Source organism: Melanotaenia boesemani, chromosome 2 (genome assembly GCF_017639745.1).
Source record: "Melanotaenia boesemani isolate fMelBoe1 chromosome 2, fMelBoe1.pri, whole genome shotgun sequence".
In the NCBI taxonomy this organism is placed as follows: domain Eukaryota; kingdom Metazoa; phylum Chordata; class Actinopteri; order Atheriniformes; family Melanotaeniidae; genus Melanotaenia; species Melanotaenia boesemani.
Window position 1 is genome coordinate 23,226,186 of NC_055683.1, and position 128,479 is coordinate 23,354,664.

At 38.9% G+C, this 128,479-nt stretch overlaps 10 protein-coding genes across 15 annotated transcripts; 3 read left to right on the top strand and 7 right to left on the bottom strand.

The window, feature by feature from the left end:
- Nucleotides 1-3,553: 3,553 nt before the first annotated feature.
- Nucleotides 3,554-6,301, top strand: zgc:161969 (uncharacterized protein LOC569044 homolog). Of its 2 annotated transcripts, none has more exons than XM_041973948.1 (2): nucleotides 3,554-3,889; nucleotides 4,189-6,296. In XM_041973948.1, exons 1-2 carry the CDS (start codon nucleotides 3,698-3,700, stop codon nucleotides 5,899-5,901), a joined length of 1,905 nt encoding a protein of 634 aa, XP_041829882.1. In that variant the 5' UTR covers nucleotides 3,554-3,697; the 3' UTR covers nucleotides 5,902-6,296. The 2 variants fall into 2 exon arrangements, with proteins under 2 accessions (XP_041829882.1, XP_041829892.1); XM_041973958.1 differs by lacking the exon at nucleotides 3,554-3,889 and adding an exon at nucleotides 3,907-4,071 and having other exon boundaries at nucleotides 4,189-6,301.
- Nucleotides 6,302-7,696: 1,395 nt separating this feature from the next.
- On the bottom strand, nucleotides 7,697-12,294 carry aimp2 (aminoacyl tRNA synthetase complex interacting multifunctional protein 2). 2 transcript variants are annotated; one of them, XM_041973716.1, is made up of 4 exons: nucleotides 11,754-12,294; nucleotides 10,250-10,462; nucleotides 9,725-9,959; nucleotides 7,697-8,540 (listed from the first exon to the last, which is right to left on the bottom strand). In XM_041973716.1, the coding sequence occupies exons 1-4, from the start codon at nucleotides 11,766-11,768 to the stop codon at nucleotides 8,152-8,154; spliced, it is 852 nt and encodes a 283-aa protein (XP_041829650.1). In that variant the 5' UTR covers nucleotides 11,769-12,294; the 3' UTR covers nucleotides 7,697-8,151. The 2 variants fall into 2 exon arrangements, with proteins under 2 accessions (XP_041829650.1, XP_041829641.1); XM_041973707.1 differs by having other exon boundaries at nucleotides 11,640-12,291.
- An 8,945-nt stretch (nucleotides 12,295-21,239) lies between these two features.
- On the bottom strand, nucleotides 21,240-23,925 carry pvalb8 (parvalbumin 8). The gene is made up of 5 exons (XM_041970127.1): nucleotides 23,669-23,925; nucleotides 23,183-23,250; nucleotides 22,283-22,415; nucleotides 21,818-21,927; nucleotides 21,240-21,541 (listed from the first exon to the last, which is right to left on the bottom strand). The coding sequence occupies exons 2-5, from the start codon at nucleotides 23,241-23,243 to the stop codon at nucleotides 21,516-21,518; spliced, it is 330 nt and encodes a 109-aa protein (XP_041826061.1). The 5' UTR covers nucleotides 23,244-23,250; nucleotides 23,669-23,925; the 3' UTR covers nucleotides 21,240-21,515.
- A 3,280-nt stretch (nucleotides 23,926-27,205) lies between these two features.
- On the bottom strand, nucleotides 27,206-29,100 carry LOC121646342 (parvalbumin beta-like). The gene is made up of 5 exons (XM_041995267.1): nucleotides 29,036-29,100; nucleotides 28,298-28,364; nucleotides 28,000-28,132; nucleotides 27,576-27,685; nucleotides 27,206-27,479 (listed from the first exon to the last, which is right to left on the bottom strand). Exons 2-5 carry the CDS (start codon nucleotides 28,356-28,358, stop codon nucleotides 27,454-27,456), a joined length of 330 nt encoding a protein of 109 aa, XP_041851201.1. The 5' UTR covers nucleotides 28,359-28,364; nucleotides 29,036-29,100; the 3' UTR covers nucleotides 27,206-27,453.
- Nucleotides 29,101-30,896: 1,796 nt separating this feature from the next.
- On the bottom strand, nucleotides 30,897-32,925 carry LOC121633818 (parvalbumin beta-2-like). The gene is made up of 5 exons (XM_041976088.1): nucleotides 32,898-32,925; nucleotides 32,138-32,206; nucleotides 31,724-31,856; nucleotides 31,357-31,466; nucleotides 30,897-31,151 (listed from the first exon to the last, which is right to left on the bottom strand). Exons 2-5 carry the CDS (start codon nucleotides 32,196-32,198, stop codon nucleotides 31,126-31,128), a joined length of 330 nt encoding a protein of 109 aa, XP_041832022.1. The 5' UTR covers nucleotides 32,199-32,206; nucleotides 32,898-32,925; the 3' UTR covers nucleotides 30,897-31,125.
- Nucleotides 32,926-35,645: 2,720 nt separating this feature from the next.
- Nucleotides 35,646-38,332, bottom strand: LOC121633825 (parvalbumin beta-like). The gene is made up of 5 exons (XM_041976099.1): nucleotides 38,165-38,332; nucleotides 37,691-37,767; nucleotides 36,721-36,853; nucleotides 36,085-36,194; nucleotides 35,646-35,826 (listed from the first exon to the last, which is right to left on the bottom strand). Exons 2-5 carry the CDS (start codon nucleotides 37,749-37,751, stop codon nucleotides 35,804-35,806), a joined length of 327 nt encoding a protein of 108 aa, XP_041832033.1. The 5' UTR covers nucleotides 37,752-37,767; nucleotides 38,165-38,332; the 3' UTR covers nucleotides 35,646-35,803.
- Nucleotides 38,333-40,856: 2,524 nt separating this feature from the next.
- Nucleotides 40,857-66,503, top strand: lmtk2 (lemur tyrosine kinase 2). Its single transcript, XM_042011566.1, has 14 exons — nucleotides 40,857-41,371; nucleotides 50,427-50,560; nucleotides 50,747-50,900; nucleotides 50,997-51,073; nucleotides 51,858-51,976; nucleotides 52,274-52,361; nucleotides 55,690-55,820; nucleotides 58,700-58,784; nucleotides 59,838-59,959; nucleotides 60,447-60,596; nucleotides 60,733-63,736; nucleotides 63,827-63,959; nucleotides 64,045-64,275; nucleotides 64,415-66,503. The coding sequence occupies exons 1-14, from the start codon at nucleotides 41,269-41,271 to the stop codon at nucleotides 64,441-64,443; spliced, it is 4,560 nt and encodes a 1,519-aa protein (XP_041867500.1). The 5' UTR covers nucleotides 40,857-41,268; the 3' UTR covers nucleotides 64,444-66,503.
- Nucleotides 66,504-67,204: 701 nt separating this feature from the next.
- Nucleotides 67,205-81,688, bottom strand: tecpr1b (tectonin beta-propeller repeat containing 1b). 2 transcript variants are annotated; one of them, XM_041972683.1, is made up of 26 exons: nucleotides 81,489-81,688; nucleotides 81,196-81,295; nucleotides 77,893-78,076; nucleotides 77,627-77,809; nucleotides 77,419-77,541; nucleotides 77,158-77,280; nucleotides 76,588-76,762; nucleotides 76,163-76,263; nucleotides 75,980-76,081; nucleotides 74,962-75,089; nucleotides 74,243-74,856; nucleotides 73,264-73,379; nucleotides 72,936-73,091; nucleotides 72,651-72,800; nucleotides 72,330-72,487; nucleotides 71,360-71,487; nucleotides 70,976-71,069; nucleotides 70,758-70,854; nucleotides 70,596-70,675; nucleotides 70,457-70,513; nucleotides 70,209-70,383; nucleotides 69,918-70,053; nucleotides 69,651-69,743; nucleotides 69,447-69,553; nucleotides 68,655-68,774; nucleotides 67,205-68,331 (listed from the first exon to the last, which is right to left on the bottom strand). In XM_041972683.1, exons 3-26 carry the CDS (start codon nucleotides 77,944-77,946, stop codon nucleotides 68,191-68,193), a joined length of 3,411 nt encoding a protein of 1,136 aa, XP_041828617.1. In that variant the 5' UTR covers nucleotides 77,947-78,076; nucleotides 81,196-81,295; nucleotides 81,489-81,688; the 3' UTR covers nucleotides 67,205-68,190. The 2 variants fall into 2 exon arrangements, with proteins under 2 accessions (XP_041828617.1, XP_041828608.1); XM_041972674.1 differs by having other exon boundaries at nucleotides 77,893-78,125.
- Nucleotides 81,689-84,292: 2,604 nt separating this feature from the next.
- On the top strand, nucleotides 84,293-89,095 carry bri3 (brain protein I3). The gene is made up of 3 exons (XM_042004551.1): nucleotides 84,293-84,876; nucleotides 85,893-86,001; nucleotides 87,872-89,095. The coding sequence occupies exons 1-3, from the start codon at nucleotides 84,732-84,734 to the stop codon at nucleotides 88,002-88,004; spliced, it is 387 nt and encodes a 128-aa protein (XP_041860485.1). The 5' UTR covers nucleotides 84,293-84,731; the 3' UTR covers nucleotides 88,005-89,095.
- A 110-nt stretch (nucleotides 89,096-89,205) lies between these two features.
- On the bottom strand, nucleotides 89,206-120,716 carry baiap2l1b (BAR/IMD domain containing adaptor protein 2 like 1b). Of its 3 annotated transcripts, none has more exons than XM_042004533.1 (14): nucleotides 120,281-120,715; nucleotides 118,044-118,119; nucleotides 117,782-117,868; nucleotides 110,313-110,374; nucleotides 108,797-108,868; nucleotides 107,941-108,075; nucleotides 103,358-103,510; nucleotides 102,903-103,058; nucleotides 102,567-102,678; nucleotides 100,747-100,963; nucleotides 96,465-96,527; nucleotides 95,368-95,575; nucleotides 90,149-90,195; nucleotides 89,206-90,068 (listed from the first exon to the last, which is right to left on the bottom strand). In XM_042004533.1, the coding sequence occupies exons 1-14, from the start codon at nucleotides 120,329-120,331 to the stop codon at nucleotides 89,996-89,998; spliced, it is 1,512 nt and encodes a 503-aa protein (XP_041860467.1). In that variant the 5' UTR covers nucleotides 120,332-120,715; the 3' UTR covers nucleotides 89,206-89,995. The 3 variants fall into 3 exon arrangements, with proteins under 3 accessions (XP_041860467.1, XP_041860458.1, XP_041860475.1); XM_042004524.1 differs by having other exon boundaries at nucleotides 102,567-102,681; XM_042004541.1 differs by lacking the exon at nucleotides 117,782-117,868 and having other exon boundaries at nucleotides 102,567-102,681; nucleotides 120,281-120,716.
- Nucleotides 120,717-128,479: the final 7,763 nt, after the last annotated feature.

Genomic DNA, 128,479 nt, shown 5'->3' on the forward strand with positions numbered 1-128,479 from the left:
GCATGACAGCTGTGTCAAAACATTTCAAACCTTCTCACTACTTGATCTATTTGCTTTTTTTGTCAAAGCACTTTTATCTATTCCACCACAGGCTGCGTCGCTGTTAACAGCTATTACCAATGAAAGCTATGTCTACGGTACTTAAGTGAGACCCCACCCTCATCAATTCTGGCCAACGGAGGAGATTGAATAAATGACTAAAAACTGCGAGCAGCGTTAGAATTCCCAGTTAGAACTGTTCCGCGTTTGTAGAGAAAATATTAAATATCTAAACAAAACAAAGCCCGTTTAATCTAAAACATTTCGACACTTGCAGCTGAATTATAAATATATGTATATTACCAAACCCAGAGTCACAGCTGTGAGTGCGGGGTATAGTGCTTGGACTCTATGATCTTTCTTTGTGTTGCACAGCTGTCATAGCTAATAACCCACAGGGCAGCTCATTTACAATGCACAGGAGGCTGGGCAAGCGTGTCACTGTACAACCAAACACACCGGAAATCAGGTTTACCAGGTTCATGCTGACAATAAAAAAAAGCTATAGACCTAAGCATCTTCATCTCTGAGACGTTGACTTTGGTGATCCAGGTGACATCCAGGTTAACGTGTCAAAACGCCACTCCACAAGGACACCAGTCATGCTTCTCAAAGACAGATAGAAAAGTTTCATAGCAGAACAACATATTGCTTGAACCCTGTTCAGATTATCCTCATTCCAGGCTTATCTTTCATATGAAGTAAAATTTATAACTGAATCAATAGCAGCAAGTTACACAGTCCCTGATGAAGTGAAGTAATGCCAGATCATGGTTCATTTCTCACTGGTATCAATCACCATGGTAATTTACGCTGAACGGCTAACCTGCTCCAGAGCAGGTTATGTTCTGGATAAGAAATCAAAGCGTATAAAAGCACCATGTCCTGACCAATAAGTTATCTTAGAAAATGGCATGAACATTCAACATCCTACCCACGTTGTGCGCGGATCGTGAGACGAGGTCTTATGAGAGGACTTTTTAGGGATAAATGCATCCTTTTGATAAAGGAATAAAGACTTGTCATTGACCGCTTAGAAGTGTGTTTTGTACTTGACTTGTTCCCAAGTCCGTTTAGCTCAACGAGGGTCGCATCTGAAATAATGAGATTAATAACGATGGTCGCAAATAGCATAACTGCAGAACCATGAATTTATGGAACCCACAATGATTCGTGTCATCAAGGTGATTAATAAATATTCCAACAAAAAACAGGGGTGCTGAGCCTCAAAAGAACTCAATAGAAAACATAAAGGAAAGGAAGGGCACTGAGGGAGCTCTGCCCGAAACGTCTGGGTCGTAAAAAAGTGAAATTGAGTGATCAGAGTTCCGTCCAGGTGTCATGCCGAGAACAGCACGTCTGCAGAGATTTGCATGCCCATCGCGTGCACCCGCACAACTAAGCAAGCGAAATCTACTCGTGTCGTTGTGATAATTTCTGAGACATTTCACGTTTAGAATCGATGTAGCTTTTATTGTTGTTGTTTTTTGTTACAATAAAATATTTAAGAGCTGTACTTTAGTTATATTTAGAGATACCCAGCTCATTTAAGAAGTGTAACTTTTTTCTGTCCAGTTTTTTGGCAGCGTTTCAGTCACATATGTAAAATTAGATTAGATTGGTAGCAAATCCTTCCACTCAAATTATGCAGATTATTATTATTATTATTATTATTATTATTATTATTATTATTATTATTATTATTATTATTATAACATGTTTTGGTTGGTCAAATATAACAACAAGGGAAAACAATAAAAGTGGAAGTGCTGGTTATAAGTTTTATAGGGTTTATATGGCTCCCCATGTTTAATGACTAGTATTTCAGTTAATCAATCAGATTTTTTATACAAATCTAGTCAATCAAAGTTCTGGAGAGAGAGAAAACAAGAATAAAAACATACCACACTTATAAACTATGAATTTCACAAGTTTCTCAAGTGACACCATCATGATCAGCAAAGGATGATCTGAAAAAATAGGTTTTTAGTCTTCCTTAAACAGGGACAGGGGTAACATATGTAAGTTCCATGTAGAGAAATCACACCAATGAGTCAAAATAGACTAGTTATAATGGAGGAAACACCATTTCAACCCCATCAGTTTGTATTTAAGCTCCAGAAGGGGGATGCATAACGTGGCAAAGCAGATTTAAAGCTTGCAGAGAATTGCATCCCCTGATTTATTATGCTAGTATGTAAGTTACATGTAAAGAATTCACACTGATCACTCCAAACACACTTAATATGATGTGGGAAACAGAGTTTTATCCAAACATGTTCAGCACAAGGAGGTGAATGCATTATTTGGCAGAGTAGTGAAAGATTTTGCCATGTTTTTTAACTGGTCACGGGCTAATTTTATAGAAATGACTGAAATGCTGCCAAAAACCCTGTGGACAGGAAAAGTTGCACTTCTTAAATGAGCTAAAGAAGCAAATAAAGAATGTTTTACTCAGTGGGGTATCTCTAAATATTACTAAAGTACAGCTCTCAAATAATTTATTGTCATAGAGAAACAACAATAAAAGTTACATTGATTCTAGATGTGAAATGTCTCAAAAATTATCACACGAGTAGTTTTCGCTTGCTTAGTTGTGCACGTTCACACGATGGGCATGCAAATCTCGGCAGATATGCTGAACTCGGCATTACACCTGACAGTGCTCTGATAACTCAAAAGTGAGTTAAAGATCGCAAAATCAAATATTTTTCTCCTTCAAGCAGTGAAATCTTTGGGTGGGACAAATGCACCTGTCTCCATGCTAATTAATTTAACATGTCCATTGTTTTAATTATTTTCAATCTTTTCTAGGGGTGCCACAGTTTTTGTCCAACCTGTTTCATTATTTATTTATTTATTTTAAGTTCTTTTCAACAATAATCCAAAAACAATGTTATATTTTCATTGGTAAATTTTCAGTCATTTTTTTTTACTACTTTTTGTCAGTTTCAAATTATTTCAGTGACGTTTGAAGGTTTTATTTTACAATAATATAACAATTTTGTCCATGTCTGTATATAAACTTTAATAGAAAACATTATTATATTATATTATATTATATTATATTATATTATATTATATTATATTATATTATATTATAATATATTATATTATAGTTTGTGTTAATAATTTTTTGATACAATTATTTATTCCTGCAATTACTGTTTTCCTTAAAAACTTTTAATTCCTACAGATGACTTCTCTCTCTCTCTCTGCCTCACTCCTTTTCTCTCTGTGTACTGTGATATTGTGATATTTTCACTAACTGATGGTGGCGCCAACTCGCTGCAACACTGGAGAAATGGGGATTTCTCGCAAAAACCAAAGGGTTGCCGTGGGTAAAATTCACAAGACACGGTCTGTGACGCAGCTCATAGGGCACTCACTTGTGTTCCACGCTTGCGCACTGCTTTACTCTGCCTGCAAGCCGACACTTGCGCAACTACTTCTGCGCATGTAAGGAAGTTAAACGGTGATGTCAGCGGCTTTACCTTCTCCATTTCCTGGGCAACATCTAAACAAAGGCCTGCCCCCTTTTTTTCACGAGGATTTCTCTACCGCCATCGTTACTTTAGTGTAATTACGATTACTAAATCGGATTACGATACTTCTGTTATATTTCAACACGTCAGTAGTTGAAAAGATAACGTCCGAAATGGATGAGGTTCATCACGAAGCCAGTGGCGAGACCAAATCGGCCATTAATACTTGGCGTTATCGCCACCATTTCACGTACAAGGCAGATCAAGGGAAAAATATCATCGTCCAATGTAATCTGTGTTTGCCGAGGGTTAATCTGCTGTCCACGTCGAAAACATCCACATCAAACCTGAAGAAGCATTTAGACGTAAGTCAAAGAAAGTAACATTTCAGTCTCCATTTAGTGCGTGTTAATGTTTAAAGGAGTAAATGAATGAATAGCTACCCTCGTGATTAACAACGTTACATTGTAGCTGCATGCTACAGTCATGGCTGCAGGCTCTTATTCAACTTGGCAGGGGGGAGGGCAGTTCCTTAGTCAGCGTGATGGTTTGTATGAGTTTTTTGCTTCTCAGCAAAAGTTTGTGAACTAGTACAAAGTTAGAACAATGAAACAGCTCACTCCCTCTGAAAGCAGCATGCGATCTCCGTTACTTTGTCTTTCAGAGAACACACTTGGGCTGTGAAGCCAGGCCTGATGCAAAGAGAGGGAGAAAGAAAGAAGAGTTCAATGGAGAAGAAAGTAGACACTTCCAGCTCAAAAAGCTTAAAGCAGAGATCATGTCCAAATGCCTGACCCAGTCAAAGATTGATGAGCTCATCTTCAGCTTCATTGTGGAGGATTGTCAGTCGTTTTATCTACTGGAGCAGCCTGGTTTCAAGAAGCTGATTGCAGGGTTGACTGAAGGGTTAAAGGCTATGGACAGGGTGACCCTGTTTACCAAAGTGGACCAGGGTTTCTCCAGGATGCGGGAAGAGCTGATGGCTAAACTCAGTAATGTCCAGTATGTGTGCACCACGGCAGACATCTGGACAGCCAACAGCAGAAGCTTCTTTGGGATGACATGTCACTGGATCGATGCAGAGTCTTTGGAGAGGAAGTCTGCTGCTCTGGGGTTTCCACGGCTGCAGGGTCAGATCACATATGATACCATCGCTGGGCGGATACATGAGATCCATGTGGCGTACAATATTGAAAGTAAAGTCCAAACCACATGCACTGACAATGGCAGCCCCTTTATCAGCGTGTTCAGAGAGTTTGCAGTGGACAACCAGGAGAGTGACGACGACATTGGGTTCTACGACAATGTGAGCGGTGTTCTTGAGGTTGAGCAAGAGCAGGACATGCTCCTGTTTCTCCCCTCTGTACAGCGCTGTGCGTCACACATCCTGGATCAGATTGTCACTGAAGACTTTTGGCAGGCCATGTCACAGGGGCCCATGTGCCAGCTACATTACAGTTCAATGGCCAAGGTGTTTTCCATTTGGAGCAAATGCCATCATCTCCAGGTCGGAATGGACGCTGCAGAGGAGATAGGAAAGATGCCGCTTGTCGTCCCCTCCGTTATACGTTGGAATGTTGAGTACTGTGCTGTGCAGAAGATCGTGTCTCTCAGTGAGCGTGAGCTGACAGAGCTCTGCGCCCGCCTGGAGGTGGGGCACCTGCAGCCAGAGGAGATGGCCTTCCTAAAAGAATATGTGACTGTGTTCCACCCTCTAGCGTTTGCACTCGAACTTTTCCAAGCAGAGCAGAAATGCTACCTGGGTTTGGTCATCCCCACTGTTCTAAGTTTGAAGAACAAGTTAAAAGAGCAGAAAGACACAGCCAGTTTCTTCAATGACGTCATCAACAGCATTGTAATAGCTATTGATGTGCGGTTCCAGGAACTGTTCGCCAGCACAGAAGCAAAGATTGCAACAGCAACGACTCCTCAGTTTCGCCTGTGGTGGATGGCGGCATCTGAGAGAGAGGAGATGTGCTCCCTGCTGGCCACCGAGGCATCCCAGATGGATCCCTGTAACGTAACAGAGGCCAACACCAGTCGCAATCTGTCCACCATTAAATCAGAGGATGACTTTTTCAGCTATGGATCTGCAAAGACCTCCACTCAGATCCAGCAATGGGGAGTGATGGAGGAAATCCGCAAGTATGTGGAAGGAACAGGGAAGAGCCTCGAGTGCCTGCAGGACTTCCCCAGAGTGAAGCAGCTTTTTTTAAAGTACAACACCACCCTGCCATCCACGGCCCCCGTCCAGCGTCTCTTCAGCCAGAAAGGAAACCTGGTCACGTCACAGAGAAACTTTCTGACTGACGATTACTTTGAACGCATTCAGCTTTTGAGATACAACAGTAACGTGTGTTCTTTGACAACAGAGTGATTACATCACTAGGGACTTTTTCTCTCTCAGCCTTTAAACAGATGCAGAATGAAACCATAATGTGCTAAAATCATCAGAGGAAAACCCTGAGTATTCTCTCATTTCAGGCACTTTAGCCAAGATGTTTTTCTATTATCCCCCATTCATTTTTTGATTGGCATAACATGCGTCTGTCACTCCAGAATAGCCTAATGAAAATATCTGATTGACAATCACAATGAAAGAAGTGACAAAAGCATCTTTTTTATCTCTATTACCGTGATGTGAAATAGCCAAAAGGTTTAAATGAAGTGACTTTTATCTCAGTTATGCTAATTTGTTCAGTGAGAATGCACCTCTTGTCTGTATGTTTTTTTTTATCATTTATATATATATATAGATATATATATATATAAAAAAAAAAGGAACTCAAATCGTTGTTTGTTTCAGCTTTTTGTTCCCATGAAAACCAATTGCAGGACACAAGTTATTTGATTAGGGATGGGACAGGATCTGCTGCCTGATTTGCATGCAGCATCAGCTGCATCAGCATACTGATTGCACTTTCAAAGGCGCCCGTGTTTGTGTGAGAAAGATACAGAGCGTTGCAAACAGCAAAATTCCAGTGCTGCAGAATCTCTAGTGTATTCCTTGCCATGTGCCCAGATGTCAGCTAGGAGCTTTCGTCTCATCAGACAGCTGCCTGGAGACCAACAGGAGGCTGTCGGAGAATTCAAACACACTTGTACGCAGGCTCCGTCTGAACCAAAGCTGTCAAATACATGACACTTGGGGAAATGCAAAATGAACCCAGAGAGCATGAGAACCCCTGGGATTAGCTTTTTCTTCTCTCCAACATTATTACATGTATGAATATTAAGGTATGCAAAGTATAGTTCGGATTTTCTGCATGTTTGCCTTTAGCAGTCATGAAGGATTTTACAGACGTAGTGGATTACGACAGGGAGCTGGGATTGTATACCACACATGAGCCAATAGGGAAAGAGGGGGCTCAAACGACTAGTCACAGAGGAAAACAAATTTTCTAAGGATGTAAATGAACATCTAGCAGATAATATAACTGTCATGTCATAATAAAATGGTTTAGAGTGGGGAGAAAAAAGGATTATGAAGTCGGAAGCTGCTGTTTGGCTCATTTAATATTTAGAAAACTCAAATAGAGAAAAAAATGCCATGTTTTCTGCTGCCCTGTTTTATTATGAAGTTATACATTAAGCATCACCTATATCACTTCCCATAGAAGTATTAATTTTCTCAAAATCCATTCATATTTCTTTAGATTATTCAGCTATTGTGGTTTAAAGACAGTGTACAAGTGTGGAGCTAAAAAACCTGACTTGGACAAATTTAGTTTGGTGGCATGCCAACTTCTAACTACAGTGGACATACGGTACACACCAACACTGCTGCTGTATCAGTTCAACTTACATGCTTGGCCAATTTATCAGTCCATTTCATGATTAATAGCTAAAAATTTAAATAACTTCAGTAAACAAGGATCTATTCCCAAAACTTTTTTTTAAATCCTTGGTATATAATGAAGTCCAGTGAAGCAGAGACTGCCCAGTGTTTTCATACCTTTAGTTTTAGTGGAAAGATGTGCAGTTCTGGGCAGAATAAGCAGCTGGATCAAGTTAATGAATGATAAAATGCTTGTAAATATTGACTCAATGACTCAGTTCTGCCCTCTGCTGGACACAGATGTGCAGTTCAGTGAATTGCAGCTGTTTTTCTAGATATTTTTTATTTTTTTGTAAATGATCAAACTATCCAAAAAAGAAAACTCAGTTCAACATCAGTTCCAAGTGTAAAGTTTTAATCTTTTAAGAAAACAAATTTTACAAAGTACTACTTGTGAAAGCACATAGTAATACCCGTCACCACACATTAACACACACATTTAGAAGAGGATCTGTTTAGGCACAAAGTGGGTTGAGGGTGTTTAGTGTGTTTGTCAGAACAGTTAATTTAACTCGTCACCAAGCCCTCGTCTACACTGTCCTCTCTTGCTTCCTCCTTTAAAAAGATATCTTCAGAATCTGTGTTTTCTATATGAGCAGCATGTCAAACTTAAATACTTTTAAGTTAGTGATCATCAGCCACTCTGCTTCTGCTTAGTCTGTCAGTGCAGTGATGTACTACAGCAAAGGGGAAGTATCAGAAGGAGCTCCAGACATGGCTGAGATATTTTATTATTCTAATGCCCTTCTTTCACCTTGCCTCTGGTTTCTGCTTCCACGACAGCTCTGGTCACTGCAAACGTAGCTTGGCAGGGCTGAAGTGGCCCAGGTTCTCACAAGACTTAATCCAGCGTTGCACATTAGCAGGAGCAGCGGAGGCTGAGCCGCTCTGCAGCACGCAGCAGTAGCAGGCGATGTCGGCCAGGGAGAATTCTGGCCCGGACAGCCAGTGGCTGCGGCCCAGAGCAGAGTTGAGGGCCCGCAGGACAGCCGCTCGCTCCTTGGAACTCCCTTCTGCTAGCTGGAAGAAAGCTATGTCTACCCAACTGTCCACCAGGGTGGCGAGAGCAGGGTCGTTGGGGTACGGAGCCAGCAGCTTGAAGAGGAAGCGCGCCACATTAGCCTCACCTTCGATGGGACACATGTTGCGGACACTGAACTTCATCTGCAATTTGGGAACTGCAGAAAGGCCAGAGAAGCGTGAGTCATGGTTAACAAGACTTTGTCATGTCACTGTTATCACAAAATGTGAATTAAAATCTGCATTGCAGACAAGTTACATTTTAGTATACCGCTTGTAAATATATGCAGCTTATGTTACTTAGTCTTAAATAGCTTACTGTCAAACAAAACCATCATTATCTCACAGTCAAGTGTCTGAACACCTACATACAGGCTTATTGAAATTGTTTTTGAAGTTTGTAATTACCTTAATATAGTAAACAATGTGGTAATGAAGTTTTACAATATTATATAAGAATGAAGAAATCCACGCACACACTCACAAGAAATTACATCCATACTAAACAACAGGCCTGTAGTGTTCCAGGACTGTGTGATATTTCTGCTTGGAGTCACCAGCAGCTTAAAAGGCAACTTTTATTTCATTTTAATATCTTACTGTTTTAGTAATTGGCTGTATTTTTTTACACTTACTCACATTTTGGTGAACTGGTACAATTAAAAGTAAAGCAGTTTAGAAACTTCCTCAGGAAGTGGAAATCGTACCGAAACTGCAAACATTTCAGCCACACAACATTATGACCACCTGCCAAGCAGGCTCTCCCCCAACTATCAGAAGATGCTTTTACCATTTGCAGTACAAACAAAAGTACATGTGAGGGGGATCTTGGGGTGTCTGGTTCAGGGAGATTATCATTCATTTTTCTGATCCCTATAGATTGTGATCTTTGTGGACTGGGCTTGTTTCCACACACATGTCACCAGGTCATATCAGACTGATATATGAGGGGTTCAGAGGCTGAACAACTTGGACTCTTTTACTGGATAAAAACCTCTGCATCCAGATTTGTAATATCTGCCTTTGCTGTCAGAGATGAGCCAGGTTTTGTAAGAAAATCAGAGCGTGTCATGCTTTATCAGAGAGTAAAATAAATCCGATTGTCACTCTGCTGTCAGAAGCAAAACATTACTGTAATCAGACCTGTCCGTCTCATCAGATTAAAAAACAGGCCTTTTTTTTCTTTTCAGAGAACGGCTCTTTTCCATTAGTGAACAGAAATTTCACGTCTGGAAACATAAGTTTTCATTGTGTTAATCATGATCTTTGAACATCCTATGAGATTTGTATCAGATCCTTTAAGACCAATGAGCTCTCAAAGCCACTGTAGTCCTCTACTCACCATCTTTCCATATCAGGGTGAAGCCCAGCTGGAACATGTGGCGGGCGTAGCTGTCCGCATGTCTTGGACCAAGGCAGGACAGGAGCTGTGGTGGCACACCGGCAACTGAGGAGTGGACGTGGACAGTGGAGAGGACTCTGTATCGCTCACACAGGAGACTATGGAGAACCAGCAGGGTCAGGGGCGGCTGTGCTGGGTTGGCATTTATGACGATGTCACGTAGAGCACCAACATCCTTTAGACAGAAAGAGTAAATAAAGTATGCTTAATATAACTAGGCCACTTCCGTCACAACGAACAGGAAGGAATCAGTCTACGTCCTCATTTATACTTTTAGATTCATTTTAAGATTGGCAAGTTTTCAAAGCTTCTTTAGTGGTTTTTCTTTTGTTTTTTGTTTTTTTGCTAAAACAAAACATTAATTGTACAGTGTCAGCTGTAATTTTCATAAGTGCTGATAAATGTCACATTCAATTATTAAATTCCTGAAAACATAGGACAATTATATAAATATTAGGTCATCACCTTGCCCAGTAATGTATCCAAATCTGTGGTGCCTTTAAAGGTTGTGGAGCTTTGGAAAGAGAGGCTGCTGCTGACTGTGGCATCCAGGTCGGCATCTGGAGTCATCACAGTCTTAGCAAGGCCCTCCACAGCTGCTTTCAGTTCGTACAATTTTCTCATGATCTCATCCTGCCGGGCCTCCAGAGCCTTGACTGCTGGCTCCACCTCGCCATTCTGGAGAGACAAGGGGAGAGTGCTGAGTCTTGCTGAAACTACAAACGGAAATTACATTTTTTTTTTTTTTTTTACTTTGCCATACAAACGTGAAAACAATGAACTCCTTAATTAGAAAAGTGCTTGTGCCCTACTTATTCTATACTCCATAATCTAAATAGACAGAAACATGTAAAAAAAAATTAAATACTGCCATAATATTGACCGCTGATGATGATGATGATGATGATTCCAGGACATTACACAATAATCAGGAAGTTGCTGAGGAAAATAACATGAAAAAATAAAATGACAACATTTAGATACGCACACCACCTAAACACAAAGGTAAAGCAAAATTCCCAATTGACTGCAAATTGCATCCAAATTTAAATATAATGACAGCTATATTAACTATATATATATATATATATATATATATATATTAAAAACTACCTGGAAACCTTTTCCAGATTTTAAACTGTGTCACAAGCTAGCAAACATAAAAGTGAAAGTAACAACATTGCACTATTTAAAAAAAAAACTTCAGAAGAAAAAGTTAGTTTCAGTTAATATATTGGCTCATAGAAAAATGTTCTTTTACCATCAGAAGAAAATGTACACAAGGTTTACAGATTTGCAGCCAACACCTGAATACCTGATATTGCTGAAGCATTGAGGTGCAATTTGTAATATGTTAGTGTAAAGTTACAGCAAATTTTAAATTATTCAGTGGTGTTCAACACCGCGGCAATAAACGAATCAGATTACACTAAAATTCAGTATTTCCACCGTCTCGTGCGGTGTATCAGAGGCATGAAGTGCCACACAGAAGCAGGTTAACCATGTGAGCCACTGAACATCCACAGCTGGAGCACAGCCTGATCATCGGGACTGACTATCATTAATATCAAAGTCAGCAAAGGCAATAAAAGCTTAATAACGCTATATAAAATGGTATTATAACATTACAAGATAACTAAAATTTTAAATCTGGGCGAAACAGTGGAGCTGTTGCATCAGCCAGAGCTGGGATTACTCTTTTTTCCAAGAAGCTAAGTTAGTTAGCTTGGCCTTATGACAACGCGATGCGCGAAATACACTCAATTTAATGCGTGACAAAGAAATAGAATTGCGGGTAACAACAAGGGAATTCCTAAATTTGAAAATCTTATCGAAATTAAATTAGCTGAGTTACCTGAAGCGCGTGTTCTGAGGCGCAGCGTTTCCCTTGCTGCGCGTGGACATTTGGTAACTTGTACATGCAGGTTGGCAAATCAATCTTTATGTCACCCCCACAGACAGGCTTTACCTGGTACATGGCCATGGCGGCGGACACTTAATTCACTGTCACAAACAAACAGTTAAAAATAAAAATCCAGCAGTCCGCTCAGAATAACTGATGTTGACAGGTAGCAGCAGAGGCTAGCAACTCTGCTCAAGGCCACACCGGAAAGAGGCTACGATTCTTCTTCTTCTTCATTGGGTTAGGCAGACTAGACGCATCTATGGCGTATTGCTGCCATCCACTGGTCAGAGGTGTCACATCAATAACAGGAAAAGAAAAAAAAAAAAATGCCCAGCTAGACCTAGATCCTAGATCTGCTTATATATATTTATCCGATACAAAAATTCCACCACTTTTTTTCAGTTTATCCCAACTATCTAACTGTAGCAACGTCTGTACACTAAAAACTGTCATGCCAAGCGCTCCCAGCTCTCTAAACATTCTCCACCTTTGCCAGGTGTAATTCTTGCAGTCCATAAGAACGTGTTTAACTGTTTCTGCACAGCCACAGTCACATTTACCATCTGGATCCTTTCCTATCAAGACCAGGCCACTTCTAAGTCCACAGTGACCAAGCCTCAACCTAGTCAGGACTAGAGTCTCTCTAGAGACACTCTAGTCGGGACTACAGAATCGCTTCGTTTTTCAAGAGGCTACAATTACGTCACATCCGGATGAAAAGAGGGGAAAAAACAGAAACATTAAAGCTGTATTTCTTTTTCCTTTATCTAGAACAGAGAACCCAAAATACTATTTGTCTCTTTTTTGAGAAATAACGGATATTTATTTATTTACTATTTACTTACTTGCTTGCTTGTTGTCCTTTTTTTTAAGTATAAATCACCAAAACCGCAAAAAGTTTTAAGATAAACAGTTATAATGATGCAAGGAGGCAAATAATGAAAACATACAAAAACAAAATAAAATATTTAACTACTGAATAATAAACAAGAGGCTTATAGATTTCCGTTTCTTTATAGCCCAGTAGCATGAGATAATGGGGCAACCTCTTAAAGATTTAGCTTTGTGAATAAAGAAGTTGGCAAAGATGAGCAAAACAATGGCCGTTAGTTAACAAAATAATACTAATATAAATTTAAATGAGAGAATAGATTTTTTGTTTGTTTTTTAACATATTTAGAACCATTTTTTAAATTCATGAATTGTATTTTATAGAATTTAATATAAAGAATTTGGACTGGACTGTATGTTGTTTGATCAAATAAACTCTTGATGTAATTTTTGTAAGACTTAGCAAGGCATTAAGCGTATTTTAATACAGATTTTATCATTTCTTTTGAACACTTCTTATTGAGAAAATTAATTCCATTTATAAGTAAAGTGGAGAGATTTTTAAGGAGACATTTGATAAACAAATGTTTGTAAGGGAAATTAATGTGTCCATTAGTGTTCTGACAAGTACTTGGAACTGTTTTATGTTTCAAACAAAAACTCATTTGCATCCCCACTCAATGCTCAATTACTCTCCATATGCCACCACTTTTCTCCCAACAAGTCTATTTCAAATACACTAGAGGGCGCCATAGTATAATATCCTGTCAGCATGATCTACATCCACAACCCTAACCCCCTAACCCTAACCCAAAAGGAGACAAACTTTTACTAGGCCTATTAATTTTTAGCATCAAACAATAAAACCAAATTCTGAACGATGAAGAAGGGTGGGATAGAAAGAAGTGTAATAGGTGTCACATACCTCCTACCATTAGCTGACACGCAAACACACTGACACATTCTCACCCATGGTACACTGATACATTCACATGGCATGAAAGTGTTGCATATCAGCCAGAGACACACTAGTCATTTATTTATTTATTTATTTGGGGAGTTGGCAAGATGATTTTAACCCTATCTAACAGTAATATCTGTATGCTCTCTCATGACCAAACAGCTAAATAAAGCAGGGACACATTTTATTTGCACATCCTATAAAAATATTTCAAATCAGTTTAATCAAATGAGTCTGTGTTATTCAATCACAAGTGATCTTTTGACCCAGTAAAACCTGGAAATACCGCCCATCACCGAGAAGCAACTGAAGAAGCACTGACTATGAATGATATCATCCTTTCCGAGGATGGCATCAGTCCGGTCACCTTCTGCTCTGTCAGCTCTGCCAGACGAATCAGCTTAGTGCTGCTTAACACTTCAGCCATATCCTTTCCCCCTTAGCTACCACACCCACAGAGGGTTCATAAAAATATACACAAATATAAAAAAAAGGAACAAAAATTTAGAAATGAAGATAAATGGACATTTTATAAACTATAAGCATGAGGTGGCAGATGCTTTCAATAATTTATTCATTGATTCTGTTTTTGATATTGCCAAGTGTTTTTCATTCAATACTATAAATGTTTCTCTTTTAAATACTACAGACAGACACATTTTCAAATCTCTTAAACCATCTAGAACAAAGAATTTTTGGGGTATAGACACTTTAATGCTGAAAGAGTTTAGTCACACATAAATAACCCAAGTAGCTAAATTTCTCAATCATTCAGTCTCCAGGCAAATTTTCCTAATGTTTAGAAATCAGCAGCTGTCATTGGTAATTACAGACCAATCAGTATCCTTCCTGCAGTGTCTAAAGTTGCGGAAAAACTAATTGCTTAACAATAATCACACATTTGAACACCACTTCACTTACTCTTCACTTAATGCAGTTTGGCCTCAGAGCTAAATACTATACTCTACAGAGACTATCAACGGCTTCTTTAGAGAAAAAGTAAAATATTTACTGAAAAAAGATGGTGTGTTTGCTGATTTGTTTCTCGAGCTTAAAAAGGCCTTTTGAACAAATTAAGTGGGTTCAACTTTTCATCAGACACCATAAAATTAACCAAATCATATCTATCAACTTGATTACAGCCAGTATGAATCAATAATTATCACTTATATCCCCTTCATCTATCCACAGGCATCCCACAAGGTTCCTTTTTAAACTTTTTTTTTCCAATTATACAGATTACCTTCCATCAGCATGTCCTAAGAACTACATTCAAATGTATGCAGATGATACAGTGATATACATACAGGGTAAAAATATCACACAAGTTGCAGAAAAACCAACTCAGTCCATGGCCAATGTCCCAACTTTGTAAAATCAATGCTGCTTCAAACTCAACAAAAAATAAAAAACAGTGGTTATGTTATTCTCCAGGTCAAACAGTCCCAGTGTAGAACCTAACGTTCATGTGTTAGGAGAAAGAATACAAGTTGTACAAGAATAAAACTAACTTGGGGTATTCATAGACTCTGAAGTCAGTTTTAAATAACAGGTAAAAAGGGTTTGCAATTGAGTCAAATTTAATATCTTAAATTTATTTATTAAGGTCACGCTTGTCAATGCTAAAGTATTTACAGCTAAAGTGTACATGCATGCTACATAAACTGTTGTTTAACAACTTGGTCACAGGCAAACATGACCACACTTAAATCATTAGACATTATGTATAAGCAAACAACCAGAATATTGAATAGGAAACCATAATAATACAAATACCGCAGAATTTTACATAGCAGACTCTCCTTAATTGGGAGAACATCATAAAATATGCACATTTGTGTCTAATGTTCAGAATTATTAGTCATCTCTAAACTTAAGAAATAACTCATATTGACTAACAAGAGGTGCAGTAAGAGGAAACTGCAGTTTTCTCTTTGAAATAGTGCTTTTATTCAGTGTTCGTTTTCAGTAACAGCTGCATGGGACTGGATGTCTGTGCTAGTGAACATCAAAGAACTGACCTCATGTCATCTATTAAAAAACATTCAAAAAAATGTTTTTTAACAGTCAGACTTGCCGTCATTAACATTTTGAGTTGGCTCTGTGCTGACCTTATCACTGCAGTCTTTCATTATTTATTTATTTTTTTTTTATTAATCTTGTCCAGGGACTGCAGATGAAAACCAGCCATTTGGCTATCTCTGGTATATATAAGATAATGTCTTTTAATGTACAAAGTCCCTGTCAAACAAACCAATAAAAAATAAAAAAAATAAAATAAAATTCACAATTGAGTTTAGTGTTGCAACAGCTTGTTAACCCTAAATAATTCACTGTTTGCTAAAGGCTGGTGTCAGAGAGGGTTCTGCTGATGTAACCGTCGGATCTGATGGCCAGAGCATGGGAAGCTGAGACTGCAGGGGGAGTCTCAGTTCTTTAGGTAATGTTGAACAAGGGAGTCTGGTTCAGGGTGTGAGATGCCAGCATGTCAGTGCTGTCCTGTTAAAGTCTGGTCTTAATTGACTGCTGGCACAACTGAACAATGTGTGAACTGGGAGAAGTAATGAACACTTTGCTTACAGTGAACCAGCCTCGGCACCAGACATAGTGTACAAGTTTAGATGTTTAGTTTAGGTGTATTGGAAGGTGTTTGGAGGGAGGTGTGGTGTATGGTTTCCTATAACAGGGAATATGTTGTTAACCCAAACTTATGGTATAACATGTTTTTTTACATTTTTTACCAAAGATGTTTTCTTTCCATATTAATATACTCAAATATATTTTAAAAGTTGGAACTGGGGTAATTCAGAGTTAGTTAATAAATAAACCAATCAATCAATTAAAAGAAAAAACTGAGCACAGAATTTCCAATTTGTCCACACATTTGTGAAAAAAAATCTAACTATTAAGAAATAATGTTCCTTAAACAAATATTGAAAAGATTTAGCATATTTCTCTCTCTACAGTGTGTTATGTCATAAAACCAGTAAATAAAGCTGGAGGAATTTCAGAGTTTAAAGGGCAAAGGAGCAAACCTGTGTTGGACAGCCATGATGTCTGGTCACTCAGACAGACCTTTGTCAAGAAATGTCATTCATCAATAGCTGATAAAACCACATGGTCAAGAGTGGGGAATCTTTGTCAAGCACTACAATACTGAGTTATATTCACAAGTATTGCTTGAAACTTTATATAAAAAGAAGCATTAGCTTCATCTTGTTCAGAAGCAGTATTGGCAAACTGCACTCTGAGAAATCTGGAATTGTTCATCATGCACTGGAAATGTTTTTTATGTTCAGACCAATCAGTATTCAAGCTTGTTTTTGTAAGGCTGTATGCCTTATACCAAAGACAAAAAGGTCCACCCACACTATTATCAGCAACAAGTACAAAAGCCAGGCTCTGAGATGGTATTGGAGTTCAATATCAATACCTATTTTGAATGTCGCAACATGGAACATTGCACTATTAAAACAACAATATATAACAATATTTTATTAGTAGTAAAAAAAATGTTGTATAGTTACACTCTAAATGTAGCTGACATAAAATAGGAATTTTCATATACTCATGATGTTTATAAAGAAATTTAAGCTAAAGTTAGCCCCTCCAACCAAATAGTTTCCTTCTATCATTCAGTCAGTCAGAGTAAGTTTGTCCTGGATGACGCTTGCCACATTATCTGATTTTGCCTCCTCATTTGGAAAAGTCTGCAAAGTACCTGTCTACCTCTTCATGACAGCTATTACTGAGTCTGAGAATGTGTCAGCACATCTAACAGATGCTCAGGCTTTAGGCAGGGTGTGGTTTTAAGTTCAAATGGCAAACTTGCCTGAGTCCAGTTAATGGACTGTAGCTCAAACTATATTTTGAAACTTATTTGCTTGTATGTACACAAAATATTCCAGTACGGAAATACATTTTAAGAAACTGACCTCAATAAATGTATGTAAATTGTTTAAGCCAGGATTGCTAATTGAAATGTATGGATCTAATCATTTATTAATAAAGGGAAACTCCACTCAAACGTCATAAGTGGAGACTATTATTTGTTGGAAATCAGAGGCAGAGTTCTCATCCTCTGCATTATGAATAGAGCTCCTGCACAGAGCTCACAAAGCCCTGTCAGTCATCCTAACACAGCGGTTAAATCTTTTACGATGTTCCTCTCCGTTCAGACTATCAGGTAGCGTCATCTCTAATAGCTCCTGGATTTCAAATTCTGAGAATGGTAACTAAATATGTGTGTGTGTGATAAAGGAAAACCTAAAGGACATTCCCATGGTTTAGCTTACCTAGTTTGTGTGAGTACATCAGTTTATCATTTGAAAATGGGGTGCATATTAAAATTTCACATACCTAATGAGTAACAGGAGCCTGACACGCCTTTCTTGATATGAGTTTTTAGTGACAATGAAGCTAGGGGATCTATAATTGATGCGCCTTACACACAAGCAGCTCTGGCCTCTGCGTTTATCACAAAGCACTCATTTAGACATGGTGCAAGACATAGCATCAACAGTCACACAAAATATTCAAATAGCTTGATTAAGCTCAGATTGCTTGCACATGGTCAGCCCTGTGTTTGGCAATACCATGATAATGTTTCCACAAACGGAGATGCTGTAAAATGTGAACACAAAGCAAAGATTTACAAATCATTGCAGTAAAACTGAATGCATCTATGGGATCTCAGATGTTACCGTTTGTAGCTGAAATTACTGCACAGGCAAAGCATCATCTCTGGAGACTATTAATAGTAAATATAACCTTTTGTTGCATCCACACAAGAGTGTGCAAGACCCAGAAACAGTGCCGCTTTCCCAGTTCAAAGTCATTCGAAATTAAGACGAGCTAAAAGCTGTCCAGTGGTCTGGCTAACCGAAATGTTAAGATTATAAATCCTTATTAACCCTAGCTGGGTAATTAGTGTCTGCATTTGACCCATCTCGAGATTCACTATAGAGCAGTGGGTTGCCATGTTTAGCATTTACTAGTCGTTCTTATTATAGGCATTGCTATTATTATTATTATATTTACTGTTTGATTTAAAAGCCAGTGAAGCCAGTAATGGTCTGGGGTTAGCAGTGGTGAACAAGGCATGGACAAGTTAAACATGTTATATGCAGGTAACATATTAAGGTTTTAGAACAATATGCTGCCATTCAGACCACATCTTTAGCAGGGAAAGCTTTAATAATTTTATCAAGACACACTCAGCAGCAAGTTGCAAATTCGGGTTGTTAAACTGACCTGCCAGCAGTCTAGATCTGAATCAATGAAAACACTTAGACCATCACGAATTGAAAATTTGCTGAACACTTGCCGAGCAGGTGAAGTTGGGTGTGTGGCAGAGAAATTCTGCTTTCAGATTTACAGGTGAACAGCTGAAATAGGAGGTGATACAGCACAGTCGTTAACCCTTTCAAGCCAAGAAAAAAAACGGGATGAAAAATCCTCCTTTTTCTTTTCTTTTTCTTTTTTTTTTTTTAAATACAGAACAAAAGTAATTTTTGTATATTTACTATTTATTATGTTCTGGTATGTCAAAATTATTGTAGTGCATTACTGTATTATTGTTGTATCCACCAGGAAGCAGAAGACAAGTATCAGATTGTGTGCAATATGTATTTTGTTTTGTTTTGGGGTTTTTTTTTTTTGTTTTTTTGTTTGTTTGTTTGTTTGTTTAGTTTTGTTTTTTTTTTTTTTTAACCATAAAATGATGCAAAACTTTTCAGAAACTGTGTATCAAATATTATACATATGGCATTATAGGGTTAAAATGCTCTGGTCTCAACTTTTTTTATTTTTTGTAATTCCACCATACAGTATACTCAATCAAAAATACATCTTTACATTTTAACAAATCACGTTTTTATGTTTTTGGAAAGACTTTGTGGCTCTTAATTACTATTTTAGCTTTTGACGGGTGAATAAATGTTGGCTTTGTGATCCAAATCCTGCTGCTGTTTTAAATTTTTTTCCTCTCCAACAGTCCTCTGCATCTCATGTTAAGAATAATAGCGTCATGGCCTTGTCTTCCTCCATGCCTTACACTGCCCTTGAGTACAAGCAATCTGCTTGCCACATTATCTTGTACTGTTGTCCCACACTAATATATCCAGCAGTCAGTTTACACCTGTTGGCTCACATTTCCTTCCTGTTTACCGCTGATGCCCCTGACCCTGTAGGGTCACAACTCTGTTGTGTGTCACTTGGCTTGTGTTACCAACTGGCTTCCCCAACCTTGTCCTGCTTTCAGGAAAGTGGTCTATCCCCACTCCCCCCACAGAGATGAAGCTCAGATTCCGAGAACAGCAGATGTGGATGCATAATATTCTAAATAGTGTTACTTAGTGCACAGCCAGTGGTTGTTGAAACATTATGTCTGTTTAATTAAACTAAGAAGAAATATGCACACATTATAAAAACAGAAACATCTATTTTTACAGTAGGTCCAGTACCAAGGTCATCATTATTTTTATTTTATTTTATTTTTTATTAGTGTCATGAGTGCAAAGATTACACATCAGTCAGATGTTATTGGTGGTAAATGCTTAAGTCAAGCTATAATTTCTAATTGTGTAACCTTGACATGTAACCCTTTAAATATAAAAAGCACACAGACATCTGCAGGCCTTGCAGAAGAGGAAACACTCTTAAAGTGTCTATATTCACAGCAAACCATCTGAATAAAGCAGCAAAGGTATGACTGCATATTCTACACAGGTGACTATGATCTCATAATAATGCCAGGGTCCGTCTAACACTGTTAGTTGTGAGTACCAGGTGTATGCTTTAATGGTAAGGTTTCCCTGTAACAGATAATTTGAATGGCACTGAAGTAGAAGCTCTGAAAATAAAATTGCTAGTCTGTAATTTGGTGGAATTGGTGTGTGGGAGAACAGTGAAGTAGTTGTTAATTTTAATCCAGTGAATCCTTTAAATGGAGAGAAGGAAAATATATGATATTACATTCTCATGACATTACATTGGGAACTATTGCAGCGCTGTAACGTCTTCTTCTTTTTTTTCATTGAACCAGACTTGGTGTAAGAATATTCAGAATCAGAATATTTTATTAATCCCAGAGGAAATTGTGTAAATTTCCAGTGCATATCACAAACATGTGCATTTATTATTTGCACATTAAGAATCATGTGTGTTTGTATGGCTGACTTTTTGTGTGTAAACACACATTTCATTTTTGCAGATGCTTTGAGTTTTGTCTGTGCATCTGTGTGTTTTGTTTTCCTAGTTGGAGCAGTGCCGGGATTCAGCTGGGTTTATTTACAAAGCTGAGGTCAGGTGTCACTCGATCCAACCACAGTGACACTCAGGTGGTCAGCAAGGTCACCCCACACCCAGAGATCTATGAATTCTCTTCACAAACACACACACACATATGCATATTGGCACTGTATATACACTGAGCCAGACAGCCAGTGTTTGTCACTTCTCATACACCTGACACTGTCTGACATTCAATCTTATTTACCGCTTTGCTAGATAAGGGTAAGTGAAGATTTGAGGACACCTCTGAACTGTAAGGGAAACTGTGTGTGTCTCTGCATGTGTGTGTCTGTTTTGTACATAGGAGTGTCTAAATTTTGCATGCATATTTACTCCCCAAAGCTAAATAACATTATTATTCAAACAGCTTCACCGTGTTATCACATAGAATAGCCAAATAGAAGGCATACTGCAAAATACTATGATGTGCACATAAATATCACGAGTGAGAAGAGTGACTTGAGTTGGGATTTCATTCTTTTATTTAATCATTACTTTAGTTAAGTGTACATTTATTTGGGCAATGCAGCTTTATGGTTGGTCTGACACAAAAGGAAAAACAAAAAAACAAAAACATGATAAGCATATTTCAGTGGACCAGAGTAAATCTTGCAAAATTAAACAAATCTGAGGGTTTTCTCTAACTAGATGAATAGTGACTGACTAAGTAGCCCTTGAAGCAGTCGGATAAAATGGTGGGAGGAGGTGGGGGGCAGACCTAGTAGGAGAACTCCAGCTGTTTAGGACAAGACCATAGCCTGGAACTCTGTAAAGAAAAGAAGCACTTTTAAGACACCTGAGTTTCACTCATCTCATTGTTGCTGACAAAATGAACATTTTTAATATGATAACAGGTTATAAGACCCATAATGTTTCTAAAATTCAAAGGTGCAGTTGTGGTATTAACAGCTCATCAGTGGCGTAACTGCCTGATTATTCAACCAAATATATTTATCATATGTTACAGATATAAGATTTAATTGTAGCCTGCTTCCCATAATCTACAAGGAATGACATATCAAATAAGTGCACATCTTCTCACCATCTGCTCCAACTCGACCATCGTTGTCATCATCAGCAGCATTCAGGAAGGCCTTGATCTCCTTGTCTGTCAGGATACGGGCCCCAGGAGAGAACTTCTGTAGGAAAGCCCTGGTTGAAAAAAGATACAGAGAACCACTGGTCAAAGCAAAAGGAAATCCTCAGATTTTACACACAAATATAAATGTCAGGCTTTGGTGTTACATTGTGCATCACTCTTTAGTCAGAGGATAGAGCTTTTAACAGTATCCTACATGTCTGTTGTCTTCTGGGGGCTGGTGGTATACGTGTAACTGCTGAGTTTCTATTTTATGGATAAGATTAACACTTATTACACATATCCTAAACAGATAAGGAATTGGTCTATCCTTATTTGTACATCCTTAACGCAAAGAAATGTGTCAAAGTAAGTTAGATTTAGTTTCCAGGGGGACATTTTAAACTTGTCATCTTGTGTTTGACTCACTTGAGCTCATTCTCTTCAATAAAACCATCACCATCATTGTCCAGGAGCCCAAAAATCTTCTTCACATCCTGAGGGCTCTTCTTGGTGAGGCCACACACCTGGAAAAACTTCTTTGGGCAGAAGGAGTCTGGAGCTAGAGGATAAATCAGAGTTTGATGAATGATTACAAAAGAACAAATATAAGTTTGTTAACTTCAAATATATGTTTAACAGCTAGTTGTCTTGAGCTTTGAATGCCAGAGATGAATACAGGATCAAATCTAACTTCTCTGGTTTGAGGCCAGTGTCCAAGTGATGTAAAAACAAAGAAAAAAATCCTTTAAACTGATGTATATTATTACTCGAGGCAAGTGATATGAAACGACGGCCGGTTAAAAGGTCTCTGGACATCAGCTTATAGTTACAAAAAGGTTTATTACAAAATAAAAGAAGAAGTAGGGCATTTATAACAGATCTGCAGAATCTGTGATGAATAAGCCAACTGTGAAAGATCCCACAGACCATCCATATCAGCTCTCTCTGGTAAGGCAGACAAAGACATTTCAAAGTTCACATCTGGATCCAATCATGAGCCAAAGTTCACAACTGGATTTTAATCATGGAAACATATGATAATGTACCCTATGGATGTCATGGGATGTACAAAGTTTATGTGATACTTACAGAAACATACAAAGACACCTGAATTTAATTTGTACATTTAAATGTTATTAGAATGTCTGTCTAATGCTGAATATCAGACACTACACAACAAAACATTAACCATGCATCACAGTCACATTTGTGTATGTTTCTAAGCTAACATTTTGCTGTCTAGAGATCAAAAGTTTGCCAATTGGCTGCAGTGGCGCCACAAACGTGTATAAAGAGAGCAATAAAGATATTGGTGAAAAACGATACCTTGGCAGTCCTTGATAGCACTGTCGATGGCATCAGCAGACAGGACAGATGAGAACGACATTTTAGTCCTGTAGGAGGAACAGCCACGGTGAATTATTAACACATTTAGCCAGGTGCTGTACAAACCCTCTAAGTTGACAGTGATGGAGAGCAAAAACTGTGATGTGTCATTGAGCAGTCATTGAATCTAATGGGCTGGGACATTAAAAAACATATCAATATATAAGTCAGTGTGAAAAAAATTCTCCAACTTTTCTCTGTGCAAAGCACAGGTTGGTTCAAATATTGTAAAGTGCAGGAAAATTGCTGCAGCTCTTGCTTTAGCATCACCTTTTGATGAATGCACATAACCAGGCTGTCCCTGGAGTGCTCACAACAGATGTAAAAGTTGGAGAGTCAAAACTTAATAAAGATTAAATCAAATAAAAGTCTAAAAAGAGACAAAAATGTACCTTTCCACTCCCCAGACACCACGCAGTAACTTACCGTGTTAAGGAATTCTCGCCCAGGTCGGTGATCCAGCAGAGAGGTAAGGCTGTGGTGACTGCTATCCGTCACGGCGGATTTATATAGGTCTGATTGCTGTGACAATAGGGATTGCTTAAGTTACCTGTCTATGGATCAAATTCTAACTGCCCGCCCCTGATCGAATTTCTCTCCTAACTGATTAACCTTTACTATCCTATAGCGCCCAGGACAGAGACGGACCGTGCTGTAACACCCTCGTAAATAGCAGATTGATTAAAAAATAAATAAATAAAAGCGCATTCTTTTCCCTCCTCACACCTCTCCTCCTCTCACCTCGACAATTACAGTGTCGCCTACAGTAAATACAGGGCAGCTAATGTAACTGCAGGCTCTCTCTCATTCTCCTTGCTGTACTTCATGCCTCCCCACCCAAACCACTGGTTCATGCATATCCTTTTACAGGCAGCAGTCCCGAAACGTGCACATCTGAGCTACATCTCTTTGAAAAACCTACATCATTACATTTAATATTAAATATAATTAAACAACGAACTTTCAATTAGTGATACGATGTGTATTTAAACATTGTTTAATTGATTGGAACAAATGAGTGATCAGTTTACACATGTACAGTTTGTTTCTGATGTAGTGGAACTTCACTTCACCAAATCCATTATACATACTTTAACACAGGGGCTCTGGTGATCAAATATTATGACCTCAAAAATCACGCTAATAACTGAATGTCAGGGAGGCCGGTGCTTTCTAACCCTCTCTGACGCTGACCGGGATGGGGTGCGGGTCGAGGGCAGTCCTCTTAAACTGCTTTGTCAACTGTGCTGAGACTCGAGGTCACCCCTCAGTTGTCCCTCATGATGATGATGATGCATAACGTGCAGGTATTCGTGCACCATTAGAAAGCTATCTAGGAGAGATACGTCGTTCAGACTTTTTTAATATCTGCTTCATCTTTTAAATTATTTGTTCCATTTCGCTTCATCTAGTTTTCTGGGGCCACAGCTGGATATTCGATCTACCCAATGTGTGCAGTTGCAAAAAGAACAATTCAGCTTGTCTCTTCCGAGGACCTTTGTGTCCCCTGGCGGGTCTGACACACAAACAAATTCAGGGTCATTAAGCACTTACCTTGGAGAATAGGCACTGCAGCAGGACACAGAAAAAAATAAAAGGTTATTTCTCTCCACGAGGGAGGTGCATATATGCAAGTTGCAGCACAGAATGAAGAAAGAGAGTTGTACAATTATATAAATGCTTGAGTGTGAGTTTTTTAGAGGCAAGACACCACATAATATTTAGGATAAAATCTAATCAAGAGTTGCATTAGTGGTTGGCACTTCAATAGAAGCGTATTCCTGGCATCAAGAATTAAATGTGTTCTTCAAACAGCAGGAAGCATTTGTAATATTTAAAGTCCGTCACTTTATGCACGTGTATGTGTAAATACTGGTGACGCTTGGCACAACTGTTGCCCTCTTAAATGTTTCAGCTAAAGAGAGCCAACAGCGGGTAGTGTTGCCCTGCGGCGTCACACGGCGCGTAAAGATCACTTTAAACTTCATTCGAAAGTCTGAAGACAGAAAAAACGTCTGGCACAGAGACTGAATTTGTGTCCTCCTGAACACTGAACGCCATATATACTTAAAGGGGAAAAGTTAAACCGGGCACACTTTATGCGCATTTGCCACAAGTTAATCCTTTTTTTTTTTTTTTTTTTTTTTTTTTGGTGCCGGTTTGATAACTTTTACGCAAGTGACGAGACTCGGGTTCTTTTGATTTTACGTAAAGGTTACACACAGCTGTTTCTTGCTCTACTTGTTGGCAGCATCCTGCTGTCTTTCATTATTAAATAAAAGCTTATCTCCGGTTGTCTGTCATTATCATCCCTTCCTGAACCTCATCCAACTACCAGCTTGTCAACGGGGCCTCTCAACAGGTGAAGGTCCCATTGTCTGCTGTGAGGTTTCCAGCTCAGCTGGACTTGACAGAAGAGGTAAAGAGAAACCCAATCATCTTATCCAGATTATGTGTGTGAAAAAGAGACTGAGTACACCGGATCGAGAGTGGTGATGAGACTTCACCTATACAGCCGATGCATGATGTCATGTGCCATGTTGATACCTTGCAGACTATACAGTTACTGGGCGATCACTTATTTATTTACATTTGCTAATGCTCTTTACGAGGCTTACTCTTTGTGATCTTAAGATGACGGAGCGGTTGGGGCTATATTGTGTCTCCTTTCCCCCTTAAAACCAACTACTGTGTTAAATGAGTAAATGAGTGTAGCAGATAGGCTAAACATGATAATATGTTTTTTTTTATTTTTTTTTTATCTTTTTAGTGTAGCTGTGCAGGGACAGGGAACAACTAACATTACCCTGTGCTTGCTGATGCCCCAGCTTGATGAAAGCACCCCATGCTTCCATCTAGTGGCTACAGGATGGAGCTACATGGTCGTATTTAATCACATGAATACACATTTATCTTCAAGTTTACGTCACTTCATTAAGGTAAAGGTATTTCTTTATGCACAGGTCTCTCAGGGTCACTCCACAGCGTTTCAGTTAGGCTGAGGTCTGGACTCAGACTGGACTTTACCACACGGATTCTCTTTTTCAGCCATGCTGATGTAGATTTATTGATGTGCAGCATCCTGCTGAATAATTAAGGCCAAGCTTTAGCTGTCAGATGCAGATGCCCTCATAATTGACTCTATGTGTAGCTACAAAGGCGTTTATGGTTGATGAAGAGACTGCAAGCTGCCCAGGACCTGTGGCTGCACAACAAAACCAAAATGACACTACTATTCAGAAGGTGTTTGGCTGGTGTATATCTGTCCAAATGACAGATGTCCTGTGGTTTGAGGGTTGCTATAGATGCAACTTTTCATACTTAATTTGTGCTTCCATCTCCTTTTTAAAAAAAAAATATTTAATCTATTTTTCTTTTTGATAATAACCTTTTGCTTATCAACTGTCCCCAACAAACTATACCTTTACAGTCTTTTTTATGAATGTGTTGTCATGAACTCTGACATTTAATATATTAAGTCAAGTCACACCCTGTGTTTTAGCAGTGAGAATTGCACTTTCTGACTTTGGGGTGAATATGATGAAGCTTCCAAGACAGCAGTCTACCAGACTCCAAACTGTTTTGGAATAACCCTTGACTGGCAGCAACAATTGCTTTTAAGATAATTACTGATAATTTCTTAAGTGACACTGTGTTAACACACTTGAAATGATCAAACCTCTGCCTATAAAGGTGCTCACAAATGCAGATGCCAAAGTAATTAAGTGCATTTGATAAGCAGCATCAGGATTCTGGGAGGCAGTAAGTGTTTTACCTTATATGGCCAGTTTGTTTGATAGATAGATAGATAGATAGATAGATAGATAGATAGATAGATAGATAGATAGATAGATAGATAGATAGATAGATAGATAGATAGATAGATAGATAGATAGATAGAATTCTCACAAGAGACTTCTAGGCCTACATGAAGAATAAAAAATGTAAGACCGTAGAAAAAGATGATTTATTCTTCTTTTAACTTTATTTCCTGGAAAGTGCATTATAGATTTTACAGTAAGCAAAATTCATATTTAAGACATGAACACAACCGAGCGACATTCACAATCATCATTTTGGACAGTGTGTTGCATAGGAGGAAACGTCCCTTAAGCAAATGTATAAAAATTATTTATATTCAGATGAAAAGGGGGAGGTCGACGTGGGCATTGTTGTTCCATCAGAGCAGGTGTTGTTGGTCAGTTGCCATCTTATGCCTTAACCAAGGCAGCGAATTCTGCGTGAACAGAGAGCGGAAAACGGTTTGGTATTTTGTTTTGTAGTTTACATACATATCCCAAGCTGGACTATGTGAGCTGTTAAGAGTGCGTACCGTCAGCGCCAATCTTGCCGTCACCATCGCTGTCACCGGCCTTGAGGAAAGCCTTGGTCTCTCCGTCAGTCAGGGCGCGTGCATTGCCCTTGAAGTTCTGCAGGAACAGCCTGCCGACAGAGAGAGGCGGTGGTTAGTTCACGGACCCCTGCTGCGATTGGTCGAAATAAGCTTCATCTAGGTCCAATCAAATTGTTGTGGATGCAGATGGATAGGCTGCATAGGTGCGTTGTCAGCTGGAAAGCACAGCCAATACTTTTAACTCTTTTATCTAGTCGTATATTATTTTAGTAGCCTATTTATGCAGTTGGAAATCAGATATGCCCTGCTGTCTTTTCAGTATTTTACGGTTCTAATTAGCAAGCCATAGAGAAAATACAAAAACGTCCTTGCATGAACGCTTATATTGTGGTGCGGGACTTACTTCAGCTCGTCCTCCTCAATAAACCCACTCTTGTCCTGGTCAATGATGCCGAAGGCCTTCTTGACGTCATCTGCAGACTTGCCGGCCAGACCGCAGGTCTTGAAGAACTTCTTGAAGTCGAATGAGTCCGCGCCTGAAATCAGTGAAGGATGTTAGTAATGCTCATGAAAACGCTCCTCAGTGAACGCTAAAATAAATTTAAAAAAATGAAAAATTAATTTATAATAAAAATAAATGAGCAAATAAATTAAAAAGGAGGGGTAGTGGTGGGAGATGCTACTGAAACAGAAAGAGTCACCTTTGCACTCATCCAGGGCTTTAGTGATGTCAGCATCATTCAGTACACCTGCGAAAGCCATTTTGAGCTGCGGAAATTAAACACAATTTATTATTAAACTTTAAAAAAAAATATCGACTTAAAAATAAATAGAAAGCAATTAACATTAACATTATAGGAATTATTTGTTTAATTTAAAGAATTCAACTGTAGCCAACGCATCTTACTTTTCTTTAATCTCCTAAAAACGAGTTAACTATATTAATCAAACGCTGAATTTGGACGGTACAACCATTTAAAAATCTATGCACAATTCCCTGATCTATCATTGAGAAAATAAATAAATTCCAAATAATACATTATTCAAAACAGAACAAAATAACGTTCTGAATAAAAAAAAAACAAACAAAACTGACAAAAAATAAGTTTAGTCCACTTCTTTCAGAAGAGCAAGAGCATGTTTTGGATTTCCTGATCCCATTTAAGGGGTTGAGACTGACCAACGTTCCCTACTGCAACTCTAAAGATGCTGAGGTCTGATCAATAATCCAAGTCTTTTTGATGCTGACGCTCCCATAAGAAAATGCAACACACATCTGTTTCTTTGGATGCCGCGTTGCAGTGAGAAGTCCTCGTTAAATAAAAAATGCTTTTAAAAAATATCAAAGGAAGCGAATTTTTTTCAAAGATGCCAGACGTGATGCTGCGGCTTTGGATCCCCGAAGTTCTTTCCTCTTTTCCCTTCGCCTTCCAACTCACCTCTGGTTGTTTTTTGTTTTGTTTTGCTTGCTCTTTTTTTTTTTTTTTTTTTTTTTTTTTTTTTTTTGCTTTGTAGGGTACAGATGACACAGACAAGACTGGAGTCGACTGCAGTGACCATGCCGGTGCTCCTGGTGACCTTTTATAGTTTCACTCTATCGGAAATCTGAAGCATAAGATAACTGACACCAAGCGGGGAGGGGTGGCGAAAATTCGTGCTGTAGCCAGAGCGGGGTCTATTTTAAGTTTCACAAATGAAGACACTTAAAAGGTGCGTTTGAAGAAGTCTTTAATGTCCCTCGATGCTAAGAATAGGCCTGCGCACTGCTGAGGAGGACGAATTGGAAGTGCTGCTGGCAACCCACATCCATAGTCAAGAGGGTGGACACTGAGCATGCATGCATTAGAGCTGGCGTAAGTTGCACTGATTGGTGGTTTTCCATCTTTTAACATTGTTAGATGTAGACGACTTGGTTGAGCTAATTAGGGTGGTAATTGTATTAAGTAGTCGAGGTAAACCGTTTCATTTTGATTTATGTTAAAAAATGTCTATAACACTTCTTGTATTTATTCACAATAAATTGTAGGCCCTTAAGTTGTAAAAAAAATATCCTTTTGCTGTTATATCTGGATGTAGTTTAACTGCCAAATGTCCCAGTCATGCGTAACAGTGAATAAGTGCAAAAGCCCCAAAATTCATACCTTCAGACATGTTTCGTTTTTTAAAAGTGGTTTAAAGGTATAATTATGGTGCTTAAAAAACTAATTCCAAATTTTCTGTCAGTCCTAGAATTAGTTTCACATACTGTAGCGTTGGAAGAATGTATTTATTAATATTCATATTGGTGCTCAGATTGATTTTAATTTTTCTTTGTAAATGTTCCACCTTGTGAAGTTAAAAGGATCAGGCATTTTTTTCTCCTAATCAACCTAAAAGAAACAGGAGAGGGGGATTTTAAATTAGTTTACCTTCGTATAATAAGCTTCACTTGCATATTTCATATAATAAGATTGGCCTACAGGTGGCAGCACTAACCTATAAGGTAAACTTGAGGGTCCTGCAACTAAAGCTTCTTTCTGTTTTGATCACTGGCTGGCAGTAATAAGCTTACAATGTCATCTGATAGGGTTGAGGGTATACATATTGCTGACTTGCAGTGCTCCCTGGACATTCATAACCCACTGGAATTGTAATTTTACTTTAACAGGACAAATGATCCGACCTTCCTTGCAAGGCCAACCCATAGATTATTTTCCCAGAGTATGCAGTACATTCTGCGCACTGGAAGGAAACAACAAAATTGAATTTAGTAATTTGATGAAAAATCCCATCAGACCACTGCAGATCTTTGCAGAGGGTTAAACTGTAATACAGCCCTGCTGATGAGACAGTGGCTGTTAATAGCCGCCCTGTTGCGACAGCACATCATCTAACTGATTATACAGCAGTTACTGGAGGAATAGATCTTGGACTACACCATCTAATTACGCAAAGTAGGACAGCTATCTATTGCAGAGCTCCCTGGATCTAAGATGCATGTGAGCAAAGCCCCCGGGCCATTCTCAGTGCATATCCCAGCTCCTGGCCAAAGTCCAGCCACAATCCCCTTCTCATTAACCAATTAGGAAAACAAGTGCTGGGTAGGTCATCTGAGCCATCTCTCAGCAACTTCTGACCATTCAAACATCCTGGCAAGTGGGGACCCATTTGACACTGCCTCTTAATCAACCCATTGTGTTGATGTAAGTGCAGCTCTATGAATCAAACAGGACTGTGCAATACACCAGTTGACCAATGCAAAAACGACTGACCTGAACGAGATGACTTCACACCAAAAGAGTATTTATTCCTGGTTTTTCACTCTTCCTCAAAAGTGCAGATGGTGTTGTACAGTTTGCACAAGTCATTATTTCAGAACATTTAACACATCTGAATTACATTAACAGTAAAATATGTATTCCATGTTGAGAAATAGTCCGCAGGCAACTCATAAATAAGGTATAAAAAATATTCTTTCAGCTGATGATTAATGAATCTTGCAAGGAGTTCGCAGTTCCATGAAAAGAAGTGGATCTTGGTCAGTGGAAATTTATGCCTTTACAAGGGCAGCAAACTCTGTAAAAATAGAAAAAAAAAGTTGCAAATTTTATGTCATAAGGGTATTACTGAGATTGATTAGAATCACTGTCTGACCACAAATTTAAATCTATGCAGATACTCATTGATAAGGACTTTAATGTTAAATATCAGTGAACATATCTACAGCATTATGTAATGTTTAGAGAAATATAGCCTACAGTTCTGCACAAAGAACCCTTACCATCAACTCCAATCTTGCCATCACCATCACTGTCACCAGCGGCGAGGAAAGTCTTGGTCTCCTTGTCAGTGAGTGCTCTGGCACTAGCAGAGAAGTTCTGCAAGAACAGCCTGACAGGTGGACAAAATAACAGGAGTGAAAATGATGCTGGCAAGCTTATTGGTATCATTTTAAACCCTCTCTGTGATGGAGATTTTTAGACAAACTAAGCTAGCTGTAAAGCCTCTAAATCTCATGTAAGGGTGTTTCTTTGACTTGATTATTGTGCTATGCGGCCCTGAGACCCTTTTTTAACCACAAGACAGTAATATTAGTGGGCTTTGGCATTGGCTATCAGGTTGAAGAGTGAATAACTGGAATGTCTTACTTCAGCTCTTCCTCCTCAATGAAGCCGCTGTTGTCCTGGTCAATGATGCCGAAGGCCTTCTTGACATCATCTGAAGATTTGCTGGCCAGGCCGCAGGCCTTGAAGAACTTCTTGTAGTCAAAGGAGTCAGCAGCTGGAGCACATTTCAGTAGCATTAGCATCGGACAAGCCAGTAACACAGTGCTAATGTTATATGATATCTGTAGTTTGCTGTTTACATGACATGTCCCTGAAACTGAGAGTGGAGTACATACTGATCACTGCCACTTTGTTTCAGTTATTTTCTTTTAATCATTTTAGCATTTGCAGGGAAATTTAAATATGGGAAACAATTAATGATGGGAAATAATTATAAAGATGCAGATATCATCTTGGTGCATTTATGGCTCAGTAAAGAAAAATAAGGATGCTCACCTGAGCAGCCGTCCAGAGCTGCTTTCACTTCAGCATCATTGAGGACACCAGCGAAGGCCATTTTTTATTCTTAGAGGGAGGAAAGACAAGATTCAGTTAGAATAAGCATTGCAAAGGAGTCAATAACAAACCATAATGATTTTTAAGCAAGTACTCCAACCTGACTGACCAATTCCACATATTCTGAGACCTGTTTTAAATGATCATTTATTAAACAGAGTCATAGCTCTCTGGGCTAAAATCATCCATCTTTCACAAGGCCTTAAGTATCAGACAAGGTTGTTCCTGCACTGCCATGTATCTTTAGATTTTTTTTTTTTTTCAAATAACTGAGAAGTTTTCTGTCTGCCCTCAGATATTTGACCACAGCACAGGACTGATTTGAGTGTTACACAGCTTTGGCACTAAAGGGGTGATGTTCCCACTGACAGGCCAAATCACTGCAACATGAATCACTGCTTCAAATTAAAAATGCATCTGGCAAAACAGATTGCCTTGGTAGCTCTAGGTTCATCCCGTTAAAAGACAGCGAAATAACCCAGTTATCATCCACAACAAGCTGTTCCTCTGAAACCAGTTAGCCTCATTTGGCCTCCTTTCGTACTAACAGAATTGTCCTGTGGTCCATGTATTTGTTGAATATGTTGGTTCCGTTTCTCTCTAAAGTTTATAGTCCACAGGGTCTCCTCTGAGTCCTTTTCCTTTCAATGTCATTCTGCAGAAGCCAGAGAAGTATTTACAGGGCGCACATCCCACTCACCTTTGCGCTGCGTTGAGGCGAGTGAAAACCAAGGCAGACTAGAGTGAATGCTACAAGCTCGCTTCCCTCTCTCTTATATATCCTTGAGCAGCACCATTTACAGAGCTTTGAGTTTCAGTGTCAAGTACCAAGATGCATGGGTTTTCAAAAAATGTGTCTAGTAGTCTGGACCTATTTTTAGGCCAACAAATGAGGATGCTACCATGTGTGCAGAGGCCTATAGCTAGACGTGTGGAAACCTGAGCAGGTCCGCTTTTTGCCGACTTCACGGCACATGTTTCACTCATATGATTTACAGCCAACTTTTAAAACGCTGATTTTGATGTTGCAAGTTACATCTGAGACTATAATTGAAATGAATGGATATGAGGGAGCCAATCATGGTCAACCTGCTCATGAAGATCCTTGCGAGATAAATTGAGTGCAGCCATTTTGACTGATGTTCATTTTCAAAATGTATAGAACTAGATGTTCTCTTGGTATCAACCATAAGTGGTCACTCTGAAAGTAACCTATTAGATCACTGAAAAGGACTGTTTAAGTATTATCTTTAAATCTTTTTTTGGCTTTTTTTTTATCCAGTCCACATCAGTTTGATGTCCCCATAGGCCCAACTTATATGCATTATATACCATGCAGTGTGTCTGTTCAAATAGAGCTATTCCAGATAATACATGCAATATTGTGTTATTTCTCCATAAATTCCCTTAAATTTTCTTATGACACCATTATATATCACTGGTTTCAGCATTTCTAAATTTGCATTTGAGGAGCTAGAGTTGCAACACTATCTGCCTAGGGCTCTATGCTATCCTGTAACATAGCTATACCCTAAGTATAAGCTACATTCGCTATACATAATGTTCATCTAACTTTCACGTCAAGTTTTAAGTTTCAAATGAGCCAGCACTCTAACAGGGACAAGACTTTGAGACGTGTACCTCCAGATTCCTTTCCTTATAGGCAATGTAACAATTATTTGGACTGTTTCTAGCATGTCTTGTGGTAGTGTGCATTAAAAGGTTGCCACTTTGCTGATAGTTTAAGTTATTTCTACGAGTTTCTGGGCTACCATTTTCTCCCACATCTTTTCAGCCATATGGGCCCAATTAACATGCATGTATTTCTTGATGAAACGTAAAATTGAGAATGTCGACCAGATTCAGTTCTGTGGTAAATGTAAACAGTACTGATTATTATAAGCCATAAGAAAATATATTTTATTTTATTTTATTTTATTTTATTTTATTTTATTTATTTTTTTTTATTTTATTTTATGCACCCATGTTAGATTTCAAGGGACTGCCTATTAGTTTAAATGAACAACAACAAAAAACTATTTTTACAACAAAATATCAGTAAAATTGAATGACATCATCTATACATTAAAAGACATTACTGTTTCTTTAATATTTATCATTTGTAGTTTGTATATATATATATATATATATATATATATATATATATATATATATATATATATATATATTATTCAGTGTTATTCAGCTTTTCCTGTACTAAAAAGGTCAGCATACAAAGCCCACACCAAAGGGAGTTATCCTGCTCCACAACACTCCTCCTGAACTACTTGGAGATTTTACTTAAAAAGATATTTTGGTTTCTTTGTAGTGGGGTTCTACAGTATTTATGAGCTGTCAGTGTAGACGGTAGTCACAGTGTCTGGAGATTCACATCCTCATGGATGAGTTAAAGCTGAAAGCTAACAAACCACCAGAAGAGCCCTTTTTTGCAGTTTAAAACAACTCAAATTACCACAGTTTCATAGCAGTTGGATCATGATATATTACAAATTTACATAGCGTCACTTCTGCATCAGATCCTCACTCAGGGTGAGACCATGTAACTTGGTCCGTGTTGTGAAATGGTGTTTTGGACAACACTGCATGTCTTGTTACTGCTTGGCTCAAGGATTAAGAAAGCTGTATTATGCAAAGGTGAAAAAATCCACAAAATAATTTGCTTGAACCACGATGATATTGTGATGAGGTTGTTTTGGATGGCAAAAATATTCTTATTATAATTTACCACCACTGGTATTAATAATGTAAATTTTGCTACTTATTTGATTCAATTTGAAAAAAGTCTGTCTTCCTGTGGCTCTGTTCTGAGTACCATGTAGCTTTAGCTTGCCCCACAGGAAACTTTCAAACTGAGAGTGCTCTGAGTCTCTGCTGCAGATCAATGACTTCTCATAAGAACTAATACTCCTACTACTACAACAAAAGAAAAAAAAATCCTTTAACAGCATCACCACAAAAGACATTTGCATAGCAACTGCCTAATGGCTAATTTTACACACCTAAAAAGGAAAAGGAAAATAAAATGGCCTCTTATTTATTTGTTTATTTATTTATTTATTTATTTATTTATTACCATTTGTGATCAGTCATCTGACTAATTTGGGTCTTTCAATAGTCTTAAAGACATAAGAGATAAAACGAAGTGTTTTTATCATTAAAGTGTGTAAACTTGTATTTTCTTTTTTCTTTTTCTTTTTTTTTTTTTACTAAATTCTATTATAAAATCTAGTATGAGTAGATTGTATCTGCCAATAATTGTTTGGGTTTTATAATCTCTAATAAAGAAGATAGTGAACCTATCTTTGCTCATACATTGTTCATAAAGTGGAACAAACTAGCCAGAGATAGTGATATCACATATGTTTATTAGTCCATTGTTTGATATCCAGTTTTGGCCTTCTGTTCATCAAACATCTTATGCATTTTTGGTATCACATCAACAGGGAAAGTAGCAGGCAGGTACAGAATAGCAGAGGTTTGGGTTTTTTTTTTTTTAATGAACCACTTAGGAAAATCAGGATCCCCAGAAGAAATCCATGGTTCCAAAAAGGGGAAAACGGTGGTGACATTATGTGTTTAATGTCTCTACTTCAGGAGATCATAGAACTCTGTGGAGAAATAGAGACAGATCTCATTAGTAGAGTCAATTTTCTGCAGAGGAAATGCAGTACAGCATTATGATTAAGCAAGAAGGCAAAATCAATTATTTATTTGCTTGCTTGAGTGATGAGTTTTATCTTCATATTTTTCTTTGTATGAGCTTTTTCATTTAGCAATTTCAGCACTACAAGGTGGATAGCTCCTCTGTAAAGATGGTTCATTTTTCATCCATCAGCAGCTTTTCCAAATGTTTCATAGGCACACACCTTCCATCCCAATCTTGCCGTCACTATCTTTATCTCCTGCAGCCATCAAAGCCTTGGTCTCAGCCACAGTCAGCTCCCTGGCCCCTGGAGAGAAATTCTGAAGGAACAGTCTAAAGGGAGGACAAATCAACAAACAAAACCAATAATTTCACACTTAAATCATAATCTTTTACCTCATCTTTGCTATTGCTATTATCCTCTGTTCTGAGCCTTTTTGAGCAATCATTTCCCCCTTTTCAGCAAACACTCATCACACGTATCCCGTGTGCAGTTCATGGTGGAAATGCTGTTCCATTCATGCAGTGACCTCTGCCTGAGGGCCATCACCAGAAAAAGTTAAAGCATAGATGCACAAACACAATTGTGTCCTTCTTTAAGCATCTTAGGGATGCACAGCCACACAGACTTGTCATGTTATGACCTAACAGGGCATTTTATTGACTGACTTGTACCCCAGCTTTACCTAACCATACTCTTACATGAAAGCTTGCCATCAACTAAATATTTAATGAATTGCATTTAAATATTTTGATTTCTTGTATATGCAAGACAAGTTCTTACTGTTTAACTGTGCAAAGCTCCCCACAACATGAGTAATACCTGGACCACACACACTCATGTACACTCCATTCTTACTTGAGCTCCTCCTCCTCAATGTATCCACTCTTATCTTGGTCCAGAACTGTAAACACTTTTTTCCTGTCAGCCTCAGAGGAGCCGTTCAATCCCACTCGTGCAAAGAAAGACTTGAAGTCAAATGTGCCTGGAGCTACAGTGGCAGAAAGAGAGAGCGGCAGAAAATGAGATGGAGCGAGTACAAGAAACAGGCACATGTGAGGGTGAGAGGTCAATTACTAAATGACAAGAAAGAGAGAACAGTGGGGGTCTGAATGGAGATGTCACATTTAGTCATTCGCTCAGATGACTTTCATTCTTTAGCCAATGACATTTACCAACATACAGCCTGTAGGGCATCATAGGCTATGTTACTGTGCTATTTGAATAGTCCATATACACTAAATATTGCCTGTGGGTCTAATGCAAACCTAAATATCGAATACTCTTTACTTATCAACCTGGTCACTACGGTAGTTTTCCTTGCATGAGTTACCTTCAAATAATTCACTGTGTTTGGTTTATAAAAATTCCACAAGTAAGATATGACAGCAGGCCATCGCTAATGTTAGTCTATTGTACCCACCACTTGCCTTTACCAGTCAACATCATTTATGGATATGTGGAAAAACAGATAAAGTATGCCACATAAAGATGAGTGTTATTTTGCCTGAAACATCGCTAACAGGCAGGTTTCCTTGAATAAAGGGTATATAAGCACTGACATTTTCTTTTCATGGGATTGAGCTTTGTATGCCTTGCCATGCAGATATAATTGCTAGAGATAAATAATTAAATGCTTCATGATGTGAGGACTTTATAGCTCCTCTGGGCAAATGCCCAACATAAACACTTCAGTATCTAGGTGGAAACTGGTCTCCTGCCACATGGCTGCCTGGTAACCTGCAGGAGCCTTGCACCCCCCCCCCCCTCCCCCTCCCCCCCCCATGTGTCTTCCTGCAATCAAGTTTGTGAGTCTTGTCTGACTCACCTTGACAAGCTTGGACTGCAGCCTTGATGTCCTCGTTGCTCAACATCCCAGCAAGTGCCATGGTCCTCTGAGGCTGCCTGAGGGATATGCACACACACATGAACTGATGATACAGAGAGTCGTAGTAACTTAACCTGTTAAGGGTGTTTTCTATTTTCATTCTAAATTGGATAAAACTACTTGGAATTTGTGATTGTATTAAGAAATGCATTGTTTTGTTCAATGCATTGTTTTGGAGAGATCGGAACTGGGTAAAATAGAGTAAAGTACCTTTTATCATCAGAATAGTACCATTTTGACAATGATCCACCATCATATAACTATTATGAGTACCTTTTAGTCAGTAGACAAAATATTCTCCAGTAGGAAGAAAGTTGTTGCAACTTGAAGCATGAACACACATGCACAGATGCCTGCTATAATCATAAAGCACTACCAAATAAATTTATTTGCAAAAAACATATATTTACTCACTGTGCTCTAGGTGAGGTTTGGACTCTGAGCAGATAACGTGCAGATCTCTGTCTCGTTCACTTTGTGCCTAAGCCAGCGACACTCTCTTGCAGATTCGTGATCCAGAGTGCAAGAAGCAACCTGACGTATCTGCCTTGAAACCCAGGGAGGTTTCCTCCACGCCACGGATTGCCTCCTCCCCCTTCATCAGTTAATCAGAGCAGATAATTTTTGTCATTCATAGGTCTACAGTTTTGTAAACTTGTGGGCATAAAAAAAGGACTTTTCATTCTGATAATAAAGAATGATGAATTTTAAAAATGGTGAAACCAGCAAAAACAGGCTTCAACATTTTTTATTAATAAGTATATAATATCTACTATTGTAATAATATAATATAAAATAATATAATATAATATAATATAATATAATATAATATAATATAATATAATATAATATAATATAATATAATATAATATTGGCAACTGTGTAGATAATTTGTGCTGTTTGTGATGTGATTATTTTTGTCATCAGTGTCATCATTGGACAACACAAGCTTTAGAATCTGTGACACTTTACACATATCATTTATAGGCAAACAAATAATTTAAGTCCCAATACTGAGCTTTGGGGTACCCCGCAACCAATATTCAAACATGTTGAACACACATCACCCATCTGAACAAACTATTGTCCAATTCAGTACAATTCCTCTTGTTCCATATCTCTCCAGTTTACTTGTCAATATATCATGGTTGATTTTTATCACATTTGAACATGTTTAAGAACAGGGAAGGAGGTTATATATTAAGAGAAGTATTCATACAACCAGAATAAGGTTTTGTGGTTTTTTGTGGGGTCAGACTGTGGAACACTATTGGGAGAGGAGTTCAAACAATGTACAAACACAAAACAATTTAAGAATAAATACGAATAACATATATTCACTGGGTACAGGGCTGACATGGGATTTTGAATGTCACTGTTGTTTATACTATCCATTGCTATTGTTATTATTATTATTATTATTATTGAAGTTTTGATGTTGGGGTGTATGGATGTATATATATAAATAACCTCTTTTATATATATATATATATATATATATATATATATATATATATATATATATATATATATATATATATATATATATATATATATATTTATACAGTATCTCACAGAAGTGATTACTCCCTTCACATTTTTGCTAATATTTCATTATATCTTTTCATGGGCAACACTATAGAAACTAAACTTTGACATACAGAATATCAAAGTTTAGTTCTTATAGTTTGGTGTCCTGTATATCAAAGTTTCATTTCTATAGTGTTGTCCCATGAAAAGATATAATGAAATATTGGCAAAAATGCAAGGGATGTGAGATACTGTGTATATATATATATATATATATATATATATATATATATATATATATATATATATATATATATATATATATATATATATATATAAAATTTGGTACATATACACTTTAATTTTCTTGATTGTTTGACAGTGCTGGGTGTAATGGAGCTTCAATTTTCCTGTAGGAACCTCCCAAAGGGTATAAATAAAGTTGTCTGAAGTCTGATGCCTAACTGATAATATTATTGTTCTTGTTGTTTACATTTTGTACACGTATAGAAAATGCATTAAATGTGGGGAAGCAGAGTAAGTGAATGAAAAAGACATTGACACAGAGAGAAGGGGTGGGATTTAATAATCTTTGACTTCTTCCCATTCCTTTTTGAACACTGATGTATTTAATTAGACGTTAAAAATCGTTGTTTCATACTGTTCAAATAAAATAAAATAAAATAAAATAAAATAAAATAAAATAAAATATTCATTTAATAAACTTTATTTCTAATAATAAACGAAGGAGTACAAAAAAACCATAAAATTCCAATGACTTAATAAATGAAAAAGCAATTAAGTATTAATAATAGTTCAGGACTAATTATAGATTTTTAAGCCGTCTATTGAATTAGAATGCTAAACTGTAAGTGCTTACATCTTTGGAAAAATCCAGAAAATTTGAAAAATTTCATAATACTCTGATCACTGACACTATTTTATATAGCTGAATGAGTTAGAACAAAAACCATTAATTGTAACACTAATGTCTAGAATTCCCTAAATATAGTTAGCCAATGGAATATGTGTGTGTGTGTGTATATATATATATATATATATAGAGAGAGAGAGAGAGAGAGAGAGAGAGAGAGAGAGAGAGAGAGAGAGAGAGAGAGAGATCATTCAATAACATTTTAACCGTATATTTTTTAATTTTCTAGTATATTTTCTAGCGTGAAGACTTTTTTAATTGATCTTATGACAACGTCCATATCCTTGATGCTTGAATCTTTAGGGAAAGGAATCCTTAGAAAATTGATCACAAAACAGAATCCAGTATCCGTGTAACAGCCATATTACCCTGCCAACCATAAAATTTGTAATTTATGGTTGGCCGTAAATCCTGAAATAAACATTTTATATAAGCAGGTCGTATTCCATAGCATGCTTCCCGTGGTTGGCTAGTGAGTGGATGTAAAGGGCTTTCTTCAGCTTTGATGCACATTACTGGATTTACATGACTGATAATGAAACCTGAAGCTGATTGGCTATAAGGTGTTGATATAAAGCCATTCTTTATTTTGATTGGTTAAAAACAATGCCACTCGCTTGCAGTCTACGCCTCGATCCACTATGTGACGTTGTACAGGAACATGGCGCTTTATGGGAGAGGTGTTTCATGATAGTCAGGGCTATCGATTAAATTTTCTTTAACTGTGCTCATTTAAATGACGTCCGGCTACATTCGCCAAATATGATAGGTCATGAAATGTAAAGGCTCCTTTTGTCTCCATGGGCAACGGAACTCTGCATGTCGTAGCGGCGTTTGCTGTCGTCAGCTGAAACTGTTAGCATAGAAATGCTAGCTGAAGCTAGTTAGCTGGCGAGTAGCAAGTCGCTAAACAAACCGAAAATATGCTTCTGTTTGTAGCCTACGATGACAGAAAATTGGTTATTAATGATTAAATTTTATTTAGCATCATATCACCTGCTTATTTAGTACGACCATTTCAGTTGCCCAACATCTATTTGGCTAAGTCTGGAGGATGGAAAGCCGCCGTGGAACTGTGTTGTTGTTGGCCGGTGGAATTTTTCTGTCGGTGTTTTGGTTGTCTGAAGGTTTTCCTCTGCAGTATCCTCATAAATCAGGTGAGAAAACGCACGGCAGGTTTATACACATTTACAAAATGAATGTCTGTTCACTATAAGTCTTTACCAAGTATGTTTTTTTCAGCAAGCATTTGCATGCGTGGGAAAGTGTTGCAGCGATAGTAGCTAAAAGCTAACACCAACTTTGATGTATTTCCTTCTTAATGGTAAAGACTGTTGGCAATGCGTGCGTACTTGTTTGTTTTGTCATAGACTTAACAATATAGCAGTTTGGCTCTTGGCCTAAATGAACAAGTAAATATTTTACAACAACAAGCAACCTCATGTCAAAGTCACGACTCTAAGCCGGTAAGATAATCATAAACAGACGTTTCCTCTACCTGTTCAAATCAAAAAGAGAGAAAATCAGTTTTTTGGCACAGTCGGCTTTAACTTTGATTTATATTTAACAGAAGGTAACTGTCATGTAATTGTCCAATTCAATATTGCACAGTTTATTGTTACTGTTTAGGTGTTAACCTTTGAGTGGGGTTGAGTGAAAACCTGACAAAAAAAAAAAAAAAAGATTTTCAAATCATAATATTTTAATCAATTAAACAGGCCAAACATTTTTGCTCTAAGTATGGCATTCGTTTGTGTCAAACACTATACTATCAATAAAAAAAACCCAATGTGCCGAGTTTGTCTACACAAAAGGATTTGAAAACTGTAAAAGACTATTTACATTACCCCTGGTGTAATTCATTCTAATTTAGCCAAACCAACTTTATTTATAAAGCACTTAACAACAGCAACTGGTGTATAAAGTGCTGAACATGAAATCAATCATTCAAAGACATCAAATCATTCAAATTTAGTGAAGATGAATGGTTAATGTCCCAAAGTACAGATGGAAATCACCCAAAACATATCGTGAGTAAGTGAGTGGAAATCAACCCAGGAGTTAATTTCACAGTAGGCAAGACCTGAAATATTTCACTGGCAAATTCAATCTCTGATCCCAGTTTGATTGAGCATACATGTTGGAAACAGAACCAACGACAGTAGTGGTGTAGTGGGCTTTTGTCAGTACAAAGATAACTCTTGACCTAACTGTATAACCAGGTTTATGGCACAGTAAAGTAGACCTTGGCCACCACCATGGAAATGAGGATTCTGGTCCAGAAGTGAAGGCTGAATAACCTCTTTAATGTTTATATTCATGCCTTTTAGATATGTCATGGGTCTTTTCATGGATGTGATCACTATTATTTCAGAAAGAATCAAAGTATCTTGTTAATCTCAGTAATTTGTCAACTACTGAAATTGATTCAAAACTGTTCATAATTTTTGGTGTGAGACTGTTGTTTTAGACAGAGTAACAAAATCAGAAGAAAACTGATTTTAAAGCAATTCAGTATGAATCATTGTTAGGGACTAATTATAGATATGTAATCCATCTATTGGATTTGAATGCTAAACTGTCAGTTATCACATCTTTGGAAAAAGCCAGAAAGAATTTCACAAGACTTTGATCACTGATACTATTTTATATAGATGAATGAGTTGGAACAATAACCATTAATTGTAACACCAACGTTTAGAATTCCCCGAATCTAGTTAACCAAGGGAATGATTTCAGTTTTTTCCAGACATTCCCAGCAAATTAGGTTCAATCTCTTTGGCCCCTGTTGGTATGATAACATATTTCCTTGTTGGAAATCAATTAATGTTAAAGCAAAAATGCTGCAGGGTTTGTCGGTAATGTATAACCACAGTGTATTCCAATCTTATCAGCACCAGTCAATGATTAACAACATTGTTATTTACTTTATCATAATACATCATACAGGAAAGTAATGTTACAATATAAGTCCACTTTTTATGATTTTATTACACAGCAGCCTTTCCTTTGCATTTTAATTTGTGGTTTGCGTCCACCACAAGTCAGCAATTCAGTTTTGTTTATATTTTTATTTCAGTTGCTTACAGCTGCTTATAAAGTCACTCATTTACACATATTGCTTAATGTTAGAAGCCAATTGTTAAGTTTTAATGGAGCTGTCAATGTTTTATAGACGATAACCGGGTGACATTGGCATGTTGAGTCTTTTAGTCATGATGGACATTGGTCACGAGTCTTTGCAAACTTGTGATTCAGTAACAGCCACCCTTGGTCATCTGGGATGCTTGTTATTGGTACAAACAAGTTTGTTATTTATGTTGCTGCTTGGGATAAGTCTTCACCTGTAACCAGATTTTTTATTTATTTATTTTTTTGTAACCCTATTTTATAGTGTGATGCATAGGAGAATGCAGGTGGCAGGTTCGCACAGTTGTTTTGAGTTTTTCAATGTGGGAAACACATGACGACACAAGAGACTTGTGTTCAAGAGAAAAATTGCTTTAAGTACTGGCTGATTGATACCACGGTTCTTCCTTTGATTGATGAGGTTCTTTACAGAGACAAATCTTGAACCAACCCAAACACTTCAGCCAGGCAGTACCTTTTTTGTCCTGTGTGTAAATGTGTACAGACATCTACTGTGCACACTTGTGGGTAAAATCTCAAAAAATGGGTCAGCTCCTCTTCTGCATGAATGCCTACTGAAATATGCAGTACAACTGAAATAAGACATGGCAGTTCCCTGCCATATGAGTCCCAAAAACCAGTTAAATCATCGGTGGGGCCTGCCAAGTCATGATATGAACCCATGACTCAAATTAAGCTTAACACAAGAAAACCAATTCCATGTATAGCTGTCAAGACCCAGCTTATTGTTTAATTCCCATTTGACTGCTGCTGTAGCCTTTCTGAGAGTCCTGCACTGCCTCAGACCCTGTTGCTATGCTAAAATGGACACAGGATGCTGGTGTCGAAAAGCTGCCTGCAGTTAAGGCCATGCGATTTAACAGGATTATTGTGATTTTCCCCATTAGCGTCATTAAAGCCATTTGAAATTCTTTTTGAACCACTTACTAATCACATATATGCATTTTGCAAACAGTGCCTAAAAATATGGCTGGGTTTAAAAAGTCTATTTAATCTATATCAGATTTCATATATCCAACATCGATTCATGAAAGTTGGAGATTGATTTTTTTACTTGTCCTCTTTTCCGATGATGTGACCTTAGTCTCGCGTGACTTACAGGGGCTCAGCGAGATCTTAGCATATATACACACAACTGGCTTCCTGTGTTGCCTCCATCCAAAATCAGCTTCTCTTGCCGAGATACTCAGATGCCTCCATTCTCCACTGGATTACATCCACCTGTAAAGTATTTTGCAGTGTATTGTTGCTTATATTAGCAGCTAATGCTAAGACTGCAGGAAGTGATGTCACCACACGTACTTACTTCGAAATAAATCCAATATGGTTATTTAAAGTCACATTTCCTCTAGGACAGATATACACTTAGTCATTTATCAAAAAATAAACAGTAATAGCTATTTATCTAATTTACATGGTGGCATGTCATAGCTGTACGTTGAAAAACACGTCAACCAGCTGAAAATCAGACAAAATTCTTTCAGTCAGGTAAAGATGGAAGCATCTTGCTCCAGTGAAGAGCAGATGGATTATTTCTCCTGCTCTGGTGTTATGCCGATAGTGTCACAGCCGTCAGGGGAACGCGCACAGCCGAACAAGCTGAATCTATGTCATTGTAGGAATTTCTAAGGCATATTACGGTTTAAAATGGATTCAGTACTCTTTGTATTTTTTTAATTGACCATCCACACTTTATCTGAGATCTGAACTTTAAGAATATTTAGCGTGACTCCACTGAATGAAATGGTTTCATCAGGACATTTAAAAAGTTTTTTTTCTGTCCTGAGTGAGTTTTTTTCCCCTATCATTTCTAGCTTTGAATCTGGGGAACAACTGTATTGTTATAGTATTTCAGAAATGCATGTAAATTCCTCAGATCAGATTATCACAGTGATCTAATTACTCTCAGATAACTGATTTTGATTGTCACGTAAACTGACTTGGTGTTTATTAAAAATATTTATGTGAGAATGTATTTAATATTCAAGAAGAAAATAATGTTACACAATTAGCTGTAAATGAATCAATATTTAATCGGATTTAATCGAAATTCTTATTTCAATCATTATTTCATAACCTGAAATATTAATCAGATAAACTTTTCTTTTATGAAATTCATTAATATACTTCTCATACAAGTTGCATGATCCAGAGAGCTTTGATTAATGCTTGTTACAAAGGTTAAAAATGATTGGGCTGTGTTAGCCACTCCATTTACACATAAACCACAAACCTTTAAACCTTTATATTCAACAGATAAACATGGCCATTTATAGCTGCATCCAGTAGGCCAATGTCTTGGCTATGGACCTATTTAATCTTTAATAGTTCTTCTCATCAATATTTTACCTTGGCAGTTTCTCTGTTGCAGGCTTTTGCTCAGAAGAGAGGTTTATATGGGTAATCCAGTTTTAAAAAAAAGTGTGTGTATAATGATGGCCTTGGTGGTGTTGTGACTTCGGTTGTACCACAGTAGATGATTGTCATATTTTGGGGGGGAGAAAAAAAAGAAAGAAAGAAAGAAAAACTGCTTCCTTTGACTGAGAAAGATTTAGAAGTTGAGCCACACACAGTCCTCTGGTAGGGGCAACAACATGGTTTACATTAGTCAGTTTTGCGGTCACAAGTTCAGTTTTTTCTGTGCTGCAGTGAAAGCAAAAGACATAAAACAATTCACTCAGACATTCAGGAAAAAAGGGGGCAGAGTTCAACAGGGACTTTTACTTTGTTTCAGCAGATGAAAATAACTAAAACCATCTTGCCATTTCTCTCAGTGATGGCTTGTTGTTCTGCAGCAGACATGAAATGAATCTGTATCATTGCTGACAGTTTGGATTGGATCAAATCTAATATTCCCCCAGAGTTAAAGTGATGCTGCTCAACCTTGTCTGTCTGATCTGTTGGATGCCGTCTCGATACACAGTGGCATCATCTCACCAGACATATTTGTAAAATCACTGCTTGGGTCTTTCCTCAGGTTTAGGCAGAAGCCCTGAATCACAACCTTCTTTGACTGATTTGTAATGCTGATACGTAACTAATTAATTTGTGTTTGATAGGTTTTCATTTAACTTATAAATGGCGTGAATGAGAGAATAACTGACACAGCCTATATTTAATCTCATTAATAAGCATTAATCAAAACCCCTGGGAGCATGAAACGTGAATGAGAAGGATGAGGACGAGTTTGCTGAAGGGAAAGTATCTATAAAATGTGTGAGTGAGATTTCAGGCTATGAAATAATTAGAAATCTTGTAGACTTAAGTTTGCTTAAGTCTGTAGTAGCACTAATCTGTCGGCTGTTTTATTGGGACAGTGCATAGTCGATTTTTAGATAAATTAACATTAGCTTAAGGATGGTTCCCAACTAAACGAAATGGCTCAGAGTCTCTATGTAGTTGTCATGATAAGAGCTGGTTTTTTTTCTCCAAATTTTGAAGAAAGGACCATAAATGCTCCCTTTTATTGTGTTTTTTTAGCATAGGCAATGCCTAACCTTTTTATTATTGTGCAAATATGGATATTACAGTGTATTTTGTGTACAGTTTGTACAGTGTATGTATAGCCTGAAGCTTTGTTCATGAAACGAAACTAGACTGATATTTCCATCCCATGGTTCCTTGCAGCTGCAGATATCAAAGCAATGCTTAATTATTTTCAGATAGCCATATTAACTGAGATTTATGCAAATAAATCTCAAGGCATGACTGTGAGTAACAAAGGTGATAGTCCTGTAACAACATCTCTCACTTTTGTGGCGTTTTGTTTCCCGTGCTTAACTTTATCACACTTAACAATAAAGAAATATATTGTACCTCATTATACTTGTATGATTATATATAATTTAGTCTCTGAAAAAGCACAATTCCATTGGCTCTTTCGGTGGAAAAGATCTTATTGAATAACTGTAGTTTCAGTAAAACCTTGTGATGCTTTCTCACGAGGTTGAGGGAAAACACCCAGGAAAAGAGTATAGGAGGTCATTTTCTTCATAACTGAGTATACCCTCCTTATGAAAATTGGACATGGTCATTTTTTGTCAGAGCTGATAGAGAAATGATTCAAAATAAAAGGTCACTGGCTTCAAAAGATTTTTTCTGAAGTCTCCTGAATCCAGCTGATGAATAAGCTGCCTGCATGTGTTTATATATATATATGCTCTTAAAAATTCACAATTCCACCGCTGACAAAAAATTAACACTGCGACTGTAATTTGTTAAATTTGAAGACTTTTTATGGAGTTTTTGAAATTATTTATATTAAATTATATTTCTGTACATTTTAGAAATGTTAAATTTGTTCCATTATGTGTTACAAAGTTTTAGGTTTAGCATGATGTAGCCATGCACATAATGATGACTCCCATTCATGTTACAAACGCATCATATTAATTCAATAAGCAGCAATTGAAGTTTGCCCTTTATATAGGCTAATATCCACATCGGCTGAGTCTAGGGGTGTAACGATACACCATGGTTCGATATGTACCTTGGTTTTAAGGTCACGGTTTATTTCTTTTTCGGTAAAGTAAGGCAACAAATGCAAAACATAAAACTGCTTAGCTTTGGTGTAAACACAAACATGTTTAATGACATTTAAAATTAAACCAAAAGCAAGAAAAGTGCTTGCAGTAAAATCTCCAATAAAAGATCCCTCAAATAAATAAAAACACATCATAAAGAGAGAGATGCCCCCTCTATTTTAATGGACAGTATCTGCATATACAAATTATAGGGTAGGGAGGAGTCAGTACTTTAATATCAGCCAGTCAAAATATCCGATTCGAGATACAATACTGCTGATATAAATATGCTATTTGTTTTAACTTTTAAAAGTTAAAAGCCAGTGTATTCCTTCTGTGTCACATGATTATGGTAGCCTATCAGATGTCTTAATGATGCTGCTGCTACTGTTAGTAATGATGAGGTTTTGTTTTTATATTTTCCTGGTTTAATGCAGGCTATTGCATTATGTTTTATTATCATATTGCTATTACATATTTTTATTTTCCTTGTAATATATTTGAATATTGTTATATTAAGCTGTAATTTAATAATTTTATCACTTTAAAAAGATTTATTTATCATATTTTTGTCTAATTTACTCATCAGTATAATTATTGTTTTAAAAAAACATCTCTAAGTATGGATGTTGTCGAGTTTATTTCTATTTCATTCTGCCCTTGCAATAAAGGTATTAATGGACACTGTAAAATCAGGATTTTCCTTCAAGGGCCAAGAAGTATCTATCAGTATCAATGAAAAAGTACCATAAACTAATGATATCGTATCCCTAACATGGTTTAACCAGAATGAATTTTCAGAGAGAGCTCGGGGAAGGGGCAGGGCTAAAGGAAAGAGCGGATCTCGAACACAGCTCGACACAAAACCAGCAAACTGCTTTTGTCTTCTCCACTTGTCTTTGTCCATTAACATACTTACCAGGGAAGCCGAAGTGCTCCCAAACAGGAGATTTTAATGATGGAAGAGGGTCTTTAAGCTCTGGTTTCTCCTTAGAACTGCTGGCAGCCTTAACATCCGCTAGCCAGAGGCTGTGCATGGCAGGTACTCTTCCATGTAGGTACACCTCTCTTCTGAACCGAACATTCTGTACCGAAAAATCCGACTAGGGATACATGTACCGTTACACCCCCAGCTGGGTTAAGAAAATTGTTTTTCTGATTCACACTGATCCCTCATTTGAATAATTCATACAATTAATAATATGTTGAGCTGGATCTTTGAGTTTATGCCTATCCCTGAGAGTTTGTTACTCAAAGTGATAAAGATTCAGGAAATGTGCAGAGACACCAGTCTGAATACCAAAAAAACCTATCTGAAGTGAAAAAGCTGCAGTGTTGACACTTGAATGTGGTTTAGTTGTCTGTATTTATCTGGCTCACACTTTGATCTGTCAAAAATTTGCATTTCAGCTGAGGGGATTTTGGTTGATGTACTTTCTATCTAGCAGACAAGATGTGTCTGAGTAGCTACAACCAGTTGGTCACTGAACAAATAGAATTGGGAGAAATGTCTTGCACACCACTCCTTCAGTACAATCTCTTAAACTACAATCTCGCTTTAGAGGAGTGTGTAACTGCAAAAAAATAAGCCAAACAAATGCATTCAGTAAGTCCTCCTGTGAGAACAAAATGCTTATCCATCAAGAACGATTCTGGCTCTGAGGGGGAGGGATTGACTTTAATGTCCTTTGACTGTCCAGTGACCACTAGTCATAACTCTCAAATGAATAGCTATGAATGAGCTGTGACATTTGGGGAAACAAGATGGCCATGAAAGAGAAGACTTATAAAAGAGTGAGTTTTTTTTTTTAGAAATTTATTTTCGTCTCCTGTAGCATAATTTTTATCTCTGTTTCATATGTGAATGCTGTAAAAATTGGGGCTTCCACAGTGTTTTGAGTGGCTTCCCCTCCAACTATGCTTAAAATCAGACTAAAATAGAATGCACAAGTTCTTAATATCTGTTGGTATTAGTGTAGAGAGTGAGCAGTGGCTGAGCAGTGCAGTGAGTGGGTTGTAAGGCTGCTGTCAGCCCTGATGCCTGAATTGCCGGGCCAGCAGCATCTTCACTCAAGAAGACCCACACCTGCTGTCACAGCTGCTGCACTCTTAGCTTCTAATTGGCCCGTTGGTATCCCCACAACTGTCGGCGTGGTAGAAGTTAGGTGGTCTTAGCTCAAGTCACAGTTCTTGCTTTGTCATGTTTACATATATTGTAAATCTTGAAAAAAAATGTCTTGCATATAGTTAATTGTCTTTTCTTTCAGCTGCAGCAGAGTTGTTGGCCCAATATAAGCTCAAGGAGTTGCTTTCTCAGAGCACTGCAGTTTATTTTTGACTGAAATGTGCCTGTCTAGTGGGTGGATTTTGAAGAAGAGCCAGTGCACCCTTAATGTGCTGTGTTACTGTCAAATGCACCTACGTTCATGCCTCCAACTTAACAGGGTTTTTAGCCGCCCTCTGTTCTCCTCAAAATTATTTTTGAATCACAGCTACATATGTGAGTGATTGCATGTTCCTTTGTTTTCTGTCTTTTCAGGTGGAGGCACTGGGGACACGCTGTCTGTGTCTTTGTACCTGTCCTTGGTGGTATCTTTGATAGTGCTGGTGGCATTGGTAGTGTTAATAGTGAACTGTGTGACCTGCTGCAAGGAGAGGGAGATCAACTTCAAGGTGAGAGCTGCGGCAGGCAGGTAGTCCAACAGGCAGAGTTTCACATGCTCCAATGCAGGCTTGACCTAATGAATATGCAGTGGGTAGATGGAAAGTGATGGATTATCTGGGAAGTTAGTCTTTGTCTTGTCATGCTTGTGTACTAAGATTTTAATGACATCACAAATGTAATTTGTGTTTATGTAGGAGTTTGAAGACCACTTTGATGATGAGATCGACTTCACTCCACCGGCAGAGGACACACCCTCTATGCAGTCCCCAGCTGAGGTGTACACCCTTGCTGTGTCCCCTGTGCCCCTGCCTGGACCCCCGCATCTTCAACCTCTTGCCACCATTACAGGTACGACAATTCCAGTTCCTCACCTAATGATTTAAAATAAGGCAGGTAATTCTTGAACAGTCTTGATTTACACATTTTTTTAATTTGGTATCATAGAGGCATCCGCTGGCTTCCAGATAGGACGTCACAGTTTGAGTTACATCCAAGAGATCGGCAACGGCTGGTTTGGCCAGGTAAGATTGTTTTCCTTCTGTGTGAAATTTCGCATGACTGTGGAAAATTAAATCAGTCTTTTTCAAGGGAATATATGACGAGAAAAGCACCTTTCCCTGCGGTTCAGAGCATATATTTGCTTCTCCAAAGTCAACTGAACTGAACTTAACAACTGAAAAACTGGCTGCCAGTACTTCAATATTTTAAACCCCAAAATCGAAAATCTGACTTCAAACTGATGTACTTAAAATCTGGTTTCCAGTTGTCCCATTAGTACAGTAAAGGTAACTTGCTATTATAAATTAAAACATCTGTGAAATATTTGCCATATAAGCAACAGTTTAAAATATTAACTTCTAGAATTTAAATAAAACAAATGAAAGCCGTGAAAGGGAAGTCCACAGTTTATGGAGCAGATATGTGACGGACATGTGTTCTGATCTACTTACTGTATTCTCTCATGCTGTAATGATGTGCCCCAAGGGCTGTTAACTACGACAAACCCTGAGGAAGAGCGGACACAAGTGGGTCACTCCATACCTCCAACATGATCTTTTTTAATCGTGTTGTAAATAAATTGAAGAAAAAAAGAGATGATGTACCTTAGCTCCACATCATTTTAACTGGTGATGTTACAGAGATTTCCACAGATGGGCTTTTGCTATTTATTCTGCACTTTGTTTTGAAGTAGAAAAGTAATATTGTGTATATGTTTTTGATTAATGTGCAACCTGTTCAAACAAGTAGCCATTGTTTTGTTTGCTTGCCTTGTGTGTAGTTCAAGGTGTTATTTTCTACTGTCAGGTACTTTTAAGTGAAATCTACACAGACCCAGGTGGAACGAGGGTGGTTGTGAAAGAGTTAAAAGCTAATGCAAGTGCCAAGGAGCAGAATGACTTTCTGCAGCAGGGGGATCCATACAGGTAAACAAACATAACCCCTTTTAACTATGCTCTATTATTGATGCCTTTATATCAGTCTTTCATTGTTTTTTTTCTTCTAATAATAAAGACATGTAATTGTTACCTCGGGTGCTCTTTAATTATATGTGTGTTGAATGTGAATGTGGTTGGATGCATGTCATCACTGTAACGTTAGCAGCTCTGCCTTTCCTTTAATATGTTGCATTGAATCACCTCTAAAATGCTGCATGTATTTTCTGAAGACTTTTGTTGCCTTAATAAAAAAAAAAAATCAAACAAGGTATGTTTTTTCTTCAGAGTGTTGCAGCATCCAAACATCCTCCAGTGCCTCGGACAGTGTGTTGAGGCTATTCCCTTCCTGCTTGTTTTTGAGTACTGTGAAATGGTGAGTGACCACATGTTCATTGATATACATAATCAAATGTGATAAACAAAAACAACAACAAAAAAAACAAATTAATACTTGCTTGCTTAGATAGTGTCCTGGTTTGATTGCCACATCTTTGTGGAAATTGTGTTGATGTTGTACATCATATGAAAGTATTTTAAACATTTATGGTTTTTATTTTTAATTCTTTTTTTATTTTCTTCCTTTCATCATGGAAACTATATGGTTGTGAAATGTTTGTACTACTTACTATTTTCACTCTCTTACCTAAAAACATGTATTAGTGACTTGTCTTATGTACTGTCTGGACTGAAGTCTGACTCACTCAGTCACAAATCAGCCCTTACGTCTACCTTAGCATATTGAAGTGTGTTAGACTCTATCAGAGAAGCTGATTCGTTCACTCTATTTTGATCTATTCTTGGTGGGCTGGGTCCTGACAGAGCAGAGTTCCCTTGCTCTCCCCAATTCTCTAATCCCCTCCTCTATCTGCAGTCACATAGCTACTGTAAGCCTGGGACTTCTCACATTCCCACCTCACCCAGTAAAGCAACAGGCTCCATTTACACTCCTCTGGTGTCAGCTCCACCAGTTGCTGTGTTTGTGCATTTTTATGACCAGCACCTTGTGGTTGTTGGTGGCTGCTAAGTGCAGTCTGAACTAAAATAAGCTGTTCTAAAGAAACCCCCAAGCATGGCAAACCCAGTGATGGTTGCAAAAAGTGTATATACACCACCCTGGTGTAGTAATTTGTTATTATAGGACAAATTATAGTTGTTTGAGAAGGAAACGTCACATTCAATGTATCTGAATCTCCATAGCACGGGTCTTTATTGGACGGTGGCAGCCTGGGTGGGACTGCTGTTTGTTTATTTTCAAAGGAAAGGGAGAAAAGGAAAATATCAAAGTTTTTCAACCATTTACTAATCCTTTGATTACCTACATCTCCACCTTGCTTTAATTTGATAACATGTCTGGAAGAGTCCAGTTTAAGTCATGGTGCCAGACGTTGCATAACCTTGTTAGGCTGCAGTATTGTCAGCTGCCCAGACCTGGCAGATGTCCTGGCATTGTGGTTCTTCCCAGCCAGCTCCATAATCTCTCTCGCAGCAAATGGACATGAGTCAAGGTGAATGATTTTCCACAGGCCATTAGGAAGGAAGAGTAGGTCCTGCATGCTGAAGGTGATAATTTGTGAGGCTAGCACATCTGATGGATGTCTATGCTCGTTATCCCTCACTAGATAAAGATTTTTGCGGGTTTCATCTACTCTCTTTGAATAAGTAAAGTTCAGTTTGCTTGACAGGAACATAAAGGGTGAAAGTCGTACTTGGATATCATAAAAACAAATATTGAAATGCTTCTGTTTTAGGTTTAAAGATGACTTGTGCATAACTTCTTACTAATTGAAGCAAATCATTTGTCAATCACCTACAGGGTGCCCTCACGCGAAATATGCTCTGTAATTGCACAGCGGACAAGACGGATTCCAAAAAGCTCATAAAAAGTGACGTTCTCTCTGACAGTCTGTTGATTAATGGTGGTTTTTCTGTCCTGGGTAACACTAACTCAAAGCATTTTGGACATCAAAATACGTCCAGCAACTGGTGCAGGGGCTACAGAATGTCACATACCATAGTGTGAGTGACAACCTGCAACCTGTAATGGCATTAGTCAGATACCGCTGGTTCAGGGTACCAGACCAATGCCAGCTTACTTTAGCTTTGGGGTTGTTGAGCTCCTTATGTTGACGCAATTTCTTTCCATGCATCCAACCATCCATCCAACCAGCCAGCCAGCCATCGGCATTCTCAAGTCTCCTATTTGTTGTTTTCATGGCATTTGTGGTATGTCCATATATATACTGAACATTATAATTAAGCTTAGATCTTCTAAGGCTAATTGGCCTTTTCAAAGCTGGCTGTACTCATAGTAGTTGGCTACAATCCTTGGCAGCTTTCAGTGGCCCATTCACTGTATTTGTTCTTTAAATAAATAGCCTAACAGCAATAAGAAGGAAATTATTCAAGTATTTACAACTAGGATGCAGGACAGGCTCTTGAAATAGCCTGAATTTATTGTTTCTCTCATAACTTGATCGTGTAGCAGCTGAGTTACACTTGAACTTGGCACATTCTTCTTATTCACTGGCCAAACACAAGTCCTAAATATTTTGGCCCCTCACACTGTATGTTATTTCATTAACGGCAACCTGAACCTCAAACGTAATCACCTGTCTTCACAAATAAAGTTGGCGTGCAGGATCATTTACCATACATTGGTCTTCAGCGAAGACCCCTTCTCAGAGCTATGTGTGTTTTTACATGTATATGTCTGTGTGTGTGTTTGCAGGGATGAATGTGGATGAAGCAAACAAATAGTGCTTACATAAGACGACTGATCTAAGCTGCTTGTGAAGAAATAGCTCAGGGAAAATAAACCCTTTGTAAACATGCTCTCATACCCAGCAACCCAACACACACCCCTGCATGTGACTTGACATTTTTAACTAAATCTCCTCAGTTTATACGACTTCCATGTGTGTACAGTATGTTCTTAGTAACTGATTCCTCAGGGTGGCTGGAATCTTCCTCATTCTACAGTAGAAAAATCTCAAAAACATACAAAACCTGAACAAACGTATTAACAGGAGTTGAGTAAAACTGTCATCTAAAATCTCCCAGTAGTCCAGTACCCAGTAATTTGTTCAATTTGTCAACCGCATTGCGTCATATTTTGATGATTGACAGCCACACATGCGCTGTGCTCTGGCACCCTGCTGAGACCCTGTTGAAATTCAGATTTACTGTCTTTTTGGCACACTGTCCAGAGGTTAACTATTTGTTCCCAGTTCACTTTATGATTAACTTCTCACTGCACTGTCGTCATGTTGCTTTGAACTACTGCATTACAGTCTGACTTAATGCTTTGGGTTTTTTCTTTTATATTTCTTTTCTCGCTATTTAGTTAGTTTTTTTTTTTTTTTTTTTTTTGACTCACTAGCTCAGAAACTCAACTGGACATAGGCACTGTGTGCTTACACAGTGCCTGAGATGGACGCTTTTATTTATAAATCTCTGTGACACAGCACCGAGGTCCATTAAACTGTGCTACCCTTATTTGGTTCTGCCACACATCAGCAGTGAGAAGTGCTGAGGAGACAAGAAAAGGGGTATCTGCTGCCCCTGTGTGGCACTCTCTGCACACTACATTCACTTAGAATTTCCTGTTTTAATTTCTCCTATTCCTGTGGTAAAATTAATATATTCTTCTTGAGTTCTTTAGTGTTTAATATTGAAGGGCTGTGTGTGTTTTGTCTTTGCAGGGAGATTTGCGGGGCTTTCTGTCTCAGCAGGATTGGATATTCAGAAACGCTGAGTTACTGCAGCTGCAGAGGATGGCCTGTGAAATTGCTGCTGGTGTCACTCACCTTCACAAACACAACTTCCTGCACAGGTAGCACTTCAAACTGCAACGCTTAAGCAAGAACACGAAGTTTTGATTTCCTAACCTAAGCACTGTGTTTAAATGACCCCTCAATTCTGTTCCTCTTTGGAGTGTTGTTTATTATGAAATATGTGGAAATAAACTGTTTGTCTCATTATGACTGTATATTCACATTATAAGTATTACCTTGAAAGTTTTTATTTTTAGTTTGATTGTAATTTTATTTTTAAAATTGAGCATTTTTGCATTACAGTTAGCAGCTTCATAGAAAATACAAAAAGGGGGCATCTATAGTGATTTAGTGTAGCCACTAGATAAACAAATGATAATTTTACTTGGTATGTTAAGTGTCATGTGGCAAGAACACGGTCGTAAAAACTGTGTGATATGATTATGAAGATGTCGGTCAACTGTTAGTTTTACTTACGTGCTGACTGTCCAACCAGTCTCAGGAGTACTAGTGTTCTCCAAAAAAGGTGTGTACTGGGGAGAGGCTGCATTTCATTTTCATTTTTACCCCAGCCACTACTGGATGTCTGGCTGCCAGCCAGCAGGGGTTCAGGCGGGTGTTGGGAACTCTGGGTATGGGGGGGGTAACATACGAGGCTCAGCTCATCAGCTCTATTTTGCATGCTCAGAATAAGCTCAGAAGGTTCCAATTACACAGCTCCCATGCATTGCCACAGTGTCATCTGTCCTCTGCCAGCGAGATATGATGATTCTGCTCTTTGCATGTAAAAGGATATCCTCATTTGGGCGTTGTGTTATAATCCTTGGTAGCTTGCCTCTATGTGGATTAATTTAACTTATCATTTTAAACCATTTTTACACTTTTTAATATTTTTGTTCTTGTTTTTAAAAATCTCAAAGATTAGGCTGTTAATCCACATACTGCTAAAACTACATGAGAGGCTGGTGAAGGTGCTGCACCTCCGACACAAAATCAGTCAGTGCAAATGTTTTGTGGGCTAATGTCCAAGACTGAAACCTTAGCTTTGCAATACACGGGTCACAATGGGCCAGCAAAAGAGTAAAACCAATGCTGCATTATGTGAGATGAAAATATCGGTGAGTAATTGGAAGTAAGCATCTTGAAAGGCTTGGGTTTGTTGAAGTCTTGACATATTCTCCATAAAGTATTGACTGACTTTTCTTTATTTTGTTTTATAAGTCTGTCGCCAGTTTTCAAACTTTAGGTCTAATGAAATTATGTGTTCTCAAAGAAAATGAAACAATACCTTTAGCATTTGTCTCATACCTTCTTGGTGTTTTTGCTACCAGAAACAACCATCTTTGGACAGTTTGGAGCTGTAGACAAACACTTGGAATTTAATTGGACGTAAATGTATTTAATCTTGAATTATTTTCAGAACAACCTCTAGCAAAAGAATCAGTGTTTTATTCTGGCAAATCACAAGCTCATGATCGTAATTCGATGAGATTAGTATTCCAATGAGAGAAGTCAGAGCATTTTTACTACTTGTAGCTGTTCAGACTGTTGGGCTTTTTACAGCCTGTATAGATTCACTGAGATCCTATGATGCTTAGCTTGCGAATGAGTGGACTTAACTGAAGTATTTATGTGAGTTCTGAAAAAAATTGGCAGCAATAGATTATAATTAAGGGATTCAAAGCGAATAAGTTGTATGCACACAATACATTTTTTTTAAAATACTGTTTTTGTTTAAAAAAAAAAAATCACCAATTTACATCATTTCTGAAGGCCTGTCACATAAAATCTGAAAATGCATTTAAATAACAAGCAGTAATGCAAGTAAAACGGACAAAACCACCAGGGGGTATAATATTTTTGCAAGGCACTTGCAGCCATAAACAGCTTTTACAAAAGCTTCTTATTCCAATAAACATGATAATTAGTCATAATGGGATATTTTCTGAAACACTTAAACGCAACACATTATAGATTAGAAACGTTCTTCTAAATATTTGAATATTTAACATTTTTAAATGTTTGCTAATATATTTGAGTGCAACTGACTCAATCTCAAGATCTGTATTAAAGAACAACATGCACCTATTTTTGTGAGTTTATAATTATATCATCAAGAGAAATTGAGTGAGCATGATAGTTTTGACTGAAGTGGTTTTAAAAGCTTGAGGTAGCTACATTTATTTCATCATCACAGATGAAGTGAAGACACAATTTCCAGGAAGTGCACAAATGCCTTATGGTGTACAAGTGAATACTGCGTGCCATGTATTACCTTGTAGGGTTAAGGTGTTGAACTTGTTTCTCTGCTGCTGTGTTGCTATATGTTAGGCTCTTGGCCAACAGCACAGGACAGGAGGGTTTAAAATACATCTCCATTTATCTTACAGGGGTTCTAGTGGGCCTGACAGCAGCTGGGCCATGCACATAAAAGAACACTAGTGTCAGCAGTGTTTGTCATTGGGTGGTTAAAAAGGACTTGAGCACAAGGCTAAAGAGAAACCAAAGCCTTCCTCATGAGTCTCTGTGAACGAACCACCATATATCTTGTTTTAATATGAAAAGCTTCAGAATCTGTGTTTTGTAGAAACTACATCCTGTTATACGCACTAGTAAGGAATGCCCCCGGCATCAGTCTTGTTGCAGTGCGATGTAGAGAAGAACATTGTGCTTGTTTTTATTTTCTTTAGTTTCCAAAATCATGTGTGATACCAGCCACACTCTCCTCTTTTTGACTTGAGATAGACGTCACACTTTGGTTGTACAAGAAAATGAGCCTTGTTAACTTGAATGAGCAGGCTTAACAAAACAAGCATCGGTGAAACATTTTCATTCCAGACTTCACCCCAAACCTGCCTGCTGCTGTGAAGGATGTGGTACTTGTCTGTGTAAAAACCCAAATTCACTCAGTGAAATGTTTTCCTGCATGTTCTCACAGCGATTTGGCTCTGAGGAACTGCTACCTGACTTCAGATCTTACAGTCAAAGTGGGCGACTATGGAATTGGACCCTACAGATACAAAGTAAGAAGAAACCTCTGTTGATTTTTTTTCCAGTGACTTGTACATTCTTGGTACAAAGGGGCTTGGTTACACCAAAATGCATTACATTAAACTGGACAGTGTCATCTAAAAACAATGCCAATTTGCCCGCAAAAATTGGTAGAAATTTTAAACTGATGCGCATTTGATTACAATACAGCTGTACTTTTAGCCATTACTTATTAATGAAGAAGTCCTTCTATAGCATGTCTGGATTAAGAAAACAGTGACATGTCAGTGTAATATGTGCTCTACGAGCAACTTGTTCCCAGATTTGTGCAAGAACTTCATGGAAATATTAGCTTGTAAAGGAAAGGAAAGAAAAAATAGTTATGTCAAAAGAAGCTTAAGGGTTAATAATGTGCTGCTCCTTTACTACATACAAGCAGCTCATGATTTTGTTTTATAAAAATAAATAACACGTATGATTGTGAGGTTATATACAATATAAACTCACAATCATACGTGTTATTTATTTTTTTTTAATTTAATTTCATTAACTGTAGGGTCGCTGGCTTGAGCCCATGCAAATCTCACCTTCACCCTCCTGGTTCTCTCTACTGTACTTGCAGTTGTTTTACCATCTTAAGACGGTTTAAAATTACTCCACTTTTTATAGCAAACACAAGCCTGGCTATTTTTAACCAGCTGCAGAGGATCTAACAGAAAATAAATCATTTTCAACCGACTCTACACAAGTGTTTCCTCTGAGTAACCATACAGCACATTTCATTGAAGAAACCAGATTGTCGTCACTGTAACTTGACTTGCTGCATGTGTCCTCAGCAGTTGTGTCTGCTGCATTCCTGAAATACTGCTGATCTTTCAGTTTAGCTGTCTGAATTTAATACTCATAAGATAAGGTCACCCACTGAATCTATTTCTGTAAAGAAAGGGGGAGGCAATGTCAGGGGGCACTGATTCAACACGAGGTAACAAAAGGCCACATTTCTCCTGTTATGGTGATTTCTATTTAGGTTGAACTTCCACTGATGTTATACATGTTTCTCAGAAAGTTTAACTTTATTTCTGTAGGAGGATTACATCATCACCGAGGACGATGTGTTTGCGCCTCTTCGTTGGCTGGCTCCTGAGCTGGTGGGAGAGCGCCATGGTGGTGTAATCACCATGGAGCAGACCAAGCAGAGCAATGTGTGGTAGGTGCAAAAGGTCTGCTTTATATTAACACCAGAAGACATTTTTAAAAGGTCATTACACATAAGAAATGTGTGTGACGCTGGTTTTAATGCAAATAAAGATAAATATTTGAAGATCCTGCATGTACGATGCAAGTTGATCTATTGGCAAAAAGTCATAATGTTAAGAACACTTTACACAATCCTTTCCAGTCAAGATGTTTTCTCCAAAAATGTCAGGCTTTAGCTTAACAGTGTGTATTCTTACATTTTTAAGGGCACTTTAGATTTTTTCTCTCAGCCTGTTCGGAGGGTTGCAGTTCTTAGTTCATATCACTAGATGTCACCACAGCTTACACACTTTACCTTTAAAACAACTCTTAAAGGAGAAGGTAAAACTGTGAGGCTAATATTCATAAGTTTTCAAATGCTTTCAGATTCTTGCTTAGGGTAAGTTTCAGTTGACATTTTCTGGTTGAACCAACAGTTTCTTGTCATTTGTCTTTAGGGCTTTGGGGGTCACATTATGGGAGCTCTTTGAAAATGCTGCTCAGCCGTACCCACATCTGTCAGACCGGGAGGTTCTCAATCATGTGATCAAGGAGCAACAAGTCAAACTCTTTAAGCCACAACTGGAGCTTCCTTATTCTGAAAGATGGTGAGCTTGGAGCATTTATGTTAGAACATCCCTACAAAGAGTATTGTAGAATAAATGTTGAAGCAAGTGCAGCTTAAATTATTTATTATGAATGTATGGAGTCTGAAAGAGGTGTATTTTTTCCATGTGCCCTCAGGCACGAGGTCTTGCAGTTCTGTTGGCTGTCTCCAGACAAGCGGGCCACAGCGGAGGAAGTACACCGCTTGCTTGTCTATCTGCGCATGCAAGGCCAAAAGGACATGGAAGAAGATTTTGACCAGCGCTGGGATGCACTCAAGCCTAACCCTTCCACACGGCAGACCACTGTTAGCCATTCGTCCTTCCCAATCTTGGATCAGTTTGCTGATGATGCCCTGCGACAAGAGATAGACGAAGTTCTCACTGTCACAGAAACAAGCAAAGGCCTTAGTTTTGAGTATGTCTGGGAGGCAGCAAAGCATGACCACTATGATGGCAGCCATGGACGTTCAGGCATCGACACAACACTGAACTACCACAGTATGTTTTTTCCTGTTTCCAGGGAAGATATCCAGGCCCATTTCCCTGATCCTTTAACAAGGGCTGCAGGGGCAGAAAGCGGTAACACTCCTTCAGGAATTCCTGGGATTGTACCGGTATTTGATTCACAAAAGTCGTCTAATGGGAATGAATATTACATTCAGCTAGAGGAGCAAGGGGAGAATGGGGAAAATGGGAATAGGGGGCAAGATTTTGTTGTTCTTCAAGATGTCCGTCTGGATGAGTCTAGCACAGATGCTGACTTTTTCCACCAAAGCATTGACTCGAAGGATTCATATTTACCAGATAGCCACATCTGGTCATCTCTTGAAAATGACAGCCCATACCACACAAACATTTTCACTGAAGAGGGGTCCAAGCAAGATGACTCTCCTTCCTGGAGACAGAATCTTTTGGAGCTTCCAGAGCGCAATGGGAACCCTTTCCATGATGATGGGTCTTTAGAGACCCAAGAAATTACTACAGAACAAAGGCATGGGGGTTCTTTTTTAGTTGACATGTCTCACCCATCAGTTTCTGTGGACGGGGAGAGGGGGAACACAAACGTGAATAGCTTTCTCAATACTGAAAAACTGGCTGATAACTATGCGTTTCTCAGAGAACAGAATCTAATGAAAGAGGGCTCTAGTTTCTCACATCCACAGCAGAATTTTCTTTTACCTGGCATAGTCCACGAACCAGAGGAAGCATTCAAAATGAATTCTTGGGATAAACTTGGGACTTTAGGCAGCTTAAACACAGCAGATACATACTTAAAACCTGCAGCAAGTAGCACATCTTTCAGACATGAACTTTTAGACTCTCCAAGTGCCAACTTGGAGCAGTTACACCCTCCTCTGGTAGAAAATGAAACACCAGTGCCTTTCATTACAGTGGCTGCAGACGATGACATAAGCAGCCAGCTGCCAGTTAGAAATAGTTCTTCCACTGAAGACCTTGGTCTGCTCCAGTCCACAGACAGAGGTGTAGACTCTGGTTTTGATTCTACCTCAGAGAGGTTTGAGGTTATCCTTAGTGAAACTGATGGTCACACCTTTGCGTTCTCCGACAGTGCCACTACAGACTCATTGTGCACAGATGCCAATATTACCAGCCTTGACGATGATGCAGCCTCAAAGGCCTCTGCTCACCTCATAGTGAGTGAAATGCCCGAAAATGTGCAAGTTCAAGCTCTGTCTTCAGAAAACGGACACAATGAAGACTTAACAAGTAATGATTTGTTGAGTGAGCTAATTGAGGATGCAGATATAGAACTGGAAACTACCCTCTCTGATCATGAAGAATCCTTCATGGAAGCAAATGGGCATCCTTTTGTTAGATCTTGTCTTCTTGTATCAGGTCCATCTTTGGACCAGATCAGTCAGGACAGTTTATTAGAAGACAGTATGTCCACAACTGTTCCAACTGTAGACATTTCAGCCCAAACACCAGACTCTTTAGACTCTCTCGACATAAATAGACTGGGAGAGCAGGGAGAAGAGCTGAATGCTCAAATAGCCCAACACAAACTCCAACCTCCGTACAAAATATCAGACAGTGGATATGAGACTGAGAACCTGGAGTCTCCTGAATGGAACTCTCAGCCAAATGTCAACGACTGTTCTCCTGTTAAAAATGGCATGAGCATTACCAAAGAAGGAGAGTCAGAAGAGCTCCCAGCTTCAGTGAATTTGGTTCCACCAAAAATCATAATCTCTGAAGTGGAGGGGATATTGGAAAGTCACAGTGAAGATCCCAGTGAGGTTCAGGAACCGGATCATGTCGCTGCTGAGGAGGCACCTTTTGGCAGCAATTACAGAGATTCTGCCTACTTCTCTGACAATGAATCAGAACCCGAGAAGAAGTCTGAAGACACAAGTGTGGGGGGTGCTGTTGAAGTCACGTGGTTGAAGAACGCTGCAGGTCCAGTGCTGGAAGCTTACAAGGAAAGAGATGTTGATACTTTATTTTCAGAGCAAGAAGCCTCTATAGCTGCTAAAGCTCAGGCTGCAGTTGGAGAAACATCTGATGCCCATGCTGAGAACATTCATCCAGAAGTCGCATCAGGTATCACAGAAAAACCTGAGAATGGCGTGATAGAGTCCGGCAGCGGCCATAGTGAAGATGAAAAGAAATCAGAACTTGTCAAGGACATGTTTACTGGTCAGATGAGCCCATCACAAGATCTGGAAACCTCAACACCGCCTTCCACTTCCCCAGCAAATCTGGAACCAGAGAACACCCTTCACGCTAAACTGACCAGGACCTATGCCAGCGATGGCCATAAAATCAAAGAACCAGACGTGGAGGGTCGTTACTTGGGGAGACGAGACGGTTCGGGCTTAGATGGACAGGAAGATGGTGTGGATGCTGATGAGGAAGATGAAAACAGCGACGACTCTGATGATGACATGCGTGCGTACCAGCTACACAGCTCCAGCTCAGAGAGCGAGGATGAAACGGTTCACCCAGTGCCAATTATTGTGTCGGACGAACCTGCAAAGAACCTGAAGAGCTTGTTGAAGCCTGCATCCCTGAATATTGAAGCATCATCTTCCCCGTTTCCTGGGAGGTGGAATGCAGAAAGCTCCAGAAGAGCTGTGTCATTCTTTGATGATGTCACTGTGTACCTGTTCGACCAGGTAGAGTATTAGTCAATTGTTAATTTTTTAAATAAATGCTGCTATTTAAGTGTGCATCTTATAGTTATTTTTCTAATGCACTGTGTTTAGGAAACTCCCACCAAGGAGCTGGGTGACCATTCATCAGGTTCAAACAGTCAGGTACCAGAGTTCAGCAGCCCTGTGCCCACTGCCAGCTACCTGAACCGCTTCGCTAACTCTGAAAGCTCAACAGATGAAGAAGGTAATGGTAAAATATGCCAGTTTCATGCTGCTTTGTATGCTGTTTTCATTCTTTCGTCATCCTAATATGTATTAAACTCTCACAGGTGGTGGTTTTGAGTGGGATGACGACTTCACCTCCCCTGCATCTGCCTTCCTGCCAAAGGCAGATAAAGACCCTGTTTCTAAAGCCATGTCTTCTCCAGCCCCCACAGTGGGGCGTGTGCTGGAGCCCAATTGGAGCAGCTCCTCAAGCTACTCCCGTTTCTCCATCTCACCAGCAAGCATTGCTAGCTTCTCCCTCACACATCTTACCGACTCTGACATTGAACAAGGAGGCAAGTTGCACTTATATGAATATAATGCTGTCTCAAAGCCACTCGCCTGAAGTGTCTGTTACTTTTGTATTTTGTTTATTGGTCTAAATTTAATAAGATATGGCATCCTAAACTGGTTTTCCTCTTTTGTTCACTCCAGGAAGCAGCGAAGACGGAGAAAAGGACTAGACCGATAAATGAAGGACCATTTATCATCACACTACTGAGAAACAACGCTGTATTTGCCCTTTTAGGGGACGGCAGCATAACGACAACGCACGGTTTGTGGGGCGCTTCTCTCAGGCAGAACCGTTCACAGTGGAGTTGGTCACGAAAGTGAAAACAAACTTTCAGCAAATAACAGACAAGGCTCCGTTTGAGCCACATCACCTCTTCAGCTCCATCAGTGTGTGGATTTCAGTTCAGTGCAATTACAATTTGGGGGGGGGAAAAAAAAAAACAAGACTAATAAAAGTCCGAGTAGCTTCTAATTGTGTGCTTTAAAGACTCATCGTGCGCATTCCAGGTGTGACTGCTTCTTTTTGTTGCATGTCCAAGTGCACTCCTTTGCTTGGACTTTTGCTTCACCAAAAACAATTCGACACACTGGCTGGAAAAAAATAATCACTACAACTAAACAGGAATAAGCTCTTTGATCTCAACAGAACTGGAAATCCGAAGTAAAGCTTAATCTGTAACAATACTTAATTTGCTCTTTCATGTATTTCAGTGGTTGCCTTGGGTTTTTATTTTTTTTATTTTTACAGTTTAATCGCAGTCTCCTACTTTGGGAGAAACTATATGTGAAATCCTTCTGTAGCAGTATTTGAATAAAAAGGATTGTGTATGTCAAAGCGCCATCCATGCATAGGATGATCATGTAATAATCTACAGAGATAACACCTGTATATTCCTTTATGTTAGAAAGGATCATTCACAGTATGCTGAGTCATATTTTTGAGACATCCCAGTAAAAATGGAGGATGTTATTGCTTAAGGATTGCTGTATTAGTCCTGACAACTGTAAGACAGTTGTGATTGAGAACTTAATAATTGCTGTTTTCCTTTTGTTCTTTTAAGCTTTATTTTTGTCATAAATGTGCAGGAAGTTGTTTGGATTGTTTTTTGAGTTATTGTCACTGGGTCTAATCGTGGTGCCTGTCGATGCTGCTAAGACAGCTGCTCTCCTCCATTCATCACTACAGAATTTTCAAATTGCACGTTGAGTAAAATTGTGTAAAAAAGAAAAATAAAAATCAAACAAAAAAAGGCAGGAGATTCTATTTTTTAAATGTTCGGATGAAGAAAACCTCGCGAGCTGTTTGTAAACCAATGTGCAATGAATTTAATTAAAGTTGCGTGTCAGTTTATAGGATGATCTGGTGATTGTGCCGCTGTTTCTTCAGTGACTTGCAGGGACTTGAAGCCTATTGAACTTACTACTAGAACAAAAAAATAAAATAAAATACGGCTGCTTTTATAATCTGAGTGTCATGGGCAGAATTCTGCCTTTCTTCTAACTTTGTAAGAAAGATGGCAATATTTAACAAAAAAAAAGATCATTTGAAAGCTGTGCAGATGTGTATTATGATCAGTTCCTGTTTGGAAACCTGATGCAAATGCTTAGAGATGAAGATATGCTTTGACCCTCATGTCTCCATGTACATTTAGAAAATTTGAAACTGTATCTCTGTACAGTTACTGTATGGATCTTTCCTTCTGGTGACTCAAACACCTTCAATATTTTGTCACAGATAACCAGCTGTACTTCACTTGTAGTAGATAGACGCCCATCTCACCTGCTCCCATTCAGACGACAATGTTAACCTCTGTTAAAACCAGCAGCCTGTGCTTAAGTTAAACTTGAACGTCTATTTAAGGAAATTTTTATTTGACTACAGTATACATTTGCTTAATCTTGCACATTTGAGAAATGTAACTTAATGTTGAAATGTTCCAATGTATATAAATGTTTTTTTTCTTTTTGTCTGTAAATGGGAAATAATGTAACTGAGTTATGGGTATGAGGTTTTGTTTTGTAACTTAAAGCTGAGTAAAATCAGAGGAACATATCACAGTCATCAGCTAAAAGCATCGAAATTAAGACACAGAACAGATGTGAATTCATTCTGTCCTTTAAACCTGTAGATTTTAAATATTTTTACTTCATATTGATCATGCTTAGTGTAATTGAATGAAATGTTTATAATTACACTGTTTAATATGAAAATAAATGCAAAGAACTTCTATTTAAGGGTTTTGTTGTTTTTCATTCTAAAACAAGTGTTTACTTTTGAGGCTATAGTCTGTTTATTGGGAGGATGCAAGCCTTTTGATTCTAAAGGTGCAACATAATCAGTTATTAGCATTAATATACTCTTATCTTACAAGTTGGAAGTAAATTCCTCTTTGTTTACTATTAACACTAGTAATAGTTCAGTCCTGTTGTTCTCATCTGCTGTTTTCTGACCCTTTCCAGTTTTTCACATTTTATGCTTTACACTCATCTTTACATCTGAGTGCTTTGCTTATAATTGTGTAATATGTATTAAATATAATTTAATATATTATGGTAATAATTAAAGAAATATCCCATTTACATGCATATTGAGACCCCCTTGTTATAACACCAGTCCTCTATCAATGGTGTTGCTGTTTGCTAATTTAAGCTCCGTCATTTCTGCACCTTTTACCATGAAAGTCATTCGTCACCACCAGCAGACTTTGGAGATATGGCTTTCAAAACCAACAAACTAGTGGTTTTGATCCTTGCTATGTCAAGATAGGAAAACTTTACAGAAGGATGATCAGAAAAGTCCTCCATCAAAGAGGCCTTTATGTTAAAACATCAGTCTTTCCCGATAGTGAGCATGCTGGGAGTTTGCCAAAAATGCCAATGACTGGCTTCCTGACCAATGAGAAGCAAAATCATCTGATCTGATGGAGGAAACCAGGCGCGAAGCATCACTTTATTACACTAATACCATTCCTACAGTCAAATGTTGTAATATCAGCATTATGCTGTGGGGATGTCTATCATGAAAGTGTAGGTCTGGTGCAACTTCCTTGTTTTCTAGATCTATTTTAAAATAACAAAAAGAAATGAGTATTTTCACATTTTTATTTCACATTTCAATGTCCTTATGAGATGAACATCGGTCTGGTCACGGTGACGTTCAGACCTGCTGCAGAGTCAACAGTCATAGTAATTTTGTGGATGCAGATAAATACTAACAGGAAGACCTTTTTATTGCAAGAGGATATGGATATAATCTGATAGTTTAAAGTGATTAATTACGCTTTAATAATCAAGGTTTTCATCTTGAAAAAGCCCTCAGAAGGTATGTTGTAGAAACATGGGGAAAACACTATATTGCAAACACAAGAGGCTACAATAAAAAGAGAAATAAACTTCAATGCATAATAAATAAATAAGTGAGATCACATGCAAATAAAAACAAAGAGATCAACATAACAATACAAACTAATACAGTTTAGGCTACAGTGATCGTGTGTTTGAAGACCATATGGTAACCAGCCCTTAGCCCGTCACTGAAATCTTACCGTTTTAGGTTTTTCACAGGATACTGAATAATTTAATAAAAGCTATTGCTCCATCCCATGATACCCAGTGGCCAAAGCTTAATAAGAAAATGCATGCACTCACTTTTCTGTTAAAGAAATTGTCCTACAAGATATCCTTTTTTGTTTTTGTTTTTGCTCTCATTTCTGTCTTAACTGAACATTAAAATGATTTCTTCTTTAGAAACGCGTCAGGCCGGGACATTCGTCGATCAAATCCAAACAAAAGCAGTCTAGACTTGGTGGTATGCTTGTGCAGTCCCTTTACATGAAGAGAATGTGGAAAAGGTCCAAGGAGATGAATGTGGATCCAGGCACAAACAGGGCTGAGGAGGAGGAAGAAATGGGAGGGTGCTACACACACACAGCATTCCCATTCGCTTGAGTCGAAGGTCGTTGGGGTACCGGGCTGCGTGGGGGGCCTGCAGGAGGAGGGTGAGGGGCCCGTGGAGCCTCTGCTGAGTTCCCCCTCACACTGATATGCTCCCATCCTCCCTGAAATTAAAGCCAACATGAACGAATTACTTGACTGATTTATATATTTATACTGTGGACATAAAAAGCTCACACGCCCTGTTAAAATGTCACATTTTTTGTGATGATTAAAAACGAAACCACAACAAATACTCTCAAAATATATTCCACCTTTAAATGTGACCTAAACCAGTACAGTTCTGCTACATACAATAAGCTGGTTGCATGAGTGTGGACTACTACTTGGTTGAAGCACCTTTTCATTCAGTCTTCTTGGGTACAGACAGACACATATTCAAAGTAAAGCACATTAAAAGATGAAAATAACATAATCAGGAGCTCACCCCTATACCATAGTCCCAGGACTGGCCTTTGGGCTGCATGGGTCCTACACCCAGCCTGTGGCAGATGGCTCCTGGTGTCTCGAAAGGGAAGCCTGGGACTCCATCAGCTATGATCCAGACCTAAGGAGAACAGAATTACATAGCTAAACATCAACATTTTGACCTTTATTTATTTCTTTTATGTTATGTTTTCTGAGGTAGAACATTCATGCTTGTTTCTCTGCCAAGGAAAGAGCTTAGAAGTGGAGCGTATTGATAGGTTTTAAAATCATCCAAAAACTATTGAGTTGTATTTCACAAAATATGGTTGGAAGTTTAAGCCCTAGATTAATTTAAAAAAAGAGACATTTACCAATTAGGAAGTACCAGAAAGACAGCTTCTGAATGCTGGGTTCAAAACATGTAGGCTCCCAAAAAGAAACTCCCCACAATTCATTATATTATCATTCACTCAATTTATTCTTTTTGATTAGTGCCCCTTTGATCCTTGAGAAAATAAATCTTTTATCTCAGAGAAATCTTTCCTCATACGTACTTTTGTCCAGTCAGGTTAAACTATCTCTCTGGCTTTTTCACCTTCTCCAAAAATGGTCACTTCTGCCTCTAAGGTGGCAAATTAAAAGCTTCAATAGGAGAGATAACAGCTGCTCTCTCCATCAATTATTTACAGTTAACAGTTGGAGTAGGGGTTAAATGAAGAGCCTATTTAATTTAGCTCAAACCCAAGCTTCTGAATGTTTTTATTAAATACTGCATTCTGAACTTTAAACTGATTTCATGGCTCACACTGACCTGGTCCAGCGGTCCAACAGAAACCTTGGTGACATTATTAGAGATGAGCTCCCAGGCAGAGCCCTGAGGGTAGCTGGGGGTGAGTCCCTGTCTGTACCAGAGGTTACCTGCATGACATTAGACAAGATTGCAGCCACTCAGCTCAGGTTTTCCAATTTAAAAGAGTTTGAAGACACACAGCTAATAAGACCCAATACTGCTTACTGTTTTCATCTACTGCAAAGACAGAAGTCCGTCCAACGGACAGCTGTCTGAGGGTCTGTCTTGGTGGAGAGGGGATGTGATACCAGCATTCTCCTGCAGAGGGATAAGAAAAAAAAGTCTGACAGTCTGTGAAGTCTTACTAGTTAAAGTGCTGAACACTCCCATGATTCAGGTCTGAATCTTTATAGTCTCTTCTTGTATGCACGTTTTTACACTTACATACACTTCTTAACTTACTAACTTGGTTAAGTTGCATCTTTAACTGACCTGCAGGGTTTTGAGGGGAAACTGATCCTCTGTAAAACACAGCTCCATCTTTGGCGATGGCCCACACCTGATTGGCTCCGCCGATGGAGATAGATTTAAAAGGCTGGTCTGTGCCTACATGGAGCCAGGAGCTGCCCTGTGACGTCAGAAACACTAGAGGTTAGTGATGGTTGGAACAGCAGAGTTGACACAGATTACGATGATCCAGGAATTTACCACTGATCTTAAATAAACCTCTACACTCACTGAAGATGCATCTAGGTTAAGACCTGAAAAGTATAGATTTCTCACCGCAGGGTTTTGGGGACTGACTCCCAGCCGACACAAGACATCTCCCTTATCACTGAGGGCCCAGACAGGGACCTGCTCCATCCTGCTCTGGGCCAAACATGGCATCAAAGAGATGTCACTCAGACAGATGGGAGGAACCTGCTTCCATGGACCTCTAATGGCGATCTTACACTTCCTGTATGCAGGACACACTATTGTTATGATGCTGTGGAAACTGAGTTAGAAATGGCAGGAATGTGAGGTTTTACCTCGTCCATCTTCTGCGCCTGACAAAGTCCTTCATGGTTTTGTGGCCATGAAATGTCCTGTAGGATTAAAAAAAAAAAAAGTCAGAGAAGTGGCACAACTTTGTTTGATATAATATCCTGAGAAAGGACAGTTTCGTACGTGGGGAAATCTGCGGCATACTGCCAGCCTTCTTTGTCTGTTCCTCCAGGGATGTTGTAATCGCCAGCCCACTCTGAGACCTACAATAAAGGTTGATGATGGAGAGTAGTAGCAAAGCAAGAAATTTAGTTTTGTAGAAACTGATTCAAGGACTTTACTTACCCAGGACCACTGAGGGGAGGGTGGATGGGTGTTGGCTTTGGTGCACTCCTTCAGTCCGCTTTCATCACTCCACATAGGGCGGTCTGTAGGAAGTCCTCTGGAGAAGTGAATCACAAAAAAGATCTTTTATATTACTGGACCATGTAAGGTGGTTAAATAAAAGGAATATGGTTAAATGGAAGAGCTGAAACTCTGTGAAGAAGATGAATGTCTCCTACTTGTCAGTATATCCAGTCATAGGGTTCCATCTTTGATTCTCGTACACATGAATACTCCTGACATCAGTCTGCTGATGCATCTGAGAGGCAACTCCTGCACAAAACACAGAGACTATTCTTAATACATGCGAAATTATCTATATTCATATATATGCATTTGGATGAGTGTGTAAAGGTTTTACAGGTGCAACAGACAGCAGAAAATATATGCTTAAGCAACTGCACACATGAATAGAGCCATCTTTTTAACATTTTGCTTGTATTTGACATGTATGAATAGTTCTAATTAATAAAGTGCTTAATACTGTGCATATGTCCAGTAAAATAAAGGCTGAATTTCAAGCTGCAGGGAACATGGGTAACTGTCTATGGGACATGTGTTACCCGAATTTGGCTGTTGCCCACTGTGCCCAGTATAGACCCAGGCGGTGCCGTCCCACCCGATGCCCCACACCAGCCCCAGACTGTTAGACTCTACACAGCGCAGGTGGCCCGGGACCTGACGCCAAAACCTGCAGCACCATACAGCGGAAGCACCCAGCGTTAGCCACAGAATCGTTAACACACATATTTTAGCACACAGAGCTGCCAGAAAGAGTTTGAAAGAGACAGGACAATGTGTTAGCATGTTAGCTACACTGACATTATCAGGTCAAAGTGACTCAAATCAGATTGTTTTTTGATTACTTTCAGGGCTGTATGACCACAGAAGTTCAATTGTCAACTCAGATTTTTCAAATCTGATTTGTGTCACTTCAGCATGTCGTCCTAGACTGGATAGATATCAGATATACAGTTATAGAGTGACATGTATGGGGACTCTTTACAATAAAGCACTGTCCTCATAAACCAGCAGAACAACTGAAGCAGTGCTAGCAATACCTAGTTAAAAGAGCAAAAACCTGCTGCCTAGCTCTTCTTATCTTTGTCAATCATTTGCCAAATACCTGGATGAAGGCTTTCCACCCTGTGAGCTAAATGTCTACAAGTTTGCTGTGATAGCATACATTTCATGTGATTCAGTCTAGCTGCCTGAGTGGTCTCACAAACCAGATTTTTTTTTTTTAACATATGCAAGAAGAAAAAAATTAACAGTAATGAGTCAGATGAAAGTCAAATGCAAAGCTTGTAACTACGATCATTAATTATCAAATTTAATCTGCATTGAACTGTAATTGAACAACCAGGCTGGTAATGTGAATGTAGCTTTAGTGGCGTACTCACTGGTACAACACAGAACACAGACAAAAAAATAAATAAAAAATGATGGGGCATCAATTCGAGACTATGAAACAGAGAACAAAGGGAAATGCAAAGCAGATGGACAAAATTCCCCGCTTAATATAAGTCTCACATGAGGTCACAGGCCATTGTGTGTGCAGGGGCCTCCAGGGAGAAGGATGGCTCATGGACCATGATGTCTCCCTTTGAGGTGGTGGACCAAAGAGCCGGTCTCGACGGAGCACTTGTGATTCCTCGACATTCACAGCAACAGTCAGACAAGAGGTTCAACTGAACCCACATGACAGAAAAAAAAAAAAAAAATTGTGAATAAAAAGTAAATATTAAGAACAATAAATTGTTCAATTCTATCGAGCATAGGAAGCTCCATGCATCACTTTCACCTAAATATTTTCCACCTGCTCTGTTTTATTAAAAAAAATAAAAATCATACCCAGTCATTCATGTCTTTTTCAGTTTGAGCTGCAAGAACCAGAGGCCACCTCTGCTTGGTTCTTTCGGCTGTGTACACAACAAAGGCATAGTGGCAGTCCCGGAGCACCGGCATTAACACTGTCACCTCATTTATAAAGACATGTAGGTACTGAAGAGAAGGAACAGAGAGTGTGCAAGCAGAGCAATGAGTCCACATCTATATATTTGTTTCACCTGTCAAGTATAGTACACATATAATCTCATATGAGAATTTAACTGGTTACGACCTGTAAGCAAAACCAACCTTTTTCTCATCATACTGTGTGTAATAGACAAAGAAAATGCTGTCCTTCCTGCCATCAGACCTGGTGGATTGCTCAAGAGCAACACCCACATCGACCCAGCGGTGGGGTTTCCAATCTCTCCACCACCGCAGTGTACCTTTACGCACCCACACTGACTGGAAAAGAAAACAGAGAAATGACAGAACCACATATAATGAAAGAAAATGTAATGGGAGAACAGATATTCAAGTTTAGTCAAGTTTATTTATAAGCAGGTTTAAAAACAACAGACATTAACCTTTTACAGAAAAGAAAGAGAAATGCCATTAGAAATGAAAACAGTCTTACATTGCTTCTCTCCAGTGGTTTCTTGCTGATGTCCTCTCTTTGTTCGTGCTGCTGAGGCTGCTCGCTCCAGGCTGCTGACTGGACTGGAGTCAGTGACAGGGAACTGGTGAGAGGGCCTAAGAGACAACCATACAAGTCAACCAGCCATAAAGTTAACAAGTACAATACAGCAGTCAGTGCTTTAAAAACCAAGATTATGCTAAATTTTTATTTTTTATTTTTATGTTGATACTTTATTTTACTAATAAATTATGTTGCAGCCTGCAGTATCTGTGTTTCATCTCCTGTCTGTTTAAGGCTGTCCTGTAAAAAAAGCCCAGACTGTTTGGTTGAACAAAACAGCCCACTTAGGATTCACTTTCTTTATGAGTGTCTCCTGGTTTTTCTTGAGTGATGCACCCCAATAAGAGGATAAGAGTCCATAAATTCCAATAGGTGACATGAACACAGACTCTGATCAGTTCTTTCCCTTCCTACTTCTTTCCAGTCCAACATATCAGGATACATTTTTACTCGTTGTGAGGCCTGTTTTTGTTACATTCCACTACTGTCATTTAGGAGATGCTTTTATCCAAAGCAACTTACAGTGGTTAGGCAGTAGCGTTCAGGGTCTTGCCTGAGGGCCCAAATGGAAATATTCGTCCCCTGGGAGACGGATGTTCTGCCAACTGAGCTATCCAGCCACTTTGTATCAGCAGAACATTTTTGGAAAATAAAGGTGTTTTGTATGTACAAAAAATTGAGGTTTATGAGAAAATAAACCCCCAGAGAGAATGTTACAGCTTGATAACAATACAGACATACAGATCCAAACTGCTAATTGTGTTTGGTGATTTCCCTTGAGATGTTTGCCTTTCATTATTTTGTGAGTTTTCATTTCACATGCTCTTACTATCCATTTAATATAGACCTATCAGAATAGGAAATTCTGAGTGGATACATCAAACCTAAAAGCATCACAGACATCCTGTGTGTGTACCTGTAGGACTGAGCCAGCTGATCTGTGAAGCTGCGTCCACATCACAACCTCCACCAGAAATCCAAGCCCACACTGGCCCGTCCTCTTCTCCAATGCCTTGTGAGTTCTCCAGAGTCCCCAGAGCATAAGTGGCAGCTGCTCCACCACCACCCATCAAACGGCTGGCTGCCTCTGCACTTCGAGCAGCTTCAGCACCCTCCAGGTCAACATTCATCCAGGGGACATCATGTCCTGCAGCCAGAGGGGTTGGAAGTATCGGTGCAGGACTTAACTCCTCGTCCTCTTCTTGTGGTATCTCTTTAATGGACGCTTGGGGTGTGGGAGCTCTGTCACGATCTGAGACCAGACTGTTGATAAAGCTGTCACTGGTGGGGATGAAGGGTTTAGGGGCATCCTGCTGGGGGGCTGATGGAGAGTCTTTTATTTCATCGGAAGGTGCAGGTGTGTCGGATCCACCTAAGGGGACTATACAGGGAGCCTCTGCCTCCAAGACTGGGGTGCTAGTTGCACTGCGTTGTGGGTCAGTAGGACCTAACTCTGAGTCTGAGTCAGTGCAGCTCAGTACTGAGCCTTGTGAGGCTTCAGTCAGCTGGCCACTAAACTCACCCTCATCCCTTTAAAAAAGGTACACATATACAGTAAAGGGATTAACAAAAGTGAAATATAAAGATTAAGTTTACTGTGATTTATGTGCTAATAATTCAGTTTAATATACAGACCTTTGTGGTATAACCTCTTTATTGCAGCCCCACTGGGCAGAAACAGGGATCCAGCCATTTCCACTTGGTTCAGACGGGGCCACACCCATCCTAAAATACAAACCACGGTCTTCACCAACCGCCCACACCTAACAGAAAGAGCAGTAAAAGTGAAAAACAAGGAGCACAGCTGTACAATAAAACACAGTAAATGTCATTTTCATTTATTGAGCTGGTAAAATAAATTCACTCTCTGTGATCACAACAGCATGAAAAAACCAAATTAAATCAAATACAATAAAAGTTTTATGGACTCTTCAAACACCCATCAGAGGCTCAACCAGGAAGCAGTCAGCTGTTACTTTATAAGGCCATATACTGTAACACTGGTCCTGCCACCTCACATAGGCCATACCCATAACTGCAACACTGAAATATGAAATAAGGGATATGATGACGATGGCTTGGCCAGCTTCTAATTAGGGAATCTCCCATATGTCAAGCCAGTGGGAATACAGTCTGGGGATATATAAGGCTGGGCCTGGGGTGCTGCTGCTGGGACATTGGCTGGACCTGCTGGCTTTACTCGTGTTACAGGGCAGCTGCAGGGCAAGACTAGAGGTTAGAGGTAGAAAGGCTGCGGGTGGGAGGGGTGAGACACAGAAAGGGAGGAGGTGTGAGATGGAGGTTTGCAGTGCTAGCAAAGTCTTCAACAGTGAGACACAGAGTGAAGAGTTTCTCCCTTGACCCCAGCCCTGATCTGGCCTGTCCTGAAACCAGATCCAAGGAGAGGGTGAGGTGAGTCAGTCAGAGGGGAAGCTGCTAAAAGCACATCGGCTGTGTAGAGAAGAAGCTAGCCACAGTGTCCTTTAAATAAAATAAAACAAATTTTAAAAAACTTCTGTAAAATATAATCTAATTGTATACATTTCATATACAGAAATAAACATTTAATGCCATCAGAGCAGTTTAATGGCAGCTAAATTCCCTTTATCTGCATATGGGAGCAGAGTTACACCAGCTACAAAAATCTCTTAACCTGGTCATTGAGTCCCACATCCACCATCATCATCTCCCCTCCGATGCTGATCCAACCAGAGCCACAGGGGTTGTGGGAGTTTACACCACGTCTGAACCACACCTGGACACACACATACATATGTTACATCTGCAATGAACCAAACTTTTCAGACCATCAGGTATGAGAACAGTACTGATTTGCCTTGTAGTCTTTGGTGACAACCCAGACCACGCTGACTCCAACAGCCACATGAAGAGCTTCAACCTCCTTTCCTGGTGGATCCACTTCCACCCAGGAGGTACCTGGTGGAGGGAGAACACACAAATTGTTGAATGGCACAATACAAGAACAATACATGATGATAACAAGCTGTTTAGCTGAATCAAATGACCTTTAATGGCACTTCTTAAAACGGTACACAACAACATTTAAAATATATGAGACTTGGAAAGATTTGATTTGCCAAACACATTTTGGGATATATTTTATGACACCCCTACAACTATGATAACACATAAAACTGATTCCTACAATTAAAATATACTCTGAAGCAGCTGAAAAGGGGCAAATAATGAGATATTTGAGAATAATTTAAAGAGCAAATGCATGCTCTGGTGAATGCTGACCAGTTGGGCTGTCCAGACTGAGACCAGTACGAACCAACAGATTCCCATCCCACAGTAAGGCCCAAAGAAGATCTCCAGGGCCAGCTGATAACTGAGCCACCTCTTTGGGCACTTCCACTTCCTCCCAGCTGGTGCCTTCTGGGACACGAGGGTGGATACCTTCTCTAAACCACACCTGCATGATTAGAAATAATTTAACAAACTTTATACATTGACAGGTTAAATTACATGTTAGCAATTTGACTCACACAATAACTTTAGTTATCTAAGCTGGGACATCAAGTCAGTCAGTGTTTAATTAGTTAAAAGAAACTAACTTTGATCCTATGATTTATTTGAAGTCATGCTGCCCTCTTGTGGAAAACGAAGAGCAATGACTGAGAGCAGCCTGCTGCAGAAGTTTCTCTTTATGATTTGATCTAATAAAACTTTAAAGCTTAGAACGAAAAGAAGTTGCTTACAGACTAAATTGACACCACTGTGAACAAAAGTCAGTTCTGAACAATGTTTCCAGTGCAGTAAAAATGTGTATTTAACAAAGGTTACGCCACGTGTATCCAGCAGACTGACCTGTCCTTGTTGGGACACACCCCAGAGGTAGGGGTACCTCCCAGACTGGTCACTCATCTCCCAGCCACCACAGCTGATATCACAGAGGGGCAGTGGGGTTTTTCTGAGATTGTCCAAGGGTATCTGCAGAGGGAGGTCTTTGGCTTGATTGAATCTTAAATTTAATCTGTGTTCACAAATTCTATAGTGACTGAATACGATGATGAAACTACTTTAAGTCCGTCTTAAAGAAATACAGAATAAAAAGATATAATACAAAACCTTTGCCCAAGTGCCTTGTGCTGTGTATCTTCTATAACGGATCCATCTTCTACGACGGACACAAGAGTTCCATTTCTTGTCTGGAGAGAAGTTGGCCGGGAAATCAACAGCATACTCCCAGCCCTAGGTAAAGAGAGATAGTTTATAACTAAAAAAAAACTACTTTTAAATCAGTTAAATATGAAAAAAAACATAAATTGATCCTCACCCCAGTTTGGTTGGATTCTCCTCCGCAGGTTTGATCCACATACCAGTCTCCTTCCCACTCCCAGCTGCGTGAGGGCAGCTGGAAGCTGTGGAGTGGCTGTGGATTCATCCCGGTCACATCGCTCCACGGCCAACGGTCAGTGGGCAGCAGGACGTCAGTGAAGCCGTCCACTGGGTTCCACCGCTGAGAATACAATCAAAGATGAAGAGCTTTAACAGATAGAGCATCTACAATTGCAGTGGAAAAAACATAAATCTTAAACTGACCTGGTTTTCATAGGTCTCCTCCCGATACCGGATGGATGTCTCACTGGGCATCATATTGAGGTAAACGTGGTGATCACAACCGATGCCCCAGCAGCGTCCCTTCCCTGCAGTGACGCGCTTCAGCTCCAGCAGCGTGTCATCAGCGCGCACCCAGCGCTGGCCAGCAGTGGAGAGGCTGTACACTCTGCCATACACATCCACGGCCCACAGCAATGTGATGGGCATGATGGTCCCTTAACACAAACCGCAATCCCTTTTTTAAGATGCTTGTCATATATTTTATTACGCTGTATACTTAAGACCTAATGATATCCAAAAGATAAAAAATACAAGTTTTAGCTTAAATCTACAATTGCATTTGCCATTGTCTTTTAATGGTTAGTTAAAAAAAATCCATGTCTTTTAATTCAACCACTCGTTTGTGCTGCTGGATGTGTACCTTGTGTTATCTTCCTGATGAAGGGCCAAAGACATTAACCTCAAAGTTAATTTTCTGATACATAACAAATTTCACTCTTAAATGCCTTGGCAATGCTTTCATTTCCCAATCCTTATTCTCTGGGTGAGCTTAATTTTGTCACTTACAAAATGAAGCATAGGAAGAACTTTTTTGTCTTCTTTACTTTTGGTGTTTTGAAAAACTGTCTTTGCCTTTGTGATTTCAATACTGGAGAGGGAGTCCTGCTCATGTATAATTAATGTAATTTCATATAATTTACAGGTTTTTAACAGGTCTGACGATGGAATCTCTGTCCACCACCACCCCAGCTCTGCTCAGGACTTCACTACACCTGTGCCTGCACCTCTCACCCTGAAGACTATTCCTCCTTTCCCACGCACCTCCTCTGCTCCCCTGCACTATGTCTCATTGACACCCCCTCTTGTCACCTTCACTGCTCAGGATGTGAGGAGAGAGTTCTGTTGCCTTCATCCCAGAAAAGTTGCAGGCCCTGATGGCCTCAGCTCCAGAGTGCTGAAAGGATGTGTCTCTCAGTTGTGTGGGATCTTCAAACACATCTTCAACCTGAGCCTGATCCAGACGGTTGTCCCTGACAGATGGAAAACCTCGTGTCTGGTTCCAGTGCCCAAGAAGAAGCATCCCAGAACACACAGCGACTATAGGCCAGTGCCCCTGATGTCACATGTCGTGTTCTCCAGTGCTTTTAACGCCATTCGACCTGCCCCGCTCAACAGGAAGCTACTGGACATGCAGGTGGATGCTCCACTCCTGGATCCACAACCACCTCACAGGCAGGCCACAGAATGTAAGACTGGGGAATATCACATCAGACACCATTGTGAGCAGAATGGGAGTGCCACAGGGGACGGTCCTGTCCCCATTCCTGTTTACCCTTTACACTTCAGACTTCAGGTTCTCTTCACTGTTTTGCCACCTGCAAAAGTTCTCAGATGACTCTGCCATCGTGGGTTATATCAGCAGGGGCCAGGTGGAGGAGTACATGGGTGTGGTGAACAGGTTTGTAGAGTGGTATGGACTGAACCATCTGTAGCTCAGTGTCACAAAGACAAAGAAGTTGGTTGTAGATTTCAGAAAACAGAGGACCCATTTGAACTCTGTTACCATCGTGGGTACAGAAGTGGACATTGTGGACAGCTTCAAAGCACCTCGGTGTCCACTTGGACAATAAACTGGACTGGACAATAAACACTGATGCCATCTACAAGAAGGGTCAGAGTCGCTTTTTCTTCCTCAGGAGGCTCAGATCTTTCAATGTCTGCAGGACCCTGCTGCAGATGTTTTATCACTCCTTATCCAGGACCATCTTCTATGCTGTAGTGTACTGGGGCAGCAGGCTGAAGACAGCCAACACAAACAAACTCAACAAGCTCATCAGGAAAGCTTGATCTGTCCTAGGAGTTGAACTGGAGTCTGTGGCCACGGTGTCCAAGAGGAGGATGCTGAGGAAGTTCCTTAGTATCATTGACAATGTCTCTCACCTCCTGCATGCCACACTGACATGCTGTCAGAGTTCTTTCAGCTGTAGCTGCAGCTGTACACTGAGGAGCTCCACTGAATGCCACAGGAAGTCTTTCCTACCTGAGGTTATCAGAATTTATAATAAGAATCAGAATACTTTATTGATCCCTGAGGAAATTGTGTGCACACAGTCACTTCATACCAAATAAGAAAAGAGAAGATAAAGATAGCAATCGCAATAAGAAAAATTACAAATTCGTTACAATTTTATAACTCCTCCCCCTTCAGCGGCAGGGAAACTTGAAAACTTAAAAAACTTTAAAAACTTACTGTAAATAAGAACTGCAATATTTATCTGCATATACCTGCTCATACCTGTTCATAACTATAATTTATCTGTATATATTTGTTCAAAACCATAACATGTGCAATAGTCTTTTTTTGTTATATTGTTTTCCTGTACTCAGGCACAACAATTTCCTTTGGGATCAATAAAGTTGTTCGTATTTGTATTTGTAAACTGCTTTTTGTTTTTGTATTAATGTTCAATAGCTTTGGCCATTATGATGATACAAAACTGGTTCACTTAAATGTTTTTTACTGGACTATATAAGTGATCAGGTGAGTAATGACCTAAAAATATTATTAACGTGCATTCAGTAATGTGTCAAAACTGGGAAAATCCTTTCTGTGAAACTAATTTATTATCAAAGTTAACCTGTTTTCAAGAAAACAGCATCCTATTTTACAAGTAAATGCCAGTAAATGAATACATTTGAGTAGTTATACAAAATTCTGCAAGTACAATTTTTCAAATAAAATTGTAATTTTGGTGGTTAATTTAAAACATTTATTTATTTATTTATTTATTCATTCATTCATTCATTCATTCACTTACTTACTTACGAATGTGGTAATCAACAGATATAATACCAAATATCATCTTTTGAAACGATGACAAGAGAGTTATAATTAGAAATGATTCACCGGAAGTCAAGCTTTAAGTCTGACTTCCGGTCAGTTGGCTAGCTTGACACTTGCCGTATCAACCGATACTAATCCGCTATTGACAGACACTATGCCAGAGCTACTCCCATCAAAACATTCAGGCTTCAAAATGACTATTTTATACGAAGTGTGTAAATAATTTATTTGCACAATCCCCTAAAACTTTATATTAAATCTAAATAATGAAAAGCAGGTGGAGAAAGGGTCCTGGAGTGAATTAACTTTCCAGGTCCCCATGTAGCAAGAATGCAGTTTACTTGGTTGAATTTGATGTGGCTCACAGCCTGCAATGGGGTTTTACGCACACACGCAGTTTACACGCGCACACAGACGTAAAAAGTCAAACAGGAGCCTACCTGAATGTCTGTATCTGATCCGCGGTTGTCAAGTGAATACCAACAGACGCGTCATGACATCAGGCGCAACAGCCGATATCTGCCATCTCCTTGGCCCGTACTAGGACACATTTAAACCCCATGTTAAATAACTACAGGACACATCTTCCGCTTTGCAGACTGATAACACAGACAGCTTGAACATATTCATATGCCGCAAAGTCCCGGCTATAAGCTGTTTAGATCTTCAAGGAACAGGCAGCAGTCATATGGCCCAACCCTCAGAAATGTGAAAACACAAAACATTTACTTACGCATGCGGCTCGGTTATGAGCAACACCTTAGGGTAGGGGAAAAGTAAAGTCATTCAGCATAAAGCAGCATTTTAATTCATATTCTGGACAAGAGGGTTGCCCTGTCCAACTCGGAGTCCACAACAGGAAATGGAGGAAGTGCGGCTCTGATTGGCTGAAACCTGGCAGGAGTGTGCAACCTTTTTCTCTCATTGGTCGAACACAGGTGATCTTCGCTTTTTTTTTTCCGTTCGCTGCTGACCAACAGGCATATTTCAATAATTTATTCAGCGGCAGATTAATTATTGAAGCGCGAGGCTGGTGTTACTTGTTTGGTTACAGTTCAGAATATCGTAGCACAAACGAGGATAAACAACATACAAACAAAACCAAAAGAGATATTTATTTACTGAACATGGGATCAACATTGATAGTAGATATTAATTATAGATATAAATAGAAAAAAGACATAATTTTCCACCTGCACAAGCAGCCCTTAAGACAAATGTCTAATTTTGCTAATACTGTGAAGCAGAAACCCTCCAGGATGTTGAAGGCTCAGCACAGCAGGTGACTTCACTAATGATTAAGGTCCCCCCTCTCTATCAGTAGTCTGTGTGTAATGAAAACCTGCAGTGGTATACAGTTGGTATACCCACCTCTGCTGTACCCAGTATTCTCACATGAATACAAAGAACCTGCATATCAGTTCAGACAGAAAGGCTCCATTAAAAAAATAAAGGACATCCAAAAGACAAAGAATTAAATGGTGAGTTGCTACCGATGCATCAGTGTGCATACAGCCTTTAACTCCTACTACTGTAATACCAGTTTATCTCAGTGGTCCACCATTGAGATATTTTTTAAAATATATATGTAAAAGTCTGGTATTTAACAGTTGTTAAACAAAAGGATCTAAAATGTTTAGAAGGTAAATGTTTCTTTAGCTTATATTTTATTAAACTTTTTTTTGTATAACATGTTTTAGAAACTGATGAGTTAGTCATTCACCATGAAAGAGGATTAAATAAACTGAACAGTTAGATTTATTGCATCAGCAAACATTTGCTTGTTTTCCCAAAACAAACTGTTTATTCCACTAAGTTGTAATTCTAATTAATTTAATTCTAATTCATTTCAATTTCTAGGAGTAGAAAAGACACAACATGAAAAAGAACTCAAGAGATAAACAAATAAATAATAATTCTAAACAAGTTGTGTACAGAAGACTCAATAAAGAGACTCAAAAGATGAAAACACACTATCAGCATGTCTAATCATGTGATAAATGATCCAAAACTAAATGTTAACCTCTGCCATAACATGCAGATAAAGTCATGTTTGGCTTGCTTGTGACTTCAAGATCAGTAGATCATCCAGCCTGGTTATAGTAGGATGAAGTTTAAAAGCCCCATATATCCATCATTTCTCTGTTATGACAGCAGAAATGGAGAGGCAAGATCTAAAAGATGAGTTGGCTGGATCTATGAATGGATTTGAGAATAAACACTGATGCTGTCCCTGTGGAGAATGAGAGTGTTTTAACACACACTCTTTGGTGAAAGGGTTCCATACCTGCACTTTTTACGTCCACCACCACCACCATCTAGAGGCTCCCTGCGGAGAGACGACCATGGTCGACCATGGTCGTCTCTGTGTTTGTGCAGCTGCTGCTTCCTCCCTTTCCTCTCATTTTGTTTGTGGAGTCATGACAGCTGTCGGTTATCAGCTGATCGGCTTTTCTCTCTTGTTGCATTTCTTTATGGTTCAGCTGAGAAGGAGGAAACTAGCAGTTCATGGTTCACACCATCACATATTTACCTCAAAGTATTGTCTTTTGTACAACCTTCTCTAACACAGTAGTTGGCTGGTGGTAGACAAGGTTTATACTTCAGCTTTGCAGGGGCAAGTCTAGTAAAGTTTTCATGGGGGGGCCAAGCAGGAGCACTGACCAGGAAAAGGGAGTCACAAATGAGACCATTTTTTAGGTCTAAATTTTATGAAATATTGAACTGATTAACTAAAGTGATCATCTAATGCAAAAAAAGTGAAGAAAAACTTGTAAAACAAACAGCCAATGATATATTTTATCAACAGTTGCTTACTTTGGATGATGCTGCGGTAGGACTTTTATCACTGCTGGACAAACACTCACACTTAAATCACAAAAAGAAAAATGAGTGTTTTTAGCCATATTATCAATTTGATTGTTTTCTTCATCAATATTGACAGTTTAACTTCCGTTATCACATCTGGTGGTTTTATGACTGATATTATCACCATCGAATCAGTGAGAATATACTGGATGAATTCTGCATTATGATCTAGAACATGATGATGATGCAGAACAACATAATAAAAATACATTACATGCTGCACTTAATGACCCTTTGACATCTGATGTTTACCCAAGGGAAGGTCAGTTAACACTAAATGTATGGAAGCATTGTCTCTTTCAGTTGATACAATAAAGTAAATATTATGGTATATAAGACCAACGTTATTTTATAACATTACTTTTTATTTATTCTTATTACAGCACGGATATGAACTCAGTATTATGTAACGTTCAGGGTCCCCATAAGGCCAAGAACAGCCCTTATGTAAGGTGCAGTGTAGACAGTTTTAGGATCTTCGAGGTAGTGAATCCGTTGCAAGTCATTCCATTAACTGCATCATGTTTTTACCCCATCATTTAAACCGGTTGGCAGTGGTGTTCTCCGTGTTGAAGCTGCAGTGTACTGCATGCAGCAGTCGGACTGCCGCCTTTTGTTTTTGTGCGCTGTCGCTTTAAGGAGCCTTTCACTACGCAGAGGCGCTACAGCAGCTCGTCACATGATTCTTCTCTTGTGACAATCCCGACAGAAAGGAAAAAGCCTTTCTGACTTCCAGCTGAGTTGTAAGGCGCTGCGATGAAAGACGACTGTTGTTTTGCTACCAAAGGACCAACTCCAAGGAGGGAAATGGAGTTAAGTTAGCCATTACCAGACCGACTCGCATCATTCCTTTTAAAAGTGGACATTCGGTTAATATTTGGGGTTGTTGCGTCGCTTGGGACAAAGTTGGCGCATGGAGAGGGACGAAGTTTCATTTTTGCGTTGCGTATTTTCTTTGTTTTTGTCGCTACTGCGTGTTAACCAGCATCGTACAGCATTTCGGGTAACAAAGGCCAAGTAGCTCGAATTCAGTTTAGACCCTCTTCTGTTTCTGCAGACTTAACGAGCAGAGGACAACACAAGTTGAGGACACATTTCCTCAGGCGAGATGGTGGACAGCAAACCTCTTCTTCAAGACAGACCACCCGCCTATAACGCCGTTCCGGGGGCGTATGAGTACGGCCCGCAGCAGCAGGGCTACGGGGCCATCCCCCCAGCGGCCCCACCGCCCTACCAGTACCCCGATGGCCAAGGCAAGTATACATGGCCCTCACGGTCACCAGAAAGTTACGTGGGACGAGGGGTCGCAGTTTGTCCGGTTTCCGCCTTTGTTTGAGCCGAAGAAGACTTTTTCTTTCGTTTTCTTTTGGCTCGAGTGGTTTAGCTAAAGAGAAATCGGTGAAACTACTGAAAGTTTTTAGTTAGACTGTTAAAGGATGATTAGCTTCTATTTCCTCTAAAATTTCACATGCGCAGTAGGTAGGTAAATTGAAATGTGTGTGATGACTAATTTTTTTGCCATTCATAAAATATGGCAGTAGAAAGTAGATCTGAGTGTTGTTACTAAGTTATTTTAAATTCAGGTGATACAAATATGGGGCCAGCAAACATGCCAGTGTTTCATAAAAGAAGATTGCTAGTATTGCAGTTTTGCCGCAGCTTCTTCCTGTGGCCCCTTTGATCATAAACAGTATGTCTGCTTTATGTGAAACAGGCAGTCATCACCTGACTGTGATTGTACAAGTACAGCAGTTATACAGGAAGTCATTCTATCTGCAAATCAACTCCCATATCTGACAAGTGCATGTAATTTCCTGTTTGCTAAGGAATGGAAACAGCAGCTTTATGTACATCTGTTTTATTCGGTATCCTCAGAAGTATTCCTTATTAGAAACAAAGTGTTGGTAATACGTTTAAAGGAAGAATAATGTGGCTGTAACAGTTAAAAAAAAAAGAACGTGGTGAGTTTTAATAAAATGACACACACACACACTTCTAACATGACAGCCTATTCTTTGACTCTGTCCTGCAAGATATTTATAGTATCTTATCAAATGTTCCTTTTAAAGCATCAGAGCTGTGTTTATTATTGAAAGGGATGATGAATGCTAAAAGCAATAGCAATAATTTCCGTACTGGGCTTGAACTCATTTTAAATTTGTACTAAATAACTTATTATTATTGTAATATCAATTAGTCAGTTATTAAAAAAATGAACTCACACTGATACCATGGTAACTTAGTGACATCGCTCTCTTCCAACCTGCAGGATTCTCATCAGCTCAAATGGGCCCTGCTGTCTCCCAGCAGCCTTTTACTGGGAGTTATACCATCATCCAACCTTCTGTAGTGGTGGTGGGAGGCTGTCCTGCTTGCAGGTGAGATCACACACTCTCACACACAGTGGACAGCGCCTGAACTCTTGTAAACAAAGATTACGGGACATTGTGTATTCACTGCGATTAACAGTTTTTGAGTTCAGCACCATCAGTCTGTTTGTTTATGCAGAGTTGCTCTTCTGTTTGCACTTTTGTCGTTGCTCCTACACGTATGCTATAGGCAAAGATAAGATGAGCAAGTCTGACTTTCAGTTTTGAGAGTTTCACATTGGTTTCACTGTGGTGAGTCAACGTCCTGTCAGTCAGCTGAGTTAACCCTCAGACATGTGACGAGGCCAAAGGTGGCCGCGGGACACAGTTCACAGAAACGTCAAGTAAAAATTAGCTCTACTTCCAGACTGGAACAATTAAATATACTGCTTATCTTTTGCTGCTATTAAGTATGACGGTTTTAATTCTGATTCTTTGTTGTTACATGGTTAACTATATGTGTATTTAGTGTGGTTGCTTGGTAATTATCTCATCTGGTAGCTATTCAAACTAATGTAAAATTACGTAAAAAAAAAAAGCCAGCTGGGCTAATTAGATCAAACTGCAGCAACACACTTGTTTTCTATTAACCACTTGTACAAATACTCGCTTAACCTCTTTGTATATGGAAATACACTAACCCCACACTATAAATAACTCATTTTTTTCATTGACAGTTGAGTTTTTTTACATTTCCCACAAAGCATTTTGCATCAGCGGTGTGTTTTTTGGAAAATACATCAGTAAATTCTTGCTGCTTGATTAGTGTGATGACAGTAGATCAACAGCTGTGTATGTCTTTAGTTGACAGTATATGAAACATTCAGGAGTTTTTGAAAACACTAACGCAGCTTTTGTTACGAATTTATATCATAGCCACGTTGTTTGACTCAGTGACAGGTCTTGGCACTAGTTTGTAGATAACCTGCACAGCAGCACTCAGAGTATAAGTGCTAGATTAATATTAGTTTTAATGTAGTTTAGCATGACAGCATAAATCTAATATTTCAGGGTAATTAAGGCTCATTTTTAGGATTATTTCAAACCTCCACAGCTCTGACAGCATGGCCTTTCCAAAGTAGCTTTTTCACTTTCTATGTCTTCGGAGCTTTGCATCCGTTAATTCCCTTCTTAGGCTTCCAGCATTAGATTTACTGGTTGTGCTGGTCGCCGTGGTGCAGTCATGAGATGGCGGTTAGCGCTTTGTTTACAGTCACTCTGGATTAAAGCTGCTATGAGCCTTAAAAAGAGCCCCCCTGCTTGAAACAAGCTGCTCCCCTGTGTTGACAATTACTTGGTTGTTTGTTCCGGAGCTGTTTGCCACACATGTAGATGGAATTTTTCCTGTTTTCTTTAAAGGCATTGAAAATATTTTACAGTAGAATCAAGAAGCAGCAGGAAACAAATCCAGAGGAATGACTTGCTCAGAGACACATTAACAGATCAGATGCTTGGAAACTGCCACATTAGGCAGATGAGCAGACTTGGGAGGAATAGTGTTTCTATTTTTCTTTTTTCTTGCTGAAGTTTTTAAACTTGTTTTGATTTAAATGAGCAGAAATTCAACTAGAGCTGTTTGTCCTGCTTTTTTTTGTCAGAATGAGGTCAGTCTAACATGTATCAGGGTCTTCTTGATGGTTGTTTAGTGTGAAAGATGAAAGCATTGCTTGGGTAGGAACCAGTAGATCAACGTTCAGTGGTCAGGCATCAGCAGATAGGACATGGTCTACTTTAGACTGGCTGACAGCCAGTCAGATGATGTTTTTATCTGTGTTGCAGGTTACTCGTGTGATAGGTTTAAGCCTTCTATAACAATGTTATAGATTTGTGAAACTGTTCCTCTTTTCTTACTTAAGCTTTTGGTTTGTGTGTTTTTCAGAGTGGGCGTCCTGGAGGACGACTTCACCTGTCTGGGGATCCTTTGTGCCATCTTCTTCTTCCCGCTGGGCCTCCTCTTCTGCTTCGCACTGCGTCAGAGAAGGTGTCCCAACTGTGGCGCCACCTTCGGCTAGAGGGACCAAACTACTTCTCCACGCGCTTGCACACATGCATACACAGCCACACAAACATAATCCTGATTTTTACGTACAACAAATGATCTAGATATTGCCGTCTATTTTTCATCTGCAAGTTAAGACAATGTTCTAGCACGAGTGTCCAGCTGTTGTCAGTGCCTTCACTACATGCTGAGTGATCATCCGATTCCACCAGTCATGATTTAATTAGTAGATTTAGCTCGGATCATATGGAGATCTGAGCAGATTCCTTTGTTTTGTGGAGCTGGAATTAACCAAGGCACTTATATTTTTTATTTTGCCTCAGGTTTTTTTCTTTTATGTATTTGCTAGCACACCTAGCTTTTAGTAAACATTGTGCTTTGTAACATTATACACTGAGATCACAGATGAATTAGCTTTTGTTTTCTACTTTAGGGAATGTAAATTTTTTCAGATGTTTTGCTCCTTTTTTTTCTTTTTGGCTCAGTGTGTCACATTTAACAAAAAGATAAAGATCCTTGGATGTGAGCTGTTCCAGTTGAAACAGTGGACTTAATCTGACGAAGCATTTTGTCCGTCTTTTTTGTTGATTTATTATTTCCCGGGGCCATATTTGAACTGACAGTTCGTTCTGATTATTCTGCTGGGTTGTGCTTTTCCAGGGCCGATGCAGACCTCAGGTACACACAATCTGAAACGCCCTGGACTTTACAACCTCAACTGTTTTTGACTTTGGACTCACTTTGAGAGGACTCTGGTGTCAAAACAGTTCAAACTTCAAGAAAGCATGCCGAGTAAAAGTTGAAATCTCCGGACGACTTGTATAATCTCTGGATTTTTATCTCAGTAACTTACTCTGTGACAAGTCAACCTGCCCCATTCCTCCCAGCCAGACAATCAATCAAATGTTTTGTCCATGTGTCTGCAGTATCTCGATGTCTTCCACCACAGCAGGATGTTACAAATCTGTCCACAGCAGACAAAAAGAGATAACTGGGTGGGAGGGATTTAAAGAAGAAAAGGCTTTAGAAAACACACTATGCATGCTCTGATTGAAGTTCCTACTTTTTATATGAGTTACTGTAATTAAAAATCAATGCTATTCATGTTGACTTTTTGCTTGATTTTTTTTTCTCCTCTTGTAAAAATTTTCAACAAATTAACACAAGTGAAAGTGACAATTTAAGATTACCGGGACAAAAACCAAACACCAAGCTGAAGAAATAAATCTTTATTTGTCATACAGCAATTTCTATTAACGGTGTAAGGACGGCCAAAGACAAAGTGTGCACGTGGCTTTGCTGTGTGAAATGGTTAAAGCAGAACTGACTGCACTGCCAGTGAAAGGAAACTGCAACAGATAAAATATTTACAATTGGTCATGTGCATGTATGCGTTAAGGCAGAAGTGACTCCACATTCTAAAACGTTAATTTTAGGTGGCAAAGGGCAGTGTAGGATCTCTTGCACAAATGCATTTACAAGTGGACAAAAACCCTGTGTCTTTTTGGACACATCCATCTTAGTCATCTTTTTCCTCAAAGCAACCGTCAACAACTTGACTTCTCACCATCGACAGGGCGTAGAAACAATATGAAGGACCTAAAAGATGACTGAAGGGCATCTAGAGTGTTGTCCTATGGCAACAGAAAAAGATCTTAAGTAATGCTGACAATGAAGATGGAACATCAACTGCATAAGTACAGTACATTTTGACCATTTTTATTCATATCTCAAGTGCAGTTAAAAATGTCATTTAAGGCTCACCACAGAAAGACTGACTAAAATAGATAGAAAATATATAACATAAATATGAGCATCTGTTCAGTAATTAAAAGGGCCCCTAAATACTTCCATATCAGAGTTTGTCGCAGTGAGGCGATCCCATTTTAAATGGCATTGTTCTCCTCGGCTCTGGGCAATTAGAGCAGAGGCAGAACTGCACAATCTGGTCAGGTGACACAGGAAGCTCGGCAGGAATTGATCATGGGTGGAAATGTGGATGGATCAGATGACCGGTGCAGAGCGATCATTAGTGACAGTTGGACGTAGCCTGACTGTGGCAAATGGGTTCCCTCCGCTGTGGAAAGGCAGCAGAGATGAGTGATTAGAGAAGTTTAAATTAAATATAGCAAACGTTGATGCACTTAAGTGACTTACGCGAGGTAAGCAGGCGGAGGTCTTGAGATGCCATTAGACTGAACCACCTAAGGAGAAAATAGTTTGTTACATGATACAAAACCATTAAAAAGGTGTGAATGATGAATACCCCAAGAATCCCAATTACATCTGTGCTTGGTGCAGTAAAAAGATCTGGGCTACAGTGTTATCCAACAGACATTTCTGGGTTCCTAAAAAGAAGCATTGGACTTTACAAATGAATGGATTTGGCCAAGGTGTGGGAAAAATGTTTTGCTGTCTCACATCACAAGACAACATTTGGAACCTGGAGCTTCTGGAAATTCAAGTCTGTCCAACAGGCAACTACGTAAAGTTTTCCTTTGACGAGTGGGTGTCGGTGCCAGTATGTTTGAACAGGCGATCAGGGTCCGTTTTCACAACTGAAAATGTCAACATGCCCTCTGCTGTACGCTCAAAGCAAAGCAGAAAAACAACTTTGATTTGGCCGAGAAAGATTTGCATATTTTTGCACATTCAGCTAATCCAGTCCTCGTTACACATGGATGCAAAAGCTCAGTCATGCCAGTGTGATGTGAACATGTAAAACATGTGCACAGATCATGTATAAAATTTAAAAATCTTCATAAAAAAAGAAAAAATAAGACCATCCAGACGCACAATAGCATGTACACCATGTGTGTCAGCATTTGATTATAACAAGTAAATTGTGACTGGATTTTCTTGTGTGTAATTTTTTGCTTTTCTGCTTTAGCCTTTATGCGCTAGAGCCGAAAATTTACAGCTGGCCATATCCATATGATCTAAAGTTAAAAAAACCATAAATAAATGAAGTTGCAAACTTTAGTGCCTCAAAAATGTCCACAAAACAAAAGCATCATGTGAAACCAGCTGAGTGCAAGTCAGCAAAGTTAAATTTACTGCTCACCATAATTTATTTCACATCTGGAAAAAATGGTAGGAACGAATGAAAGCGTAATTATTTTTTTAACATTGAAATGGGATTTTAAATTGCAACCTGCTTGTCAGCCTGAACAACAGCTTCCTTACAACAAACTTTGATTTTAACCATGATTCCAGCAGACACACTGCAGTACCTCAAAGAGTCCACAAGAGGTCAGAAGTGGATTGATTTTCCAACATCTTTATTCTAAGTGTGTTTAAACCACCGAATCCAGTTTAATGCCTGCTTCACTTCTCTTGACACATGTCCAGATTTCAAATCACGAGTTGTATCTCTCCATTTAAAATGTGACTTCCACTGTACTGCAGCTTTGCAATTGTGTGTTTGCTCTGCTTAACTTGAAATTGCAGCAGGAAAAGTGGGGGTTTCATTTATTTTTCTGGATACTCGGGGGTTAAGAACAGCCTCTTCAGTTTTCTCTGAGGACCGATGTCTCAGATTTCTCTCAGACCCTGTCTTCTTTATATATTCTTTCCTGTTAGTCGTTATCTTACCCTTCACACTACACCAAACCAGTGAGGTTACATTTTTCTCTCATGGTGACAACATTCCAGAAAAAACCCCCACCTACCCCAGCTCTCTTGAATATTTCTTCACACCTTATCCAGACCAACCTGCATCACTGGTACAATGTTTTTTTGATACATACTCTCACAGCTTTTTTTTTTTTTTTTTTCTTAAAAACTCTCACAGCTTTGAAAGAATTTGGAAATAGGGTTTAATAGTAAAAAGGAAGATTTGTCCATATTCACGTGCAGTTTATGAATTGACAAGCATATTAAACCATTACAGGCAGCAATATTTATGAACACTGCAGCGACAAGTTGCTAACCCAACACACGTGCACCGCCACCCACATACACACACACACACAGATGAATATAAAAAGAGTATAATATCCTACTGCAGTGCTAGAGATCTTTATCCCCACACATGTCTATTCTTAGATCAGTTTGTCTCTTTTGAAAGAATTATGGCAGAAGTTTGTGAGTCACTTGGTTGGCATAAACTTCCATTAAAGAGGCTGTTATTTTTCATGGAAATGGGAGTGGGATAAATAGGGGATGAGGGAGGTATGGAGATTTAGTGTTCAAAGGCTGAGATAAATAGAAACTCCCTTATTATTTGTCTAAGTATGACAAGTGGGCAGCAAAGAAGGAAGAAAGATATCGGGTTCAGTCTGAGTGGAATTCCAGCATAATGCTGCACCAAAGATGGAGACGTGTGGCGGATGTAAACTGACAGGTCCGACGTTGTACACGCAAATGAAACCATTAGTTCTTTGTACTGTATATGTCTGTGCCCCAAATGAGTCACAAATAATGAATACAAGAAAGAGACCATTGCATCTCCATTTGGGTTAATTGTCACAACCTACCAGAATAGCTAAACAGATGTTTTCTATGTGTTGTATATCTTACACAACAATTAAGCATAAATGTCTGAATAATGTGGATTATTGCCAAAAGGCTACAGGGAGTTGTGTAAAAGTGTGTGCAGAGGGTGTGTAAATGACCATTTGACCCTGATAGACCACAACACGTTTACAATCTCCCAGTAGAGATTTCGTAGAGGGAAACCACATCTTTGCATGCCACTTTGCATGGAATGCAAATAAAAGGACATTTGTACATAAGGGGAATATAAATGAAATAATATGAGACTGTTTTCATGTCTACCCCAGTGTTAATGTCTTTTACTAATGTCAGCTAAAAAGCCATAAGGCGGCCAGAAATGGTTTTGATTGCAATCTTCACAGCTTTTCCCTACAAAATCCATCTTCCTCTTCTGGGGAATCAAGTTTGAATAGAAAGACACCTCTTAAAGTAAAAATGTTCTTTACAAATGTATTTACTAAATTCATTTAAAAACTGTTTTAATCTGGTTTTATAAAATGATTTTGGGTCTTCTAAGACAATTCATGACTTCTACATTTGTTCACGTCCCTCTGTGGCCTACGGTGTGAAGCCCAAATATACACTGCTCAAAAAAATAAAGGGAACACTTAAACAACACAGTGTAACTTCAAGTCAATCACACTTCTGTGAAATCAAACTGTCCACTTAGGAAGCCACACTGATTGATAATTTCACATGCTGTTGTGCAAATGGAATAAACAGGTGGAAATTATAGGAAATTAGCAAGACACCCCCAGTAAAGGAGTGGTTCTGCAGGTGGTGACCACAGACCACTTCTCAGTTCCTGCTTTCTGGTTGATGCTTTGGTCACTTTTGAATGCTGGCGGTGCTTTCACTCTAGTGGTAACATGAGACGGAGTCTACAACCCACACAAGTGGCTCAGGTAGTGCAGCTCATCCAGGACGGCACATCAATGTGAGATGTGGCAAGAAGGTTTACTGTGTCTGTCAGCGTAGTGTCCAGAGCATGGAGGCACTACCAGGAGACAGGCCAGTACATCAGGAGACGTGGAGGAGGCCGTAGGAGGGCAACAACCCAGCAGCAGGACCGCTACCTCCGCCTTTGATGTCCACAGGTGGGGGTTGTGCTTACAGCCCAACACTGTGCAGGACGTTTGGTATTTGCCAGAGAACAGCAAGATTGGCAACTTCACCACTGGTGTCCTGTGCTTTTCACAGATGAAAGCAGGTTCACACTGAGCACATGTGACAGACGTGACAGAGTCTGGAGACGCCATGGAGAACGTTCTGCTGCCCGCAACATCCTCCAGTATGACCGGTTTGACAGTGGGTCAGTAATGGTGTGGGGTGGCATTTCTTTGGGGGGCTGCACAGCCCTCCATGGGCTCACCAGAGGTAGCCTGACTGCCATTAGGTACCGAGATGAGATCCTCAGACCCCTTGTGAGACCATATGCTGGTGCGGTTGGCCCTGGATTCCTCCTAATGCAAGACAATGCTCATGTGGCTGGAGTGTGTCAGCAGGTCCTGCAAGACGAAGGCATTGATGCTATGGACTGGCCCGCCCGTTCCCCAGACCTGAATCCAATTGAGCACATCTGGGACATCACGTCTCGCTCCATCCACCAACGCCACGTTGCACCACAGACTGTCCAGGAGTTGGCGGATGCTATAGCCCAGTCTGGGAGGAGATCCCTCAGGAGACCATCCGCTACCTCATCAGGAGCATGCCCAGGCGTTGTAGGGACATTACATCAAAGTTGGATCAGCCTGTAGTGTTTTTCCACTTTAATTTTAAGTGTACCTCCAAATCTAGACCTCCATGGGTTAATAAATTTGATTTCCATTGATAATTTTTGTGTGGTTTTGTTGTTAGCACATTCAACTATGTAACAAACAAAGTGTTTAATAAGAATATTTCATTGATTCAGATCTAGGATGTGTTATTTGTTATTTTAAGTGTTCCCTTTATTTTTTTTGAGCAGTGTATTTTTCCATGTGGCCTGAGTGCTCTGATTAAGCACGAGCATGGATGAAATCCATGTGAAAAAAAAAAAAAAAAAAAGAAAAGACAAGGAGCAGATGAACAATATGGACACTTGTTTCAAACAGAAACTTTTTTAGCTTAGTGCTGCCCAGTAGTCTATGCTAACATGGATAACAGAACTAGTTAGTCTTTCTTTCTACAAAGATCCAGCATGCTAACCCTTCATATGCAGGTTCATCTGCAAGGTTCTTTAAGAAATCTTAAGAAAAAGATATGACTTTATTAACTTTACTATGGCTCAAATACAACCTGCAGGTCCTTTCAACATCTGAATCAGGAGGAATTAACTTGTCTAAACACAAAAAAACATGGAAAAAAAAAGGACATTATAGATATATAGAATGACAATAGCCAGGACTGGATAAAAATATTCCAAATAAACATCAATGTCACATTTTATAGATTTAAACTCAAGTCCCAATAATTGACTTTTTTCATTGTGTGTCAACTGAGTGTAACAGAGTGTAGTCGGGTTTCCAGGACAGATATATAAAGCTCATCTGACACCACCTGCACACATGCACACGCACACACACACACACACACACACACACGTACTGTCATCAGCAGTCAAGATAAGGCTGCACAGCTGAGGGTACTGTAGTCACGCTGCAGCAGGTATCAGGTGAGACGTAGCCCCACAATGCTGTTTGCGCCAGCACAGCAGACAGGTTTGGCAGAAGACAGCAGATCAGATTGTGCTCTGAAGTTCTCATTTCTCAGCGCAAACATCTTAAAACTTTGGGCTTCACTGCAGAAGGTTCAACATCTTACACATGACTGACTCTTTAAAATGTGTTAAAAAGGTCACATCCAAGTACTTGAAGCAAATATCCAGTTCACTGACTCACCGTGTTGTGATCAGAGGGGGCTGCAGAGGCTGTGGGCGAGTGGTTATTTGTAGTGATGGTGCTGGCGGATGAGACGTTCTTGATGGCGTTGCGCTGTAGGGTGTCACAGTAGTCTGCTGGGGGGAGCACCATGGTCGCCTCATCTGTCTCTGTGTCCTGATGGTGGAGGTTGACCACACTTCTACTGCGGTATGGAGCAGCAGTCTCACTATGGACAAATTGAAGGAAGAATGGAAGTGTTATAAGAGACGTGGGAAGTCAGCCGGCTCCTGTATTTATATATCAAGGTACTGTAACTTGAGTTTGGGGTTACCGATGGTTGTCTGAACTCATGGCAAAAAACAAGGCCGTATACATTTGAGGATAAACAATAGGATCCACTAACTATGTAAATTTATTTGTTTTTAAAAGAGCTTAAATAGCTAAAATTGATGCTGTTTTTAATCCATGGTTAAATTTATATTTAACACTTAAAGTGAGAATGTTAGAATTAGGATTTACAGATACGGAAATATATAAATATAAATATTTTATCAGTGATAGTTCTTAAGAACAGTGGAACACGGATGCGCGTGTCCCACAGTTCTGGTTATAGTTTAAACTTCCTGTTTCCTTGATTGGTAGTAGTTGGCTGGCAGCCTTTCTGTGGGAGGTGCAGCAAATTAGGATCTATTAAATTAGTCCGACAGGGATTAGTCTCTTTGAAGAAAAGCCTGGAGCAAACTCATTAAACCTTCTTTTTCCATTTTATCAGCGACAAAATCTATTCATCAGCACACAACATCCTGTTTCCTGTTAGTTTGCTGGGCATAATGTGTGTGAAAAGTCCAATTTTAGAATCACTTCAAAGATTTGAGGGCCACACAGACAGTTATGTCATAAAAGTTCATGTAGCACAATGATAGAAAAGGCTGAAGGCAGAATGTGACTTAAGGACAGCATGAATCAAAAGTTGAGCAAGAGGAGAATACCTACAGGATTAGAAAGGTTATCACTTCAATAGGAGTAACTAGAGGAAACACTGCCAACAATACAGCTAGCTGCAACACGAAACCTGGTAGTGTGTGCGTGCTGGCTGGAATGTGGCGTCTCCTTACCTGCTGTTATTCATGGGAGGCTCTGTGAAAGCACGGCAGTAAGATGAAGGGAACCAGCCCCTCCTGAAACAATGAAACAAGGAAGGCAGGTTAGTAAAGATTACAAAATCTGTGGTTACTGCATGCTCTCAACTCCCGCCTTTCGTCTGTTCGAAATTACCAGAGTTTGATGCCCTGCCCACTTTTTAGAGGATACTTTTTTTTTTTTTTAACCCCCCCCCCAAAAAATTGTTTTCTGTGGCCTAAAGATTGACATGGACATCTTTTAACTTGATGCCAGCAAAAGATTTGATAATGCCTTGGATTTTTGGGCAGGAAATGTCAAAGTGTGCAATTTCAAAAAAATTTTGACAGATGTCATGACAACCAATCTTTCCTAGTGGTTAAAGACAAGTTATTTTCTCATTTTATTAAGACTCAAAGAACATCAATGACTTGCCCAATACAAGGATTTCTGGTCAAGGTCACATTAATCTCTTGCAGCTCAAAAAAAACAAAATGATCGTGCAGTCATTTGTTTCTATCCACACACAAACCTTAGTAGACTTGATTTTCTCACTAAGCTTAAAAGCATGTGACAAAACGCTAGTCAAATAATATGCTCCATAAAACAGATGTGCATGCCAATATGCTTAATCTGTAAGCAAAGAAACAGGAAGTGTCCTGGTTTTGTTTGTAGTCTGTTGTCCCAGTCATGTTAGCATGAGTCACATGCAGGTCGTCAGGTGGAGAGCAAAAGAGCGAAACACACCAACCTGTTTCTGTCAAGATCTCATACCAATCTGCTAATGTCTGGAAATGATTTAGCTTTGTTTTTTGGCCACTTTCTGCATTCAGAAATTGACCTGTACAAGTTTTGGCTTGGATATCCAGGTTGGATACCAAGTGGCTACTTCAAAATCAGAAATACTGTTGTTTGTTCCCACAGAGATTTTACTTTTAGGGATTTATTCAAGTATGAAAAGGTTGAAAATAAAGGTAAGATAAAACTCATCCATACCACAAGCTCAGACAGAGGACTGTGTGTTCTTGTGTTGTCATGGTACAAGTCTGTTTGTAATCAGTGAGTAATGATTCAGCCTCTCCTCAGTAAGGATGAGTGTTAATATTTGAGCGCGAGCTTTGAAGAGCAGGCATTTTCTTAGTGTATCTTTGATAGAAAGACTCAAGACCTTTAAAATACACTTACCGAGTCACACTCATTAATGTTTACTTAGGGTATGGTTTTCACTAAGAAAACATAATTGTTTCCAGGACAATTGTTAGTGTTTGCCCACTGAACAGGTTCCATGAATCAGCTTGCCATTAAAACTTTACAACTGGCTTGGTGCAACGTCGGGTACAATTTTCTCTTAAAAAAAACAAAAAAAAGGTTAAATAATTGAGCTTGGATAATAAGACACTTGGATCATGTTTAAATAAAATGTGTCTCTGTTGTTTATCATCTTCTAATTAGTGTTTACCACCGACTAGATTAAAATGGATTAAAATTCAACATTTTTCAGTCTGTCGTTGGTAGGTATTTATTTAAAAAAAATAAAAAATAAAAAAAAAAATAAACTAGCAAGAAACCTAAACCCATCAAACCCAAGCTTCCTGTGGGACATGAAGACACACTGCTCTGGTAAACATGATATACAGGGCTTTTTTTCTTTTTCCTTTTTTTCTCTGGGCCTTTGGGCATTTCAGCTTGTCCCACCAGCACCAGTTAGACAAGAATAGACTTTGTCTTTATGGAAGGTTTGCTTTCTTTTTTAGAGCAACTTCAACTACTCATTTTTTGCACTTCATCAGATTTTCTAGAATACATGTGCCAGGTAAGTTCCCTTCATAGTATTAAACCTAACAGTTGCAACAGAACAGTACCATATGCGAGGGCCGGTGTGAGCTAAACTCTGGGTTATCTGCCAGATGCATGTTCCAAAAAAAACTATGCGGTTTTCCTTCCAGGCACAGGTACGTGGTCAACAGAAAATGTGACCACCACCGAGATCACCCACTTCTTCGTCCATTCATTTCAAACACCAGTGAGTTGAATGTGCACCTACCAAACTTCATGACACACACGCCCACAGCAACACATCCACCACCCAGATGCTGATACTGCATGTTACCTGTGCTACCTAATGAATAATTCAAATATACCAGCATGGCTTCTACACTAATGAATGATTAAAATTCAAAACACACACTTCTGTGGGCTTCAGATCAAATACTTGTTTAAAAAGTCAGACATCAGAGACTTTGGGGCGAGCAGGCCTGGTCCTGTCTGTGTGGGGGAGCAGGTGGTATTCTGAACCTCTTTTACTGTCTAAATCTGGTCTGCTGTTGTACATCCTGCCTTCAGGCCAAGCTTTATTTTGATTCTCTTGTCAGTAAGGGCTCCAGCTCAGCCTGTATAGACAAGCAAGAAGTCAGGTGCATAAATGGACATGAAGATCAGGGCAGTTAAAGCAGTGAGGTCCAACTCTTATTACTCACTCACTCATTCACAGAAAAGAGATAAAAAACAGCATCCACAGTTATAAAAATATACAATATACAAAGAAGTGTAGTCACATTAGAACGGGGATAAATATCACCAACGCAATCAACCATAAAGAAACTGAAGCCTGACTGAAAAGCACTTTGTGGACAAATGATGACGCTTTCAAAGGTCTGTAACAGAGATGAGGACTTGAGTGTGGGACTTAAGACTTGAGTCGCACTTAAGTCACATTTGCTGTAACTTGAGACTCATGATTTGATATTCGTGAACAGCCCTATGTTTTCATGATCTCTCAGTCCTATCTCCTGTGTCATTTCCCCAGATGTAACACTGACATAACGTCATACAGACTCACCCGCACTACATGAGCAACCCATCAAAACATTGACAGCACCGGAGAACACAGCTGTTGCTGCAGCGCCATTGTAACTTTTGGGTATTAAAAACAATAAAAAGGGACCAATATAAGAGCAGCAAACTGGAACGTCAGTATCCAAGTCCAGGATGCTGGATCCACCACATTCACCTTCATCCACCTTAAAACACACCTGGAGAGTTTAGTCACTGTAAAATGAAGGTAATGTTCGCATCTGTTAGCAACGAGCTTAGAGCAACAGCAGCATAAATGTTAGCTACAAGTACAGCTATTTTCTGTACTTATTTCACAGTTATTTCAAGGCCTTTAAAAAAATAAATATAAAGATTTTTCTGGTGCACTAGTGCAGGGGTTACCAACTGTGGACCTGTTGAGTCACTGTCCTGCAAATTTTACATGTTTGCCAACTGCAATATCACATTAGTCTTTTAATATGTGCAAGTATGTGTGTGTGTATGCTTGCTTGTACACAAGCGGGGAGGGAGGGGGTTATGTGTGTGTGTGTGGGGGGGGGGATTGTTTTAACCATGGAAAGCACTTTGTGCTGCATTCCTGTATGAAAAGTGCTCTATAAATAAAGATTGATTGATTGACTGATTGAATACTCAAGTTGCTAAAGCAAGATGCTTTACAGAACTTAACAAGCTGTCATGGTGATCATGTGTGTTGCAGCATTAAAATGTCTAAAACCTGCAGGACAGTTAGTGATCCTGACTAAAGTGCAGCATTTTTGCCCTCCTCGCTACATTCAGGAAAAACGGTACTGCAGTATTAGTATTTTAAATTTGTCAGTGGGTCCAGATGGATTTTGGTTCACATTAAAAACTTGTGGATAAGTTATGTTAAGAGCACATTTTTAATCTGGAAGTCCATGTTCAACTAGAGGTTTTCCAAATTCAGTAAAGTAAGAAATTGTCTAGATGAGAGGAACAGAGCATTTGTCAGTTAGAGCTACAGATCAGTGCTGTTACAAAATTCTGGTAGATAAAGGGTGAGTACGGATTTTAAACTCATTTGACATTACAATGCCTCTTCTAGGCAGACCAGACAGCAGGCGTCGCAAGGCAGATTACTCATTACAAGTAAAAGGGACTTAAGACTTGGTTTGGACTTGAGGTCAAAGACCTGAGACTTAACTTGGACTTGCAAAAAAGACTTATGAACATCTCTGGTCTGTAATCATCAGCCTCTGTCCTAGCTTCCAAAATCTCAAAAGTAAAGCTGATGAGTGTATATAGTGCTGCTTTGAGTGCTATACTTGCTCCGTTGTGAGCATGATGTTTCATTCCTATAGCCCTCTAATCCTCTGCTATCCTATGCTTGATTCTCGTGTGTGCAGCTTTTGGAACAAATTAAAACACCACATTGCAGTTTGGTGATTGTCCTCCGTTACACACAAACAGATTACATATACTCACTTTCCATTCTTCTCCATTTCACCATACATCCACCCATCCCTCTCATCAGGGATGAGTAGGACAATGATGTCGCCTTCATCAAAGCTGAGCAGTGTGCTGTTATTGCCAGCAGTGTGGGGGAAGACGGTGCGCACCCGTGGCTTCTTCACTATCTGGTTGAGGCCTGTGGCGACAGACACAGACCTGGCCAGACTGCTGTCCTCCCTGTTCCCGTGGTCTGAAGGAAGAACAGATGATGATGATAATAAACAGTGACACTTCAATAATAAAACCAGAAATAAGTATAAAGCCATGCTAATGTAACTGTAAACGTGTGAAGGTGATTTGATTATTTTGTCAACATGCTTATACTGTATCAGCTAATAGAGGCAACATTACCAGAGTTTGTCACTAAAGGAAAGTACATATTTAAAAGGGGCGTAATAACACATTATTCTAGATCGATTAAGTTAACATGATGATCAAACATAGTTACAGTAATTACTTGGAGAAGCAGCATTTAGCTGTTATGCTGCAAACAAGTGGAACATTTGCCAGTGGAGATTAAACTTTTACCAAAAGTTTTTAATTTTTAAATCCAGGTTAAAAACATTTCTTTTCTCATCTATGCATGAAATCTGCAGGATAACTTTTTAACTAATCTTGCTTTTAACCATTTTAAATTTATGATTTTATTGCGATTTTTGCCATTTGTTGCTGCCTTTTACTACTTCTGAATGCTTTCTTTGCACCGTCTGTAATGCTTTTAATGTTTCATGTAAAGCACTTTGAATTTTCCTGTATATGAAATGTGCTCTACAAATGAACTGCCTTGCCTAACAACTTGTAAGATGTATTTAAGAGCAAACATTTAAATTTTTTTACATTTGTTTTGTTTCCCCAACCAAGAAGAAAATGCAGATATCCAAAGGCGTGGTGTGTAACTATGATTTTTTTCCGACTTGTTCTACCTTGGTTATTATAACCAAGTTCTAAAAATACTCTAAAATATTAGTAAGGTTTACACTATATCCTGCTTTAATGTCTAAAATAGACCCTTATACATTTCAGATTTCCTTCATGTGAACAATCTAAAGATCAATATACCAAATGTGGTGCAGTCTACTTTTGATTGTTTTTCATTTTAATTGTCTGATTGAGCTCAGGAATAAGTTGTTTTAATCATGAAATGGAGTAATTGTATTAGTGTTACAGTATCATTCAATTGTAACACTTGAAATAGTTTCAAATTGATTAATAGAAACTGAACTGAAACAAAATGAAATCATGTTGATAAATATGAAACTAATCTACATGATCAATATAATATTGTATAGTTATCAAACTTGTGATCGACATCCCTGCTATTTACCCTGAAATCATGGCACTGAACAAACTTAAAAGATGACCTGACAGTGATGCTATGAAAGCTCAACAGGATCAAAGGGAACACATCTTCTGAAGACAACAAAAACATTCTGCTCTACACAGCATCTCTCTGTGAACCATGGCTCTTATAATTTTATGTCAACGCATCTAACATTGGTTGATGTCGTCTGGCTGAAAATTGCATTCAATAAACTTTTACTAGATACAAACTTTCCATCAGGATCCAGAGGTTTTGTAATAATGAAAGAACAGCAGAACTGCAAACAAAGAGGTGATTTCACAGTAAAATTCAAACCAAAATGAAGCCAGTGATATTGTCAAAGAGTAGATGAAAGCAATTCACCTGTCAGGAAAGAACAAACAGTTCATTACATTTTCCTGTATTAAAAACTACAAGCTTGCAGCCATGTTAGCAGACCATGAAGAGCTAATGAAAAGCAGTGACTTATTACCTGTACCATTGTTGGCAGGAGTAGTTACACTAGGTGTGTTATCCTGGGCGAACATATTCGCCAAAGGACTGATCTGAGCCTTCAGAGGTGGAGCAGGGGGAGCAGAAATACTCTGCTAAAAGAAAATCAGTTACATTAGCAACATGGTTAATGTGTGGGTATTACTTTTAAATGTATCAAATATAACCTTTCACAACACCCAATTGGAAAAATGCATTTGTTGCAGGCTTTAAAATAAATAAATAAATATTATATATATAGCATATACTCAAGACATTAACATGTAGCATCTAACACAAGAGCATTTCGATTGCCTCCTTGTCCCTCCCATCATACCACGCTGTGCCGGGATGGTGAAGGGGAAGGCAATGGTGTGACAGAAACTGGTGTACGGAGTCCCTCAATCATAGACAAAACACTCTCAGGGATGTTGGTGGCATCGTTGCACTGGTCCTGCCAGCTGCTCAGCTTTGCCGTTAGTATGTCTCTGGCCTAGTCAGCAGCCATGGAAATAAGAAAAGATAAAACATGAGTAATCAGAAGAAAAACAGCACACATTTCTGTCACTATGGCAACATGATACATTACGGCTCCAGAAATTATGAGCTTTGGAATAAATTGTACTCACAAGAAAATCCCTTATATTTTTCTTCTTTTAAAAGCCCACATTCAGTTTAACAAAGACTTTTCTTTATACAGGAGTGCCACATACCAACTAACAGAGTTTTGTCAAAAGAAAGCCAAATTAGTTCCATTATTCAAACATTTCGGGGATCAGAAGAGTTTTATACCTTGTCATGGAAGGAGGAGAACTGATATGTGAGTATGCAGTGTTTATCAACAAGGAAGCAGAAGCGCCTCTTCTCCTCCAAAAGAGCTTCTTTACAGCCGTCTGCGATGAACAACTGTATGTCCATCTGTCGACTTGTCAACGTTTCCAGGAACTGACAACATGCAGACACATATAAAGTTGAATTAGCATCATTCCAGTTGCTTCAAATATACATGCATGATTCCCACAAGTGCACAAACAAATATGAACATTTGAATTGTAAATCAACAGGTTTGACTAGTTTAGTACCATCTTTGAAACTACCATCCAGTACCCTTATCTCTCCATGCACATGGCTTGCAGCAAGTGAAACCCTTTCATTGTTGATGTATACACAAACCCAACAAAAGGTTAATTACACGAAAGGAACGGGATCTTTTCTGAAAATCGTAATCTCTCTCATGCAGGGGAAGAGGTATTGCTAGCTTACAGTTTGAATTGGCACAGGGCTGGAAGGAGCGCTCAGAGAAAGCACAGAGCAACATCATAAAGACAGGACAGGCTACATCAGTCGTAGTGATGCTCCATCTTATCTACCCGTCAGCCTGGGATTATTTCAGGTTACAAGCCCATGTTCATGCATGTGAAAGTAAATGCAAAATCACCTTATTTCTTTCCCACCATCAGTTGCCTTTAATGTTTTATTACAATCAACTAATTTTCTGTTAATTTATTTCTTTAATCATTCCTGTATGCCTGCCTTCATTTCTCCCCAATTTTTCCTGAGCATTTATCCAATTTAATCATATTTGTATTTATCATTGTACAAATAGTTTTAAATTAAATCTGTCCTTTATAGCAGGGATGCCCAAAGTCAGTACTTGAGGGCTGCTGTCCTGCATGTATTCAATGCGTCCCCTATTCTATACATTTCTTTCATTAGTAATTAATTAATCAAGGCATTTATACATTTTTGTATTTTTTTCTGATTGTGGCATTGCCAGTCCTCTATGCTTCTTCCTGCTGTACTAATCGCAGGGATTTGAATTGTTACATAATGACCTCTCAAAAACACTAATACACAGCACAGTCAGATAATTCTGAGCCAGTTTCTTTAACATCATTCCTGACTTCTTGTCTAAAATGTTTGTGAGATCCATATCTCATCCAGCTGGCTGGAACAGGTATGCCTTTAACGGCTGGTGGAACAGTGGCACATTCCTTCATTCAGTTTTATTTAGCAAGAGGCTGTGGCTGCGTGCCTTTAGCATCTACTGTGTTATCTTATTCCTATACAGCATATGGAAATATGTTAGTTGTTTGGAAGGACACTAATACAGAGCATAGCAACGCTGAAAGTCATTTGGGGTGTAAAAATAGAAGATCATTCAAATTTCCAATTTGACTGGTTAACCAAGATGAAATGGTTCCCCTGGGTGTGAAATACACTCAGTTACAAGCCCTCTAAACTCCTATCAAGTCAACAATCCTGAGGAATTACTTTTATAAACCAACAAACACACTTTAGCAGAAATCTTCTTGATTTTAGAATTTCTAAAAAATGAAGGCAAACCAAAAAAGGCTGATATAATCTCTACACACACTGTGCTATCTGTGTGCAAGACCAAATGATAATTTACCTCACTGTCCGCTCAGTGCCAGATAGACCTACATGAACCCACAAACCTATCTCTTCAGATCTGTTGACATCTTCCTCACGACCGGATAACAACCTAGCCTTTGTGGCTTCATGTCAACAAACAAGCAGATGCAAATTTCTACACTAAACACACACATCCCTACACAGATGATAGCATGTATATAGCTTTTCATCCTATTACAGCAAATTCACTGTGACTTTGTTTCCCCTTTTCTTCCTCTGTTTTTCCAAATGATCACTATAAACGCAAATTTTACAGCAAAGACATTAGCAAAAAATAAATATTGTTGTATCCACTACGAAAGTACTGGATGCTGAAGTCAAATGTCTCTAGTGAGAAACTGTCTTACCATTTTACAACAATCTACAGATTTATAGTGACTCATACAGTATGTTACAGCCATTAATGGCCTTTCCAGAGACCATCTGACTAGAGTATTCATTTTTACAGATAGAAGAACCAACGGACTGATTTACCTCCATAATTACAAATTTAATATTCCCAATCACATGGAGTGAGAAAACATTTATTTATAAGGGTTATCTCAACTCTGACTTTGAAAGGAAATACTGCTTAACAAACATTGCTGTGTTTCTTACAGTCACCATAAGTGAAGCTGAAACACTTCACTCCTACAGTTAACATTTACCAATCGTTTCAGTAACTGATCCAGGCTATAAATAATTTCTCCACTTTTCAGTAGTTTACAAAAATCACATGAATTTAAACGATTCCATTTTGTTTGTTTTTGGCAGAATTACATACCAGCACAGATCCTTGTACTGTTATGCACCTGAATAAATGTGGGAGTGACACAAATTCATATCACTAAATGAAGGAAAGCTGTCATAGACAAACACTCATTCTGTTAACCACTTTACATGTGTCAACACTGCAGTGAGCCTGTTGCCATGGACAACCTATACTTATCCAGAGACATGCAATGCAGGTAAGGGTGGCAACAAAAGACACAAGAGAAAGAAATCCACACTTCCCTAAAATATAAATCTTACTTTTCCCTTTCTGAAATTCAATATACTTTGATACACATCTCTGTTGATCTTTTCTAAAAAGTAAAACTACTTTAGATCCTTTTATCAGTTGTTTGACAGTTGTGACAGTTCTCCTTTATTTAAGTCTTTCCTCTCCATCTGCTGTCTGATCGTTCTCTTTCAAGCGTCTTACCCTGACATCCTGTCTGCCTGTTTACAGGCCCATCATATCTTCTGGGTCTCCCAAAATTAATACCTGTCCTTAAATCAAATACGGGAGTGTAGGGGCAAGTAAACAGACTGACTCATAGCCTGGTGGGGAGGGAGGAGGTAGAAGGAAGAAAAGAAGGTAGACGAAACTAAATTTTAAATCAGAAGTGAGTCAGGAGGTATGACAAAAGTAAACTATGGAAGAAAAGAAACTAAAAGACAAGGGAACTCTGATATCTGAGATGCAACAGTAAAAGACTATTATAGCTACATATATACAAAGTAGATTGATGTTAGAAGAAATTTGAATGTTTGATTCTTTCAGCTGCTCCAGCATGGGAATATGTAGAGGTAACTGGTAATTCAAGGTAAAGTTAAACCTGTTTGAGGTTGTTAATAGATTTATTTTTCTTACTAAATAGATTTTAAAAAGCTCAGTGACTTCTAACATCTTGCTTTAACTTAAAGCCCAACACGGATATTCATTTTCAGTTAAGCAATGAACCAATTAGTCCCCTCATCTCTAGCTTAAAGCAAATTTAGATGAAATTACACTTAAAAATCTCCTTTAAACCTGCTGTTTAAGCTATATTTGTTGTTATTATGAAGTAAACCATTTTAGAATGATGAGGCTGGAAGTCAAATCAGAAATAATGACGGCAAAACTTGCCTCTAAGACATTCTTTGCCTTCCTCCCTCACTTTAACTGTGTTTGTTCAGTTGGGCTGAGCCCTCTGTTGGCCCAGGGTCGGGTAAACCGTGTTGCCAGAATACACAAACCCTTACATACGCACAACACACACAAACCCAGGCGAACAGGCTGTCTGACGGGATCAGTGGTAGGCAGGTTACATAAGATGTGACGTTGCTCTGCTCTTAGCGACGCAACTTTGGGATTAAACTCTTCTGCAATTTTCATTTTGCAGAGTCACTGCTTGGGTGTGGTAGCATCACACAATAACCACTTTAACCTGCTATGATGATTTCAAAGTCCACAGTGAATAATTGTTTCCAGTGAGGTAAAGCAGAAATACTTATTTTCCTTGTATGATGAGGAGCATCAATGAACTGAATGTTGAAGAATGAAAAAAAATACAAAGATGTAAAAATGTGAATGTAGTTGTGAAGTACCGATGAAAACAAAAGGGATATTAACGTTTAATTAAAACCAGCTAAGACTGAGATAGCTTTATTTAATACTCAAAGATTCTTCTTCTGTATTTGATCTAGAACCAGATTTATGAGTGACATTTTCTTCTACAGTTACTCACATATCTGTTCATAATCAGCTATGATCCAGGAGAGCAGGTTCACTGCTTGTATCAAGAATGTGCAGGTATTCCTATAAACCATACGGCAGTTTGAAAATAACCAGTTTAGTAAATATTTAACACTTCCCCTTGTGTGCTTTCTTGTCAGTGCATGTGTGTGGTAACCTGTAAAGCAAGGTGGCGCAAGACAAGACACCATACAGGTTTATTCAGGGAGCAGAAAAAGAACCCAAACAACAAACAACAAACTTTTTTCTCCTGCATGACTGCACACACCAGACACTTTACAAACCCTCACCAACTAGCATTACACCAGCTCTTACGCGGCACATCTCAGGTGTTTGTGAATGAATGAGTGCGTCTGGGCAATTACGTAGATTTGAACACACCTGTGTGCATGTTTGTGTCAAAGAAAGACCATCCACATATGATGTGCAACACGGCTGTGGGCGTGTCAGTCCATCTCACCTCGCTTTCCTTGTTCTCGTACTTATTGGCGTTCTTGCCTTGGCTCTTCCTCCTCAGCTTTTTCAGGTCTGACTGGGATCTCTCCAGAGAATCGTGTTTCATCTTGTGCTCCATCTGGTATCTCTTAAAAGTGGCCTGCATCAGAGGGATGATTCATGTGAATTCTGAATGCCAAGCTCACAATATTTGTCATAAACTCTATATGGAGAATCAAAAGCAAGATAGAGCATGCATCAATAATATATTCATGCCTCTGATTGACACGAACATCTGAAACAAATAGCTCCTGTACAAACTTGTGTTTCTTTTGTTGATTATTTCTGTTGTCATTCCAAGTTTGCTACGTCTAAACTTGGTGATCTTTAACAATTGAAGCCTTAGTGTATGCTCCTTTGATTTGCCATACGGTAATGTAAATGACAGAAAATTAACTTATCAATAAACAGATGTGTGTGAAATGACACATTTGAAGTTATCTGCAGAAGTCTCAATCAATATTAGTTACCTCTGCTGCTCTACATTGCTGCTGGAAAATGGAAACTTGTGTTTTGTATTGTGTGGCTGGGACAATTAATTTTTAATTAATAACTATGAATGGCTTCATAATGAGAGAAAATTATAGCTCTGAACAGCAGCACTTGGTATCATGGTGTTTTTAGTCTAAATAAAACCACTTAACGGTCCATATCAGGTCATTCTGTTTATGATTAGTTATTTTATGCATTTGTATGAATCTTAGCAGGAAGCTCAGCATGCAAAATAAAAGAAACAAAAATCCTCCATACATTTACACTTGTGTTAGTTCTTAGATTGGGGATAACTGTTGATAAATAATTACAACACACAAACTACTCACTGTCATGTATTTGACATCCATGTCAGTCTTCCTCTCCAGCTCAGCTATTATGTCCCTGTGAAACCTCTTAAACTTCAGGTGATCAGGAGGGACATGACAAAAGAAGTACGAGAAAGACATTGGAGATTAAAAACTTGTTGGGGGGATGAAGGAATAGTTGTCAGCTTTGCTGTCAACAGCAAACAGAGAATAAGCACAAAGTCTCAGAGAAAAATGTGATTATTTAGAGTGCATTAGTGCCCATGTGTGGGGGTGAGAGCCAAGACCAAGGTTGCACTTATGAATGAGTCAGAAAGTAAGCGTGGGAATAGCCATGGTCTTCTCTCACTCTCCAGCTCTCATTTGTCTGAGGGTGTCTATATGTTCCCCTTACTGTGAAGCAGTGTCTGCATCCCCTTAAAACGGGTTAAGCAATTTGCAAACCCCCATTTCTGAAAACGCATTGATGACCATGGAGACTGCATCATACCAGAAACACATGCATCAACATTACTGAAAAATTTGCCTCCAGTGTTTTTGCTGACCTGGACTGATGTAGTGACTCACACAGACTGGAGTCCATTAACAAGACTACCCACCCACCAACGCCGTTAGCAACACTGTCTCAGAGGACTGAATTGCAAATTTTCTGCTTCACAGTTCATCTTTAACAGGTTATTTTCAAACTGGTATTGTTAAATTTTCAAAGCACGAAATTGGTGCAAAATTCATGACAATGGAGATACATAAAATAATAAAAAAAAAATTTAAGAAAAAAACCAAAACAACCATTTATTAAAATACTGCTTTTACCATCTAACTATTTAATTTGTTGGAAGACAAGCAATTAAGATGACAAATGGTAAACTGATTTAAGTCATTTTAAGTTCAAATGAAATCTCTTCATTTTATTCTCCAACTTTGGTTTTAAAGAAAAAAAAAACAAAGCTATTGGACATCTTTGGCTCTGGGAACTTCAACCTTACAATTTCTTGTGATCTAACAAAGAAAATAAAATACTTCAAATGTAACCAAAAGTTAAATATCCATTTTGATTTGCAGACCAACAGAGCTGTTTATACGCTACAGCAGACTTATAGCTTCTGAATTAACCTACAGTAATTGCAACATCTACAGCTGATGTTTTCTCAGGGCAAGTTGAGACTCGTCCTCAGCAAGGAAATGAAGCCACAGGTGCTCCTACTATCCAAACCTGTTGTTCCCTATCATCATTCATCCCCTTTATCCTTTACTTGTCCATAAACCTGCTGTAGATTATGTAGGTGGGGAAGGAGGCGAGGCGGTGTCTATGAGAGTAGGAGATATAACTCCTGGCTGACTGCATCTGTCACTAAATGCTGTTATGTGAAAAGAGGCGTAGGCTGTGGTTGCATGGAAATATACCGAGCAACAGGTTCAGAGAGTGAGAGTGTCTGACAAAATGCGGTTGAGTGAGACAAAACAATTACAGAACATTTAGATGACAGGTTTTTACAGGAGATGTGCATTTGAGCCTAAAAACATATGTAGCACTCACGTTTTCCTCTAGCTCTTCATGAGCCTTCCTGTGAACCTCTGAGATTTCCGTCAGCACTACACCTGCCAGAAGGAAATAAAAAGGGAGCAACAAAGACAAATGCAGAGGTTAATGTCAGAAGACACACAGGCAGGCAGTAATCCAATTGTATTGGTTTGTTTTTGTTTTCCCTTTCAGTCTTCCTTGCTCTGAGAGTTGGATGGAGTTCATCTACAGGCATTAATCAATAATACTGTACAATGGCAATGAGCACAATGTATAGTATGGAATGTATGTAACTGTGAAGCAGTGAAACAAGTAGTTTTATTTACTAACATCATCATGTCCCCAACAACTTATGTTAAAAAGGATGTCCATTGTTGGTATACACATGCATCAACTAGAAAAATTGGATCTCCTGCTGCTATGATCAAACAGAGCAGAGATGAAAGGCAACCACAAGTTCTGTCATTACATGGATGTAACTCAAACCCTCTCAATCATTCCATACTGCTATATTCACATGAAATTTCACTCCAGTGTAGCACTAAAGATAGAACTTCTTATTTCACTGGGTTACTTTTATTTTATTATCTATAATAATCTCATTAAATTGCTGGGACAGGCTCCAGCTTCCCCACAACCCTGAACTGGACTAAGTGGTACAGAGAATGTATGAATAATCTGAGTAAACAGTCAGACATTGATTGAATCAAAATGTTTGGGTGATTCTGACATGCCAAACCTTCTGATCATTAAAGTTTTTTAGCAGACAGATTCCCACCTCTACTTGTCAGGATCCATCTAAATAACTAAATTATGGTTCCACCCATTCTCTTGCTTGCTGAACTTTGACTCAATTGCAGACACTCCCCTCCTCTTGAATCCACTTCCTAAGACTATCAGGTCTACCCTTATCAAAAGAAACCTGGTTCTCATTTTAAAAACCAACGATAAGTTTAACTCATCTAGTCTTTGTGTTCATTGATTCAGTTCAAAGGGGTTCATAGAACCCACATATCAAAAACCACATATTCCCTAATATAACAAGGGGTTACACACCCGGAACTACTGAAGCCTCCTTTATTCATAAGTACAAGCACTAGATAGAGGTACCTGACACCCATTTTCAAATATTTAATATTATATAGACCCCCCGGTTACACCAATTAGTGTTTTTGGAGACAGTGGAAAACTTTATCTCTGCAGCCATCTTGGCTAGATGTACTGACACTGCCCCCCCGCCCGCTTGCAGTGGTTAACAAACCACTTGTTGTTTAAAACTTGAAAATTGGACACCGACAATAATGTCACAGCAGGAAGCTTCAGAAAACATGCAGCCCCTTCTCAGACATTCCATCACTTTCCCAAGGGGATGGCTAATGTGACTTGAACTAAACTGGTTAATCACTGGACCTGGGCAGCTTGAGATGAGACATGAAGATGCCATGATGTAGGGTCTGGTGGCAGTGGCTGTCGGTTTTTTTTTTTAAAGTTGCTTTTCCTGTTTTCTTTTAGGTGTGTCTTTGCATAGTTAGGCATCTACATCTAACAACTAAATTATCCAAAGTTGCCAATAAAAAAACAAACAAACATAAAAAAAACAAAACAAACAAAACACACTTTCCTTTAGGTGAATTGTTTAAAAACAGACTAGAATCATTTTAGCGCTCTAGTAGTAGTGTGTGTGTTGGCCAATAACTCCATTAACTTGTCTTTGCACAAATGAATGATCATTTTATTGCTACAGGCAAAACAGGAAAAATAAGGAAGAATCAATAATGCTAAACCAGATACCCAAACTCAAAATCTGTTGTTCAGAAAGTGCAGCCACACCACTAAGCCAAAGCATATAGCGTATATTGGAGATCTACTTTGCCCTGTAAGATGCAGACACATCAGTGACAATCACAGGATCATTTTTCATCTTAAATTTAAAACCATGAATATCTTGAGCAGAAACTTCACACTTCATGTTTAATCATTTTCTCATACTGAACTTTTCCCACAGGCGCATATTTCCCACAGCTGCTGCCAACAACTCCAGCTGTAACATACACACCAGCGCTAACGCTCTAACCTTGAGACAGTTTGTAATGAGTATTAGAAAAAACAACTCCAGTTTGTGTGTTACAAACAAAGAACCTAGACCTTCACACGTGTGACCCATTGACTGGTTGAATAAAGAACATGTGAACAAATAAAAAGGATGCATCTGCAAAAGTGAAAATAATTCTGCAGTGTTTTCTGTATGACTCTGAAGTGTAAAAATATACGGAGCAAATTCTTGACAGCTATTCAATATGCTGGCAGGCGGATGTATCACTACGACCAGTACTTCTGTCTAAATGTAAAAGCTGCCCTTCCCTGATCTGTCGTTCCACACCTTGCTGGCCCCACCTTGTCTTATGGTGAGACCGGCTGTCACAGTTCAAACAATCCAGCAGATAACAGCTGAACAATTCTTGTAGTAAATCTGCACTTTGAAAGAACAGAGGCAGAGTGGGGTGCAAAGGCTGGATTGGGGTGGTTACAGTGTGCTAAGCAGGTGTATAGTGAAACAGAGAAATGCACATAAGTATAAGGGTTGATGAGTGCGTTTGAGCTCTGGATACAGCTAAAGGGGAAAAAAAGGGAAGAGACTACTGACACATGATGGCAAAGAAAGCCCTACCATGCTACTACAGAGATGAAAAGTAAAAAGGCACTAAAATGGCCAAGCTACCAGCCAAGGACTGAACATCTACATCTGACCTAAAAGCTCCTTCACCTGAACACTTTTAGAAATGTCAGGTATGATAGTCAGTCAAATACTGGACAGGCAAGTTTACTTGCACAACACTAAATTTAAATGTACTTTAATTCAAATTTAAGTACATCTAAAAAGTGATGTGAGGGAAATTGTTATGAAATGCTGAAGTATCATCAGTAGCCTTGTTCCAGCAGTTCACGCTCATGTGTTTGTCATAATAGACTAAATGTTGCCAGGCAACAGGTGTGCTTCATGGAATAAGTTGTGCATCATAGTGAGGAAAACGCCAAAAGCAACCCACCACTATTAGCTAACAAAAAACCACACCAAGATAAACCTACACAATCCAGACGGGCTTCCGGCAGCCCTGTTTGGCTAGGCTGTAAATGGGGTGGACACAGAGCTGTGTGCAGGCTGAACCATTTTCACATGTGAAAATAAAATGGGTCTGTGGTTACAGAATTTTAGATAGTTTCTCATACATAGCTCGAAGCTATCACTATTGCACGGCAACCCACAGTGAAAGACAACATGTCCAGAGGCCGGTACTGTGAAGCTAGAATTTCTCTTATCGAGGTAACTTCAGGGTTAACCCTGGGTTTTCTGTCAGACAACGCTGGTTCACGTCTTACCAGGGTAAATCACCATGGTAACTTACATTAACCTGCTTCTCCAGAGCTAACCTGCTCTGGAGAAGGTTATGTTCTGGATCAAATACCAATGAGTATTCTGACCTGACCAGGTTCTCTTGGAAACTGACCTACCCAGTCTTAGAACATTCTATCCACTTTGGTGTACGGACCGCGAGATGAGCGCTTAGGAGAGAAAAATCTTTTAGGGATAGATGCTTCTTTTTGATGAAGGAATAAAGCCTCATCACTGACTGCTTTGAAGTACATTTTGTACTTGTTCTTGACTTGTTCCCAAGTCCGTTTAGCTGCACAAGGATTGCATCTGAAATAGTGAGATTAATAATAACTGTCATGGCATAACTGCAGAACCATGAATTTATGGTACACAAAACTACTTGTGCCGTCATGGTGAGGGAAATAATATTCCACCACAAAACAAGCTCACATAGGTGCTGAGCCTCAAAAGAACTCAATGGAAAATATAAAAATGAAAGGAAGGGCACTGAGGAAGCTCTGCCCGAAATGTCTGGGCAGTAATAAAGTGAAATTGAGTTATTGGAGTTCTGTCTGTTTATATTGTCAGATGAATTAATATCTTTTATTGTCACGGATTTACGCATTAACAGAGAGACCAGTCCTTACTGTTGCTGCGGCAAAAGTGTTGCTTTTGGCCTGAATGTTTGAATTCTTTATATTATTGAATAATTTTCTGCTCCTCCATGGTGAAGTACCATGCTCTGCAGGGTTTCTCCATATTTGCCATTGGTTAAACACTGCAAACACCACGTCTTTTATGTGAGAACGCACTGATTGTAAAACAACCCAGGGTTTTCTCATCTCAAAGTTGATAACCAGCTTCGTAATACCGCTTATCAGGATTACGAATGTCTGTGTAAGTCAACCCAGGTAGCAGAGATAAATCTTGGGCATGTTAATCTCACTCCGTAGTACAGGCTGCTGATGGCAGCTTATCTTTTTGTAAAGGTTTGAGCAACAAAACTGATTTAAAATCAGTTTTCTTGTCAAATCAAATCAAACATGTATAGCTCTGCATCGTCATCCTAAAGGAAAAAAAAAAACAGCTTTGTTTCTCTTCCTTCATAATCCATAATATACAGACAAATGGGATGTACTAATCTGTGTGTGCCTGCTTTGGTAGAAAAAGCTTTGAACAAATTATTTTTGATGATAAACAGGACACAGGAAACACCATGGTCTTCATGTGCAGAGATAAAATAGAATAAAATGAAATGAATACACATTCTGGGTTAAGAAGCAGTACTAAGTAAAACATAGAAAAAGAAAAGTTCATCCTCCTTTTAAGCCAATTCTGATGATACGTTTCCACAGCAGCATGCAAAGAATCCCACAGTTCTTCCACTGTTTTTGACTGTGGACAAAATAATCCTGGCATGAGTGAGAGCCACCTGACACATCATGCAAACAGGTTTTGATTATGTAAAGAGGGGTTGATGCCTTCTGAACATTGGCCATTCTGTGTTTGTTTCCATGAAGCAGTTATTAAAAACTCTTTTTTTTTTTTTTTTTTTTGCTATAAAAGACTAGAGGAGATTAAATTCTGTGCAGACAAAATAAAATACTTCAGTTAGAGAAGCTCATAGGTCATTACCAAGCAACATACTTTTGTATCCAGTATCAAGACACTTAGCTTTGCCTCAAAGTAATAATTACCACACTAATCCAATAGTATACACACATCCTGGTCATTCACATCTTTATGTGTGCTTGATATCAGATTCTTAATAATCTGACTTTGAAGAGGGCTGGGTGAACTCTGGCAGGAGGAGGAAGTAGAATAAAAGAACTGAACGAAGGAGGGAGGAGGTGCACAGGTCCTCCGATGCCTCTCAAGAGTATCTGGTTTCTGGCAATGTGTCAGTGGAGCTCAGGTTTCAGAGAGGGCAGCTGCACCACGTCCATAAGCAAGTTCCAGGGACGACCTGCAGCCTAACTTGTTTATTTACTGGTCTTGAGATCCCGATGACATCACATCCTGAATAGTTAGATAGCTATACAGACCAAACTACTGTTACACAGCATTTAGATTCACTGATTAATATGAGATCATTTGTGGTCTGTATTTAAAACCACCTCCTGCTCTACATAAACCAGAATAATGACAAACTAAACTGATCTGTCATGAGACTACAATATCTGTCCATCTGTGTCACTAATATAAGGATTAGTGGGTACTGAAGTGCAGCCACATGCCAGAGGGGAGTGGGTCTCTGGACAAAATAACTTTATTCTACAGAAGTGTCTTTAGTGGTACTAACTGTGTGTTGGGTTCATTTGAAGGAATTTCTAGCTTGTTTTAGTTCTAGCTTGTTTAATGCATTTTCAAAAAAATGTCTTAATTTGGCAATGATGATAATGAGCAGTTTGTGTCCCTCCCCTCATTTCCTCTTCATTTCCTATTGCAGGAAGCACACTTAGAGCTGTGTTCAGTACCCAAGGACATGATTTTCAACTCTGATTAAGCAACCACCAAAAGCAGTCTCTGGATACATGTAGGCATAAAATGCAGGTGGAAAGATGTTCAAGCTGATCTGTTCCCAGTGTTTCTCAGACATAGATCCATTTGTAGCAATAACAGGAGCTGGTTAAATAGAAAACATTTGTGTTACACTTTGTGACAATGACTATGACTAGATCCACAATCTTTGAATAAAGCTGACAACAACAACAAAAAGAAAATGTTGTTGAGCTTTGCAAATTTTATCGAGCTCAGTATAACACCACACGAACAGGTTCTCCACCGGCTGCGGGTTCTGGCCGATGCTAGTCGGTCAGCAGCACCTGTACTTACCTATAAAAATACACAAATAAGCCAGCGTGTGGGACATACCAGTCAAATGTGAATGATGGTGTTGTTATCTAGCATTAATAAAAGAGATTAGAAACATTTATCAGAACTGTCAAAAATATGCTGTCATGGCCAGTCACATTCCTGGGAGCCATTTCCTATAAAACTTATGAGTGGAGAAACACACATTTTGATAATTGTTTTGAACATTTGGGATCATTAGCCCCCTTTAGCTGGAATTAGTGAAAAACTTACCCTTTTTTTTTTAAACTACTTTTATTCTACAATTATTCTTTTCAATTGTGCATATTGTGTCTTTGTAACAAAAATTCATTTACACTATGCAAGTGATGGGAAAAAAATCACATGGGAAATGATTATAACATAATAAACTAAATTATAACCACAAAGCAGCAATATTCTAATTTCAGAGCCATCGGTCAAGTTTGCCAGATGAATGTTTTTTTTTTTTGGGGTGGGGTATGATTCTAACCATGCCGGAAAACTGATAGCAGCACAACCCCAGGTGTATCTTCTCAATGTGCTGTTGAATTTAATTAACAGTTTTGCTAGTAATCTCCAGAGATGAGAGGCATACAGTGGTTAAATCAAAGTGTACCACATGTGACGGTGAATTAGGATGCCAGACAAATTAGCTTATGGAAACTGAAGCTTGGGGAGTTGGGTGGAACAAACAGAGGACCAAATAAACTGTGCCAGCGTATTCCCAAGTCTATCAGACTCAGTCATACACAAACCACAAACGCCCTGTGGAATTATTCCAAAAATAACTTCTGATCAGTTCTAGTTTGTAGCACATCCACAGCAGACATTGCCTTAGTGTTTTAAACATTGCACATCCTAAAATTCTGCAGATTTATCTTCAAGCCCCCTTTCCAGGTTGTAACCTGCCTTTCATCTGAAAGCAGCTGGGATAGGCTCCAGCCCTCAGTGAACCTTTGCTAGATTAAGGGGATATAGAAAATGAATGGATAAATCTCCAAGTCCTCTAAACATAATGTGGTGCTACTTGCCCTCATGAAAAAAAAAATCATCACTGAGTGTTATGTTACCTCAACAGTTACAAGTCTACAACAGTGATCCTCTCCCATTCTCCACAAAGATTTCAAACAAAAACAAACGCAACATAAAGCTAATCTGCTGTCTACACCACATTCAGACTCTTAAATATAACATTTGAGAAAAAGAGTGCCATCACCACAGTCTAAAGACCAAATCCCTACAGAGAGCCAGAGGACAGAGTAACATGGAAACTTACCCAGTTCCCTGGAGACCGGAGACACTGCAGCGTTCTCCCCAATCTTAGACAGTGCATCAAAATACAACTTTCCTGCCATGGTCATTGCTGGGAAAATGATAAAATGGTCATGAACGTTTGTGAGAGTAGTCCCTAACACCTTTTGAAGCCCACAAAATATTCAACAATCTCTCCAATATACCAGCCCCGACCCCTGTCCACCTTTAAACCCACTAGTTAACCATTTTTCTGAACCTTTTATCAGTGCAGTAAAGAAGCTCACCAGCAACTGACTTCTCATAGTTCTTCCCCAAGTTGACCAGGTTCCTCAGTCCTGGGTTGAACTGTTCCATCACATTCTGTATGGTTGGAAAGAAAAGAGAAAGACACTGTGACCATCTGACAGAGCGACTTAAGATGAGAATAACATGGACAGTCATTTAAAAACACCTGTCAATTTTCCATTTAGCAGGGATACAGCATACAACCTATAAGGACATGATGATGTCAGGCAGATATTGTCCAAAAGGGCATAAAAAAAACTCGGGGTTGACGGATGTTGGCTTTTTTACAGTCGGCATCGGTGTAGATAAAAAATGTGGCTGGGCAGTAGATGAATGGATGTAGATAATTTAACTGGTATTTTATAAATACTATTATACTGAACTGAACTAAACCGGACAAGAGAAAATTATATTGATCGGATTTGAATTAAAAACTTGCTCACTGTATCTGTGGAGTGCTCCAAGATGATTTTTGTTTTGAACTGGCACTATATAAAATTGCTGAACTGAACTGATTCAACGATAAACCACTTGCTCTTTACTTTACCAATTCCAATTTTATATGGCCAAAAGGCTCAACATTTTAGGTTAACATTTGTTCTTTAATTGCTTTTAATTGCTATATATAATAAGAGTAGCTCTACATGGATCAAATCTACAGGATTTTACTTTAAAAAAAATGCAAACTTAATGCAGTTCCACCAGTTGCCAAAAGCCGTGTTTCATCAGACCTACAATGGAAGGGTCATCTGATAAATTATGTTTCCAGCTTTGTGAAATAACTGACCAAGGGCAATTATCTCAAAAATGAAAAATATTTTACTTTATCTATACATTTTCCAATAAAATGATTGATAATGATAATTATTCTACAACTACCCAAGTTATTGCACTTTCATTTAATGGCTGGCCCTGTGATGGGATAAAGTTTTAACTTAAATTCACACTTATGCTTGTAAATAATCAAACTTAGCTAACTACATTAAGCAATCAACGATACCCGAGCAGCGTAATGATCACCTACTCTTGTTTTACACCTTTGTCAAAGAGTGACATGCACACCAATCATGTCACTGAGTATATAGTGTGGGAAATTCTAGTACTCTAATTGATATGGTCATTATAAATGTGTAATTTATCATCTTTTAATATCAAGTAACACAAGTATAAGATGTCATTCTGTCAAGCTTTCACAATTTATGAAATATCTTCTCCATAAAACACTGCTGCACTTCCCAATCTGAAAGGTTTGAGTTACAATTACAGCAATTAGCAAGGCTGGCGAGGAGCTTGCTGTATAATCTTACCACACAAAACACACAGCTAGCTAAATTATTCAACCTGGAGTCTTTTTTCCTGCATTTCACCACTCCAATGAGCTGTGAGGGTTGCCCCACGAGGAGATCAGCAGATAAAAGCTGTTCAAGAGGGCTAAATGCTTCTAAGAAAAGCCTGGAGTCTTTAATATTCCATCTACAGCTCTAAACTCCTTCCCTGTCCCACCTGTGGAGTTTGGCATACACAGTGAAAGAAGTGGCAACTCTTAATTAGAGTATGTTCTAATATTTTCTTCTTCTCCTCGTTACGTTTCACTTTATGTCTCACTTAAATCACAACATGCGACGAGTCCTTCCTGAAACTTCTGTTCATGGATATGCATAACTTTTCCACACTTACAGGAATTTCTGGATTGCACATGTACCTGAGCAGGTCAAGTGATGCTGACACACTAAACACACGCTTTAATGTATGGATATGACACAACTAGGGTGGGGCTATTTCTTCTTAAAAACCCGTGATGCAACTTCTGGCTCTGACCTCTTATAAAACCGTTTTAAACGCCGAAGCAACAGCTACCCATTCAGCTTAGAGAGCCTCACAAAAGGAAAAGCCTCTATACTCCTAAATGTTTGAAGTATTAACATTCTACATACTTTGTCATTACATACACAAGTTGCCATATTGTGAGCTAAACATGATAAATAAAAATAAAAAAAAGAGGTTTACTGTTTTCAGTTTCTTTTCATCTTTACATCACAACTCAAAATACCTTAAGTAATGCGGCTAATTAGTAACACCTGTTAAACGTTTATCTGCTAAAACATTGACCTTGAAAGTTAAAACACGCTGTGTGGTTTCTGTAAAAGCAACATGGGTGTATGGAGGTATTTTCTCCTCCGTCGTGATCGCACCTGTTGTGTTTCCCAGCTTCATTTCTTTCCAAACCAGTACCCACCTTGTATGTACTTTCAGTTAGCTTGTTCACCTCCTCCGCGCTCCTCGACATATTTAGCTTCCTCGCGACGCCCGATAAAAAATTAAAATAAAAGTTGAAAAAAATAAATAAATTTAAAAAAAACCCAAAAGAAGTTTTCGTGTAGGTTTTTCCCCCCTTCTTCCTAGAAACCACACCAGCGCGAGCCAAAAGGAATCCAAGTGGGAGAAGTGACCAAACCTACGGACGCTTAAAATCCCTCATAGCCAGCAGAAGACGCCGGTGGCACACGTAGCTTAAAATAAGAGAAGACAAAAACCAGGAGGGAAAAACCGGAAAATTACTCCCGTGATGGAAAGTCCTGCTATCTGTTGCTGCCGCTGCTGTTAAGCAGGAAAAAGCTGAGCTGTCAAACTTGTTGTAGGTGGTTAGTTGTCCGCAGAAGGGGAGGAGACCTGTGGAGGGAGGTATTATTTGATTATTTAACCCTTAACTCTTTGTACAACTACTGATTGCATGTTCCTTATGTTAATTTCTATATACATATATATATATATATATATATATATATATATATATATATATATATATAGGATCAATCTCTCCTGTCACTGATTGTGAATCAGTTTCACCTGCTGTTGTACAAATGGAATAGACAACAGGTGGACATGAGAGGCAATTATGGAGACAGGGGCTATAAAGGAATGGTCCTGCAGCTGTTGGCCACAGATCATTTCTGTCTTCATCCTTTCTGGCTGATTTTTGGGCATATTTGCATTTTGCTACTGCCCTCACCACTAGAGATAGCATGACACAGTATTTTCAACCCACAGAAGGTGCTCAGATAATGCAGCTTATCCAGGATGACATTTCCGAGTGCGCTGTGGCAAGACAGTTTGCTGTGTCTCCCTCCACAGTGTCGAGAGCTTTGAGGAAACACCAGGAGATGTGGACGGGGCCATGGGAGGGTAAGAACCTTGTAGCAGGACCACTATCTGCTCCTTTGTACAAGGAGGAACAGGAGTGCACTGCCAGAGCCCTACAAAATTACCTCCAGCAGGACACTAATGTACAGTACATGTTTGTCTTTAAACTGTCAAACAGACTCTATGAGAGTGGTATGAGGGCCTGGTGTCCACAAGTGGGGCCTGTATTCAAACCCAACACTGTGCAGCCTGATTGGCATTTGCCAGAGAACATCAGGAATTGCAGATCTGTCACTGGGGATCTGTGTTTTTCATTGATGAGAGCAGGTTCACATTGAGGACATGTGACAGTTTTGAGAGAGTCTTGAGATGCTGTGGAGAACATTCTGCTGCCTGCAACATCCTCCAGCACGACCGGTTTGGCAGAGGGTGAGTGATGGCCTGGGGAGGCATATCCTTGGAGAGCCACACAGACGTCCATGTGCTAGCCAGAATGCCATTAGGTACTGGGATGAGATTCTCAGATGCCTTGTCAAACCATATTCTGCTGCAGTGGGACCTGGGTTCCTTCTTCTGCATGACAATACTCTGCTTCATGTGGCTGGAGTGTGTCTGCAGTTCCTGCATGATGAAGGCATTGATGATATGGACTTGCCTGCCTATTCACCAGACCTGAATCCAATCCAGCACCTCTAGGACATCATGTCTTATTCCATCCACCATCGCCACGTCGCACCACAGACTGATCAAGGGTTGACTGATGTCCCGATCTAGGTCTGGGAGGAGATCCCTCAGGAGACCATCCATTGTCTCATCAGATGTTGTAGGGACTGCATACACATGTGGAGGCATCACTACTGAACCTCATTTTGAATTGTCTTGAGAAATTTCTACAGAAGTGGGGTCAGCTTGTGATTGGCCAGCCTGATCTTTTCACTTGTAAGTAGGTAGGTAGGTAGGTAGGTAGGTAGAATTCTGAATCCAGACCTTTTTTTTTTTTTTTTTTTTTTTTTTTTTTTTTGGGTAATGATTTTGAGTTCCATTTATCATTCTTGTTGTTTTCTTCTCAATTCATTCTATGTAATGAATAAAGATTTTCAACTGGAATATTTCATTCATGAAGATCTAAGATGTGGTTTTTGTTTCTTTTGTTTTCAGCTGTGTGTGTGTGTGTATGTGTAAAGAAAAAAAAAAAATATATATATATATACACACACACACACACACCAAGTTCAGCCTCAAGCCCACTTTCACCTTACTTGCTACTTGGTTCAAAATGCATTTGTTGGAAGGTAGACAAATGATTAAATGCTGGACACAGGCGCTCCCTGGAGGCAACTTGTCCACAATACAGACACTTAGTTGACACATCCTTTGGATAAATTAAAGGGAGAGAAAAGAGATGTCTTCCTGGTTCTCAGTGGAAGTACAGAGTCATGTTCAGAAATGCTTGTTTTCTTCTTAGATGTGACACAGTCAGAACTGATAACTGATCCCTGACTCAGTAACTTGGGTGGTGACATTTGGTGCCTTAATCCCTTAACATCAGCACTGCTTCGGGTACATGGTTTTTTTTCCATTTGTGTTCCCTGCAAATAAATGCAAAACATTTGCTGCATTTGTCACACTAGTGGTGACAAGTAGGAGCTCGTTCATTGACTTGGCAAATGACATTGGTGTGTAAGTTTTTGATTTACCACTAGATGTCCCTCTCTGTCAGCTGATTTTCTCTTGAAAGGTTTCATAACCTTTCACACGCTATATAAATACCTGATATGGACATGTGTATAGAAACATGGTTTTTCTTTGCTATTAATCTGTAATGTTTATTTTGTTTGAAATTTTCCTTTGTATTCCAGACTGAAATGGTAAATGACAGTCAATAACCAGTCTGATATTTATATGTTTGTAGTGCTCTATTTGAGCACCCAAAAAATCAAAGACCAAGCAATGGCAAATGTCACACGTTGCGATTGTGAGAGCAAATATGCAAAGTCGCTTCTCTGTAAATGTCATTTGAGTTTAAAACTTTGGAAGGCTTCCTGCAGCCAATGGCTGCTGCAAAAGGGGGTGAATGCACAATGAGATTGTGCCCTTAGGCCCTGAACGTTTACCACTACTCTCAGCTTTCAAAATGCTGCTAAGTGACACATACAATGTAATTAGTCTCAAAAGCTATCATGTGAGTGATATTAAGTTTTCCCTTTCCTAATGTTATCCTACACTGTGGCTGTGCTGGCAACCTAGGTTATATTCTTGTAGGCATGAATCAACACTGAATGAATGAATGTTAAATAAAGCAATATAAGGATAAATTATAACCTACATTATAACGTCACTCATGTTTCTGAAGGATGAAAGTTTTTCACTTACAGATGGAAAGAATAATCTGTCTTTTATTTATGGAATGCTGAAAAAAAAAAATCAAATTATGTCAAATTAAATGTCTAAAACATATGGATGACAAAGGACTAAGGAAGCAACTGATAAAAGGGATTATTAATCATAGATTAAGTGGAATTTTAACTACCTTAACATACATGGGTTGTCTTCTATAATTGCTGCTCAGTTCTTCACAGTGGTTCTCACTTTAGCCCACCCCCTCATATATATTCAATTAGGATGTAAGTTAACAACAAACTTGAATGCAGACACCGTCTCCTTAAGATAGTGTGTAAGAAATCATATATCATATCCCCTTTTACTTGAGCGATTGCATGAAACAGTTGATTAATCATTAAGTCTGTCAAACTGTCACCCAATATGAATAAATTGATATTATTAGTGGCAGCTGGAGAACAGGAAGAGAAAGAGAATCATAAAATTTAGGCATTGTGCAGCAGTCGGTATTTAATAATATTTCTATAAAATATAACAGTCCTGTGTCATTGTTGAATATAGTGAAGAAAACAAATCATTGCATTTGTATCACGACATGTTGGAGTTGTGTGTGTGCTGTACTTTCTGCCAATTTTGTCCCAGCTATCTTTGATTTCTCATTTATTGTCTCTATTGTACATGGGCTCTCAAGGCCAGTTCCTCATCTGTTGTGACGGAATACCTAAGTGCACCAGGGCATTCAAAAGAGAAGCTGCCTGTGCTGTAAAAAAGCAAGGCCACCTCTTTTTCACATATGCCATATTTTTCCCCAGCAATGAAGTAGTGTGTAGACAAAGAGGGATGGTTTAAAAATATGCTTTTTGCCCTTGAAAATTGTATGCAACTTTGTGGTTTATGCTGCTAATCGAAACAACCGTACCTGCCCATTTATTTCAGCTTTCAGAAAGTCTTCGTTTCACTTTTTGTCACATTGACGTCAGTCATACGTTTCCTAAAATAGTGCAAAGATAGAATTAAATTGAGGAAGGGTACAAAACACTTCATTATGCTCATCCACCACGAGCGACACTAGGGCCTGGTGCGCAAAACGAATGCTATCTCCCGATGGAGCTGCAGTGCTGGAGCTCATTACTTTACCAAGTAAGATCATAAATCTAGTTCTTATCTGATGGGCAAAGTAAAGACCTGAGGCTAAACAGCTAATTCCTGTTTTCATCAAAGTTTTTAAATAACAGCTTTACCTCATCTTGCTCTCCATGTGGAAAACTGAAGGTTCAATAGAACTAATGCATTAGACAGTAGTGAGCAAAATTTTGCAGAAATGCATTTGTCCTGAAGCTTTTGTAGCTACAAAATATCTTATTACATAAGCAGTCTCTCCTCAGCTTTGCTGTCCACATGGTACAAATCATGGGTGAACTCCAGGCTCTAAGCGTTGACAATCACATTTAGATGCTAAATCAGGGATCTTGAGGATAGAACTTAAATAAAACTCTACTAGATGTTTTACTAGAGCCTGGAGGAAGCTGGAGATGATTGAGTAAAAGAAAAAATATACCTGAAAATGCATTTGTAAATGAATAGATGCATGCTTTTAAATTTGATTTAAAACTGTGGTTGTCAAAGAGCAGCAGATGAACCAAATGTCAATTTAGCCATTCTCACGTGACACAAGCACATGTCTGAACTCATTCTTATTCTGAAGTGATAAAAAGTAAAGTCTGAATTTTTATGCTCATGAGGAGAAACTGCCACTTTACAAATCGCTGAGTCATCTGCTCAGGTACCCTTCAATAATATACCAAGATACTGCAGGCACAGATCTGATGTGGAGCGTGCTGCAGAGAGCAAAAAGGTTGCAAACCTCTGCCATTTTGTTTTTCATTTACTAACTAGTCTGGCTTTGGCAGGACCAAGTCTCAGTTCATTACAAACTTGTAACACTATTAATCGCTAAAGGATGTGAAGTGTTGGACCTATAAATTGTTTAATTGCACTCCTAAAATTATCTCACGGCCCAGCATCATAAACAGTCCCCTCCTCAAATATATGACTAAAGATGCCTGGGTACCTGGAGGTATCTCAGCAGCAATTGTTTGCTCCGGATGATATTGTGGTCTGCAGTGCGTGAAAATTTAATAACAGACTGGATGTCAGGCACCACATCTCATCAGATTAGCTGTGTTGGGTGAAACCGAGGTCCCCTGGAGTGTGTTCTGCTCTCCATGTTTCACTGACACCACAAAATATTGACAAAACAACAGCCATGATCCTTGCATCAGCAATAACTTCTCCTGCAACCTATCAGATGACTGGTTGTGATGAATGTTTTAGTTCTAGACTGCTGAACATTTAGACGTTTGAATGGAAGATAAGAGCTTGAAATGATGTGTTGGTGTATGTGGTCAGTAAATGTCATGAAGTAAATGCCCTAATTAGTGGTGAATAATATCAAACATGGTGTCAGCAAACAGCCTTTAGCCATGGATGTGCCAGCAACAAATTTGTCACCTTCCTTTGACCTGTTAAAACCTCCTTGAGTTAATCACTTTTACAAATGCCTCAGATCCCAAATGAATTTCTTTCCCTAAAAGAGAAATGGTCCTGAATCCGATGCTCTGTATACCATCCCCTGCTTCTTCAAATAGGGATTTAATTCCCATTCAAAGTTACAAACAGATTTTTCGTTAAGAAACTCTACTCCATGTCTGACAGTAGCAGCCATTAGCAAGAACATTGATTTCATAATCATTGTTTTTATGCTAAACTCCTTAAGGAACCCAGACATTTTTTTTTATCACTACAAACATCTCAAAGCTGAAGAAGCTTGTAATGCAGCACAGAGACACTTCGCCTACGAATCTTGTCTGAATGACACAAGAGCTGTCATTTTAAGATACAAAGCCGTGCGCACAGGGACCTTGGCTCAGTATGTTTGAAGGCTCTTCACACACCAACACATGCACACACATGTGCTAATTGCTGTCTCTGTCATCTTGATGCCTTCTCTAAATACTCAAGGTTTGTATCTGGGGTAATTACACCTTCCTAATCTCTCTGTGTCTAGAGCACAGTTTAAATCTGCTTTTATGGCTGACAAGAGAAGCTTTGCACTATTTGTGTAGTACTACTAATGTGTTGCTAAATGTGTTACACTGCCCTTGATAAACACAGTATAAGAATCAGACAGCCCGTGCTTTACAGCTTATAAACATGACAAATTCATGAAGCTAACTGGCAGCTTGTGTTGCAGTCTCTATAGACATTAAGTTGGGTAGCTGTCTTGTTGAGTCACATTATATTCTATTTCTCATGATGTTAAGAATGATTCATTGTTTGGACATATCACTGAATAAAGTTTTATGTGTTTTGTTTAGGAAGTAAATGATGCTTCCCAATTGTGCACTCATGTGAATTTTCCCATGGCTTATTAAACATACACATACAACTCAAGCTTGAGTGTATACAAACTTATGTCAACCTTTCATCCTACTTCACTCTGCAGAAGGCAATTGAAATAATGTAATATCCTTCACTGACCCTTTGAGCAGCATACCATGTGACTATAATCCATAAATCCCATGGAAGTGAATGAGGGATGTCAAAGAGATGTAATGCTTGCTAAAATCATTTTTAGCTCATATGACAAATGAAAATGAGGGTGAAGAAATAAAGTTCAACTTTATGTGAAAGTCTGTTTCAATCCATTTGGCTTAGCCTGGCACAAATTCAGATCAGTTCAACTAAAGTTTAAACTTTATTTGTATAGCACCCATTCATAAAAATATAAAAGGCACTATTAAAGAGATAGTCCAGTCCAGTTACCCAGCAAGCAAATTCATTGTAACCCAAGTATGATCCAGTTAAAACAAATATTTATATGATCCTCATTAGATTAATTCATAATGTGTTCATATAAAACCAATTCATAGGAAAAAAAAACAATTAATGAAATTTGTTTGATTAATTATTTCTCACCTTTAGTTATTGGTATTGTATTATACACTGTTGGAAAGCTTGATTTGTCGCTTTTACAATGAGCTAAAACTTCATTGTAAGAATTGTGTATTTGTGGAATGAACACAGCTAAATGTGGGGGAAGCTGTGGTCTGGGAATGTTTATTCCTCTAAATGGGGGCACGGTAGAAAAAGTTTGAGAACAACTGAATAAGGTTGTGGTCTGGAATCACAGCATTCCATCCTCTTCACTCCCAAATTCTGTGGATACTCACTGATGATTCTGGCTCTGTTGTCATCCTGGAAGATACAGTTAGATCACAGATTCTGGAGATTTGGGATCAGCACTGGCTCCAGAATCTCATTCCAATATGTCTGTCTAGATGCCGATCAGGTGTCATACATCTGGCAGCACTCAAAGCAAAAGTCAATACCAACAGGATAATATGGCAGGAGATTTTGGCACATGACACATTCACACAAATTTACAGAATATAATATTTTGCTTGTTTAGTTAGTGGAGCATTAAAAGAGAGAGTTTTCAGAAATAAACCTCTACTCGCAGCCTTTGTAATTGAACAGTAAAATTGAATTATTAGCCTAAGCGTGACTTTTATTTATTTTTTTTTATTTAGTGGATGGGCAAAATCAAACACTCAATGATAATTTAACTGTAAAGATGCCTGTAGGGTCTGTTGGTGTCTGACAGAGATAGGTACTCTATTTTACTCTATTTTTCATCTTTGTGCTAACTTTCGGTATGCTAACTGGCTAGTAGTTATCGACAGTGACAGTGTTGACAGCAGCATGTTCACATCTAACCTAAAATGTCAAACTATCCATTTAAATCTAGAATGGTTGTCTTAAACTTTGCTTCCAGCTGGTTTGGAGCAATAAAATGGCATTCACATATGTTCATGTTCACATCTAGCTGAATTACATTCAGAGCATAAAATCCTGTTAGAGAGAAAAAAAGATTGTTTTTGTTGTCACAGCT

Coding starts and splice junctions, on each gene's coding strand:
- LOC121633825 (XM_041976099.1), bottom strand. CDS start 37,751: ATGGCACTTGCTGGGATGTTGAGCAACGAGGACATCAAGGCTGCAGTC. Junction 36,195..36,720: donor ATTGAGGAGGAGGAGCTCAA/GTAAGAATGGAG, acceptor TCCTCCCTTTAG/ACTGTTCCTTCAGAATTTCT. Junction 35,827..36,084: donor CGGCAAGATTGGGATGGAAG/GTGTGTGCCTAT, acceptor ATTTCTCCACAG/AGTTCTATGATCTCCTGAAG.
- LOC121646342 (XM_041995267.1), bottom strand. CDS start 28,358: ATGGCTTTCGCAGGTGTACTGAATGATGCTGACATCACTAAAGCCCTG. Junction 28,133..28,297: donor AGCCCTGGATGAGTGCAAAG/GTGACTCTTTCT, acceptor CACTGATTTCAG/GCGCGGACTCATTCGACTTC. Junction 27,686..27,999: donor ATTGAGGAGGACGAGCTGAA/GTAAGTCCCGCA, acceptor CTCTGTCGGCAG/GCTGTTCCTGCAGAACTTCA.
- lmtk2 (XM_042011566.1), top strand. CDS start 41,269: ATGGAAAGCCGCCGTGGAACTGTGTTGTTGTTGGCCGGTGGAATTTTT. Junction 58,785..59,837: donor TTGGACCCTACAGATACAAA/GTAAGAAGAAAC, acceptor TTATTTCTGTAG/GAGGATTACATCATCACCGA. Junction 63,737..63,826: donor CTGTGTACCTGTTCGACCAG/GTAGAGTATTAG, acceptor CACTGTGTTTAG/GAAACTCCCACCAAGGAGCT.
- LOC121633818 (XM_041976088.1), bottom strand. CDS start 32,198: ATGGCCTTCGCTGGTGTCCTCAATGATGCTGAAGTGAAAGCAGCTCTG. Junction 31,857..32,137: donor AGCTCTGGACGGCTGCTCAG/GTGAGCATCCTT, acceptor AATGTGCTCCAG/CTGCTGACTCCTTTGACTAC. Junction 31,152..31,356: donor TGGCAAGATTGGAGTTGATG/GTAAGGGTTCTT, acceptor CTATTTTTACAG/AGTTTGCTGCCCTTGTAAAG.
- bri3 (XM_042004551.1), top strand. CDS start 84,732: ATGGTGGACAGCAAACCTCTTCTTCAAGACAGACCACCCGCCTATAAC. Junction 84,877..85,892: donor CCAGTACCCCGATGGCCAAG/GCAAGTATACAT, acceptor TCCAACCTGCAG/GATTCTCATCAGCTCAAATG. Junction 86,002..87,871: donor GGAGGCTGTCCTGCTTGCAG/GTGAGATCACAC, acceptor TGTGTTTTTCAG/AGTGGGCGTCCTGGAGGACG.
- tecpr1b (XM_041972674.1), bottom strand. CDS start 78,117: ATGCCCATCACATTGCTGTGGGCCGTGGATGTGTATGGCAGAGTGTAC. Junction 77,542..77,626: donor GAGAATCCAACCAAACTGGG/GTGAGGATCAAT, acceptor CTCTTTACCTAG/GGCTGGGAGTATGCTGTTGA. Junction 68,332..68,654: donor CCTGGGACTATGGTATAGGG/GTGAGCTCCTGA, acceptor CTTTAATTTCAG/GGAGGATGGGAGCATATCAG.
- pvalb8 (XM_041970127.1), bottom strand. CDS start 23,243: ATGTCGTTCTCATCTGTCCTGTCTGCTGATGCCATCGACAGTGCTATC. Junction 22,416..23,182: donor TGCTATCAAGGACTGCCAAG/GTATCGTTTTTC, acceptor TTTATCCTCTAG/CTCCAGACTCCTTCTGCCCA. Junction 21,928..22,282: donor ATTGAAGAGAATGAGCTCAA/GTGAGTCAAACA, acceptor TTTTTCAACCAG/GGCTTTCCTACAGAAGTTCT.
- aimp2 (XM_041973707.1), bottom strand. CDS start 11,768: ATGGCCATGTACCAGGTAAAGCCTGTCTGTGGGGGTGACATAAAGATT. Junction 10,463..11,639: donor CCTCAGAACACGCGCTTCAG/GTAACTCAGCTA, acceptor TTGTCTCTCCAG/AATGGCGAGGTGGAGCCAGC. Junction 8,541..9,724: donor CACCCTGATATGGAAAGATG/GTGAGTAGAGGA, acceptor GCCTTTCTGCAG/TTCCCAAATTGCAGATGAAG.
- zgc:161969 (XM_041973948.1), top strand. CDS start 3,698: ATGGATGAGGTTCATCACGAAGCCAGTGGCGAGACCAAATCGGCCATT. Junction 3,890..4,188: donor ACCTGAAGAAGCATTTAGAC/GTAAGTCAAAGA, acceptor TTTGTCTTTCAG/AGAACACACTTGGGCTGTGA.
- baiap2l1b (XM_042004524.1), bottom strand. CDS start 120,331: ATGTCGAGGAGCGCGGAGGAGGTGAACAAGCTAACTGAAAGTACATAC. Junction 108,076..108,796: donor TGGATGTCAAATACATGACA/GTGAGTAGTTTG, acceptor CCTCTGATGCAG/GCCACTTTTAAGAGATACCA. Junction 103,059..103,357: donor TCTCCTCCTTCCATGACAAG/GTATAAAACTCT, acceptor GCTGCTGACTAG/GCCAGAGACATACTAACGGC.